At 35.5% G+C, this 144,179-nt stretch overlaps 1 protein-coding gene across 3 annotated transcripts; it reads right to left on the bottom strand.

The window, feature by feature from the left end:
- Positions 1–29,649: 29,649 nt before the first annotated feature.
- On the bottom strand, positions 29,650–129,875 carry PCDH17 (protocadherin 17). Of its 3 annotated transcripts, XM_045478358.1 has the most exons (6): positions 129,307–129,874; positions 124,728–129,184; positions 93,020–93,078; positions 92,714–92,886; positions 50,261–50,344; positions 29,650–34,366 (listed from the first exon to the last, which is right to left on the bottom strand). In XM_045478358.1, the coding sequence occupies exons 2-6, from the start codon at positions 127,329–127,331 to the stop codon at positions 33,684–33,686; spliced, it is 3,603 nt and encodes a 1,200-aa protein (XP_045334314.1). In that variant the 5' UTR covers positions 127,332–129,184; positions 129,307–129,874; the 3' UTR covers positions 29,650–33,683. The 3 variants fall into 3 exon arrangements, with proteins under 3 accessions (XP_045334314.1, XP_045334321.1, XP_045334327.1); XM_045478365.1 differs by having other exon boundaries at positions 92,714–92,883; positions 124,728–129,875; XM_045478371.1 differs by lacking the exon at positions 50,261–50,344 and having other exon boundaries at positions 124,728–129,874.
- Between the last annotated feature and the right edge of the window lie 14,304 nt (positions 129,876–144,179).

The raw sequence follows: 144,179 nt of genomic DNA, 5'->3' as shown, positions 1-144,179 counted from the left end.
TTGGATATACGAAACTATTTTTGAGGGGCTGTCTGTAGTTAGAGATTGTAAAACAGATGTACACAAAATTCTGGCCATTGGTGTCACAGCATATAATATATTTCAAAAAAACAGAATAATGTTATCACCCTCTTTCCCTCTTTTTCTTCCCTCTCCATGGCTCTGATCCTGAGAGGTCAGCTAGGTGATGTGTGATCAAAGGGGCAAAGTCCTGCTTCTCTCTCTTTCCTGCATTTCTCCCGTGGGATTCTTTACCATTACAGCCTTGCTCTCAATATTTCTGTATTCCGTTTTCTCCTTAGCCAAGAGTATATCACCTCTACATATCCAGCTTCAACACAATTTAAGTCAGACAAATACTATAATATTTCTCTTATGTGTGGGTGTGAGTGTGCTTAAGAAAATATGGCTGTCCCGTTAATAAGGTTATGTGGGAGATAATTTAAGAACCTTTGAAGGTAACAATTGGGAATAACCTATATACTTTCTTCTACTTGATGATTTCTGCTTAATATATGAACAATATAAGGGTGAGTTTTTCAGTAGGTAAATTAATAATACATGGGTGATACCTAAATTGCAGGATTTGCTAATTATTGCTATAAGATCTCAAATTTCCAACACAAATTCCAGTGGCTTTGATTACATTACAAACCCAGGATTTCCTGATTGAAAAGTGACCCTATGTCATTGACCTATTACTTGTAGCTAAAAGAAAGAGGTCATGGACTATAACTTTTCCTTCCACACATCCTGGAAATGTTTGCTTGTTCTTCCTGCCAATCCTCAGACAAAATTTCACCAAAATATTCCTACACAATTTATACCATGATTTTTAACATCGTACAAGAGTTGACTGCAGTGTTATTCAATATATTGGTGACACTCTATGTAATGATGGAAATAAAGATGTAAAGGTCAAAGTATATTTTGATCTGTGTTTCTGGCACAATTAATAGTGCCAACTTTTTTTAGTTTAAAAATTTTAAATCTAGAATTTTTCTTCATATTCTATTACTCTGTTGCAGTCCTGGTCAGCCAGTTCTCTGCACTGACCCTGGATAGATATCCTTTGAAAACTGGGAGGTTCAAAGAGAGGGTCAAAGACTAGAATTTCAAAAGGACGTCAGAGAAATGGCATGCTTCTAGGTAGTGTTGAATCTCACGCTTGCATTTCTCCCGACCCTTTATGCCAGTTTTTTATTCCTTGACTATTGATCCAGTCTCCTTTCTTTCTTCTCTATTTCTCTTACCTACTATCCAGCCATATTGATTACAAGTGTAAGTTTCAATCCATTTCTTTTCCACATTTCTGGGGTTGACATTTCTCACTGTGTTCCATGTTAAGCTTCCTACTGCCTGTATTTTCTGCCACAGGACACTTCTCTCATCTACACAAAAGCCAGTCATCTGTTCTTATTTAAGGGGGCCCAGAAGGGAATACTTGGGAATGACCGCAGAAGGGAGCAGAAAACGTCCTGTGACTATCCTGCATATTGTTGCGACACACAGTCATAATATACATCTTGCTCATGTTTTGACTTTGTTCTTATTTCAACATCCTTACAAAAATGTTAAGATCAATTAAAAGCAAGAGGGAAGAAGTGAGACCATTAGGATAAATCCTATGTGACAGTAATCTTCAACTTTGAATTATTTTATAGGTAAAAATTCAACAACAATCATTGAAAGAACACCTAGAATGTCAGTTGAGTGTTGCGCTGTACGTTGTTGTTTGGGGACTTTATATCATTTAATATATATGAGCCTAAACAGCCTTTGGCTAGAAAAGAAATTAGGAGTGAAAAATGGTATTTGTAAACTGAAAAAAAAAAGAATATCCCTTCTTTATTTTCAGGGAAACACTGGAAAAAAAATGTGTACTACGGATTACTCTCTGCTTAATATTTTTTCCTAGCATGATCTTTTAGCCTCAGTTATATAATGTGGTAATTTTTGCTAAAGTGGTTCAACTGTTGAAATGTGCAGTCTGGGGCTTATTTGTTTTTCTTTAAACAGCCCTATGTAGGCAATAGAATTACCTTTACCATCTCCTTACTAGTTTGAAATCTTAAAAAAAAAAAAAAAAGGAAAGGAAAAGAAATTTTAAGCCATAATGGTAAAATGTGGTAAGGAAACCAAAGCAAAAAGCCAAATGAGGTGTAACATGTGCCGAAAATATAATATTCGTTGAGCCAATGCAACTCAAGCAGACCATAATAACCTGTTGGGGTTAGAAAAGTTCATGCCAAAAACGGATGATTTCCCTAGAGCCAATCAAAATGATGGAAACATTGGTGCAAAATCACAGCTGAGCAGGTTTAGTCCTCTCTTCACTAGCTACAGATGGCATGTAATTTAGGAATGCCCATTTGGTGAAATTTACCAGTTCCTCTAGAGATCACACATATGGGTTTGCATTTAAAAAGCAATTGCACCACGAATAGCTTTTTAAACAACAGATGTAAGTATTGACAGTAAAAGGATGTCCAAAAAGCAAAGTATGTCCACATAAGAAAAAAAGAGAGCTTATGTTATACTTTACAGCACTTTAAACTTTAGTTTGGAAAAACTGAAAGTGGCCTTTTAACATAAAAAAAAAGCACAGAAAATAATTATGAAATCAATGCATACAATGTTTGCCAAGCCATGAATTAGATATGAGATTCTGTCTTGACACTGTTACTTTATGGTGCTTTACTTTTTTTCCTCCTTCATATATTACAATCCACTCTTAAATCCCCAAAGATTGCACAAGTACCTTAGAGGAATTTGAAATCTGAGTCAATCTGAGCTCTCTGCTCTCCCCACCCTCTTTTATTGTTGCTGTTGTATGTTTGTTTGTTCGTTTGCTTGTTTTACAGGAAGTTTACAAAGAATCTGTGAAAACTCATTGTCATTTAAATGAATTCATTTATAATATAAATATAAATGAATTTAAAATAAATGAATGAACGAACGTGTGTAAGCATACAAAAAGGAGGATATTTGCATTTGCAGATGTGTGCACCAGTTAGTAAAGGATGTTAGTTATAAGTTGTAAGGTTTCCAATTGCCTGTCCTTTATTGCTTCCTTTAAAGAAAGAAATTAATTGTGTGAAATTGCCTTGCTGGTAAAGTGATACCAGATTGCAATAGCAGCATTGACCTAATCTAGCAGTAAAACAGGCAATCACATCCTCAGTGAACACTCATAGAAATATTTGATTTCCGGAGTGTGCAGGACCAAAGTTTCCCTGGAGAAACACTCACATAATTTCCATTCTTGTATTCAAAGGTGGTTCTGTGGTGGATTTCTCCTGTATACTGCAAGCTTTCTTTGTTTTTATTGAAGAATAAGCCTTTGTACCTCACAGTACAATCCCATATGGAAGGGAGCTATAATTAAAAGGTTAGGTTTGGACATCAGGCTTTTGACACTGATTGTTTCTTGATTGAATAAAATATGATGTTACTCCTTCTCTCATTCTCTCATGCAATGATGCACTGGAATACTAATAGCTATGCAGATGATGACATTAACAGGAAGATATCATTTTTCGGGCTGCTTCATGACTCGCTTTAGGTGAAAAATTGCAGAAGATTGGATTGGTTTGTTTGGAGGTGCAAAGATGGGCGATTGGTACTATCCCAGCAAGCAAAGGAAAATGAAATTGATTGTACAAAGGGATGAAGGATTCAGAGTAGTACTCAATTATTTATGACACCCTCAAATGGGTGTAGTGAGGATGCTGAATGGGTCCTAAAGTACATATGCAAATAAGAGAACTGTCGTCATCATGCCTTCATATTCAACTTCATCTTCAGTAGTGAACACTTACAAAGAAACTACAACATTACCTAAACTGTATTAAATATGCATATTAAATTAATTCAAGTGTTTTCTTATTCGACAAAACAGACTATGTTAGAAGTATAAATGCTTGTATATATTATACACATGACCATCAACTAATTATTGTATTCCCACAGTGTGCTAACTGCTACTGTGTAATTAGATAACAATTCTGATTTTAGAAATTTACAATCTGGAAAAAACAAAGAAACTAAAGGAGACTTTCACTTTAAATTTTTTTTCATGTTTATTTATTTTTGGGAGAGAGAGAGAGCATGAGCGAGGGAGGGGCAGAGAGAGAGGGAGACACAGGATCAGAAGCAGGCTCCAAGCTCTGAGCTGTCTCAGATGCAGGGCTCGAGCTAAGGAGCTGTGAGATCATGACCTGGGCCAAAGTCTGGCGCTAAACAGACTGAGCCACCCAGTCGCCCCAGGAGACTTTCACTTTAAATGCAAAATTATCCATTGCTTTCATTAGATGTGAAATAATTCATGCACAATGTCCTGCACAGATGAATGTACATTAAAATCAGTTTTGAAGGAAGAAAGACAAACTGATAATTCCAGGTATATAAAAAGCTCCAAAGGTAAAACACAGCAACTAATGGCCTGAATAATTGGAGAGAGGAAGTATCGAGGGCATAGGTATAATAGAGTTGTTATATTGTGCTGGAAAGGGCATTGTGGAATATTTGAAGATCGGATTTTTCCCGTGCTTCTGATTACTCTGGGTTCTATCCATTGCTTAGAGGCAGGCTGTCAAGGTAGACCATATACATTTTCTGACTTTAGACTTAAAAAATTGCACTTCAGATGTAGAAAAAGAGTAGCAAAGAGGCAGAACAAATATTTGCTACCGATCCTCTACCCCTTCCCACACACACGTAAGACACATCTAGGCCATTTGAAAATCATTTCAAATAAAAGAGAATTTGAAGGGAAAGTAAAATCACATAGGCAGGTGCTGGGGAGTGTCCCTGAGAAGAGATCATGTCACCACCCACACATGGAGAAGGGACAACCATGACACAGGAGGATACAGTGGGCGCAGCACAGCCTCATGGGATCTCCCTGCTCCTTGATGGGGAACAAGAAGAGCCCTCTCTTTTGTGGCTGAATGTTTCCTAAACTAGCAGACTGTCCTTTTGACTGAGATAAGGAAACCATCAAGTGCCCAGACATCTACTCCTCAGGTCAGATACATATCCCAGAATGGAGACCACTTCCTAGAGACAGGCTCAGAAGGTGTGGGGCTGTTGTTGATCACATTTATCCTGAAACAACTCGAGAAACTCTCAGGCAGTTGAAATTATCCTGAATGAGTGACATTAATTTTTTTCATTGCCAGATGTAATGGCTAACTATAAAAATTTACTTGAGTTGGAGGGAAAAAAGATTTTTGCACATCTAAGTGCACGAATGGAGAATTTATACATACTGTATAAATTAATCAGTAAATGAGGATTTTAAGAAAGAGCTGCGATTCCTGTTTAAGATGTTTTGTGGAGATAACATGTACATAAGACAATTAGCGAGAACAATCGACGGTGGTAGAGAAGTAGGTACTGAAGTGATACAATCCACTAGTACTGTGGCCACCTGGAGGAGAGAATATTAGTGAATATTGGAGAGGTCACCAATGACTTCCTGGAAATTCTGAAAATATGGATCTAATCTGAGAGACTATTTGAGGACAGAAGAGGCAGAAAAAAAAATAACAGAGAAATTAAATTATAATCACCACGAGGAAAAGAGCCCTGCCTTCTCGTTGTAAACGAGAGTACTGTCAATACTCATCTGAGATGTAGTAGACACTCAATATGGAATTGTTGATTGATGATAAGTATGATCATTTTAAATTTCTAAATACATGAGATTGACCCAGGGTTTCTCAGTGTGTGTGCTGTGGACATTTTGGACCAGATAATTATTTGTTGTGTGCAGATGTCCTGGGTATTGTAGCATATTTAGCATTATCTCTGGCTTCTAGCCACTAGATGTAAATAACAACCCCTTTCCTCACAATACCACAATCCAAAAATATTATTACCAAGTGTCCCTTGAGAGGCAAAATTGCCCCCCATTGAGAACTGCTACATTCGCCTGACCATGCCCAGACAAGGAAATGAGGAAATGAGGTATGATAAGTAGGGTAACTGAATGTATTTTCATAGATACAGGTTTACATGTTTTATTTGACTGGGTCACTGCTTTGTGTTCTTCACGTTGCACCATACATTGAGTTCATTGTCTCGTTGAACATCGTATTAAGTACCGTATAGTAATTATTTAAGCTCTGAAATAGATATCACTAACTTTATTTTGTGGACAATGAATTGCCAAAAGTCACACAGTTAAGGCTCGAACCCAAATCTTTCTGACTCAAAAGCCATATTCACATTAGGCTATACTATTTTTCCACGGTACTATATGCCTTTGGTATAGTCAGATTCTTAGATAATATATTTATACACATAAGTATGGACATCTATAGAGAGATAGGTGATACAGACATTCATATATACATACATAAATATATTTGCTCCCCATGTCTTATGACATAGAAAACACTGATTACTTTGAAAAGGAGATTATCTGGAATGAGATGTGTATTTCAATTATTACCTGAGCCGTATTAATCTTGCTTTATTCAATTTGAGTACAGTGTTGACTAACATTTCAATTAGTTCCAGTTTGCTTGATTTCACACCCCATAAAAGTTAATGCTGGCTGTGTCTACACAGGCAAAGTGGAGATGAAGTGATTATTGCAAAGCGGTAAGTGGTAAACACACATTCTGTTATTGAAAAAAGGTAGCCTGATAATCCTGAGCTCTTCAGATTTGCTTTCTACATTCCAGACATAATATTAAAAGACAGAGAAATGTTAATGGACCATATACAAACTTTATTACGTATTATACTTATTTCAGCAAAAGAAAAGAGGATAAACTGAAGAGTATTTCCGATCGTACCTACTTCCCGAGTATTTCCGACCCTACTTTACTACTAATTTTAAAGGACCACCACAGCTCCGAATCTCAATTTCAAATGCAAAATACAGTGATTGCTAGGAATAAACATTTTTGGAAGTCTCCCCTGAACTGTGAACTCCTGTTTTCCAAAATCTCCATGAAGCAAGATGGCTACCAACTCCTCTGGTTACTTTAGAGACTGCCACCAAGGTCCTCAGGACTCCAAGGTCTGACAGATTTAATCTTCTGATGAGGAGCGACAACAATCTCCTCTTTTGTGTATATGACACACTGGTCCATCACAGTAGAAAGTAGCAAAATGGCAGTGGCCATCGCAACTCTCCAACTTGAGTTCAGAGGGCTCAGTTATGCTGCCTGTGGGTTCTTCTCAATTCTCCACTTTTGTTCCTTCAAGCAGAGAATCTGATCGGAATCTGTTCCAAAACCAAACGTGGCCATCTTATTTACCATTTCTCCTTTTTCTGGCCTGTTAGTCTAACCTGGTTATCATAAAGCTAATCCTTTATTGCCTCTCCTTCCATAAAGGTGCTAAAACAGTGGTTCAGAATGTGACATCCTCAGTTTCACTGGTTGGATTCAAACTGTGCTTTCACGCTTACTATTTATATATCCTTGAGCAAGTTATAGAAGCTCTAAACTATTTTAAAGCTTATTTTATTCGTATCATTTTATTCATTGATACAGTTAAGGTAATAATCATACATAACTACATAGGAATATTATAAGGAATAAATAGCTGAAAAATTATAAAGCACTTAAAACAGTGCCCAATACACAGTAAACCTTTACTTAGCATTTACTGTTTTATATCATAATATTAGAGAAATAGAATGTTTAGAAAAGAGATGCAGGACAGCTGGAGGGTTAGGAGGACAAACATTCTTATTACAAGAATATTTGGCTTTAAGCACATGCATCACATGTCTATTCTTCCTATTCCAACAAATATGTTTGTGCAAAACCATTTTATAAACTTTAAATGCTATACAAGTTTATTCAAAAATACCAATTATTTTCAATTCCCTGGAAAGCGTTAACACCTAATGTTCATTTTTAAGTCACCACTTTAGTGGCATAAATAGACCCCCTTCATAGTGTTCCAAATTCCTTTAAAAGATCTATATTTTTTAGGGAAAGTGAATAATATAGGTATTTTGTTAATCATAAACTGTTTTTATTTACCGGGTTGTTGTCTTACTCAATGCACTGTTTCGCTAAGATCCAGTTTTGAAGGAGAAATTACAGCCCTTTTTGCCTTTGTCTGAAAGTTCCCAAGGTTACTGGTTTCTATATAGAAAAAGGAGAAATGTTGTTTATTCATGAAATAAATACAAGAGGAACCTTCATAATGCATGGAAATTCAGGTACTGTGTTGGTAACTCCAAGTCATGGCTCACTGATATTGTTTGATGACCCTTGTTTCTCATCTCCAGCCTCAATGTCTCCTCTTTTTCCTCCCACTTCAAATCGTAAAATTTTCGAAATAGAAAAAATTTCAAATAATAGTATATGAAACACCATGTCCTTATATTTACCGATTAACATTTTACATTGTTTCACTAATATCTATCTACTATCTATCATCCCTATCTTGAATCTTTCAAAAATAAATTGTCGACATCTTAACATTTAACTCTAAATATACATGAAATCCAAAACATAATCACATTGAATTTGATTATTATGTCTTTTTGGCCTCTCTTTGACAGAAATCCTCACTAAATTTTTTTTTGCAGGGTATTGAATTTTAAAAAGAACAAGTCAGTTACCTTTAAATATCCCACATGCTGAATTTATCTATTTTTTTTATGGCTTCATTGAATCTGTTTTTATATCCCTGGCATTTTCTGTAAAGTGAGTGTTAGTCTTCAGATCTTATTTTAAATCCAAATAAAGAATTCGGGTAAGAATTATCATACCTAATTCTGGACTCTTTATATTATATTTATCAGGAGGCACATGACATCAGATTGTTTCACTAAGTGATGTTAAGTTTGATCACTTCTTTAAGGTTGTGACCAGAAGATCACTATTGAGAAGATATTTTTCTCCTTTGCAAGTAGCAACTAATCTGAAATATGGTGTTTTTCATTGTAGAAATATATTTTATTTTTATTGTTTAAATTAAAGTTTGTATTTATTTTGAGAGACAAGAGAGTGCAAGCACAGGGAGGGGCAGAGAGAGAGGGAGAATCCCAAGCAGTCTCTGTGTGGTCAGCACAGAACTCAATGCAAGGCTCAAACCCACAAAACAGTGAGATCGTGACCTGAGCCAAAATCAAGAGTCAGATGCTTAACCAACTGAGCTACCCAGGTGCCCCGTAGAAGTATCTTTTAATGATTCTTGCTTGAATAAATCATTTCATTGCAAATTGTAGAATTTCTTTAATTTTATCATTTCTTCTTTATCTGTTGGCGTTCTTCTGTAGATACATGTTTCCCTGATACCTTGGGGGTAAACTAGTTACTTATTAAAATTAAAAAAAAAATTAAAAAGATGGGAATGGGTAAATGCTTAATTCTTTTCACATAATTACTGATTTTCAAAGCTAGTGTGATAGTTACACCTCTAATAGTAGCTATTTTTTTCTTTCTCTTTCTTTTTTTTTTTTTTTTTTCGTATCACTATGGTCTCATGGACTTCATTTATGCAATATGTTACACTAATTACTGGAATCCATGATTCTTTTCAAAAGTTAAATTGTCCTGAACTTGATCAAGAGGGACGACTTCACATGGATCTAAATCCTTCATCAAGAAGCCCTGATTCCTTCAGGTAGGAATGGTTTTTTGAAACTAAGATCTAGGATCTAGCGATCTCAGTGCATCAAGTATAGCATAGCATCCAAACTCTTTCAGTTCTTAGAGTTCAGAAAAAATTTTTTTTTCCCATTTGGACTATAGAATTAATGGCTTACATGTTAAAAAAAATAGTAAAAGCATTGGTATTGCATTAAATTTAGTATTAACTTGGTAGAATGGAAATTTTTATAAAACTGAGTTGCCCCATCAAAGAACATGGTATATTCTTTCCAGTTGGTTCAAGTCTTCTTTTATGTCTTTCAAAAGTATTTCTAGTACTCCAAGTATTTTTATCTTTTAGAAATATTATAAGTATTCCAAGTATTTTTCCTCCTAGAGTTTTCCTACATTTCTTAGTTTATTTTGAAGTATTCTATCCTTTTTTTTTTACATTTATAAATGAGTTCTCCTGTTATGTCTCCCAATTTTCATTTATTTTATGCATATTTACTAAATTATTTTATTTTGTATATTAATTTTGTTTTTGTTTTAATTTTTTAAAAGTTTATTCATTTTTGAAAGACAGAGAGAGACAGAGCACAAATGGGGGGGGGGTTGGGGGGGGACACAGAATCTGAAGCAGGCTCCAGGCTCTGAGCTGTCAGCACAGAGCCCGACGTGGGGCTCAAACTCACAAACCAGGAGATCATGACCTGAGCCGAAGTTGGACGCTCAACCGATAGAGCCACCCAGGCGCCCCCTGTTTTTGTTTTTTTAATGTTTTCTTTTATCTTTTAGTATCTCTAGGTTAGGTATTATGCCCTCTGCAAACACAAACAATTTACCTTTTCCCTTGTAATGCTTATATGTCTAGACGATTATTTTTATGATTGCATTTAATCATACATCAAATATAATTTTAAGTAGGAATGGACATACCGGGATTCTGTTTTGTTGACTTTAGTAGGAAAACTCCCACGGCTCAATTTTAGATTATTAAGTATTCTCCATCCATCATATGAACATTTTAAAAGTAGGAATGGATACTAAATTTTGTTGAATATATTTGCAGTTTTTAAGGAGTTGATACTGCTTCTTCTCCTGTATCCATTATGAAAGTAGATGATATTGTGAGGTGCCTGGATGGCTCAGTCAGTTAAGTGTCGGACTCTCGACTTTGGCTCAGGTCATGATCTCATGGTCTTGAGATCGAGCCCCGCGTCTGGCTCTATGCTGAGTGTAGAGCCTGCTTGGGGTTCTCTCTCCTCTGCAACTCTCTTGCTTGCATGCGTGTGCACATGGTCTCTCTCCCAAAATAAATAAGTAAACGTTTTAAACAAAAAAAGATTATATTGCAGGATCTCCTAATGTTGAATCATCCTCACAATCCTTGAATAAAAACCACTTTAGTGTTTTTTAGTCATTATATCTTATCTTATTGCTTCTCAAGATTTTCTTTGGAATTTCTTTATATGGATATTTATGAGTAAAACTGTAGCCATTTGGGGGTGGGGGATTTAGTGATAGGTTTTAATTAGATACTTTTTCAATGTTTCAGAAAATGTTAAATAGCATTCAGAAGTGTAAAGTTTTGTATAATTTAAATAGCAATGGAAAATTCGATGTTATTTTTCCATCTAAATCTGCTGCTATTTTGGGGAGGGTGGCACACTGATAACATTCTCTACTTCATTATTGAAAATTGGTCTGTTTAAACTGTCTCTACTGGGCTAAATTTAATAATTCAACATGGAATTCAAAAGTAACATGTTGAAAACTCTTACTACCCATGACCTAATCCTGTCTCTCTTTATTTTCCCCACTGCAGAAAATACAGCAGTCTACTGTTATTCACTAAAAACCTGAAAATTATCTTTGAATCTTTTTGTCTTCTTTGCTTCATGATTTTCTCTTCCTTTCACCCACCTGCCAATCAGTTATATGTTCATAATAGATTTCAAATCTGTCTATGTCTCTCAGTCTATCCAACATTCCTCTAATCTGGGTTATGATCACTTCTCTCATGGATCTCCAGTAGCCTATAGAGCAATGTCTCTATTTATATTCTCAATGCCAAATAAATCATTCACCTCATAAAAGAATGATCTTTTTATAATTTAAATTAAATTAAATTAAATTAAAATCATTTTTAAGAATTTGGTCTGGTTACTGTTTCGAAGATTATGTCTTTTATTAGTTGCCTCCTTGCTCACTAACTTCCATGCATTGGTTTAATTTGTTTTTTCTAACTTAGCCAATCTTGTTCTCACCTCAAAAGAAACATTCTTGTCCTGGATTATGTCTTAGTTTTTCTTTCTCTTTCCTTTGATTATAGCTCAAATACTGCCTTCTCTGAGAGGCCTGACTTCATCAGTTGTCTAATATAGTAACCCCATCCCCCAAATTATTCTTCATTACATCACCCATTTTATTATCTTCATGGCATATATCACCATCTGAAAGTATCTTCACTGTTTACTTGATTATTTAACCTGGGGCATGTTACAATCTAAACTGCATAAAGAAGGGTTTTGTCTGTGTTGTTCACAGTTTTATCCCAGAGACTTAAAACAGTGTCTGACAATTAGTAGGTTTAATGTAAACAGTGATGGAATAAATGCATGACCTTCTGAATGAAGAAATCTCCACAATTGTACAAAGAGTTGAAAAAGTGAAATGAGGAAGGGCCAAAACAGGGGCCTACAAGAAACAAAAGTAGAGCGAAATTGTTCCTCAGAATTTTCTGCCTAATTAGTATTTTAATTATAGGCAAGTAAACCCTGAGACTCTTTATGAATTATGCCACATTTTCTCTGTGAGTTTGTTTAGTTTTTAAAAATTAAGAAAAATAATATTATTACATAGTGAATCTCAAATATGTTGGTTCTGCTTGTTTGTTTTTAGTCCAAATGATGGGCCTGGTGAAATAAATACAGAGAGTTATTCATGTTGTTCAATATATACATAAATAATTCAAACTCAATATTTTTAAACTAACTCTGTAAAAGAGAAACAAAATTTTAAACGTGTAAGACGAAGAGAGAGCAAGGCAACACCTAAAATTCTGTCTCATAATTGAGATCTAAAGGCACCAAGCCAAAAATGGCAAAGGTTATCATTTTGATAGCACACAAATATTTGGTAGAAACCCTCACGCAATGTAACACAATGCACTAGTTTGGTATAAATATTTTTTTTCCCTAAAATATTCCCTTAGGGACGACCAGATCTGTTGTTCAAACACTGCCACCCACATCCATATGTATCATCTTTCCTGCCAATGTTTTTCAGTTAGTTTGCTTTGTTTTGTTGTTTTGCTTTTGGCCACCATGTAGACCCTAAACAACCAATGTATGTACCTACATATATATCATGAGATATATATGGCACATGTGATAGAACTTCAGAAAACGTATTTGCAATCAAAGTATATTATCAAATGCTTGCCATACTCAGAACATTTGAATTCATTGCTGGTTACAAAGTTTCTTAGCGATGTGAAATAAGACCTTCTAGAATCTAGAAAATTAATACAAATAACACATTTGGAAACATACCAAATTATCACTTCCTTTTGAAGGAAATCACTGATTTTCCTTGGGAAAAATATCTGTCTTCTTGGAATAACTCTTTTACTCTGGTTTTAGCACATTGTTTTGGCAGTTTATTAAAACTCCAAGTGGGAGTCGTACAGATTAGTCTAAATATCTTTTTTGCTTTAACACTAGATTTCTGTTAAAAAAGAACTGATCATTACATTTATTCTTCATCATTTGATTGTGAGGCTGCTGTAAGCCAAAAATAGTCATCACTTGTATAACATATAGTAATTGAGAGCAACAGTAAATTACATTTTAAGGGCTCATCAAGGTGAGAATGAGACACTTCAATGCCACTACTTGCTTCCTTGTTAGGAACTTTGCCAAAATGGAGAAATTTAAAGATTTGTTAAGCAATGCCTTATCTCATTGACCTTTTTCATTTGGGAGACTATCGTTTCACCTAAACTCATTGCCATGTGGTGGAAATTCCCTGGATGGCAATGATTAGCTTTTTACAAATGAGTTGTGTATAAGGGCATAAACTCTACTTATATTTATAAAATCAATTACTAATGTTGGACCATGTGTTTCATTATGTTTCTATGGCACATACTTTTGTGCCATTTCAAAATCAAATGCATATATTCTGGAGGAAAAAAAAATATGAGGCCCAAGATAAGGAGAACAAAAAGAATTTGGACCAAAAAGTCTTAGGATAATAAATAAGCACAGTAAAAAAATCTTTCTATAGTAGAAGTTTCTCTTAATCAGGGCCCATATGTTCTCTGCGATATGCAGATATATCCTTGAGTGTCAGAATATTCTCTACCAGAGCTTTCAAAGTGTACGTTTTCATATCTTAAATCATAAAAATTTTAGTCATTTAGTTAAGACCTATACCACACTATATTGCAGTAAGCTAAAGAGAAATGAATAGAGACAATTAATATGTAAATAAAGCATTCATTACAAAAGACATCAGGGTATGTGTACTAATGAATGTTTTACAATAGTTCTAGAAGAGGAAATGGTAGGAGATTTGTGTCATTTAAAGATGCACAGTAGTTTAGCAATGCCTAACTTGAAACCACCTGCAGTCAGTCCCTAAACAGAGCATTGTGTCATATTCTTATTCACGTTTCAAATGGCAGTTTAGTTTCAACAAAACACAATCATTCACCGTCTTAAATGAATTGTGGTTGACTTGAGTTTTATTTGATTTGCACTCCTGTTTGGATATAATTTCTAGATTTCCTCTTTTTTATTCAGTCAAGAACTTTCAACGTATGAAATTCATACCTAGTTTTGCGTTGATTCTTGGACACAATTAACTAACGCAATGATGCAAATAATTTGTTGACAACTGACGACTTGTCGGTATGTTCTACTTTAAGGAAGTAGAGATATTGCAAGGAAATATTGAGAAAACTTCCTCTACAATGTACTTGCCAAAAACTCATTCAATAGGCTGGTACGTTTTGACAGCATTCAATCATTATAGTGTAAAGTTTCCTACTAATATAATTTTGTAACCAAGTCACAATCTTTCAGTCATCCTGGTTTCGTATATACTCCTTCCCTTTTCGAGAATTCCCTTCTTAACACCAATTTCTCTATCCCTCCATTTATTTACTGACTTCTACTTAAATTTTAAAACAGCTAGGTAGTTACTTTCCGTGGCAACTCTTTCGATGAAGACGTTTGGGAGAATCGACTTGTACATGCCTTGGACACAAAATTAATTCAGATTACATTTCCCAGTCTGGTCCTCAACTGTCCCAAACCTAACTACTAGTAAACAAATTGGTCCTAAGCATTGATAATATTGTGGTACACCACTTGCATTAGTTGGCATTCACTAGCGAACAAATGGGACAGAGACAGATGATGGAGAGATGATAGATACATAGCTATCACATGGAATTTACACATAAAATTGAATATCGCACCCCTTCATACATCATTCAAAATAAAAATATTATGAACACAAAACGTATTTGTGAGGAGATCCAATAATTATTTTATTCTCCTCATAATCAATTTGACCCTTTAAAAAATACCAAACATAAAAATCACTTTGAAACTTTACTTTTAAACCCCTTTTTACTGTGTTCTTAACATAATCTAGTTACTGGGAGATCCAGCATCGAATGGACCATTCACACCTTCAACTGATCTCCCAAATGTGGATTCAGTATATTCTCAGGAATTTAATATTAAATTATGAACTGCATGCCAAATTTAGTTATTATTTCCTGAGATCTCTGAAAGATGAAAGAGTGATGAAAACTGAACAGGGATAGTTTCCCGAGAAAAAGCTTAAGCCAAGAAACTGAAATGGGATAAAGAAGACAACAAAAGTCTAACTTTTAATGAGATATAGTATATGAGCTTTCTAGTAAATGACCCTGACGTTACCAAAGTATTCAGTAGAGTTTATTGGTGATATTTAAATGTGCAATAACACACAGTCTGTTTTTGTCAGGTAAGGTGTGGGAGCTCTGATAATTACTTGTGACACAACCCCTTCTTCCCCTCTCCCAGGGTTCAGCAAGGTTTTTCTGTTGGCAGAGATAAGAGCGTTGTAAGAATTAAAGGGGAATCTTTCCAGGGGATTAGTTTTCTCAGGTGGTCATTTTTAAATTTTTAAACTTGAGATTCGCCTTACAGGCATGTATACATTGAGGCATTTATTTTTTTAAGAATAATTTGATCTTAAATTAAAAGAACTATTTTTATTGAGTAGAGGTATTATTAAAATATGTGTATCTCTTAAACCTAAATATTTTACATTTTCAGAAGATTTTTTTACACTTGATATCCCTTACAAAGTACTGTTGAAAGTGCATGGTGATAGGTTCCGTTTGGATTAAGGAATCTTCGACCAACTTTTCATTTTTATTTCAAGTGAGTCAGATATAAATTGTTTCAATGTGGTCTATTACCAAGATTTCTTCTTGTGGAATCCTAAGAGTTCAGGTATATCAAAAATAAGAAATTTCTCATGGAAGTTTTGCTGTTTCTGGATAAGACTGTAAGAATATTTGACTTTTCTTTGAAAAACAATGGGATAAGGCATTAGGTTTCAGGATTTGGGGAAAATCAGAAATTAAATTGCTTTTTCCAGATTAGATACTGATATATATATTTTTTAAATAATGCTGACTTTGCCAGTGGAAATTTAACTTGATCCTATGCCGTTGCTTTATTAGGCATTTATTTTTTTTTAAAAAATTAATGTTTATTTATTTTTGAGAGAGAGAGACAGAGTGCAAGCTGGGGAGAGGCAGAGAGAGAGGGAGACGCAGAATCCGAAGCAGGCTCCAGGCTCTGAGCTGTCAGCACAGAGCTCAATGCAGAGCTTGAACCCAGGAACTGCCAGATCAGGACACAAGCCCAAGTGGGAGGCTCCACTGGCTGAGCCACCCAGGCGCCCCTTATTAGGCATTTCAAACTCTCTTAATGAGCTTTGAGAGAAGAGGAAGCTAAACACTTGCAATTTGTTTCTTTGAGTTTTCTCTCCCTTAGCATTATTTCTACCTATTTAAAAATTACCGCATTGACCTCTGAGAAAAGTTACGAAGCTCTTTCTTTAGAGTTATTAAAAAAAACTAAAGAATGATTCCTTTTTCTTCTGTTAAATCGCCTCTTCCTTAAGTGTTTTTACCCTCCCCCTTTTCAATTCAAAGCAAGCCTTTTCAAGTTCCTCTCACATTTGCCACCTCATTCAGTTGTGATCCCCTTGGAATTCTCAGGTGCTAGGTTTCCTGGGTCGCAGTATGCTACGCAAAGCTGAAATCCCGTAGAATCAAATATTCACATCGTACTTTCACTGGAACACACCCATAAAATGATTTGGGGCATAATCTGAGAAAAGGTCAATTCATTATTTTGAATCAGAAATAGCTGCAGTGGTGATACATATTTTTTCTGAAATTTCAATCAAATATTTTCTGCCTGTCGATTTAACGACGACGACAACCACCACCACCACTGCAGGGTTTTTAACAACCATCTGAGTTACATAACAAGCCTCAATCACACCAGGTGGTATTGACTGATGTATTTAATAATGTAATAAAGATGCCAACCATGACAGAATTGGTTAGTTTGATATTAGGGCAAAATGCCATTTCTTCCACAAAGTTGTCTAATAAAAAATATTGCTTACAATGTGATGAGACCTGTCAAGGAAATTTATGGTATGCAAAATTCATAAGCTCTCAAGTATTTCTTTGGAGTTTGGCAGTACGGGCAGTCTGTAGTGTGCTCTCTGTTTGTGTAAGAAACAAACAAATTGAACGCAGGGTGAGCTGGCTAGTAAGCTGTCCACATTACAGTTGATTAATTGGAAATATTTCATGTTCTGTATCCATCTTTTATCTAGAATGTTCTTCGTTGGAGAGTTCTATATTTCACATTCAATTTTTATGTTCACTTGCAAGTTTCTCCCATCCCACAATTCAAAGAGAGTCTGTTGAAGGGGAAATTAGAGGCTGTGATTCAGAATTCAGTGAGTCTAGTCTCTGCAGAAACTTGGCAGAGGATAGAATCAGTTCTTGGGATGCCAAATTTAGTGGCCCTGGGCCAGGTGCTAATTTTGAATGCATGGCACACATCACTTTGTGTCTCGATTAAGCCATGTCTGTGAATCCCATGCAAGCCCAGCAACAGATTTTACGCAACGCATGTATTAACGTTCAGCACATCTTAGATTTAATTCTGGCTTTAAACATGTGGCAGAAATGACTTCTTTTACATTATAAATTCCACCTCTTTGAAAACAATTAATAAAGAATGTTAATTGACTTTTTTGTCCACGATTATTTTAAATTGAATACTATCAGTTTTGGTCATTTCTTATAAGGGCGTGTTCAGGAAGAAAAAGCGAATCATACATAAATACAAAAATATGGTAGCAATAGCATAGGATTATCTTCTCTCTCCACTTACTTGCTTCTTCAGTATATATTAGATCATGAATTTGGATTTGTTCATTAAGCTAATTCAGAAGTCTTAGAGAAGACTAATAAAAATTATGGCGCAAAGAAAACTAAATGTCAATGTATAAAACTAGATTCAAAGCTTTTATTTTATTATCAATATTTTTATTTTATTTGAATCACACTGCTATTTTATCACCTGGCTACCTGACCAGAATGTTTCCCTTTGTTTTCTACACAGGGAAGCTAAAACTTTCAGTGTAGGTGAACCTGCAGAAACACCATCCTTTGCATAAAAGTTCGTCTGGTATTGTTCTCCTCTGAAATCATTGTAAGTGTATGTAAATACATATGAATGCTGTATGTATAACATATATACATATGTATATATGAACATATATGTTATATGTACAACATTCATATATATGTTTTTATTTATTTTTTTTTATTTAAATTTTTTTTTTCAGCGTTTATTTATTTTTGGGACAGAGAGAGACAGAGCATGAACGGGGGAGGGGCAGAGAGAGAGGGAGACACAGAACTGGAAGCAGGCTCCAGGCTCTGAGCCATCAGCCCAGAGCCTGACGCGGGGCTCGAACCCACGGACCGCGAGATCGTGACCTGGCTGAAGTCGGACACTTAACCAACTGCGCTACCCAGGCGCCCCCATATATATGTTTTTAAAATCAAACATTTTGTTTTTTAATTTTTTAATCTTTATTTATTAAAAAAATTTTTTTAACGTTTATTTATTTTTGAGACAGAGAGAGACAGAGCATGAACAGGGTAGGGGCAGAGAGAGAGGGAGACACAGAATCTGAAACAGGCTCCAGGCTCTGAGCTGTCAGCACAGAGCCCGACGCGGGGCTCGAACTCACGGACCGTGAAATCATGACCTGGGCTGAAGTCGGACGCACAACAGACCAAGCCACCCAGGCGCCCCTAATCTTTATTTATTTTAAAGAGACAGGTGGGAAGGGGCTGAGAGAGAGAAGGTTAGAGACACCGAAGTGGGCTCCTGTCCACATCCATGCTGTTAGCACAGAGCCTGGTGAGGCGCTGGAACTCACAAACCCGGAGATCATGACCTGAGCCAAGTCAGATGCTTAACCGACTGAGCCACCCAGGCATCCCAAACATTTTTTTTTTTTTACAGTTACTAACGTAGGTGTTTTTTTCATGGGTGTTGGAGCACTGAGTGATAGAGGATAGATGTGCTGTCTTAATGTGCTGACCTTGAACTGTGCCAACTTGCTCTGTTTTCAGCCCAGATTAAAAAGACCAGGATGAATCAGATACAGCTGGCTCTGTGACGTAGAATAAAACGTAAAGTTCTTGTAAATCTATTGTGTGAGAGATGTACACAAGATGTACACAAGTTGTACACATCTATACTAATATATATATATATTTTTTTATGTCACTCAATATATGAGAAATCCCTACCTTTTGTTCTGGAGTTGGGGAGGGGGGAGGAATCCATTAGTTAAATGATGGATTGTGTTCTTTTTTTTTTTTTCTCTACTGCATTTGATTTTGTTTCTGTGCTTCTTTTTAGTGTGTTTTATGCAACTCTGCGTCTTTAGTCACCATTGGATACTTAGAAGAGAAAGGAGAGGAAAAGGCAAGGACTAAATTAGAAACTCCTTTTGAATTGTTGGCTTTTATTCTAGCCATCTTCTTCTGAGTCAGAGAGAATGTTACTTTTTTTTTGGAATTAAGAGGAAAAAAAAGATCTCAATGTAAATTATATCGTTATTTTACAACACGCTTGCATTAGCCTAAGGGAAACACAAATTGAAACAGAAGAAACTTTTGAAGCACAGTATGAAAAAAACAAATCTTATTTTCATCCCACACTGGTTTGACTGGGAGTGGATCTGGTCTAAATTGTGGGTACCATGGTCATATATAATGGAGATGAGATTGGGGCATCCTGACATCTCTTAATTTATTTATTCTACCAGTGTAATGCTAGCCACCTCCTGTTTTTATTATACCAATTTAATGCCAGCCATTTCCTGTTTTCATTAGACCATTGTAATGCTAGCCTCCCACTGTTCTCATTAGTGCAGGACTGTGTAATGGCAGCCACCTCATGTTTTCATTATAAGAGAGCTGTATGGTGCCAGCTGCCACTTGTTTAACTTTACTGAGAAGCATTTGACCATGGACTACATACTTCTGAAAGCTCATAGCAAACAAGGTAAAGGAGTCCAGGGTTCTGGTGGAGTAGTGGTGAGTGGTTAAGTGGCTTGTTTGCTATTCATGTGCGAGAAGCATGGTCGCCTGTAATGGCGGGGAAACTACAATAAACAGGAAACCCTCGAACTGCTTTGTTATTGTTGTTGTTGTGTTTTGTTTTAGAATAATTCATCTGACAAAGACCTTCAGGAAGATTTTCAGACTCTATTGTGGTTATGCGTGGGTGGATTTATAGTACCAGGAAGAGTCCATTGCAACAATGGGTGGCATTCATTGAGAGTTTACTATGGGTCCAAAGTGCTTCTAAGCTTTTTATGTAACATCTCATTTATTTCTTTACAATTGTCTCATTGATTCCCATTTTACAGGTGGAGAAACTGAAATATATAGTGGTTACATAATTCAGGCACTAGCAAATACCCTCTGGAAAGGGCCAGAGAGTAAAGATTTTCTGTTTTGTGGGACATGCAGTGTATTCCTAACCACACAACTCTGCTGTTGTACTGCAAAACAGCCACAGACGATACGGAAATGAGTTAGTGTGCCTGGCTTCCAATAAATCTTTATTTACAAAACTAAGCTGGAGGGATGGATTTGGCTCAAAGGCTATTGTTTGCCCACTCCTGATATAAGGTCACATAGCTAGAGTCGTGGAAGAGAGTTATGGCTCTAATTGAGGCAGTTCACCTGCTCAGCCTTTGACTTTAACTACCATCCTCTATCCCTTTCTGTACATTTGTAACTGGAAATAGTTCCATTTTCACTCATCTGGGAACCTTTATTATGCAATGATTAAAGTTTTCAAAGAGAAAAACGACTTTGCTTAATTACGTACTTTAAAATCTTTTTTTTTCTGTTTTATTCTTCATATGTTTATTGTTTTCTCCCTAACGCTTTTATTTATGAAGCACTTAAGGATTCTTCTGAATAATAACATCAATATGAAATTTATTACGGAAAATAAAAGGAGTCTTTTCCCACAGATTAAAAAAATAAGCTATTGAATATATTTTGGCCTACATTTTTCTCTTTATGTAAAAATGTTATGGAATAATTTCTTTTTTAAACCCAGCACTTTGTCACCCTCAGATTGCTGTATTATTAACGTTACCAAATAGGGTAATTGACAGATGTGTATAGTTTGCTGAAATGATTAAAAGCTGTTGAGAATTGTAACCTGTCAGTGTTCCCTGGGAAACAAAGTCCTATCCATCTGTTAGGGGACTCTCTAAATGACTGTAATGAGTCACCTTTAAAATGGCAGCTGTCACCCTAGGATATGAACCTTGAAGCATGAAAAAAAGAATATATTTATATACATAAAGATGCGTGTGCTTCAATGAGGAAAGGAAAATATATTCCCAAATTTCAGGCTCTGGATCACAGAAGGGGGTCAGAAGGCAGTGCTTTGTTACATTAGGCTGTGGTGTAAGTTTGCATCCCCTGTGTGTCTGAGGCCAATATAAGTCAAACAACCAGGAGCATTGTCGAAGTTTGGAAAGACATTCCACGTCTGCATGTAACTCCTCACTTGTCTTTAACATTTCTCAAAATGAATATAGCCTCAGAATGAACTCTGTATGGTTCAGTGTCACCTGTGGAAATTACCTTTATTGAACTGCAGCGGCAAAGACACACAGAGAGAAGATTGAAACAGAAAGCCAGTACACTAGCTGTGAGGTTAGAAAATATCAGGATTTCTCATGTCCTCTTCCGGCTGCTGGGTTCAGTGTTGCCAAGTAAGGATGGATGAGTGAGACGGTTCTTATATTCATTCTCTTCTTTAACTGTTTCTATTTTATCTCTTGGTTTTGGTGTTTTATCTAAAATAGGGCAGGTGGAGTTATAACATTTGCTGTGAAATAAAATGCAAATTCCACTATGCAAATAGACCATTAGGAAGTAAATTAGCTTGAACAGTAGTGGTATTTCAGCAATTATATTGCTTTTTAATATGGAGAGATTCCAGCATAAATAAAACACAGCAAGTTTGTATATGAGCTGAGTCGGTGACTGAGTCTCCACTGGAAGGAAGTCTCCTGGGTGGTGGGGGGCGGGGGTGTGGTTGTGGTTTTCTGTTCTGTCTTTCGAGTGGTTTCCAGCACGTTCCTGGTCCATTGGTAGTGCCAGCATTCACTACAGTGTATAATAACTGTATTTTTTTAATTTTTAATGTTTATTTATTTATATTGAGGGAGAGAGAGAGTGAGGGAGAGGCAGAGAGAGAGAGAGAGAGAATCCTAAGTAGGCTTTGGGCTGTCAGAGCAGAGCTGGATGCAGGGCTCGATCTCACAAACCTTGAGATCATGACCTGAGCTGAAATCAAGAGTTGGACGCTTAACCGACTGAGACACCCAGACGCCCCAATAACCTTATTTTTCAACACACGTAAGGCACATCTAGGCAAGTTATACCAAATAATATCTCAAATGTGGATTGGCTATGGTAATTACTATTTACATTAATTGGCCTGTCAATGTGCAGACTTTCAACTTTGCCACTGGAGTTCCTGTCACCCTTTCAACACATTATCATTATTATTTTTAAACCAGAGTCATTTCAAGTTCAAATTCATAAAATGTGCATTGGAACCGCCCACCTTGCATTACAGATGGGTAAAACAGAATGTGTCAAGAGAAATAAAACTTTTAAGGAACCATTTGCTCTAACCTTCCCCTCACCTCATTTAGAAAGTCAGTCTGACATTTTTTGGCATTCCACATATTACTTTGAAAGAATTAAAATCAGTATTTATGGTAGGAAGATGCCTAAGAGATCAATAGAGACATTCATTCTACAGCATCCAAGCATATTTATGATCACCCACCTTCTAGAACCCTGCCATCCCTTGATCTGCCACCCCCTACCATCATCACCTTTTCTACTACCAGGCTCCCCCAAACTCCCAGTGCCATGATAGAAGATTCTACATACACATTAAGGACAGGTGACTTGAGGCTAGAGGATAAGTTGATCATGCCAATGGACCTGTAAGGCAACAGTAGACTAGACCCTCAAGATGGTCCCAGAGGCAGACTCTTTCTCTCCCTTCCCAGCTAGGGGATTTTGTTTTGCCTGTCCTTCTTAGGAAATCAGCTTCAGGCTGCTTCAGGAGGAGTAAAGTAAACAGCTATCCCAAGAAACACCTTTCCTTTCATTCCATGGAAATTCTCCCAATATATGTGTTATTGGTATTGGTTAGAATCTGAGATAATTCTTTCATCTGCAAAAAGACACCACCGCTGCCACCCTCCAGAGCAGACTAGACCCACAAAAAGTTGAACGCAAGTCCTTATGCTAAGTAATTCAGAAGACTTTCCAGGATTTTCCTTAGTTGTGGAAGTCTGTAATGTGCAAAACAGGATATTGGTGGCTGGTAAGCAACCATAGCAACCCTACTCCCTTACCTCCTGACAACCCAAACCATATCTAGATATTGCCAAATGTCCATGGGAGACAAAACTGGCCCCAGTTGGGAAGCACTAATCTAAGTCATGATTTCCTATTTCAGTGTCTAAATAATCAATAATTATAAACTCCTCTACTGATATGCATAGAACATTATGGAAGCAATAAGATAGGATACTTAGATCAGCCCTGGGGGTTCCTGGGACAACAGACGTAGACAAAAATTCTTAGGAATAGAATTATTCTGCCTCACAGCATTCATACTACAGATAACCAGGAGCAGGAGATGCCTGGAGAATTTGGACATGTGAAAAAAAAACACTTTTCCGGGGGATGATATCACCCATGCTCTTAATCTTCGTCTTTCTCTTCTGACTCTTTTTGCCTTCCAAACCTTCAAACATGATTACAGATTTCAAAGGAAGAATTATTTCTGGGAAGTTGGAAATATACACATAAATACTCTGCTGAGGGCTTGAAGCTGAGAATTGCAAGATTCAGCAAAGTTGGCATTGCCGCTAAATAGTTGGATGTGCCCCAAGAACAAGGTGCTATTAGGCAGCATCTTATAAAGAATGGATCACCAGGCAGCAGCAAGCTGTCCCAGTGTTATTTTCCTAAATTCGCTTTCTACTTGGCAGGCCTTTCACAGAACTCTCCCAGCTGGTGAACCTAATTCAGGTGGCTTCGAGCCTCTTCTTCCTTGGACTAGGCATTCACGTGGCATCTCCTAAACTCAGCATTCACTACAATTCTCAGTGCGACCTAACCTACCTTCCCAACACTTCTAACTTTCTAATCAGAAAATCCAGACTTTATTTATGTGTGTTTTTGCACACATTGCAACAAATGGATTTTCCTGTACACCTCCACTGCCAAAAGCCGTTCCCACCTTAAATGCTCAATTCAGAGTTTGCATTTTTTAAAAATTTTTTAATGTTTATTTATTTTTGAGAGAGAGAGAGAGAGAGAGAGAGAGAGACAGAGCGGAGCAGCAGAGAGAGACAGAGTTACAGAATCTGAAGCAAGCCCCAGGCTTTGAGCTGTCAGCAGAGAGCCCATCACGAGGCTTGAACTCACGAGATCATAACCTGAGCTGAAGTCGGATGGGCAACCAACTGAGCCACCCAGGTGCCCCTTAAATGCTCAATTCAAATGCTGTTCTCTCCAAGAAGCTTCTCTGATTCCTTCCCCTGACCTCACTCGTTTACCAACTAAAATCTGTATTTGTGTAAATATCTTCGTTTCCTAGTATATCTTAAATTCCATAGAGACAGAGACTATCCTTTGTTAATATCTGTATGCTCGATTGTATTCGAAAACACAATACATGCTCCCCAAATCAGTGTTGAATTGAATTGGGATGTCACATTCTAAGGCGGAAAATCACCAGAGAAGCCACATTTGACCAATTCATTTATTTCCTTTCCTCCTCTTGGACATTGAACAGAAAGTAAATTCTAGTACTTATCCAAACTGAAAGAAATGATGAAATATGTATAATAGTTAAATATCAGAGGTAAGTGGGGAATAAATGCAGATTGAGAAATCATAGGCATATAATCTCAGAGGTAACGGTCTTTTCTTATCTTCAGTCAAAGCCAAACATTTCACATGAGATGTTAAAATGAGGATTTCATAACGTATAAGAATTAATAATAATAGCATAAGATTATTCACTTTCTCTTTTTCAACCTTTCAATGAAATAGCTTGGCAGTCTTGCATAAAGATTTTTAAGTAAGATTCTGCATCCTGTTCATAGTTCTGTTATATTTTAGTATGCATTTTGCATTTTGTCAGTTTTAACACTCCATGTAGGTTACATCTAAAAAATATTATCAGTTTTCTTATAGGTTAATAAAAGCAGCTTGGACACATTCTACTTGAAGTAGTTATTGGGGGAGACATCACTACCTCCATAATTGGTCCATAGCCATGGAGATGTATATATATACATTTAATGGAAAATAGATGAAAAAGACTAAATAATAGATTGAGAGAAAATTATGAAATTATGATGAAAATAAGCGAACAATCACATGTAAGACAGCAGATTAATATTGAATGTTTGATACTACAAATATAGGCAAAAATCTAATTTTAAAAAGGAGAGGATGAAAGCTTAACAATCTTATCTCAAAGCAAATTATAACCTTAAAGATGTAGTCTCTCAACTGCAATGCAAGAAAGAATAGTATGAAAATGTGTTTTAATAATGCTAAGGAGGTAATACCGAGATATTCAGCAGATCAATAAAACCAATGAATGTTACATCCCATGTATTTGAATTTAGATTTTCAAAACGTAAAATAGCTGATTAGTGGTAAAGGGATGTTAAAATTTATTTCTCTAGGCATGTGGGTGGCTCAGTCGGTTGAGCATCTGACTTCAGCTCAGGTCATGATCTCATGGCTCCTGAGTTTGAGCCCCACATCGGGCTCTCTGCTCTCAACAGTCTGTTTTGGATCTTCTGTCCCTCTCTTTCTCTCCCCTTCCCCTGCTTTCTCTCTCTCTTTCTCTCTCTCTCAAATAATAAACATTAAAAAATAAAATAAATAAAATAAGAATTTATTTATGGACCTCTTGAGAATAAAGTTGGTTTTCTTTAAATTGTAAAGAGAGATATGAAACATTTTGATAAGATAATCCAGGCAGAATCAGAACAACTTCACTTTCGATTAACCAGCCTGAAAATGACTCCTTTAGGAATTGCAATCTCACTTTTTCATCTGGTCATTGAAGAAACCAATCATACAATATTCTATCGAATGTGGATGTGGCAAGTCATAAATAAAAAAAAAATGTGTTCATCGCTTTGCCATATTGTTACCGCTTAAATTCCTTCTCACCTTTGTTTTGTGATACTGGTTTTTGAAGTTAGTTGACTCTGATACCTTTATATATGCATATTAATCCATATTCGTGGGTGTTGTATTAAAAATGTCACATCAAGATTACTAGTTTATGGAATTATTTATAAGAAACCAATAAGTAATCTTATTGGCTTAGCATATACAAAACTTCATGATACAAAGGAATGCAGTAAAGCCTCTATGATTGTTTCTAGGTGAGACTACCAAGTTCGAGAAAAATTAATATTGCATATTTCTCCAGAATATTTTGGAGAACATACCACCAATGTTATGAAACCTTTTTACAGACACTAACAAAAACTTGAGAGCAATATTAAGAGAGGCATGATTTCTATGATATCTTTTTGGTTTTTTTGGAGACTATAATCCCTATTCCCTACTTTTCAAATTATTTAATACTATTATGAACTATTAACATAGACACTATCTAAATTATATGACTGCCAATTTAAAGGAGAAGGCATATTGCCGGCATAATTTAATTTTTTCAGACAATAACCTTAAGACACTAAAGAGGAAAGATGTTAGGGCAGGATTGCAGCATGCACAAAATCTGGAACAGCAGAACTGTACTTTTGGTTTCAGAGTGGGTTTAAGCCTCTGAGCGAATTGCCATTGGATAAGTCCTTTTACCATTCTGAGTTACAGAATCCTTAATTCCTTGATGTCCTACAGATTTGTGAAAGTGCTCTGTGAATTGGAAACAGAATTTATCAGTATTAATTTAGGCTTGTGTAATTATTCTTTTATTTGCCTTGCCCGATCCTGTAAACCCTTAGGAAAGCAAGTGTGATTTTCACATAAGTAGTGCTGAATACCAATATTTTAAACAAAATATAATGATAATCTGTATAAGGTAAACAATGAGAGTTCCAAACTTGGTTTTGTTTGTTTTTAGCAATCTTTGAAAATATTATGAAATAATTTGACTGAGTAACATAACTTCAGGAAGTGGATTTTAAAATATAAGTCATAATCACAATTTAGTTGATAAAAATGCTATAGGTAGTGTAATATGTATAAGAAAAAAAGGGAGCGGATGTTTGAGGGAGGAAAGTTTGAGGGAAACATTCCTCTCAAAGTGAAATCTTTTACTTGTAAGACAAAAAGGGGAATACATATCTTGACCGAATGAGTGAGAAGTCAACTTCTATGATATAAAATTTGTAAAACATCACTGAAATCTTCCCTCTTTTAATTAGTCCTTGTAAGATACTCATTACCACTTAAAGTAGTTTTAATAAATGAAGTTTTTTTTCAAATTTTATTTATTTATTTTGAGAGAGAGAGAGGGAGCAGAAGGGGCAGAGAGAGAGTGAGAGAGAATCCCAAGCAGCCTCTGCACTCAGCACAGAGCCCAATGTGGGGCTTGAACCCACAAACTGCGAGATCATGACCAGAGCCAAAACCAAGAGTAGGATGCTTAACTGTCTGAGCCACCCAGGCGCCCCTAAAGTTACTTTTTGATAACTCTCTGAAGTATTTGATTATTCTCTCTGAAACAGTAAAAGAAGCTGCACCCTCTTTTGAGAATACTGAGAATATAATCCCTAATGTCCAATGGGATATTCAGTACCATTCGTGTCTAAAATTAACAGAAAAGGATTGGTGAACCATGTGCAAGCATCTCCCAAAGCATGTAATACAGAGTTTGAGGATGGTCCATTAACTCGCTGATCAATTTCTGTGTGCTATATTGATGCTATAGTGACCTTTAAGAATTCATTCTCTTTATATCCTACAAAGCATCGTTCTCAACAATTGTCAAATAATTGTATTTTGTGGGCACATTTACTTTAAAAAGCATAACAGTTTGAGGACTTGATACTTTAGCGGCATGGAAGAAGCCTATAATATGTGCCCCATTCCTGACTCTCTTCTAATTGCAGCATATAGCCAGACAGGATTCTTCATCTGAATGACTCTGGTCCCTCAACCCTGGTTAGATTGGTGAGTCAATTGACAGGTTGCTCTCCGCTCACACTTGAAAGCAATGAACGGCATGGTAGGCGTAGGGATTCTGTTATTCGTTAAAAGAGAAATGATTGTCATTATGAAAAGGTAATGTCAAGGCAACATAAGGTCAATTCCTATGATAGTCTATGCCACCTAGGCACAAAGTACAAGTACCCTGAAGGCAACATATTGTAATTGGCTTTGTTCTTTGTAACTTAGGGTCCTTGTATAACACTTCAGTGGTGCTCAGTGAAAGAAACAGAGAATTCAACAAATAAATGAGCAAAAGAAAGAATAGGTAAGCCATTTAGTCTATCCCAATAAGCCTAAAACCATAAAGATCTTCTGACATGTGGACAAGCAGTGCACCCTTCTTGATATGTATTATGCTGTCAGAAGAAAATTAAAAGAAAAATCCAATTGGGCAGATTATGGTGTTTTTCTTTTTAATTTAGGAGATGTCATTCACGGAGAATGAGACGGTAGAAATAAGGGATATGTGGAGAAACTAGGGAAAAATGCAAACAACTACATCCAAGTTATAAAGAGCAAGGTGCATTAGAACTTACCCATCTGTTTTAACTCACAAGACTATGACCCAGGGGCCACTCCTTTGTTTACTGTCTGCTTCTGGGGCATAGTAGCCCAGGGCAGACACGCTTAGGAACTCAGTCAATGTTTGTTGAATGAGTAGAAAGAGAGGCTTCTTATTTTACAATGCCATGGTAAGTATATATTGACTTTAAAATGCTATTTATAAATATGTGTTTTCACCCATCATGTGAGATTATGAGATGGTTTTTAAAAGGGACTTTTTCTGAAATCCTTTTGGTTCTTGCCCCAAATTTCAAACCAACTGTAAAAATTAGAAGCCACAAGCATCTAGGCTATGACTCTGTGGTAACCATTTGACTAGCCAAAGTCTCAAAGTTATCTGAAAGACGGTTAAGCCATTCCTGTCGAGAACCCAGTGAGATTACTGTCAAAGAGATTTTTCAAAAATCTTATTTTACCGGCAAACAAATAACTGGCAAAAACAGTTGTGATACCACAGTTGCTTTCCAAAATAATCACGATCAGTGTCCCTGTGGTACACAGTGTATAGCACATCACCTCTGTGTTAATGAATTCAAGGGAAGGCAACACCGCTATTAGTAATAGCTTTTTATTCGGAGTCCTCATTTTCCAGATAGGTCACATTAAACACAGCCATTAAACAATAGCGTTGAGATAAATCCATACAATGTATGCTGCTTTTGTTGTTGTTGTCCTTGTTCACCAATCGCTTGGTGCAGCTAAGAACCTTATGGAGTGATGGGGCTGATGAATGGGAATAGCCAACCTGCAAAACACTGGGGCCAGGAAAGTCAGACTTTAATCAGGTCTCATTCAATTATGTTTCAAATCAACACATCTTGATAGCCAAAACTCTCATTTGAATTAATGCTGTGATAAATGCTGTCTGTTGTCAAAAGAATATAATTAGACAATAATGAGTGGGCATATATTATGCCAGACCTCAGTCTACTTGTTGACCTCAGCAACTTCTACTCCATTAGGCAACAAACAGCTTTTAACCTAGTTCTAATAAAGCATACTGCCCTATTACTACATGACTTTTTCTCTGGTGTCATTTTTTTAAATTGAGCACTGCCTAAATCCTTTAAAGGGAAGTCATGTTTTACAAAATCTCAGGAAAATGAAACAGAGTCAATTTCCCAACTAGGAATTCAATTAATTCATGGAGTAGTGAGCCAATCTTTGTATATTGACTGCAATAAGGATACGTATGTAAGGTTAAGAAGTAATATGAAAGCATTCTTTAAAATTGCATGATATGTCTCTTTAATGTTTACTTTGGTATAGGTATAACTAACACTGATTCTCACTACTTTGAACTTTGATGAAAAGATCTTCTATCATTAACATTTAATGAAAAGGTTGTTTCGTTACTGATTTTTTTTAGTTCATCGGTAAACAATTTTTAGAACCTTTTGACTTTCTTACAAAAATTTCTATAAATTCTTAGTCTGTGCTTCACTTCAGTTATTTAAGGACCTAAAAGACAAAGTATTATCAAATTATTCTTTTTGAATGTGTGGGATTTTTTTGAGGGGTTGGTATTTGGAGGATGTGAATTAAGACAATTTTTCCACATTCTGAATTATGCTGAAACCCCTTGAAACATCACTGTTGGATCATGCATCACCCCTTAAAGCAAGTTGCTCTGTAGTGGGGTGATTTTGGCATCTCATTGACTTCCTTGGAAGCCGAGCACCAGAGGTCTGTGATAAAGGCAGCCGCCAGCCAAATGAATAAAGGTGAGATTCCCTCAACTCAACTATAAGAGCTTAGAGTCCTGACTGCTGAAATTACCACCAACTTGTAAATAAATAATCACTACTAAATACAGATAATGTGTTAAACAGCTAACACTAGTAAATCACTGGTGACAGAGAGCCTAAAGGTAAATCCCTCACACATTGGCACAACCAATTCTTAAAATCTTATAGTGTTTTAATGTCTTCAGACATATAATAAATTGAACAACTGGTTATTCAGCGTTAAGAATGTTTTAAAAATAAACCCTACTCTCTTTGTTGATCTCATTTACATACTGCCTTAGATTGAACTACGCGGCTATCTGTCTAGTAAGAGAGAAGCGACACTTGGTAAGACTAAATGGAAATTAGTTTTCCATCAAATTTCAGCTATCAAGCTAAATCAACCTGTAGTCTCCTGGCAAAAAATAACATCATATAACAGAGACAACACATTTCAGATACATAAATTGTCCAAAATATAGAGAGTTGATTAGGTTTCACATGTACAAGATCCCTTCTTTGCTAATTTAAACATTTATGAATAATAAAAACCAAGAGTAGAGCTTTGGAAAGGCTGTTACTAGGAACCAAATCCAGTTCTCGAGAGAATAAGGCTGATGGGAGTTGTCCGCTCTTCCCTTTCACAGCGGCTTTGCAAACGAGGTACAGTCTAAAATCTTGACGGCATTTGACGGAAATATTTTCAGTTGAATTTTTTGAGGTTTAAAATTACAAAACTTAATTCAGTTCATTGTTTGTTTTTGCTTTTGTTTTTGTTTTTAATATAATGGTTTTATGACATTTATGCTGTTTCTACACTGGCTTGGTGGCCAGAAAAGAAGGCACAGAATTCTCCACCAGTTTGCAAATAATGCATTTTTCTGCTCCAGTGCACAAACAGCCTTTATTTAACTCAGCACCACATTTTGTAAGGTATGGGCTGGAAACTGTTTGTCATGAAGCTGTAAAATGCCAAAAATTTTCGACGCTGAAGGAAAATGTCAATCAAGGCATTTTCCCATCTGCTGCTACTTCTGCAAGTGCTAATTTTGTTTTTCCCAATTCCTGAAATTTGAGGTTTCCTAGCCTCATATGGAAGTAAGTTTGAAACTTGCTAAATGTCACAAGAAAAGGTGTAACCAAAGGAAGGAATAGAAGGTGTATTGTTCTCGAAGGACGCCAATAAAAGGAGGCAGAAAAGTACTGAGAAAAAGGAAAAAAACATTTTGCTAAGACCCAGACCTCTTGAAAAACACTACACAATGCAAGTAACCTTTGCTGGTACCACACATGCATTAAAGCATTTTTCATGGTTTTGAAATATAATGGGAACACACATCTTGAACCACGTAAGATACTTTTGAGAACCAATCAACGTCATGTTATCTACATAGGCAGAAGCTGTATGTTATTGGAAAAACGTGAACAAGTTTCAGGTATTGGTACACATGTAATTCTTGTGACTTAGCGTGACTTTAATAAAAGCTTCTACAAGGACTTGCACGTAACCATGACTGACGGATGTATTTTTTGACCTTTCAGTTAGCTCCATCAGCTCACTCAAACACATTTTGAACAGATTATGTACTGTAGTACTTGGTAGACTATACATTAAACAAGAGACTTTGCTCTGAGGCACTGCTTCCCACATTCCATGGGGAAAAGGAAGCAGGAAAAAACAAAACTCATAGAGTTCGACAGCTACCGAGGCAACACTTGCCATTTACAATATAAGCCCAAATATTTTTGCAACACAACTATATATTAATTTAATAAAATACACAATATAGCTCTTATACACTCAACAATTTGGCTCATATGCACTGAATCTGCAATAAATCAATAAAAATATGTCATTTGATGTAAACACATTGAATCTTCTTACATTTGCACATTTAAATGGTCATGTGATTTGTGATGTCTAAGACATTTTCACTTTCCTGAGCTATTTTAGTGTCCAGAAACGAATGAAATATATCGATCGTGTTCATTTCCTCCGAATATTATCATTCCATAGTAACTATTCTTCAGGTCAAATTTAAAACATATCCATCATTATTTATATGTTTGTTGGACACTAAAATGCTGAAGAGGCATTTTAAACTTTTAAAAAAATTTCTTCTCCTTTAATGACGTGAATTAGTCTATGTGTGTGCAGGACAAAATGGACTATATCTTTTTACATTTAACTTTTATACGACATGAAGTGTCTTACAAATGACCAAGTTTTTTTTTTTTTTTAATTTTTTTTGACTGATGACATGGAATGTCCTTTGTGTTTATATGTGTGGCAGGTAACTTTGTACAGAAATGTTTACCACAAATATGTGTTAATGTTTGGGGTAGCTTGGACTACTGCAAGGTCTTTTCGGGACTTTAAGTAGAAGCCTGTGATGACGGCTAGAAATCCACCACAGATCACAAATTATGACCCTGCTTTGTATGGGGTTTATAGGTAAACAGTTAAGTCAGCATAAATCACGGAGGACAGTCTCAGAGTGATCAGAAATACTTCAACTCTCACGCTGCATACCTTCCTAACAGATTGTCAAAAGGTAACTCGCCTCCTCATCCTCCTTTGTCTTCTTTCCTTTTTCTTCTCTCATTTTCTTTTCTCTTTCGGCATCATTAATTCTGTCCTAATATAAGTTTGGTCAAAACAAAACCATTGTTATCTCTGAAAAAGAAACAGCAGTGAAAAGAACATACTTGTGGGCACTTCAGATGTTCACTAAAAGCCTTAAAGCAGCATTGGTCTTTCTTCGTCCCTGTGAAATGGGTTGTCACCAGGAGGGATCATTTTTAAATTAACAGAAGACACAAGAAAATGCCAATGCTTTTTTTTTTTTTTTTTTTCCCTCACTTTCTCACAGCCACAGGGTCATTTCCCCGGCAGTCCTGCAAAAGCTTATCAATCTCTCTCACGACTTCCTCTGCATCCACCGATTCTCTGCCCAGATCCCTGTTGGGGTGGTCAAGCTGTTCAAGAACAGCACCCATCTCGCTGGAATCCCGGCTGGCTCTAGAATGCACATCTGCAAAGACCCTTGCCATCTGATCGGGAGCCATGAATGGAGGGTCTCTCGGTTGCTTACTGGGTGACAGATACTGACTGTCAGTGGGCAAGTACTGGCTGCTTGCTTCGGCCAGGCCTCCTGGTTTCGCTTCGCAGCCATCCAGAGAGCCTTTTGTTGAGGTGCAAGGCTCGATGCATGCCTTCGTTGGGCTGCTTGATGCTGAGGGGACCTCTTGGAGGAGAGGGCTCAGGGCACGTTTGGCTTTTAAATAAGGTTTAACATTGGCAATGAGAATAGTGTGCTCTCGCTTGTCTTTTCCAAATGTACAAAAAGTCTTTTTCCCGGTGGGATTCACAGTTTCGTAAGTCTCAGTCTCAACATTAGCTTCAACTGTGGGTACAAAGAGATTTGTGCGGTAATCTGCATTTTCAGCCTGATTGGCTGCAGGGAACTGTGGCATCCAACACCTGTCAGAATGACCAAGCACTCGGCATTCATCTGTGCAATTAACGCACTCTTCTGGTTCTGCAAAACAAAAGAGAAAACAGCAAATCCAATCATTAGGGTTGCTTTTAAATTTCTACTGAGGCTGCGATCAGCTCTCAGTGGGCTTGTTTGACCCCTGGTCTCTTAATTAAAAAGGAAAAGAAAACAATAATTAAAACATTTCAGGATGGTTGCATAAACCTGCTGGTTGAGACAATGGTTTTATTTAAGTCTATTCTCTAGATATTAATGAATTCCCATAGCCTGGGAAGAAGTAAAAAGTGGCCATTGGAGAATCATTCTCAGTGGAATAGAACATCACTGTAAACTAACCTCCTGGAGATATCAGTTAGTCTTTGTTCTGTATAACCCATCCTGGAAACAGTGAACTTCAAAAAGGATTACCAGGATTAATTTTTCAAATCAAATAATGGGGCAAAAACTAGATCACATACTTCCATAACAAGCCCTAAGCTGCTTTTTTTTTTTCATGTTTTATCCCTATTTTGCTTGTAATTGTTATTTTGGTGACAGTCATGAAATAAAAGGTTTCCTTTAAAAGCCTACCTTTCCTACTGAGAGGAGCAAATGGAATTTTCTATCAGAATATGTTATGAATAAACTTGTCAAAAAGTGCACATTCTTATTTTATTAGATATGGGTATGGATCATGCAATCAGTTTTCTTCACTTCAGTTTTTTTTTTTTTTTTTTTTTTTTTTTTTTTTTTTTTTTTGGTGTAAATAGGTGAAAATGGGTTTAGTCAACAGAGTTCAGATGAATGACAACTCATGATTTCCTGTTTTCCACAATAATGTCTTCTGTGAAAATGTTTGCTTCTCTCTTTTGCCAATAGGCATACAGAGAATCTAAATAAAGCAGTCTTTAATGATCTCTCTTTCAAAGATGCTGAACAGAAAATATGAAAGAAAATTCCTTCATAATGACGATAGCTGCATAATTCCACTGCCCCAATATTTTGAACTATAACTGAAATACCTCTTCCCAGTTGTCACTTTCATCTACAAATGATGGTTTCCCATTATATTTAATGGTTCTTTTTAAAGCAAGGACCATTTTTTTTTCCAGGAGAGGATATTTACACTTCACCTCTGTGTGATGGGACTAGAATTCCCCACACATTTAGCAACCCTTGGGGCAGCCATTTAATTGATGTGAGAGGATCTCTACAAATACATAGTGTCCTGTGCAAGGTAAAAAAGGCTACATGGAAGATACTTAAAATAGAAAGCACCAGGGGCGCCTGGGTGGCGCAGTCGGTTAAGCGTCCGACTTCAGCCAGGTCACGATCTCGCGGTCCGTGAGTTCGAGCCCCGCGTCGGGCTCTGGGCTGATGGCTCAGAGCCTGGAGCCTGTTTCCGATTCTGTGTCTCCCTCTCTCTCTGCCCCTCCCCCGTTCATGCTCTCTCTCTGTCCCAAAAATAAATAAACGTTGGAAAAAAAAAAATAGAAAGCACCATATTTAATAGCCCTGATACATTTATACAGTTACTGTTCAAAGTCATATGTAAAATCTGAGTTCATATTTAAAACATAGAAATAATTCCTTATCCAAAAAAGAAAACATAAACTACAACTTGATTTATCTCAAAAGGTTTTAGGATAAAAGAGTTTCTTATGAGATTGATTTTTTTTCTCGAAAGAAGTTAGAATAGTGTCTTGACAGAATGAAAATATTGTGGTTTTCCATAACACATGTCATTCATATTGGTGAAATGTTAAAAATGTATTCAGGTAGCTTGCCTGTATTTTAATTTTGTCATGTTTTCAAAAATATATTACCATATGAATGAATGAAATATATTAATTTTATTATGTAATGCAGGCAAGAATAGTGAGCTCAAGTACTCATACCTATAGACTCAAATACTATCTGTTTCTTGGAAGGTTGTTAGACAGACACAAACAGCAGCAGAAAAATCTAGCATTATACATTTTCTAGGAAGCCTTCCTGTATGGATTTAAAGTCAAACAGAAATTTGAAAACAAATGGATATTAGAAAATTTTCATATCAGGTATCTGTTTTCTCTACCTATTCTGCCTAGGAATCATCAAAATCACCTTTACATCTGTGTCTGTTTGTGTTAGAAAGAAAATACGTATGATTTCATTCAACCAATTTTGTCCTCCACAAATATAGTAGAATACTGTCTATTTCATTAGATAATATTTTTGTAGCTTTTAGAGCCATGACTTCTAAAAAATTCATTTACAACCAATGCACTCTCTTCGAAATATGCTAACATAGTTTTATATTCCAATATTGACTGGACTTCAATATCAGCAATTTGGATGGCCTAGCACTGAATAAATTCAATATGAATTTAAAAAGGGAGTAAAAGAGAATAACGCAGATGTATGAAAGTATAAATCGACCTTGAATTTGAAACCATCAACATGAAATGATTGTTTGCACTTCACAGCTGAAAAATCTGCAGCTTTTTACTTCACTCCTTCATGTCCCAACCTAAGGAGCAAATTCTAAGTATTGATCATGATACATTATAAGCTGTTCACCTTCTGATTAGACTGTAATTTTGATCACAGCGGTTCCCAGACAGTGAAGAAAATCTAATGGACACTTTTGTACAAGCAGCAGAAACCATGAGCAAAAAAGTGAACTATAATTGCCAAGGGTCAAATAAGAAAGAATTTATGAGAAAGTGAAATTATTTCTGAAGGAACATAAATAAATAGATGAATAGGTAGGTACAAAAAAAGAGACATAGGTAGTATATAACGAATGACCACATAGACATAGAAAGTAGACAAAATGAAAAACAAAGAAGAAAAAAGGAGAGAAGAAGGAAAGAAAGCTAAGTGGAGGGAGAGGGATGGGAGGGAAGAGGAGCTGTACGCATGTATACCTTCTCCTACGTATTTTTAAGATCCCCTCAGTACAATAAGTATTCTTATTATAAAATAATAGTGTGGGGCATTTTCTCAAGACCCAGAGCTACAAAGGTAAATAATGAAACTTCTGCCTGTACCGTAGGGAAAATGGAACCCGGAATAGATATGTCAAATTATATACAACAGAACTGAAAAAGAAGCAAATTATATAGACAGCCACTATTTGCATAGATTAGATATTTGTATCAGAAACCAAACTCAGAGACCCTGGGTAGAAGTAAAAGTAATGGATCCTAGTCCAAGATTCACTTTTTTTTCTTTTGGACTAATGTGAGATTACAAAGAAATTATTTACCCTCATTTAATGATTTCCTCAATATAACATGATTACCCTTTCACAAATGCACCCTTGGCCAAGAAAGATATCAGAATCCAAATGGTGTGCAGATGAGAAACTGAGAGATAAGCATGGCTATATTACAAAGAGAAAACTATTCTGAAGTCCAACAGCTGGAACTCTGGGCAATTCTGCCTGCAGGGAAGGTTTACAGTGTCACATTTTTAAAATGTATGATTCCTTGAAGGATCATGTGACAACCTGATAAATTTAAGTACTTGTTTAGTATTAAGAATTATTTTCTATGCTCTTATAGACACATCTGAGTATTACACAAGCTCTCAAAAAGAGGAATCTAAACATAGTCATCTTAATTATTTTAATTTTCCATCTTAATTTATATATTTTTGCAAAAGATATAAAGTCACACAAATGATTATAGTACTTGCAATGCAGCTGCACAACAAGCCACACACACACACACACACACACACACACACGTAGAGATCTTTATCTGTGTGTGTGTGTGTTAAATTTGACCTTTCTCCAGGATATAGTCCAAACAAAATTTTAAAACTGAAATGTATAGCCAATGTATTCCTGAAAATTTACTAGCAGTTATTGCCATAAGAGAAATACAGATGAAAAAATGAAATGCACAGAAATGTTCTATATTCATAATTTAGGAGATAACATACATACATATAAAACGCACATATATATGTACACATTTTTATATAAAGCATTACATGTATAATGTACATAGGTAGGTATAAATCAATCTCCAATAACATTTTAATCTTTCCCTTTGCCCTACAACTCTTGGTGCAAAATCCGTGATTGGATCAACAACTTGACTACCTCTGATTTTAGAACTTTATATAATTCAAATTGATTTAGACATAAAGATGTCTGAAATCTGCATATTCATATTGGCTGACATGTCTGAAAGCTTTCTTTTTAACCTAGACTAAGCAGTTTAATAACTTAATCTTAGCGATAGTAGGCAAGCAACCATTTGGTGCGAAAATACACCTTCAAAGGAGCTGTCATTGTGGAAGTTACATCTTGCAAGGAAAAAAAAATATTTAGGTAAAACATCAAACTACCTGCCCTTAAATTATTGGGTTTTAGCCATCTTCCATAAAGCTTTCCATAACTTCATGTTTACAATGTGATTTAAACATTGTGATGTCACTTTATCAATAGGGGTGCAGAGCCATCTCAAGGATAGGTAAAAGGTACCAAACATTACTATGTATAAGATTATAATTTGAAGCCAAAGCACTATTTAAACCAGTAGGAACTAATAAAGATTAAGGGCACATTCGCTAAACATGATTATTTTGGGAAGAGTCAGGGGAAACAATCCTTGCGTATCATGACTCGGTGGTGTTCATTACTAAGGGAACGTGTCAAGAAGCCAGCCCCCATAAAATTTCCTACTCCGGAGTACATCTACCCCTTTATTCTAGTCTCTCTCACTCTCAGGCCGGAATTTATCACAAACCAGAATCAAGCTTACCTTCCCTGTCTTCAAAGCACTATAGCACACTACCCAAAGAGAGATGCTTGGCAACTGATTTGTAACTACTTAGGGAAATATTAGAAAACATAAAAGGATTTCCTCCCCTCAGTTTCCATGTGACTGCTGCCTCCAGAGCCCAGATACTTGTATGAAAACATGCATATAGTTTCTAGCATAAGAATTTCAGATATGCTTCAGATTTAATTTTTTTTTAGATTTAATTTTTTATAATGAAGAAATAAAGGTGTCACAGAAATCCGAAAAACAAACTCAGCAAGTCAGGGAGTCAATGAGGAAGTTCTAAAATGCTGTGGCCATGGGGGAAGGGCATGTGAGAGAGAGTTTTCTCTGCTTTTTGACTGTCAATAAAATGGCTTTATTTCTGCTTTGTAAACAGCTTTAAATAGGAATAGCTTTCTTCCCTTAGAGTGGTGGTTTCTAGCAGCATCTTAAAATTAGAGTTGTTTCCAAGTAGACAACTCTATAAATGGAAGTCCATTTTTTATTTTTTCTCGTTTTTCTTTTTTATTTCTAATTTACCTTCTTTCACCAACGTAAGCTTTCATAACACCTAATTAGCTGTCTGGAAAAGCAGAGAGCAGGGACCCATCTCTATTTATGGCTGGCACTGGTGTTTGGGAGATTAACTCTACGGAATCTAAACTAGGAAGCCATCACAGATTATCTACCAGGAAACAATGACAAACCAAGACCTTTGACTGGCAGTTTCTATGTATCAGTTTCCTACTGAAAGGTTTTGCTGGTATGAGAACAGCTTGTTTTCGCTGTCTTTTTCTGTTCTTCAGCACACACACTCAATTTCGCACATGCACACACACTTCCTTACGAGTGCAACAAATTCCGATTTAATCCAAATATATTCTAACGTATCAGATAAAAAGTATCAATGCTAAAATAGAAACCTCATCAGAATACAGTCCAACAAATCTGTGATTAAATTTTCCTTTCAGTGAGTTGACATAATTCACAAGATCCTGTGAACTGACACTTTGCTAACATAAACAATTCTTTCTTTTTTTGGCGGTTGATGATTATTCACTTACTTTCCTTTACCATCCTATAAACCCCTTACACTTGTTATCATGATGGGGTGAATCATTCTGTATAAATGGCACCTTATCTATATTCATTCAAATTATTTCCATTTATGATTTCTATGTCTCATTTACTAGTCGATTAATTAAAAATAAACCTTCTGATTTCAGTCTATTTGACTACGAGAGGGGTAAAATTTCACTCTCGATATTATTTCTAGAGACAGTGTTGGAAACTTGTCTCAAAACTTTTTTTTTCTGTGTCAGATAAGAAAGAAAAAGAATATATTACAATTTTATCACATGCTTTTTTTTTTCTGCCAGTGTTCACATGACTGCCAGGCTTAATTTTAGCACAATTTTTTAATAAGGTTGGTACATCCCTTGTGCAGGGAAGACAAGGAAGGAGTTAGGGAAAATGTGGCATCAGAGAACCAACCACTAAGATCACTGAGTGATCTTTCATCTACCGCATTGTATTTGCTGTGTTTCTTGTGCATGGGGATCTAATGTTTTACTGATCAAGGAACTAACACATAAATACACCTGTGGGATGTGCTGTTGCTTCTTTTTTTGTTTTGTTTTGTTTTGTTTTTATTTTTTTAACATCTATGTATTATTTTGAGACAGAGAGGCAGCTTCTTTTGTTTTGTTAATGTCAACAGGACCATGAATCGTGTTACGTACACTGATATGCTCATTTCATGAGGATGTCTGTTTACACGTTGGCAGTGACACCATGAATAAACTGCAGGTTACAAGTCCAGAAACTTGCATTTTGTCCTAACAACTGGCCATCAGGAAGCAGAATTTGGACACACAGTTCACGTAATAAAAACACTGAGAGAGAAATGCATATATTTTTAGGTTGATCCACTGCCAATCAGGCTTCCAGGTTTTACTTCAGTTGTGAAATGCCATTCTAGCTGCTTTTGATAGGTGGAAAGCACATTTTGAAGTGGAAGTTATTATAATACTATCAAATAGTCAAACCATGGCAGCTTTGAAGCAGCAATCCTCCAGCGTGCACCTGCATTGCACAATGCTTCCGAATGTATTGCCACGGCTGCATTCAGACACCAGAAACCACTGGCCTATATCATAGTCAACCGAATCCAATTGCAGCTGGGTATGTGGGGCACTGGGAGCATTTGCACATACTATTCAGTGCACCTGCATGCCTTCAGGGATGCTTTTAAGTGTTTGTGACCCTTTGGACAAAACAACATGTCTACCAGAGTGAATTTTCTGGCATATAGATTGACCACATATAGGTAATGCTCTAAGATGTAGAAAACTTAAATTAAACAGAAACTTAAAGAATGAAAGCCAAAGGATACAAGGAAATGTGATATGGAAGTATCAAGAATATCTTATAAGTGAGAATCTAAACCATGCATTGGGAACCTATAGCACAAATATAATTGTGTCCCATAGTGCACTGCCCTGAGATTAACGTTCATATTTTAGCTATCCCCCCCTTCCCCAATCTGTAGGTGCAGCCATCATCACCTGGGGCAGCAGCAGATGCTTAAAGTGAAGACACAGATAAATGGGGCCATCTCTTTCTTTCTTTGCTCCTTTTCTTAATGTTTATTTATTTTTGAGAGAGAGAGAGAGCACAAGTGGGGGAGGGACAGAGAGAGAGGGAGACAGAGGATCCCAAGCAGCCTCTGCACTGACAGCAAAGAGCCCAACGTGGGGCATGAACTCACGAACTGTGAGGTCATGACCTGAGCCGAAGTCCCAAAAGTTTGCATGTTTAACCCACGGAGCCACTCAGACGCCCCAGGCCATCTCTTTCTTAACTGGTATGTTGATAAGAACTGGCTCTGAAACTTGATACTATACTAATGAAACAAAGTTTGCATTTTTTTTTTTTTTTTTTTGTGAGTGAGGGACTCTGACAGAGCTTCTCAAAGAAAAACAATACAACTCAAATGCACCACGAGAGTAATAACAGCTCAAATTCAGTGACAGCATTAGATATGTACAGTTCGGTGGTTAGTTTGAAGAAGCTATACTCAAGAATTCACAAGGTAAGAACGAATCAAACACAAACTTTGTGCTTAGGCATTGGAGGTTTTCAAGCAAAGTCATCTTGAATAGAATGTTGTAGAACAGTAATGTATCAAGTAAAAGTTTGTCATAAACAAACCTATGTGTATCCACTGCTAAAATTCTCCAGTCTGTAAGAATTTATCTCTTCACTAAGGCATTTCCACCCTGACTAGAAACTAGAAACTAGGTTTAAAATCAGCTAGGGCAAATACCTCCTGATCAATTACATTTTGAACTATGTTACATGAGTGTCAAGCAACAGAAATACAGAGAAAAGTGTTGACTACAATATTGTGAAAGGCTTTGTACTAGTCATAGTGCTTGATCTAAAATTCAAAGGATGATGAGTTTCAACAAAAAGTAGAGAGCAGGAAGAGGATGATCCAGGTGAAAGGGTTAGAAAGTGAAACAGTAACCACACAGGACTGTGCATTTCACAAGATAGTAAAAGACCACTTTAGAAGTCAAAGGACATATGTGGCAATACCAAAAAATAAATTATTAATGTACAGAACATTGACTAGGATTTAAAAGAGAATAGAAAGTCTCTGAATAATAATAATAATAAATAATGAGGCAGACAATGAGCCCTCAAATTATAGGTATTTGAATGTCCTATGTCTCAGAAGATTTTTAAAATATGTGCTTGATCAAAAAGGTATTAGACAGCACTTATTAACATACAAAACTGAGATGAGCCACAGGGCAAGCAGCATTCAAATCAGCATTATTTCTGGAAACAGATATATAGAGTTTTGGTCCCCACCAGGATATCTCCAGCAGAGCACAATAGGACATGACATGATTCACTGGCATAGTCATTCAGACCCCATTGTGACCCCATTCTGCTAACATCTCATCCTACTCCTTATAAACTAGAGAAAGTCTTAATGCATGTTGACTCAACTGGTATTTTATATTAATAGGATAAATCCTGTATTTTATAATTCTGCATTAGAAAAATATTTCTTCTTCTTAAATCTAGATTATCTGTCTTCACTCTTTCTCTAATTTACTATTATTATTACCCAACCATAAGATTGCATATGAGCACATCTGAAAGATTAAAGGATTCTTTGAGAACGCCAGAAGAGGAAAGGTTTGGAAGAAAGAAGATCTGTTTGGTGTCTAGGAGAGAGGTAATAAATAATTTTACAAGGTAAGGAGAATGGCCACAAATAAGGTAGATGAGGAATCTCAGAAACTTTTCAAAGTTGGTTCCGGATATGAAGAATAAATTTCTACAGGAAATTCCTGAAAATGTCCAAAATAAGCATTCCTGTTTAGGATGAAGATAATGCCACATTTTTCCACTGAATTATATATACCAGCATTGCTTCGTAACTCATTATTTTTTAATCCATTTGCCTCAATGAGATCCTTACACATCTTGAGGATCAAGGTACCGATACTGTGTTCCATTCTTTCATTCTTTCATGCTCTATTCCTTGAGTACACAGAACACATTCAATATTTACACCTGAAAGCTGCCATTGATGTAAAAGAAGAGTAAATTAAAAAGGCATCTAATACTATTGGTAATCTACAATAAAAGAGACTATTCCTTATAATTTACTTATTTTAAAATCATTCAAACTAGAATTTAAATAAAAAATTGAAACAAACAAACAAACAAAAAACCTCCTCATTCATTTATGAGGTTGTGAGGTTAGCTTTCAGAATGATCCCAGGACCTAAACAATGTTATGCAAAATGGCTCTCTTTCACTGTGAATTATACAGGATTTAAATTTCCATGAGATCTGGGGCACCTGGCTGGCTCAGTCATGGAGAACGTGACTCTTGATCTCAGGGTCATGACTTCAAGCCTCACTTTGGCCCTAGAGCTTACTTAAAAAAAAAATGAAGTAACATCATATCTGTCTGTTAGATACCATGCTTATATAAAAATCTAAAGTTCTCTATTTATTATTGATAACCTATAGAGTTCCATATTATTATTTATTTATTATAATTTAAAATAAGATAAATAAATCTGCCTGGGATATATATGTAAACACAGAGGTCAGAATATTTCCCCTTAGGGTTTTTTTTAGATCAGTGACACCTTTATTGAAATTAAAGTCTAGATTTAAATAATCACCTCTTTATACTTTTAAATTAAAGAAAACAGCAAGTATCCTGAAAACCCACACCTCAGCATCTATAGGTTTTTTTCCTTCACTCCTGGGTTTCTCCTTTTGTCCTTTTTTGATTCTACTTCATTGTTGTGTCAAACGTGCCAGTTTCTCTGTTTTAGTTTAAGTTAGCTGCATCTATATCTTGTACTTTATCTGATAGCTATCATCACATGTGAATTCATTAATAAGTCCCTGTAATTTTAGAGTTTTGAAAGGGTTAATGCAACTTCCAAAAAGAACCTGATTTATATACGGTGATAAACCTAGCTCTGGCATGAAATAGTTAGTGAAAGACGTTTGGTTTACAAGGACAAATTTAAAATTATAACAACTTAAACACTACTCCGAATTTCAGGCCCAGGACTATTTAAATATGCTACTATTCTTCATCTTTAAAGAGGATGTTTTCTTATGCTTTTATTGCCTCTGTTAGCTAACCCCATCTCAGATAATGACACCATTTTTGATGACATGGATGAATACATCCAAAATTCAAGGCATCCTCCCAGCAAAGTGCTAATCCTGTAAGGAAGGTCAATGAAAACATGCCTGTTAAGCTGAACTCCTTGCAAGAAGCAAGGAAGATAGTCTCATGAGCATTTTTCTCTCAGGCTTGCTATCTGATTTCTATTGGGATATATATCTGTGTACCAGTTCAAATCCCGTTGTTCATCTCATTTCTAGCACTTGTTTTCAATTGCTAGAGACAAGTACACAGAGCTGGGTGTCATTTTTAACATTCTCAGAAAACAGTTAATTCAGATGCAACTAATCCTCTCTAGCTTATTATTTAGTGATCAACACCTGCCAACAGGATTTGGGAGTCCCAAAAGATAAATTTTTTAAGAAAGATTTTTGTGTTTTCATATTTTCAATAACATTCTAGTCTCTGAAAGCTTTTCATAAAATTCATAGGGCTCTACTCTAGAGATAGATCCAAAGTTTCGATTCACTTACCTTAAATTAGTTGGACACGGTTCCAAAAGAGCAGATCAGTTCAGGACTTTTTAAAAACATAATGTTTTTAAAGAAAGACGCAATACAAAATGTATTTATGGACATATATGAATGGGAAATATATGTGAAACTATACTTCTCTATAAATGATTCCTACAAATATTGCTTATATTACAACTTAAAAGTGAACCAAAGGTAAATGTTCTTGATGTGCATGCATACACACACACAAATGATAATAAATATGTATTTTTCACCAAAAATGCCTTCTGTGAAATGAAGTTTGTCTGAAAGTACTATTCAGATTGATAGTGGCCCAAAGGTAACTTTAGATTAATACACCGAGGGGCGCCTGGGTGACTCAGTTGGATTAGCATCCGACTCTTGGTTTCAGCCTAGGTCATGATCTTGCAGTTAGTGAACTCAAGTCCCTCATGCTCCGTGCTGACAGTGCAGAGCCTGCTTGGGATTCTCTCTTTCTCTCTCTCTCTCTCTCTCTCTGTCTGCCCCGCCCCTGCTCATGCTCTTTCTCAAAAATAAATAAAATTAAAAAATTAAAAAAAAAGAGTAATATAACAATAGTTTGAACTGAAACAATTTGGCCTTGATTTTATTAAAACAACTCCTACTACCAAGCTGCTCATGTTACCACAATTATTGCTACTATATTATAGATAGTTTTAAAATACATAAAGAGTAGGAAAAGAAAGAGAACTAACAATTTAAATAAAGCCTGTTCTTGGAATTACTTCTCTGAAACCATTCTGTTCTTATTACCTTTAGTGTGCTGTAAGTTTATTGGAAGCTGATGTTTTTTTATCCTGTATGATTGGGTCATCCCAAGAATGAAAATTTAAGCAAAATCAATACACTCAATACTATGTTCTAGAGTAAATATACAAAAGTGTTTCTTGTAATGGATTTTACTGGCAATGACAAGCCATTTTTCTGTAACAGCTTTAATATTTTGTAATCATTAAAGCACACTGAAGCAATGGAGAAATTGGGAAAAGAGGTCTGGAAATTCATATATTGTAAGATAGGAGATGTGTCCCTCTATATCACCCTGCTATGTAATCAAACCGAGAGTCAAAAGCTATTGGAGAAGGCTATCCTTGAATCACAGCAAAGATAAAAATGTATTTTTAAAGGATATGAAGGCTTATCCATCCATAATGCAGTATTAACATCAAAAGGTGTCTACAGTGATGTTTTAAATACTTTCTTATCTTGGAAAGTACTTTCTATGATTTAATTGATAATCAGTCATACCTGGAGCAAAGAACAGATGATAAAAGTGAAGTGTAGTCCCCATGAGTAATATTAACGGGGAAATAAATATAAATATATGAAAACTTATTTTATTTTCAGACTTGCAATCTAAATCTAATCTAATTGGAAATTCATATTGATATTACAAGGAGAATTCATTGAATTCATTGAGACAGTCTTTTTTAAATTCAGGCATGCTATATTTGATTCCCCCCCCCCCAAGAATACGTATGCTCAATTTCAGAAGAAGTGATCCTTTGTGTTGCCAAAGCTATTTTTGAGGAGCTGCCTAACAATTTCCATGGTCATTCCTGAAAAAGGTTATACAAAAGGTTATACAGTCGTCCTCCCTTTCCCATACAGATACGATCCGAGACCCCCAGTGGGTGCCACGAATAGCACCAAGTCCTACATACACTATGTTATTTCCTATACATTCATACCTACAATAAAGTTTGTTTTTAAAAAGGTTTATTTTATAAATTAGGTACACTAAGAGATTAACAATATCTAATAGTAATATAATGCAATTATAACAATATACTGTAATAAAAATTGTATTGAATGTACCCTTCTTGCAATAATGTGAAGTGATAGAATACCTATATGATTAGATGAAGTGAGGTGAATGATGTAGACACTATGACGTGACATAGGCTACTATTGACCATCTGATGAGATGTCAGAGGAGGGTCATCTGTTTCTGGACCATGAGGTTCACTTCAGGTAACTGAAACCATGGAAAATAAAACTGTGGATAAGGGGGACTGCTATAATCTGAACTACTCAGCCTCGTGTTCAAAACCCTCTGTAATCTGCCCCAAATAAATTATTAGGCAGTTCTGTCATTAAAAAAAAAAACAAAAAACAAAAACAATAAACTTAGATTCTAACAAGTAGAATTTGTATACTTTCTGTTCCAGCAAATATTTCCCTAATCTTTGGGAAAATGGTAGCAATCATCTAACTGAACCCTAAAATTCCTTTAGAAGGCTGTAATTATTACCTAAGTCAATTGGAGGATGTGGAACATGCTAGTGGACATATACTTGGGATCACAATGTGTCTGCTCAAGAGAGAGAACAACTTGAATTTGAGAAAGTGTCACTTTAACCTTAAATTTTTAGGTGACTTGATGGTTATGTTCCTTGATCTAAAATTATCTAATATTAAAACCCAAGGTGCAATGCAAAATGGAATGAAATATAACTATTTGATCTGGCAAATTTCTAATAAAATATGTATTTGTGTTTCTTCATTGAATTGATAAAAAACATGCATTATCACAACAGGAAATTACCTAGTTAATTATTATTGTAAATAAGGTCACTGTGGTAAGTATTATTGCAAAATAGAAAAATTATTAAGTTAGAAGTACTTGGCAAATGAAACTTCTGATCTATTGGGAATGATGCTTTTTCGATTAAAAACATATATATCTGCACATAATTCTCCATAAAATTCCAATATAAATGATTCATTGTAAGATTAACCATTTATTTTAAAAGGTCATAGTCTAACATATATAACTCATTGATCTACTTATTATCCATAAACATAAAGGTTGTATCTATACGAACCATATCGTTGAGAGATAACAGTAATTTCAACAAAAAGCTAAAGTTACTATGATTATTTTACAACACACACATGCATGAAATTATTATATTACATATAATCATTCTAGTATTTTAAAAATCAAAGAAATATATATGTACAAAAATAGGAAAATATTATATTCAATGAGCTCCAGTAACAGAGTTTTAAAATGAAGACTTTTATTGTAGCATATATGTTGATGGAAAACATTCATAAGCTTCACTATCTTAATATTTTAAGTGAAGGCAATATACGTTTTAAAATGACAGCTTCCAATACATCAGATAACTATCAACAAAGGAATACAACTAAAAAGGCATGCATTCATTTCCTTATATAAGCACCCTTTGTACACATGATGAAAAAATACATTCCCATACCAAATGGAAATGAATGGAAGGAGCCTTGCCTAAGGACAAAAATCCTCTGGAACTATTTAATGGAAATAAAATAAAGACCTAACCCGCCTTACAACAGCTTTTGGGTTTCCTGATGCTCAGTGATAGCTCCCAGAGGGCCCAGTGTTTCAAGTTAATAGACAGTCATGGTGAAGCACAGGTGTGCACATGCACACACATGTACATTCACCAGAAGCATGCATGTGCACATGAGCAGAGTGTCAGTGTCAGATTAAGAGAGAGATTTTTAGGGACACATAAAATAATGTGCAGACATTTACATTCTAAAGGCCAAAATGCTTTTTTTGCTATAAATTTTACCCTTAAATTTAATTCTTACATTGAAGTTGAAAATAAGAATTGATAAATAAAACTCTTTTTCCCAATCGATTATAATTTAGTAAGTGTGAAATCACAACTATTTAAGGATGACAAGGATGATTTTATATAGATGTGTCAGTATATGTGTATGTACATGCACTCATGCTGTCAAATTTTCCACCTTACTCCCCCAAATTGGAAATAAGTAAAAATTTCCTCACTGCAACACTGTTTGAGGCCTTTTCTTGTATTTTCTCTCCAATTTCCATTCATTTCCATCTAGAAATAATGCAACCTCTTCTCTTTTCTTGGCTTGAGTAAAGCAACACAAATAAATATAACAGTAATAGATTACTGTAACATACATGTGTATTTTTCAACCACAGCCACAACTTGATATATTAATTTTCTCCACTGGCTTGTTTCCCTCATGTAGAGATTAAACTACTGAGAAACCAATGAAATCTCTCAAAAGCATTCAAATGACTCAGACTTGGACAATATACAACCCAGAGTTAGAAGAATATCATGAAATGAGCTAAAATTTCACCTGAGATATGTACTTCTTTCTGTCTTTCACTTAATCCATCCAGTTATTTCAAATTTCAATGTGTTTTCCTAGATTATGTGAGTCACATGTAGAGCATACTTCCAAATTAAAATATACTGACAAAATTTATCGAGTTCAGGGGGTTTTAATTTTGAGCTTCATTAGCTGTTGCAATTGACATGAACTTGGTTCCGCCCTGCCTTTAGGAATCTGTACCAGGGTGATGTGTACCGATTTTACAAAGTAATGTGTAAAGAGCTTTTAATATATTTCCATAAAATAACACATCTAATTTGGAATGTAATTGCCTGTCCAAAGTGAAAGAAGAATTTGTGGACCCAATTTCTCAGGTGAAACAGTTTCTTCTTTAGAATTCAACAGTGATGTACCTTGCTCTATACCAACAACTAACATTCAAGGAAAATAACCAATCCCCTTCTCCTATGTCAGCCCTCTATTCCACCAATTTCTTCCTTAGCATTTCCCTAGCACTAACTCTGAAGTGAAATTTGTACAAGTGGTGATTTTTTACATTAAGCAATTAAGAATTGGACCACTTACACTCATTTAAGAACTATAAATGTGGAAAAAACAACCCTGATATAAATGAATATGTAGATTCTCTTTTCAACCCTTAACCTTACACAGCTTTTCCTGAAATATTGAAAGTAGCGATGCAAATAAAATAGAATAAATTACTTATTTACTATTCTATTTTCCTTTAAAGGAATAAAGTCTACACATTCTGAATTTATGTGTGGATAGTCTTATGAGTGTCATCATGTAACAAGTAAAATTCGGATCACAGAGAAGAAAGCCAGCAGATGAAGAAATTGCTCACCTGGAGGAAGTAGGTCAACAGACTGAAGTCTAGTTGTGATGGTGTGTAGGGTGAGGATAGCAAAGGAAAGCAAAGTCGGGAATGCTTGAAAAATAAAATATTTTTAGTTAACAAATAGAAAAACCAAATGGGAAAAAAGGGCCAATTGAATCATGAATCCTTCTCTATTGATTGAAATTTTTATATTAAAATCCTTTAGATTGCTCAATCCCTAACAGATACGGTCATCTGTATTTCCCCAGGTGCATAAAACTTAGTGTGACTGGAAGAAAATTACTTTGGGGGCGTATTTCCGTTTAGAGGAGATAGAAACAATGCAAAGTAACTATAAGAATGCCTAGGTCAATGGGAAAAATACTCCTGCGATGATGGACTCATTTATCCTAAATAAAATAAAAAACCTTTCTGTAGTAGTGGGTAGAATATGTAAAAAATCAGGCCACCAAAATCAAAGTTGCAGACTGTCTATTCTTTAATATCCCTAGAGAACAAGGCTCTAATAAAAGTTTTCACTGCTAGTGAAATTTTGATGTGTATTGTCTGGAGCTTGAAACAACAAACTGTTTGAAACTTAGCTGTTTACTCAATCCCCTAGAAACCGTCAATTGTTAAAAGCGTATTGATTTTAGTAATAAGAAATATGTATATTTCTGAAACAATTTCAACTCTTTTTTTTTATCCAACACATAACAATAAATGTTATTGTTATAAAGAAATGCTGCATTTTGTTTTTATTTTTGTGTTGCTTTTTAAGCACCTCTAACTTGGGCATATATGGATGTGTATAATTGGTCAGTTTCTTAGACAAAAAAAGAATGCTTTGTTTGCATCTAAATGCATAATGAATATATGAAATCAATTGCTATCTAAAAGTCATGCCAAAAAAAAAAAAAAAAAGGCCTGTTGGTGAGCAAAGTAGCTTTATTTTTCAAATAGTCTCATTTTCTTATTTTCAACCTTTATTCAACATCTGTTGTTTGCCCCTCCCCTGGAATGTAATTATGCAGGATTCCAATGTAAAACAGGTTGAGTAGTTAATAACAGGCAGCTCAAACATTTTTCCACACTGTTTCCCTGCAGATGTTTTCTCTCATTTTTTTTTTCCTTTTCTCCCCTGGCTTTGTGTTTAATTTGTGTATGTTTCTCTTCTACTCTTCAAGTATATTCCCACAACAGATGGAAACACCTGAAAATAAGTCTGCCTCATGCACATGTTTAAATGATGCCTATTGTGATATTAGCACAGAAAAGAGAATAGAGAATATTGGTTTACAGAAAAAAATAATCTGTAAGTCACCTTGTTACTATGTTCAATTTAAAATTCTGAAGAGATGATCTAGTTTTTGCCAAAGACATTTGCCAAAGTTTATAGTCTACAACCTTCATTTGTTCTTATTTTGTTACCAAGTTCATTTGTCTTTTTTGCATTTGGCACAATTCTCTTAAATTTTCAGTCCTACCAGAAATTGCACTTTTTTCTATCCACTGACTATTTTACTATGTAAAAGGCATTCTACATTCCCTTGATAATAATTCAAACTCAGCAATCACTATCTAACATATTTTAGATATATTCAAAGTATATCATATATTTTTAAATAATATTACCAGAGTCATATAAGGTATAGAATTCTTTTGTTCAGAAAAATATATTTAATTGAAATTGGAGGAAAAAAAAAAGACAGGTATAGGCTGTGCATTGGGTTGGGTATTGACCCCCATATGTCCACCGGGAACATCAGAATATGACCTTATTTGGAAAGAGGGTCCTTGAAAATCTAATTACTTTAGATGAAGTCATACTGGATTAGAGCGGGCCCTGATCCAATGTATGATGTTCTTGTAAGAAAACTGAGACACAGAGACAGTCGTGTAGAGAAAATGCCATGCAAAGGTGGAAGTAGAGATTGGAGTGTTTTGTCTAGGATCGCTGGCAATGACCAGAAGTAAAGTAGCTAGAGGCAAGGAAAGATCCTCCTCAAGAGCCATTAGAGAGCACATTCTTGCTTATACCTTGATTTTGGACTTCTGGCCTTCAGAACTGGGAGAGAATAAATTCCTGTCATTTTAGGCCACCTAGTATTGCTCTTGTTATGGCAGCCCTCTGATACTGATTTTGGTATCCAGAAGTGATATGCTGTTGGAACAAATATGTAAATATGTGGAAGTGACTGTGGAACTGGGTAATGGGAGTAAGCTGGAAGAGTTTTAATATGCATGGTTTTTAAAAGCCTGGATTGCCTTGAAGAGACTATTGGAAGAAATACAGACATTAAAAAACTTAATTTAATGATTCTCCTCCGAGCTCAGTAAGAAGTAAGGCTAACTATAGAGGAAGTTTCTATCATGTTTGAGGATATACGTGTGGCTTTATCCTCAATAGCAGAATGTAGACAGAAATATGAATGTTAAAGGTGCTTCTCATAAGGTTTCAGGTGGAAATGTTATTGGACACTGGAAAGCAATGCTTGTTATGAAGTGGCAGGAAACTTGGCCAAATTGTTGGGTGAAAAGTAGAACTTGTCCTTGATGAATTTGGATATTTAGCTGAAATGCTTTCCAGCAAAGTGTAGTAGGTGTGAGCTGGTTTCTCCTTTCTGGCTATAGTAAAATGTGAGAGCAAAGAGATCAACTAAGGAATGAACTTTTAAGCAAAAAGAAACCAACAATTGATTTGGAAAATTCACTATCAAATCGCATGTTCTGGAAACAAGGACAAAGGTGTGGCTGGACAGTCTTTTGCTGTAGTGATTAGGGTGTTATCTATGACTCCAATCAACCATCATAAGAGAAGTCAGGAGTAGAGATAAGGTTACTGAGGAAAGATCTGTGGAGAACACTCTTGTCTAATGGTGTGGATCCCCTCAACATCCAGAAGACAAAGTTTTTGAGAATATTACATCACGCTGCTAACGTGGACTGAAAGAGACAGAGATGAGACGAAATGAAGGAAAAATTACTCTAAAGTACAGCCACAGATACAGGGACCAGGAAGGGTGGGTTACTGCCCCAGAGAGTCAAGAAAGCTTAAAGGAGTGAGCACACACTTTCAGGCCTTAAAACCTAATGGAATTTGCCCCTATGCGTTGCCAACTTCCTTGACTACTAACCCCTTTGTTCCTTCCATTTTCACCCTCTAAGAATAAGAATGTCTACCCTGTGCTTGTTCCATCATTGTATTTTGGAAACAGGTAATTTCTTTTCTAGTGTGATAGGTCTGTGAAAGAAGAGGAAGGTTGCCCGGGAGGGACCATACCCAGATTCTCCCCTACACCTGATTTAGCTGCTGAGGTGTGAGACTTTCTTAGTTGATATTTAGATTTGATTTGGGACTTAGAGACCTGCTAGAAAGGTTTGAGATGCGTGGATGATAGCGGGAGGAGGTGGATGGATTTTGTAAATGGGATGCATGTGAATTTGGGGGTTCAAAGGATAGACTGGGTTGAATACTGCTCCTCCACAATTCATGTCCTCATGGAAAATCAGAATGTGACCTTATTTGGAAACAGGGTCTTTGCAGACATAGTTGCTTAAGATGAAGTCAGGTAAGTTAATATTAGGGTGGGTCTAAATCCCATGACTGCTCTCTTCATAAGAAGAGAAACAAGACACAGCGATGGTCATACAAGGGAGAATACCATATGGCCATGGAAGCAGAAATGGGAGTGACATGTCTAGAACTGCTGGCAACCACCAAAAGCTAGGAACAGGCAAAGAAGTATCCTCACCTAGAGCTATGACAGCATGGCCCAGCTAATACTTTAATTTTGGACTTCTAGCCTCTAGAACGGTGACAGAATAAATTCCTGTGTTTTTTGAAGCCACCCAATTAGTAGTGTTTTGTTACAGCAGACCTAGGAAACAAATACAGATTGTCAAAACAAACAAACAAACAAACAAAACAAAACAAAACAACAACAAAATTCCTCCAAAACCCAAAAAACTTCAAAATATAAAATACCCAGATGGCAAAAAAATTGCTATGGCAAATGACATGGGGCAAATAAAAAGCAGATTCTAGAAGAGTAAAACAAGATAGATATGAATGAATTAAAATGTTGTCTTCTGTATTATGGTTCATAAATAAACTAAATTTGGTGTAAGAGATGGGTTCATATGCCAGTAAGATTGAGTATAAGACCTAACTGAAATCATCCAAGAAAAAATATATGTATGCATGTGTGTGTGTAAGAGAATTCAATCATAGCAAATACTTTGAAATAGAGTATTTTCTTTAAATGCCTGCAAATTAATAGCTCCTTGTGCTTATTTTCTAATTTTCTAAGTTTGCTTAACTACTCTCCTCAGTCTCTATTACTTTGATTTTTATGTCTACTAGCCACATCTTCAGTACCATATGTAATGCAAACTTTGCTTAAAATTTCCATCTATACTAGTGAGCTCTTGAACAAAATGTGACTTATAACTTAAACAAAATGCACATATGTACATATACATGCATAAGTGTTGTATTAACAAAAAAAAAGATAGTCTCTTATAAGGAGAAAACATCTCCATATATATAAATATGGCTTCAAATACATGCATGTTTTCAGTTAGAAACTTACTCAGCATTACCTGAAGGCATGTATTAATAAATGTTTCCATTTTTATGGGAAATGAATGCATAAACATTAAAATAGTCAATTTTTATACTTGTTTTATTTTACTTGAGTTTTAATTTAAGTGGAAAAGTATGTCAGAAATATATTTCCCTTAAGAAACATGATACTAAGGGTGCCTGGGTGGCTCAGTCAGTTGAACGTCTGACTCCTGATTTTGGCTCAGGTCATGATCCCAGGGTTGTGGGATCCAGCCCTAAATCAGGTTCTGTGCTGAGTGTAGACATTGCTTAGGATTCTCTCTCTCTCTCTCTCTCTCTCTCTCTCTCTCTCTCTCTCTTCAAACACTGAATCTGCAGGTTGCTGGATTTTGGACTTTTTCTCAGCCTCCAGAACTGTAAAAAATAAATTTCTGTTTATAAACATCCAGTCTATCAAAGCTTGTTAAAATAGCCCAAAAGGACTAAGGTAAGTATTTACAGAGAAAAGATCATTTAATATTAATATACTGGGAGATAAAGTACAAAAGAAACACAATGTGTGTGTGTGTGTGTGTGTGTACTAAATTAACTTAAAAAGAAATACTTTTGCTAATGATGCATATAACTATTGTAATATACAGTATATTTTGGTGAAATTTAGTATCACATCATGTGTTTTAATGTTAATTTATTTTTGAGATAGACTGAGAGAGCATGAACAGGGAGGTGCAGAAAGAGAAGGAGACAGAGAATCCCAAGCAGGTTCTGCACTGTCAGTGCAGAGCCCAATGCCGGATTTGATCCCACAAACTGTGAAATCATGACCTGAGCTGAAACCAACAGTCAAGATGCTTAACTGACTGAGCCAACCAGGCGCCCTCATGAATCCCATTCTAAAGAGCTCTATCTAGCCTTATGCCCTAGTCTTCTCCCAAAATCATCATACTGAAGAATAGGTTTCAGTCTATGAATTTTGAGAGGAAACAAACATTCAGTCCATAGCAGCACTCAACTGCATGAAGGAAACAAATGCTGTAGGAGGAGAGAAGACTACACGTCAAATAACTCTACAAAAGAAATGCAACCAGATCTCACAACTGGTCTGTTTTGGAACGACCTAAAAATGAAAAAAAAAAAAAAGTGATATATATCAGTATATGTTAGTTATTGAGTATTCATGTGCTCTTTGCAAGTGCAAAGCCTAAAAATCGATCCGAGTTACGCATCTCTCGAAGTGATTGCATCTAATGGTGTGTAAAAACTGACATTAGTATCTTACACATAAATGCAAGAAATGTATCTCTTGCTGTTTTGTTATACTGTTCACAGTAGAATATTTCTTCCACGTTATTTCAGTTTCTTTAAATGAAAAATCAATGCATGCTTTATTGCAGCATAGAAAATTGCTCCCTGTCACTCTGTTCCAAATAATGTCTTCTAAGTACCGTGCCTCCCTCTTAAGTTTCAGTGGGTTCTTGGTAGGGATTTGAGCCACCGAGCTATGCTTTACAATAGCAAAGAGCTATTAAATTAATTTTTCCTTGCTATTTGGCTCTCAATCATTATTCTGACCCAGAAAAAGAATGCAAAATTAAATTTTAAAAACTGATTTATATTATCAGAACTGTAATCAAAAGGAAACAATACTTGATATACTTTGGGTTTTCTACAAAAGTTCAGCTATTATTAGGCTGCTTTAGTGAGCAGATTTTATAATCTGTAATGCTTCCCAAAAAGCCACGAAGGCATTATAGGCCATGTAATCATCATTATCTTTGACGATAGCTAAAGAGAAGAGGGAAATCATTTAATCCATGTTACTTTGATGTCAAAACAAAATGGCACACTGACAGGTACAGGCCGGGTTATGATTCAATTTCAGAGATTACAAACCTATGTAGCTGAATTCTCATTCATTTTAGTTTTGATATCAGAGGACAGGTATCTAAGAATATTAAAACATACAACTATGTCAGAAGAAAATCTTATCTGAAAATTTCTCTGTGAATTTCCTTCATTCAACAATAAAAATGGCAGTAAAAAGAAAAAGATAAGTCAACATTCTTATTGCGACAGAAAGCAAATATCACTAGAGGGCTATGCAGGCAAAAATACTGAGCTTATATATATTCCACAAATACAAATGAGTTATATTCTGAAAGTTTATTCCTTGTTCTTACTTTGGAATTCAACATGTATTTTATGGCATTAAAAGGCCATAGTAAAATAGATTCTTAGTTTAGTTTACAAAAACCTGCTTAACTCGCAGGGTGGCCAACTATAGTACTAAGAATACTAATTCTGGCTTTATTTTGAAGTCCTAGCAACAAGGAACAATAAAACATAAGAGGAAGTGGAGGAGGAAGGAGCTGGTTCCCTTCAGCCCAGACACCGGAGGGAGTCCATAAGGATATATGAGTAAGAGTTTGTTTTCTTCCAATCTCCTTTGTTCTCGCTTCTGTGTCTTTCCTCCATTTAACACTCTTTCTTCCACCCTTCAATTTGTTAGACGTCCCTTTTTTTCCCAATTGAGAAATATCACGTTGTGTGACTGACTCCCTCAATAAGTTTGCTATGCTCCCAAATTACCTAAAGGCTTTTCTTCCCTCAAGAAAACGCTCTTTCACGCCAAGCAGTTCATATCTGGTGTACGTTGTGCATACAAACATGAAAGCGAGCTGATTAAGTTTATCCAAATTCATGGGACTGAATAAACCCCTAATTCTCTCAAAATTTAGAGGAAAACACTGCACGTCTTTTGAACTTTTTAATGGATTTCTTGGCCAAAGAGTCCATGTCCTTGCAAAACTGGTAACATTTACAAAACTAGGTAACGGTCTCATCTGTGAAAACTGATCAAAGTCAACCGGTGACATATAAACACAATTGGGGCGGCACACACAAATGCGCACGGGCACCTGCGTACACACAGATGCACGCACTATCGTGCAGAGAGACAGAAAGGCCAGTGTCACATGGAGCCTGCCAGCATCCCTAGCCGGCCCTGCTTCTAATAGCTATTTCCTTTGCCCGCTTTCTGAAGGCACAGCCAGCAGCAGGGGTTCAGAATGTGGCAAAGACAATGAGGAAGGGAGAGTGTTCTGCTGTGTATGTGGGTCATTTATAAATCAGACACCGCTTGTCTTGCGACACGCAGCTGCATATCACACTGCAGAGTTCTTTCAGTACTCCAAGGGCGCGGTGCAGGCAATGAGAGGGCAGCCGTGTCCTAGAGTCTTTGACTCTAGCTGTCCGCTCTGGGTGGGCAGTTGAAAATTTCAGTCTTTAAAACTGTATTCCTACAAATGTAAATGATATTTGGCCTACAAATAATAACAATGAAGAAGGCCAGAGATGGAATTTGACAAACCCCATAGCTGGGTCTGACGTCTCACGCTGTCTGTTCTGGGTCAAACCGCTGAACTTCCACATTCCGTCACTTCCTCATCTGCAAAATGGGGCTATCCTCATGGGGCTGTTGTGAAGGTTAAATGAGCACATGCATGCAAAGCACTTAGAACAGTTCACAGAAGCCACTCAGGGAATGCTGCCATTAAGTTGCAATGCCAGGGCACTGGCGGCAAGTCCAAGAAAGTACAATACAACTTGTTCACAGACTGAGTGTGAATGTGGAGCCTGTTGGAAGAGAAAGCCACTCATCTTGGGACTCAGTGGCTTAGCATTCCCCAACAAAACATGCCATTATTGCTGTTGCTTTTATTTTCAATATGCTCAGTAGAATACTTCTCACCCCAAATTCAAGCATAAAATGAGTAACATACGTATCTTTTAGGGGCGGTATAAATAACACACAGTTGCAGTGAAAAAGTCATAAATATATGTTTCTTTTCCTCCAGGGCATTTTTGGAATGAATGAAATCAGAACTCCAGAAACACTGAGGTTCTATCTCTATGCTTGGGTATTCAAGATTCACAAAAATAGACGAGGCACATTTTCCTGAAGGATAAAATGACTAGATGGAAAACAATTTAAATTATTACTTCCGTGTTAAAACAAATATTATAAAACAGAAAGCAAAATTATGGGTATTTTACAATTAGAACATGAGAATCCAGTAACTCTAGCAGTTGTGAGAAGACTCCTATGTATGCATTTACTGTCCTCTGCCTTTAGGGATACTTTGGTGGAAAAATCTAGAAATGACAGAAAGGTAAAGGATTTTTGACTTGGGCCGCACACAAACTAGAAGCAGATTGAAGGTTAGAACTCATGTCCCACATCTACCATACAGGTCTTTTTCCATACTCTACTTCTAGAATTTCTTCAACAAAATCAGGGAGTCAAAAGAGATAAATACAGTGACAGGTAATTTGGTAAACTGGGAAAAGTGTTGTGCTTTTGTTTTCCTTTGATTTTTTAAATTAAAAATTATTTTTTCCACCATATCTTAATGGTGGGAGAAAATAATGAGGAAGATTTATTTTTTATTCTTTTTTTTTAATATTTTATTTTTAAGTGTTCTCTACATCCATCATGAGGCTTGAACTCACAACCCCAAGATCATGAGTCACATGCTCTAATGCTCTACCAGCTGAGCCAGCCAGGCACCCCATTTGGCCTTCTATTCGTTATTTACATGTGGTTTACTAACATTCAAAGACATGATGACTCAAAAAAATACATCTTCTTTTATTCTTAATTAAACATTGTGGAAAGAACCTCATTTTCAGAATTACTTGGTCTGAACTTTTCTAAGTCAGTTTCAGGTTTCCATGTATATGAGTGTCTGCTCACATATGGAATAATAGGTACATTGATACAGTTATTTTATATTTTTTCCAGAGGTAGTTAGAAAATATCAACATAACTGGAAACAAAAGAAAGCAGTATTTACTCCCACAGTCCCACAATCAGGCCATCTCTTAAATCAAGCATACACTCCAAACTTCTTTCCTTGTAACTATTGTTTATATGGGTACACAGTCTTTGTGTAGTTTAAATCTCAAAGGAAATGTAATTATGTGTGGCAATTTAAGTTTTAAGGATGAGAGGTTTAGAGATCATGCAATAAAATGAAAAATATTTTCCAGGTAAGAAAACTGAAGTTCAGAAGAGCTAGTAGCAAAATAAATAAATAAATAACTCTACTGATCCTGAGTACAGTTCTTTTCCCACATTCTATGTATCTATATATTTTTCTTTTTATGTTGCTTTTCTGTAGTAGTCACCCATAAATAAAAGGTGACCACATAACATATTGCCCAAGCAAGGGTATTTTTGAAAGTGATAGGGACCACTATTAATGATTATGTCTGGACAACAGGTGTAAACAGAGATTTTTCCTGAGGAAACCATGACAAATGATAGTCTACCCAGAAAGGTCAAGGTTAGCATCCTAGGATTTGTTTCTGAAAAGGTCATTTAAGAAATAAAAGACATACAAATTTTATTTAAGATCAACAATCTTAACATTATTTTTCTAGAAACTAATATGAATTTTAATCCTTTAAAACTGGAAAACAATGATATATTTATTGACTGGATTAAAAGATGTTTCGTCTATATACGTAGAAGAATGCAGTAGGAAATCTTTACTGCTTTTGTGACAAAAATCGGCACCACCACAAACAAAACTAAGGGAATGTTAGGGAAATCCATACAGAATATTAAGCTAATCAAAAACCTTTAAACCAAATTAAGAGCTATAAAAAGTAGTAATAAAAATATGCTTTGTAAAAAAGCCTAATAAATATAGCAGCTAGTAAAAAAGCAACATACAAAAATAAAAGAAGAATAAAAAGGCATTAGATCCTTTTTATATAATTGCATTCTACAAGTATATACATTGTCTTGTATATACTTTCATTCTACCCAGCATGAAAATGCAAGTATGCCAAGAGACTGTATGAATTAATCATACAAAACAGAAGGGAGAAATATAATGTGCAAATTTGATGAAGCAAGTCTGGTGGTGCTCACTTGAGTAATCAAAGAATGACAGATCAATAATTAAAATTAGAAAGATAACTGAAAGAATAGTTTCTTTAAAATTCAGGAAATGGATAGAAAGGACACTTGACCTCTTTTTTTAATTTGGGGAAGAAATAAATCAGAGATATGAATTATTTCACACACACACAGACACACACACACAAACTTTAAAAACACAAATCAATGTAACATAACTAAATATAGACTCTCTAATATCTCTTTTGACACAACATCAATGCCTACAAGGGAATGCACACGTTCCAATAATACACGCCGAAACCATTCAGATATACCATGGCTAGTAATTATCTAGGACACTAAAAGATCCTGGCAAAAGTTAATCTAATAAATCTGTCATTATCTTTAATACTTCAAATCTGTGCCTTGAGCTAAACAGTTGTCAAAACGGAGCTCTGTTTACATAGAACTGAATCCGAGTGGGGAAATAAAGATGTCAAGGATTTTCTATTTTTTTCCCTTTCAGTTGTTGACATGAAATGATTAGCTGGTACATTTTATTCTGACTTTCCTCAAGGTGTCAAAGGTCAGTTTTCCCCCTTATAAATATAGGCTACATAACGTGAAGGTGACTGCTCATTTGAGTCCTTCACCTCAGAAAACTGGCTTTGGCAGTGTTTAAGTGTTTAAGGCCATTCTACAAGGCAACATTTCTGATTATTATATCTCTGTGACCTGAATGAATCAGCTTCAGAGTGAGAGACAATATGTTGGAATATTTTTCTAAAGGGTCACACTATTTAATGATATCTGTAAAACAGGTGAATTCATTTCACCACATAGTACTCAAAATTAGGAATTGCAGTAAATTGTTCAAAACACAACATGGTGCTCTTTGGTGTTTTCAGCTTGCTGTTTCTCTGGAAGATTAAGAGAAAGCAGTATGATATTTATAAAACACCAAAGATCAATGTTAGGACTCCGATTTTCCTTCAAAACTGTGACTGTGCATGTAACTGTTCTGTAACGTCAATTTATCTATCAGGTCACTAAGAAAAGTTTGTCCCTAAGAGTATTTCCCAGGAATGGTAATTAAAATAAGCACATGAATGATCATATGCTATTTAAAAAATAAGCACAACAAACAAATAACTCCAAAACCCCTCTCCTCCTTCTATATGTATCCTTTTATACATTCTTTCCATATATACACACACACACACACACACACACACACACACGTATATACATACATATATATATATATATATATATACACACACACACAAAAGTGCAATATATATATACTATATATATATATATACACACACACACACACACACAAAAGTGCAATCAATTCAGAACATTTTATAGGTCAATGATGTCACAAAATACATCAGATCAAGATAAAAATCCACCTGCTGAAATCTCTGTGTACACTGTTAACATCAAAATATACATTTTACTGGGGTTCCTGAGAAGCTCAGTCAGTTAAGTGACTGACTCCTGATTTTGGCTCAGGTCATGATCTAGCAGTTTGTGAGTTCAAGTCCCACGTCAGACTCTGTGCTGACAGTGTGGTGCCTGCTTGGGATTCTCTCTCCTCCCTCTGTCTCTACCTCCCTCCCTGCCCTTCCTCAGTGCCCTCTCTCTCTCTCTTTCAAAAACAAAATAAGCTTTAAATATATATATATATATATATATATATATATATATATATATATATATTTTACTGCTTTATCAAGATTATGGATATTCACTGTCCTAGAATTTAGATGCTCCACTGTTATGACTTGATTATCCATGGAAGAAACTGAAGCATATCTGAAATGCTAATGTGTTTTAATATATTTGAAAGATTGATGGTGAGGTAAGTAGAATTTTGATTTATTTGTTTTCATGTAACAAAGATAAATTCATTTAATGTGCAATATGCCAGACTTACAGTCTTGGTTCCATTTTGCTTCCAACTTTCTTGGTAGCCTTAAAAAAAGCCACTTTTGTTTTGAGCTGTAGGATAAGGATGCTAAACACATAGACTGTGTTTTACTTCATTATTAGTATTCTATGATCTTAAAAAAACATTCTAGAATATTCTAGATAGAATATAGAGAATATATAAAGACAGTCGTTTTTATTCAAGAGGTGTGATTTGGTAACAAGTGCTTCACAATTCACTTTTGGTAGAAATGTGTTTATAATAAACTTAAATAGCAGATAATATGGTAACAGAGCTATTCGTGTTAGATATAGGAGACACTTGGCTTCTTAACAACATTTTCCACATTTCGCTTTTTTTGGCAAAATCTTTGCATTTTTTTCTATATGAGTTGTATATAGTATATGTTATATTAACATAAATCAGATGATAGCTTACAAAACTAATTATCTCATGAGGAATAAAGAAAGTCATCTTAGATTTCTAGCATGAAATACTCATGCAAAAATTTGCTAAATTGCTTTTCTCCAACATGGCTACTCTGCATAAAAAGAATTGTATTTTATGAATAAATAGGAAATACTCTGCATAGCCATGAAAGTCTAGAAAGAGTGGGAAAACAACCTGAATTCACAGGTTTTCAGCTTAATGAAAACAAGCTCAATGGAGAGAGGGGTATTTGAAAATATGAGCAGGTGCCTAAATGAACAGAAGATTGCCTTCATAAAAAATGGATCTTCCATTGTAAAAAAAAAAAAAAAACAAAAAAAAGCAGATGATTGCTCTAAAAAAGTAAAGTTTTAATAATGAATAAATAAATAAAGGATAAAAGACCAAAAAAAAATCCCACAAATGATTCCACTTGATGTAAGTATTTCCTAACGATTTAAGTCTACTTAAAAAAAAAAAATGAGAATTATTTAAAACAAATCAAGTGGGCAATTATCAGTTTGTTGAGAGTATGTCAATCAATTATGGACGTGGGAGGAATTTAAGCAGATGAGAGCACTGCCACCCTTCATATTTGACTCCTTTCTTCTACTAACACACATAAAAACTTCAGCAGTTTCACTGCCATTTAGAAGGAAAATGGTTTTTTCCTAGTCGTGAATTTCAATTTATAATTCTTTTCTAAGATCTATTGTTAATGCTTAAAATGTGTAAAATCTTATACCTTGCTTAAAAAAAGAGAACCACTAACTTCTTTTACCCAAAGGAAATGATAAAAATAAATTTAAATCTCACTATTAATGCTTTGAAAAATGTAATATATTTTACTGGATACAGTTTAAGACAGTGCAAAGAACTGATTCTAAGATATTTAAAACAGTCCAATTATTTTCCTTATTTTTTTGTTTACAAAAAATTATTTCTTTTGTTAAAATAATCTATTTGAAGCAACATTGACATTTTCTAATGATATTCTATTTTAACATGTTCTTCTATTCATATAATATGATATTCTTTCTTAAAGTGTCAGGGCTAAATAAATTAGTTTACGTGAAATTTTAAATCCACTCATAAAAATTAACAGAATAAGAAGGATTTAGCTGTCTAAAACTGAGGATTTAAATAATTTTATACCAAGTGCAGTTTCCTTTTTGTATTCTAGAATGAAATAATATTTTCATAAAATATTGTCTGTTGAAAGTTAAAAATACCGGTTTAGAAAACCCAGGTAATAGTTACAAATAAATATAATTTTATCAACCATCTCTTCTTATTGCTAATAGAACTGTTACAATATCATATATGTATAGAGTTTACAAACTCTATTCACATATATCAATAAATTTGAATTTCATCTCTAAAGAAGATAGGTCATTGTTATTTTTTCAAAAGGGTCCCGAATTTCACAGTTAAAAGAACAAGTGGCAAAACTAAATCAGAATCTAGGTTTTCTTCCCTCCTATTTACTGCTACATGAAACAACATATCCTGAGGAGACTTAAAGTATAAGAATAATTGCAGAGCTATAATCTCTTTTTTAGTAATGTGGAAATAACATCTAAATTACAGAATTACAGGTTGTTGTTTTTTTTTTTAAATTTTTTTTAACATTTATTTATTTTTGAGACAGAGAGAGACAGAGCACGAACGGGGAAGGGTGAGAGAGAGGGAGACACAGAATCTGAAAAAGGCTCCAGGCTCTGAGCTGTCAGCACAGAGCCCGACGCGGGGCTCAAACTCACGGACCGAGAGATCGTGACCTGAGCCGAAGTCGGAGGTTCAACCAACTGAGCCACCCAGGCGCTCCTGTTTGTTTGTTTTTATCTGTGAGGACATCGATGATATATGTAAAGAGTTCAATACACAGCAGAGATGTGATAACTGGCAAAGAGGTATTCTACTGTATCGGTCCATAATTCTTAAATTTTGCCCAATTTTCCTATCCAAAATTAACTTTACTTCAGAAAAACATAGTTTGAGGGAAGGGAATGATAATCAGCAGGCCATAACTTAAAAATGGGTTGTGTTTTAGTACAATGTTTGGAGTAAATACAACTCCCCCTTAAAGACATAATTTATCTTTAAAAACCAGTCATTTCCCTTCCTTCTTGCTCTCCCTCTTTCCTCCCTCCTTCCTTCTTCCCTTTTCCTTCCTTCCTTGCTTCCTTGCTTCCTTCCTTCCTTCCTCTTCACCCTTTCTTTCTTTTCTTTCTCTTCCTCCTTTTCTTTCTTTCTTTCTTTCTTTCTTTCTTTCTTTCTTTCTTCTTTCTCATTTGTAATCTTACCTTTATCTTGTATGTTCGTTATATGACAAACTTGTTTCTAGCATCATCCCCAAAACAAGTTGTTAAGTTAGCACTGATAGTAAGACGCAAAAACTTACAAACTAAACATGATCATGCCCCTCCTTTTTGAGAATTACTTGATTTTTTAAGATGAAATTATCAACATACTCGGAGCCATCGTTTTATACCAGATACCCCACAACACAGAAAAGGCAACTCAACGTTCTCTTTTCCATACATGCAATTTTAACTTATTTAGAACAGAAAAACATAGTTAATTTCATTTCTTGCAGGTATTAAGAGACTGCCTTAAAAATTATATTCAATTGGATAATTGAGGCTTTCACTTCCTGGAACAAAAGTGTGTCCTACTTAGCAGGTATGCTGAGCAGCAATCAACTGGTTAATAACATACAAAACGCTAAAGTCTATATAGCACAAAGGCCAATATCTTTCTACTCTTCATCAGGGAATTATAGAAACATCCTGACCCAGCTCTCTGGACACACAGGAGTTGCCATCCTGATTCAGATCCTTGATTAATATACTCTAGAATGATACATCTGGCAATGGCCTACATAGGATCTCTCTGAGGACTAGGGAAAAAATAGACTCTATTAAAATGGAACAATTATACTACCCTATACTGTGACTGTGTTTCAGTTCACAGCAAAACAAAATGAAAACAAAAAGGTTAAACATTTTTAAATAATCAAATGATCTCAGGAGACTTTAGGATAACGTAAAAAGAAGATAAAATTTACCTCTGTATGGTTTATTTTAGAGACTAAAACTACTGCTTAGCATGTTTATTCAACAATAAATTCACACAGACTTCATTTTGAAGGTTAAAAATTTGCTTCTAACTTCTGAATTAGCTAATGCTTCATGACACTTTTCTTAATACAGCATATTCAGTTCCACAGGACGTCCCTGCATGTAAGATGAAGACTGACACCAGGATAGTCCTTCATTCTCCTAGAAACCTTGTCATATTCATCACTTTTTGGACTCTAACAATTGCTTTCTATGATGGTAAGTATGTAAGGCTTGCTGACATAATTTTACAGATAAAAAAAATAGTAGCTATTATACTGTAGGAGTTACATTGTGCTCCACAAATATTGTGGAGAGAACCCTTCTCCAACAGGCATTTTTCTTTTTTCTTTTTTTAATATTTTTAACGGTTATTTATTTTTGAGAGACAGAGACAGAGTGCGAGTGGGGAAGGGGCAGAGAGAGAGGGAGACACAGAATCCAAAGCAGTCTCCAGGCTCTGAGCTGTCAGCACAGAGCCTGACACGGGGCTCAAACCCACAACCCAGGAGATCATGACCTGAGCTTAAATCGGACTCTTAACCGACTGAGCCACCCAGGAGCCCCTCCAGCAGGCATTGTTAACAATGAACACCTTTGGCTGAGAAAATATAACATAAAGAGTCATACACTTTGACTGGTTTACCTAATTCTAGCTTTTACAAAGTTAATAACTGAGTCAAGATTCAACTTTTGAAACATCAAGGCAGGATTGATTTCACTTTCACCTAACTTGACCCAGAAAATAAATACATAAAACTTGACAATGAAATATCCAAGATGTGTTGTTATCAATTATCTGGACCTGATATGCCATTCTTTATGTAGATCGACTAAAAATATACTTCACTTTATGAAGCTACAGTTTATAAATTGGAAGATTCTTACAAACTACTTTGACTTTAATTGGTCTCTGAAGACAGAGCTTAAATTGATATAAAAGAATATAGAATATGAAACTGTAAAAACAATTTTAATAGGTTTTTAGAATTCCTTCTTAAATCAGGGATTTATAAAACCATGTTCTTCTTTATTTTGCAATATGTATACCATCCAGAGACAATAGAAGATCATAAAATGTGAGAAAAGTAGCATAAAAAGCCTTATAAAATTAAGAAAACAATTATTTGACATATGTGAATTGCTGTGTAATAATTTAATCCTTCTTATAAAAGATATTTCTGAGTAGTTCAAAATTAAAAATTAAACAATAATCAATGTTAAATTACTTTATCACCATCATACTATTTGAAATAATAAGATCCAAATGATTTTGCACAATTTAATTCACCACTGCCAAATAAAATATATAGGGTCCACCTCTCTGATCAAACCGCAATTCCTCTAATAAGGTCAAACTTAAAATACGAAAGAACAATGCAAATTTTTTAGTAGGCCTGAATTTGAAACTTAGAGTATTATTTGAGAAAATATATTCTGTGTCCTAAATGCTTGATAGGCTTAATGAAAGTGAACATATCAGGTTCCAGAAAAAAAATTTTTTTCCTTAAGTGCTATTTTAATTCACAATGAGTTTATCCCATTGAAGCAGAAAAAAGTGTCGATCTGTGTTCGAGTGTTCACTTGCTCCTTACTTAACAGCAGGAGCTTCCCTGGAATTTGAAAATTGTGGAAATACCTTAAAGAGGAAGTACGGACAACAGTCACATCCCTTGAAATGAAGAGTTAGGAGCGATGCCCTCCAATCCAAGCTATGTCATGGGTTTCTTTTTGGCTACGGGAAAGCTGAGAAATTCCATTGCCTCTATTTCTTTAACTGAAAAAATCTTTAAACCTCTTAAGAGTTTATTTATTAGAGAAATGGACGTGGAATGCTTTGATTATAAAACAAGTTCAAGTAAATATAAAATCAGATATTGTATCATATAAATCATCTTACTGCTGAGTATGAACATTCCTACATACATGTTTGTTTTTCTTAATTGGAATGGTAATTTGGAAAATGAGATTTACTTTTATAAAATGAGCTGGAAAAATTAGCAAGCACTTTTTTCCTCTCCTTTGAAAGGGGCAGCATGAACAGGAGATAAAGAGAAACAAAGAAACGAGAAAAGTACTAATCTAGAATAAGTGAATGTGAAAATACAAGTTAATTTGTGTTCTTCCCTTCTGCTCCAGATTATATTAGTTCATCGAGCATTGCCACTTTTAGAGCTGCATTCCTATAAGTGGATATGAAATGCATGCAGCATTTTAGAATTCCCAGATGTAACTCTTTTATATTAAATAAAATATTTAAATTCCTATAGAAGAAACCAGCTGAACTAGTTTATAGCACATCTTAACTCATTTTAATAAAAGGCTTTCAAAGTTTTATTTCATTGTAAATAAGATTGCCAAATATCAGCCGGGTTAACTTCAAAACATATTAACAATATTACAAAAGTAAAAGTAAACTAATCCAGATAAAATTAAAATTGATAAATGAAGAAAGTAGCTAGTTAAAGTAACAGTCAATCCTTGTATAGAAATGAAAGCTGGCAGTATGCTTCCTGGGCATGGCTGAGAAATGGAGAATTTCTCATTTATTTATCCATAAAATTGCAGACAATTTAATAATAAGCATAGAACTGTTATTCAAAGCATGAAAATGCTAAATATCAATGTCTGGATACCAGAAAATAGAGGATGAAAAGAAATAGTAACAGAAATTTTTATCAGTCTGCACCATGAAATATTATCAAGTTGAAATTATCTTCCCGAATTTTATAAGCCTTTTAACTTCCTGTTCTCACTGGCATTTATTAAACCATAAGTCACCTTAAATTGGTTTACTTGTATTAAAATTTAATAAGCTCCAGTATACATTCAAAATAGAAAGTCATAGTCTGATATGCCTTTAATTTCAAAATAAATACCTGTGTTGGTTGGCATAATATTAATATGTTCATTGATTTAGGGGAAGGTAAAATATGTAAGGACAATACACTTTCCCTTTGGTAGCGACTAAAATTATTCTAGATAAGCTGTTTTACCTATGAATTAAATTTTAAATTATTTTCTTTCTCATGGATTCTCTTTCAAACTAAACATTTCCACTTGTAAATACATAAGGGAAATGAGTAAAGTGATTTGTAAAGTTATTAAACTTTTAATTGATACGTGTACACACTACATCTATGAGAAACAAAAATAGCTTGCATTCTTTTTAAAAATTAAAATGCAAATGTTAAAACCTTTAACATTAAAAAATAATCACACAGGAGCCAAGTAGACCAATATTAATTTTTATGTTTCACTTTTGAATCTCTCCATTGTTCTTATATTTCAGTTTTCCTGCACAATCACTGTTTATCTTATTATATTAAAAACTTCTATATAGTAAGAGAACCACAGGCTGATTTGCCTCAAAGAAAATATTAAAAGTGTCCCTTTCACTCTAAAATATGAGCCATTTGGGATAATAAATCATATGGTCATCCTACTAAATTCTGTAAGTGGTGTTAAGGTGGTTATGAGTCAATGAGTGAATGAAGTTAAAAATAAGCAAAATGCTTGTTTTGGTTCTCTATTTTTTTTTACTTAATAGAATTTTGGCTAACATAATTAAATGTTTATCTATAATTTCTTCATAATCAATTTTGGGAAACACTTTTGACTAATGAATTGGTAAACAGTTACCAAAGAATTAGTAACTTATTATTGAACAAGTGTAATTATTATTTGAACAAATGCAAATAAAAAAAAAAAAAACTATATTGCAGACATTTTTCAGAAGATATAATTTTTAACTCAAATGCATGTAACTTAAAAGGCTGCAAAGTGATTCTGCCAAAATGTTGATGCTGCATTTAAAAATCACAAGGGATACCATTTTCAAAGGTTATATAGTTATACTGTCAAATGAAGGGCATACAATATAGCTAGTTAGAGTAATGCAATTAGTGAACATGCTGTGGTTAGATTATTTTGAAAATTGTACCTGGCACAAAGTAAAGACTACACAATTTACACATCACACATCATCAAACATAAATGATACTATAAAGGATTTGTAATATGGCTCATGCATTGAATTGTTTCTTTTTTACCCATGAGAATTTTCAGTTTTATTCAGAAGTCATATTCTCTGATCCTAGCTACATACAAAATATTTTATTTCACCTACTAAAAATTCATGATTTTGCTCATTTCTGTCTTTTCCATTCAGTTTATGTTGCATAATTTGATAAAACAAGGTATATTTCTGAGTGAGTTATTATGGTAATAATTTTAGGTTTTCTAAACCACTGGTATCTAAAACCTGAACTCTCTTACTTTGTTACATGATATCTTTACATTCTAATTGAATAAAAAATCTTTGAGCACAATCTTGTAAAGACTTTATTGCATTAAACTGATATTATAGTATTTCTTAAAACTATTTGTGAAAACATTTTTGCACAAATAATGGCAATAATATAATAAAAACCAAGAATGAATATGGTTAGGGTGCTGGTCTGAAGATTAGAATTATTTTTCATATATGATTTCTAAAACCTAATTAAGTATGAAACATGCAAAACTAATTATATTTCCTTTTTAAGAATATTCCCTTGGGGCGCCTGGGTGGCTCAGTTGGTTGGACGTCCGACTTCGGCTCAGGTCATGATCTCGTGGTCCGTGAGTTCGAGCCCCGCATCTGGCTCTGTGCTGACAGCTCAGAGCCTGAAGCCTATTTCGGATTCTGTGTCTCCCTCTCTCTGACCCTCCCCCGTTCATGCTCTGTCTCTCTCTGTCTCAAAAATAAATAAACATTAAAAAAATTAAAAAAAAAGAATATTCCCTTTATGGATAGTTTATGGCTTGTTTTCTATGTGAAAAATTTAAGGAATACATAGCCTGTCAATTTTTTAAACTTCCTATGGGATCTGTATGTCTTCTTTGAAAAAAAAAAATGTCTATTTGCAACAACGTGGATGGAGCTAGAGAGTATTATGCTAAGCGAAGTAAGTCAGAGAAAGACAAATACCATATGATTTCACTCATATGTGGAATTTAGAAAATAAAACAAATGAGCAAATTGGAAAAAAGAGAGAAACCAAGAAATAGACTCTTTTTAAGTAAGCTCTACACCCAATGTGGGGCTTGAACTCATGACCCTGAGATCAAGAGTCGCAAGTTCTACCAACTGAGCTAACAAGGCACCCCCCAAGAAACAGGCTCTTAACCACAGACAACAAACTGATGGTTACCAGAGGGGAGGAGGGTATGGGGATGGGCTAAATAGGTGATGGGGATTAAGGAGTGCACTTGTGATGAGCACCGGGTATTGTATGAAGAGTTGAATCACTATATTGTACACTTGAAACTAACATTACACTGTATGTTAACTAACTGGAATTTAAATAAAAGCTTCAAAAAATAAAATTCTTATGGAAGTTTAGTTTTTATGAGGAACTTTAAAAAAATCCATGCTCTTTGAAACATTAGTAATTCTGCTTCTAGGATAAATTCTTAGAGAAATAATAAGATATATTATTGTAAATTTAAAAGTACATTATTTGTAAGAGTAATTAAAATTGCCCATTATTTAGAAAAGTAATTTTGAAGTGTATGTATATGTGTATTATAATTAATTTTCCCCAAACAGAGGCGTGCTTCAATAAAGAATTGCTCAACCACAGTTTTGAATACTGAGTTGAATGCAACTAATAGTTTTGAAGATTTAGGGATCAGGGATTTGCTCAAGATATAATGCTAAGTGTCAAGGGAAATGCACAAATTATATATTTGGGATGAATCCAATTGAGATACATATGCGTGCATACACACATGTAGGTACACACACACATACACACACAATACATTCAAAGACACTAAAGAAACACAAATATGTTTACAAAGGTTGTGTTCAGGGAAGTTTGACTATAATTTAGAATTCCCACAAAGTTGGATATTTTAATGTAAGAGATCCTAATTTAAATGATCCTTTGAATAAACAGACCATAAGCATCATCAGTAAGATAATTAACTAGAAATTGTGTCCTTTCCATTTTCTATGACTATATGGTGCTATACTATTTATCTACCCCTTCTCTCTTCCTTAACGCCTCCTTCTACCTCAAACTCACTTCCAATCTTGACTTTGTGCTTTTTATTCAATATGCCAGATAAGCAGGGACTGTACTGGTGGTTCACTGCTTACAACTCTCTTCCCCATAGAGCAATCAGTCTGTACTTCCTCAGTACCTTCATGGCTCTCCTCCCTCATGACTTTTATATGTTGACTAGAATGCGTGTTCTTGATGAATGCTCCTGTCTTCCCTTTCTACAATATATCTGGCTTAGTGTAGATATTTCATGAAAAATTATTAAGTGAATGAACGTTATTGCCCAGAAATATTATTCATTATTAATAGATCATCATCATCATCATCCTTATTATTAGCCACAACAGGACTGCTGATAATTTGGGACTTCACAAATGAATTCTCTTTCAATGAAATCTTAGTATTGATATTGCTATTACATATATTGATATTGATTGATATTATTACATTGATATTGATATTACATATTGATATTGATATTGATATTGATATTACATATATAGAATGAATCATATTTCTATACTGAGAAAATAATTGATGGAATTTGAATAGAGGCTACAAAATCAATCTTACAATGTCGAAACTTTTCAATCTATCTATCTATCTATCTATCTATTTATCATCTATATATCTTATCTCTACAGCATTATAAAGTGCTAAGGCATGTTAGAGATAATCTAGTTTGGTCCTTTCATATACAGGTAAGGCATTAAAAACACCCACCAAGTTAAAGTCATAGTAAAGACAAAGGTATGCAACCAGTATTATTATAACTGAGTCAATACCACAAATGAATGTACTAATTCCAGATCTAACATTCATTACAATGATATAAAAAATTTCAAGTCTTCTGTGTATTTGATGCTACATTAAAGCAACTGTATACAATATATAGCATTTCTACAAATATTCATGCAACCATGGCTGAAACTTAAATGTCAGTAGGCGTTTGTGAAAAATCAAAAACAAAAACAAATCTTGTATTAAAGGGAGAGATCAGCTTCAGATATAATAATCATTAACCTTGCTTTTTTCTGGCCAAAAAATAAAACACAATAAAAACTGTATTAGTATGTGCTGATTAGTATAAAATAGAAATTGTGTTATACTTGCTATGCAGAAGCCCAATTTTTCCTAAAGAATGTTTAAATGCAGTATCTAACGATCCAAAGAGAAAAGCCTATGACCTCTAAAGACTTCAGAGAAAATGGATTGGAGATACAGGGATTATTGTATTCAGCTTTTTTCAGCAGAGAAAAAATTTCCAAAGATGTTTGTACCTCATTGCAGTAAGGGTAATCTCAATGAACGGTCACCCTCTCCACGCCTTATCCTGACCAAAATACTCTCACAGGATTCTAACCATGCTGAAAATATTGTACCTCCTGGGAAAAAATAAATCTATCATGTTCCAGGACTTCACTCCCCTAAGGAAGCTTCCTCCTCCTGTCAGCCTTAGACAACAATGACAGTGGAATATGAGAGAACAGTTCATCACAGGAGAGTTTGTGGTATCTGTCCTGGAGTCTGACAAAAATTCCAATATCATTTTCTGGTATCCATGGTCAACTTGGTGGTCAAATATATATACATCTTTATTTTAATCACAAAAATATAGACCACACTTTACTGAATCCAATGAAATCACTGTACGGATCAACAATAAATGTGAGTTCCCTCTCCCTGACCCAGAGAACTATTTCAAACTATTCTTTTGATGATGCAATGTTAGATTTTTTTTTAATGAAAAAATGGTTTCTTTAATAAGAATGACCCTAAAGAGCCGGTCACAAGTATAAAATGAAAATTTGAGTCCAATTGAGATTGTGTTTAATCTAATAGTTATTTCTAATTTGAACACTTCAAATTGCCTATAAAAACATTCTTAGGAACCTCCATTGACTTCCAGGGTAACTGTTCCACACAATGGGAACAAATTCAGTTCTATTTCTCTCATTACTAGTGTTTTGTGGGTCACTTTCAAATTTGATAATTTCAACCATTTACCCTTCTTTAAAAGTTTCAGAAGTAATTTATTTTGCACTTGTGAGATATGGAACATAAAATTACTTTTAATAATCAAGAGTAGAAATGTAAATGAGAATAAAATAAAAGTTAACTACCTAAAATTTCATTTTATCAAGTGAATTTGGAATTGTAGCCATGTGCCATTTTTAGACTTCTATTAAAACCATTAATTAATATTCTGAATACATATTAGAGATTACTGATTAAGTGATAGCCTGGCAGCTAGAAATTTTCCCATTTTACTCCTGATTCTTAGTTTGTGCATTGACAGTATGACTCACTGGGCACTTAATTTCAAATAAGAATACAATCATCATAACAAAAATTGTGAAACAGACCACAGTGACATTCTAGGCTCAAAAATTCCAAACATTCCTTGTTCACTATTCAAAGAGGCTTCAAATTATTTAAACACAGGACATTCCTGGAAGAAATGATTAAACTTTCATTAAGCTTTCAAACTCAAATGTACCTTCTTTAACCCTGCCTAATACCATCAGCAACCAGTTTCTAAGTCTAAAATTATGTTACTTTCCTATCCTATATCCAGTTTATTATGCTATAAATCTCTTTTCTGAATCACCCACATTGCATTTCTCTGATAGACTTCATATCCAATAAATTGCCAAATACTGTTACTTTATTTGTACTGTGTCAAACCTGTATGTTTCCATTCACACCGACCACCATCATTTCTGGTCTTTACCACTTTGTATGAAAGTTAGTGAACCAGATTGGTCTCCTTGAAGCCACCTTTCCCTCTCTACAATCTGTGCTGTCACACAGAAAATTTCCCTAAGTAGCTGTATTACTTTGGTTATGCTCCTACCTACACATTTTTAATGGTTTCTACTGATCGTTAAAAATGCCCAATTCTTATGTTAACATCAAATGTTCTGCACAATTTTGTCTCATTTTTTTCTACCACATTTAATAATGTTTTAGATAAACTTTTACATTTTAGAATAATTTTGTTTTTTTAATATTTAGAGAGAGCATGCACGGTATGCATGTGCAAGTGGGGGAGGGGTGGAGAGAGAGAGAGAGAGAGACAGACAGACAGAATCCCAAGCAGGCTCCGTGCTGTCAGAGTAGAGCCCGAGGCAGAGCTTGAACTCACAAACCATGAGTTCATGACCTGAGCTGAAATCGAGAGTTGGACACGTAACTATCTGAGCCATTCAGGTGCCTGAGAATAATTTTAAATTTACAGAAAAATTGATACTACAGAGAGCTCCATGAATCTCACACCCAACTGGCCCTATCATTAACATCTAATATCCATATAGTACATTTGTCACAATTAATGAACCATTACTTATACATTATTGTTAACTAAAGTTCATACTGTATTCAAATGTCCTTAGTTTTCACTGTATGTCCTTATTCTGTTCAAGAATTCCATGCAGGATATAGTTCGTCAATAATTTTATCTATAGGAGAGGGATGAAAATTCCATGCTACAACTTTCACAGCTGCAGATAAGATAAATTTTACTCTACCCAATTTTTAAAGTCAACTCTCATGTATATGCTGATTTCACATGGTAGATCTAAGGTGTGTTTTTCAGACTGATACGCTTCAGTAACAAAAAATCAAAATGGATGTTGCTCCAAGAGTTTTGAATGATACAAATACTTACTGGGGTAAACTACTAGAGATCAGGACTTACATTTACTTTGTGCATAATTTTACTCCTTAGTGCCTTATACAGTGTCTGGCACAAGTGAATGCTGAGTCATCTATTGCAACTATATTTGAGAAGATAAAAGAGAATGTGTGTCACTGCGAAACATCAGTAATACTTTATACATCAGTATAATTATTATTAAGCAGATTTTTTACCTTTTGCAATATTTTTAACAGATATTGCACATTAAGAGCACAAACATAATTATAAGGGGATACTTATAGTATCAAGGGAACAAACTACTTTTAGTCTCCCTCAAATAAATTAGAAGCAAATTATAGATAACATACTAATTTCTATCTATCATATCTATTCATCATTGAAGGTTTCAATAAGGATTTTTATGGCGATATACTATTGGCTCAATTTGAATTTTAGTTGTCTTTGAATCAAACGAAAATAGAAATCTGACTTCTTTTTAAAGTAATTTATGATGCAGATAGGTTCCCCCAGAGAGAATTAATGACTATGTTGTATTATTAAAGTGAATTTGAACAGTTTAACATCATTGAACTGGTATCAGAGAAAGACTATTTACATCTGAAGACAATGATAGAATATCACTCAAACATTGATGGTGTTAATAAATGTATCAGAACGTTTAAATGAGCTGATGGCATGTAAGTAATACATATACTGAAATGAATGTACGTATTTATATTTATAACACCATGGTTCCAAAAGACAGGTTAGACAAAATGTGTAACCTCTACTGATAAAACATTATTACTTCTAACCTAAAACAACTAATTTTCCTCATAGCTTTTACAGGGCTATTTCTTTCACTTCTGAACAACTGTTCAACTGTTTTGTTTTCAACATTCAAAAAATTTAAAAAAAGTTTTTTTAATGTTTTATTTATTTTTGAGAGAGAGACAGAACATGAGCAGGGGAGGGGCAGAAAGAGAGGGAGACACAGAATCTGAAGCAGGCTCCAGGCTCTGAGCTGTCAGCACAGAGCCCAACACAGGGCTCGAACTCACAAACCGCTAGATCATGACCTGAGCCAAAGTCAGACGCCTAACCAACGGAGCCACCCAGGCACCCCAACATTCAAAAAAATTTTAAATGACGTTCAATAAAATACTGTCATGTGAACATGGAAATAATTAAACTGTTAATAGGTATTGAATACTCTTGTGCTAATAAATCTGTGTGAAAATGCATTATCATGTATTATTTAAACATTTTGTAATTTCAGGGACAAGTGTCTAGTAACCTGGTAGAATTTCCAGGCAACGTTACAATACACATCAGAAGTTAGTGATATTCTGATGGATGTACTCTAAGTGTAATTAAATATATATTTTTAATGCTTTCGCCATTCAAATTTTGGAGAGAAATGTATGTATATATGTAAACTCATATATGTTTTCATACATATATGGATGGGCATAAAAATAAGTTTAGTAATCACATAGAAAGTCAAAGTTGGGGTACCTTGGTGGCTCAGTTGGTTGAGTAAACAACTCTTGATTTTGGCTCAGGTCATGATCCAGGTTTCTGTGATCAAGCCCCACATCAGCCTCTGTGCTGAGCATGGAGCCTGCTTAAGATTCCCTGTCTCTGTCTCTGTCTCTGTCTCTGTCTCTGTCTCTTTCTCTCTGTCTCTCCCTCTGCCCATTCCCCACGCATGCATGCGTACTCACACGTGCACCCCCTCTCTTTCAAATAAAACAATTTTTTAAAGAAAATCAAAATTAAATTTAATTAAAACAAATCTAGAAGGAAATGTATTTTATAAATTCTGGAGTTTGATGTAGCCTAGGCTTTTAACATTTTCAGTGTTTTATAGAAGGAAAGAAGGAGTAGAAACAGTATTGGTATCCTAAGTAAAATGCAAGGAAGAAATCTGGAAAACCCTGGCCTCTAGAGGGTTGTTTCTATAATTTTTAATATTTGAAATATATATTCTTTTTAAAGTATAAACTCAAGAGGATTTCACATCATGCTCTGAAGAGATACACTTACCCTTCTCTTTCAAAACTCTTCTATATTTGAGTACCTTACTACTCTTCTTTTTCCTAGTGTTGTCTGTTATTCCTTCTGACAAATCTTTCATTTTCACCACTCTGCTTTCACTCTAAATAGACTTATCTAATTATTCATGGCTTTTTAAATCAGTTACATGGATATGGCCAACTTTATCAGTATTTCATACAAAGAAATGAACACCACTTTTCTGTGTATTCAAATATAATGATTTCATTGCAAATATAGCTTCTCAGCCTAGTAGTAAGAAGGATCACTTCTGAGCTTTGTGGAATCTTTACCTGCCTCATCTAAGGTTCAAGATAAGCTTTCATTTTCCTAAGTTGTCTCCTGTGTTTCATAGTGACAATTTGCTTTACTTTTTTCCTGAATATGTCGGTTTATCCACTCACTCAAATTTTTATATATACTTTATAGTCCAATATTAGTAATGGACACTCAAAAGATAACCCAAATGTATCCATCTTTCCCTCAATATTATAGAATGATCTGAAAATCTGCAGTCAGATATTTCAAGTAGAATATCATATATTTCAAATAAATTGTACTTACTTTTTGCATTATCCTGTGTTTCTTTTACTCATTCCTATTGCACCATTTGCTTTCTCTGCACATCGTTTTAGCCAGCCAATACTCTTCAATAACCCAACAATATTGTTACAACCTGATGGGAGTTTCTAATTTTGAAAACTTGATGGCCCTTTCTTACTCTCTACCAAGATATTAAGGCTTTTAGTCTCCAAATATTGGCACCCCCAAGACTCGCTCTTATTTTCTAAATTATTTTTTTTTCAACGTTTATTTATTTTTGGGACAGAGAGAGACAGAGCATGAACGGGGGAGGGGCAGAGAGAGAGGGAGACACAGAATCGGAAACAGGCTCCAGGCTCTGAGCCATCAGCCCAGAGCCCGACGCGGGGCTCGAACTCACGGACTGCGAGATCGTGACCTGGCTGAAGTCGGACGCTTAACCGACTGCGCCACCCAGGCGCCCCAACTCTTATTTTCAATATCACCTAGACTAGTGAGAACTTCATTACTTCTCACATGGGCAATTGCCACCGTGAGATGATGAACAGACCCATGATAACCAAAATTTTGGTTCAGCCATATGAAAGCTTGAGGACCTTAGGTTGGTTAGCTCCTCTATTCAAAATGGAAATGGCAATTATATCTTATTAAATTATCTTACAACTACCTTATAAAATTATTCAAAATTGTGTATGGTAGATGAGATAATTTAAGTAAATGTACATAATTCTGTTCTTTGAAGTTATTAAATGTTTGATCTGTTTCTAACTGTAACAAAACTGGCTCTTTTAAAGATTAATTCAATATCATATCATTTACCAGATCAAGATCTTTTAATATTTATCCTGTGACCTCAAGCTCTTTAAGATCTTCTTAGTGATCTGTATTTTTAATCTTTGATAACTTTTTGTTTTCTTTTTCTTTTTTCTTTCTTTCTTTTTTTTCTTCCTTTCTTTCTTTTTTTTTTTTTTGTAAATAAATACTGGGAATATATTGAGAATACAGGGAGTGTAAGAGAAGTATCTCCTTCACAACATGTCGCTTGCAGACTACTGGGGGAGACAAATTAGTGCAAAAAAGTTCTATTCACCAGGAGCCTTTTTCTTGAAATAGGGAAGAAGACACTGAAAGAATACCTCCCTGGCTGGGGTACAGTAAACTAGCAGGAGACTGGCACAAGGGCAAGGCTTATAGACCAAGGTTAAAAGTGCAGATCACCCCCCCTCCTCCCAGAACTCTGTGAAAATCACTGAATGTTTATACTTGGAGGAGTGAAATGATCAAATTTATCTCTCAAGGGGATCACTGTCCTGCTAATGGATGGTAGTTAACTAACAGGGCATTGAGGGAAGCAGGTGGGCACCTGCCCAGGAGGTGTTCTGAGAAAGGGAGGCAGCCTGGACAGGGGAAATAAACTGTAACTAAGTGAACTGAAGACATTTCAAGACGAATTGGGTCGTGTAACAACAGGACTTAATAACACATACTGTGATGCTGAAGAGATGGAAAAGGAGTTCCTTTGCTGGTTTCTGATTAGAGTGACTAGGTAGGTAGATGGTGATGCCACTTACTGGGATGAGAATAGAGCTGGCTGGGAAGAGCTTGTGAAAGTAGAGAGAAAATATTGGCAGGGCTGGGATGGAGGGGGAACCAAGGTAAATGAAATTTTCAAGCTATTTTGCTGTGTTTTAATTGTTCAAAACCTTTGATCAAATACCTAGAGAACTGTGAAATGTCTTAAGAATACATATGGACTACATTGTCTTACAAATTGTAGATCATCAGTAAAGTGGGATTAAATTTGTTTATATCACTTCAATATCTCTGAGCAGTCTATCATAGTTCTAAAAGTGACACTGATACTAGTGCTTAATTCATACAACATAACTGGATTGGGATTTATTCTTTGCACATGATTATTGAAGACTGTAAATAAGCAGAAGGGACAAGAGTGCAAAGAGCACAGACATGACATCAGACAGACAACTGCTACACAGTTAAGGGTCTCATCTTTGGGCAAGATCCTTCAGTTTTCTGATGCACGGGGTTTTCATTTATTACAGGAGATAACAGTATCTCACTGGCTTGCCATTAGGACAAATTTATTTAAAAGTGCTTGGTGCAGGGTCCTCTGGGTGGCTCAGTTTGTTAAGCTTGGTTTCATCTCAGGTCATAATCTCACAGATCATGAGTTCAAGCCCCGCATCAGGCTCTGTGCTGAAGGTGCAGAGCCTGCTTGGGCTTCTCTCTCTTTTCCTCTCTTTCAAAATAAATACATAAATTAAAAACACAAAAGTGTTTGGGGCAGTGCTTGTCACGTAATAGATGTTCAGTAAATGTGTGTTTTTTTTTTAAATTCCTTATTACTAGTAGCTGATCTTTTGTTATCTGAATAAATTCACACAGTTTGTCAAGTATCTATGATCTTTTAATGGCTTCACTATGATTTATATTTAAGAAAGGCTTGCTAGCTCTGCTGTAAAATAAAAGGGAAAGGTAAAAAATCAACTTTGCTTATTAACAAATATAAATAACAGTACTTTGAATTGAGTAATGTGTCTTTTGAATTAATCGTATTTAATGCTCAGAATGATTTCAATAAAATTTCTTGGGTATATGCAATTAAAGTGCATGACATGTTATATAAAAATGAAAGAAATATTAAACATACTTCTCCCTTTTTGAATTTTGGTGATGGATTGGTTTGGCCATTGTTTTTTTTTTCATTCCCAACTCTCCCCTGGTCTATTATTAATTGATCACTCTAAAAGAAAAATGTGACCAGGTAACGCCACTCAAGAGTTTTCAATTGCCTGTAGAATATGGTTCAAAGTCGTTGGTATGGAATTCAAGGTTTTTCATAATCTGACCCTAACCCATTCATTTGGTTCAATTTGTCTCCATTATAATTCTATATCCCATATTCAAATACAAATATTTCTACTTTTTTTTGCCATTCTTGTATTATACTGTTCAGTTGCCACATCTCTAAATCTTTGATCATGTATTATCCCAGTTTCAAATACTTAATTCACCCTGTATCTTAAAGTCTTAGGCCACTTTCAAGTCCAACATTTAAATGCTCCAAGATTACTCTTTAGCTTCCTAAAGTAAATATTTATCACATTAAAACTATTACAGGGATGATAGACTATTTTTTTCTACATTTGAAGCAAGACCCCAACTACATATTTCTATAATGATTTAATAGAAGACAGGATTAAATAATTTCTTATGGTGGTACATTATAATTTTTTCATTATGTTACCACTTGAATCATCATTATGTTACCACTTGACAATCAGTATAACTGGTTGTCAAGAATTTAAGGAAGCAAAGCCCCAACATGCAAATTAAGTACAAGTCTATATAATTCCTTGCCCATAATTTTGAAACCCAAAAATATTTCAATCTGGAAATTGTTTTATTACTCATCTAGTGGTAAAAAATGACTTGAACTAACATAAGCTATTTATAGTATTCATTTAGTCCATTTACTGCAAATATTCAGGTTTTTTTCTACAAAATTTAATGTGTTTGATTGTGTGTATTGCCAGATTCCAGTGAGGATTTTATATAATATATGATATACGTATTATATCACCTTTGTAAAATCTGAAAAATCCTTAATTCTGGAAAACATCTTGTTCTAAGAATTATAAGCATACATATCAAAACATCAACTTTCAAAAATTTATTCAAGCTATGAAATTGGAAAGTACCAGGGGAGCAAATTTGAATGTTAATATATTTGGTTAAATATAAATATGTATATTTAGTTTGCTATATAACATGTTCCTATTTCTTTTTTTTTTAACAAATATAAATATAAAATAACAGCCATCCATATTTGTTTTTGACAGATGTGCACTTTGGAGTAGAATATTTTGGTAATTTCATGATGTCCCTGGTTTTTCACAAATCTGAGGTCATTTATATACTCTAAAGGCTTATGTGAAATAATGAGATTGATGTCTTTTGCCTTGCACTTTATAGAGAAGATTGGACCCCCCCTATAATGAACTCCCTATAAGTATTTTCATTTCACCTTTACATTGATCTTTTTAATTTATTTCTCCTTTCTTTCCTTTACAGAAAATGAGTTGATCTTTACTTTAAGGCTAGCATCTCCATTACACTCCCATGCATATCCTCTATCCAGTCCTGTCCTTCAATATTTCCTTCTAATTGGATCCTCTGCCTCAGTATATTAATAATTAGTTATCTTAAATGATTAAAGCATTTTCCATTCATAATACCATCTTCCTTAGTTACTATTTTCCCTGTCTTTCCCTTATTCCATTATTCGCCAGTCTTGAAATAAGAGAAATTGCTATCTCCAATTCCTGACCTTACTTCATAGTCTATCTTTCTGAAATCCCTTTTCTTTTTTCATTACTCCATTATAACTCCTCTCATGAAAATCAAGAGTGGTCTGTCAGTTATCAGATTGTATAGCTGTTCCTTGAGCCTAATTTTCTTGGATTTCTCTAAAGAATCAAAATGTTTGTTCTTATCCATCTCTGGCTACCATGACTCTATGGCTTTCCTACTTCCTTCCTTCCTTACTGATCACCTTTTTTCTGTTTTCTTCAGCATTTTTTCCTTCTGTCCCTCCTCTGGACACATTGAACTATTCATTATCCCCCAAATATTAAATCCACTTTCCATATCCCATGATTGTATTTATGTATTTGTTGTGCTTCTTCTATCTCTCAAAGTAAAAACCTTGTTCATCCCTTAAGTCTTAGCTAAAATTTCATCTCTAGTATGAAGTCTTCATTGAATAATTATCAATATTCTATCCTCGTTTTGAAACTCTCAGACCCTTTCATTTACACCTAATCAATAGCACATTATTTTCTACATTTTATTATATTTAGTACATGTTTCACTTCCTTTACTAGACTACCAGTTCTGTGAAAATGGATTTTGTGAGTCTTGAGAGAGTTCACTTGACTATTTCGTCATCATTTGAATGTAAGCTCAGTGTGAAGGAATGTTTGTTTTGCTTACTATTCAATCCTCAACACCTGGGGGAGCGCTTGGCACATACCAGAAACCCAAGGAATATTTGTTGACTAAATATACAACATAGCAATTAAGATAGTGCCATATATACAATGATACTATAGAAAGCGTTACTGAATTACATGAAAAATTCAGAACGTTTGATTCCAAGTGAATGTTCCTTCTTTCAAAGCAAGTGAGCTCCAGAAGTTATACATTTATCCCAGTAGTGCCAGGTCACCTGTTTGGGACTTTACTCTGAGCTTGTTTGTTGACTCATAAAACAACTTTCTCAGTATCATCCTGTTTTTAACAAGAACAGTATTATCTAACTTTACTTAATGTATTGATTTAATTTGGCTCTCAATGATATTTGGTTGGAAATGAAGTCTAAAAACTCTAGGTTTTAGTCATAAAACTCATCCATGATGTCTCCAGATTTTGGATTGTCACAAACATACTGCACATGTTTCTTGGCAGGTGGAACCATTATTGAACTTTCTCCCTTCCCAACTTCTAAATGCTGCAGGATTCTGTCCTGGATCCTTTTTTCCCAATAATCCTGGATTCTAGTCTCCTGGATTCTTTTCTCCCAATGACATATTTCATCAATGTACATACTTCATGCATGATCCTATGTCCATAGGATAGTCCAAGTTTATACCTCCAAACTTCTATTCTGATTGCCAAATTATATTTTCCAGTTGCCTGTTCTGATATTCACCTTAAACTCTTTTTTACTTCCCAAATATTTTCCCCATGGTGACCTCACCCTGTCTTTTCCACTTTGGTAAACTGAACTTAGTTACCCAAGTCATGATTCTCAGACTCATTATGATACCACGTTCTACACTGCCTCTCCATTTTCTAAAAATTCTCTGGTTAGCTGAAGTTTTTTTGTTTCATTTCTGTTTAGTCCTAGCATCTTTATTTTTTATTTTTTTTTTCTATCATCTTTAAATGGTGAAGTTTTTTTAGTAAGTTGATTTCAGCATACAAATCAGTATTGTCAATTTAGAGAAAATGCTGAAACTTTCAAATATTTGTGTGTTATTTAATATATATGGTATAAATTACACAAAAAGAGACTTAAATAATTCAAGGTATAGTCCATTTATTTGGGTATTAAATGATTTTTTTCCTTTAGAAACCATTATCTCAAAATCAATTTCAAGTGAATAATAAGCAAATTTTTATAACCATAAAAGTACTGTCATATTCTAAAAAGTTTTTAATCTTTCACTTAATTCCATTCCTGCTACCTCTTTACTACTCTGGGTCTCATTTGCCTTGTCTTACATTACTTCCTCAGCTTCCTAAGTGTATCCCTGTCTCCCCAGGCATTGACAGAAAATAATCTCTTTAAAATGAGACTTTGGGAGGGCTTGGGTGGCTCAGTTGGTTGGGCCTCTGACTTTTGATTTTGGCTCAGGTCATAATCTCAGGGTCGTGGATTGAGCCCCACGTCCAGCTCTGTGCCAAGGATGGAGCCTGCTTCTTTCTCTCTCTTCCTCTGCCCCTGTTCCCTGCTCGTGCTCTCTCTCTTTCTAAAGAAATAAAAAATAATATAAAAATAAAATGAGACTTGCACTGTTGCCACCTGAACCTCCAATGGCTCCTTGTCAGTTGTCTCATCACTGGGCTTCTCACAACCTCTCGGTCTCATTTGCCCCATTTTTCATCTCACACCTTCCTACTCACATGCATCCAACAGCAACTTGCCATACATTACTTCATCTGTGTTTCTTAGAGTGCCCTCTTATCCTCCCTCCCCAAACAGGTAAACATTTTCTGAATCAACCAGTCAACTCAAATGTCTCCTTCCCCAGGAGTTTTCTTTGATTCCCTTAAATCTCAGCTGGGTTTTCTTTCTCATGACTCCATGCATACTCAGGGCATGGCTCTCACTACACCAACCTCAGAACTTATACGTCCAAGTCTGTTACTAGAGTGTGAGCTCCTGCAGAACCCAGCCTGTGCATTACTTTGTCTTTGCATCCCTGGCACAGTTGTTCATAAAAGAAAAAAAATAAATAAGTGATTAAATAAATCTCTCCTCGGAACCATCATCCCTCGGTGCACTGAGACAATATCAGGGACTCACAATTACAAGTGTAGATATTGTGCCTAGATGAGAAATATATACACCTTTATTCTTGGTGACAAATAACACAATAGTGTCACTGTCTACATCTGGTATGATGCATCTTTTTGACTTTTTGGGGCTTCTATTCAATACATTTATTCAATGTATATATAATATATATTTATATACTTATATGTTAAATATTTATTCAATACACATGAAAGAATCAAGAATTAAGCTCTCAGGCATAACTGCCTACATCTTCAGATTTATAAAAAAATGAAGTGTTTTGACAAATCTGAAGTACCTGCTTGGAGACGCTGAAGTCTCTCTACCATGAATTACAGGAATGGCATGAAGGATACAAAGAACTCAAGACCAGCAAACGATAAACCTAGAACTAGCACTATCTCTGCCTCTAACTTTAAGACTCATTGAATCTGTTTTCTTACTTATAAAACAGGGGAATTATGCTTCAAGGATTCAAGGAATCTTCCTACCCTAACGTTTCCTCATATGGTTTTCAAAAGAACGGAGAACCTGCAATACTGGAACATGGGTTTAAAGTGAAATAATGGAAAATTTCTTGAAGAAGCTTAAGACCTATCAACATTAGTTTTTCACAATTCTTAATTAACAGATGAATTAATAACCATGCTTGATTGTCATAGTTTATCGTTTATGTCATACTCTTATTTTCATAGAAATGTACATAATATTAATATACAATTTTATTTGTAAAAATGAAAAAAAGTCCTTATTAAAAAACCACACAAAAACCAAAATCCTCTAGTTGTATCCCAGTGTTTGAAAGAAACAATAATTCTAAGGCTGGGAAGGGTTCCCCTGCCCCAAGGCAAAATGAGATTCTAAAAGTTTGGGAACTACTGTCCCAACATTCCCCATTTGGAGTGTTTTAGCAAAAGTCATTACTAAAAGCAAGATAACATAAAATCACATTGAATCTATAGTAAATCATGCAACACTTGTTAGGGAGGCTTTACGATGAGAACAAATGTGAGGGTGATAAAATCTCTCTATTTTCATGATACCAGCTGCTGGATTCTAGAAACAGATGTTTGCACATGAGAAAGAGATGTCATTGAAACTTTTAAAGTTAGGTGAACTATGGGACATTTGCAAAGTTTGGTAATCAAAAATGAACTTAAGCTGCTCATAGTTTGGGGAATATTTTATCCAGTAAAATCTAAAGCCAGATGAATTCTGAAAGTCCTAGGACAGCACAAGAGGGGGAAAAAGTTGACATTAAGGTGCTCTTAAATGCAGCCGAATACAAACTTGGATGGCTTGATATAATAAGAATTCTTGGCAAATAATACAATTTCTTAAATGCCACACATTTGAATCATAAAAGCAGCAGTGCCTTTAAAAATTCGTAAGTGATTTCTTCCTGGTATTAAATAGTCAACTGTTCCTTTTGCTTTCCACACTCCCCATCCCTCTATATGGCAGTGATTTTCCATTTCCTTCATAAGACAAATTGATATTAATAAGTTTACAGCAGCATTTCTTTTTAAAAGTATTTTCAGAGATTGCGAGGATGGACGTCGTCATCACCTCTGTGTCCTTACTTGTGTAGAAGCAATATGCTGATGCGTGTTATGGGAAGGTCTGGGAAGAGACATCGACTGATTGGAAGGGTCACAGCTGCAGTAACCATAGGTGCAGAATAGAAAGCAGAACGGAAGCTTGAGAATATTAAAGTACTATCCAAGTACGGTCCTATCACTAGTCAGTTCTAGGGGCAATTGCAAAGTAGGTCAAGTTTGCATTCAGTGTCCTAATCCTTTCTCAATAACTCCTTTCCAAACCCTGTATGTATGGCTCCACCCCTACTCTGGTGGACAAGAGCTTCACCTTGTGTTCTCCCATTTCCCTATTATTTCTTCCTTAAGTTGTTCCTCCGTGGTAAAGTATAGGTTGTAGAAACCTCAAACTGTTTCCTTTCCAGACATAATTAGAAATATGGTGAAATTGCAGTCATTATGCAATAAATTAGGGAGGGCGATGTTGAAAGAGTAGGGTTCAGAGCCTCCCCAAACTCTGAAATCACATAAAAAATACTGCAGTCTTTAAACTAGCCTAATCCTGTTTTAAATATGGGGCCCACAAGCAAAATTCAAACAGTGACTTGAAAAAAACAAAACAAACAAACAAAAAAATCCATTAGCTTTAGTTTTTGTAGTTTTCCAGGATGTCCTCTGGGAAGAGGGAAGGCAACCCTTAAGAATGTAATTTAGTTTTAAAACTGAATTCACTGGAGCAAACCTAGCTTATTTTGTATTTCTATTATTCTCAACTTTCTATTGATTTTATTTTTATTAGATTTTAATCAGGGATTCTATTCTGAAATGTTTTGAACCCAGAATGTAATTTAAGAAGACAGATTTTCTAGCAGAAGAGAGAGGACAGAGGAGGCACAGAATTGAATAGGAAAAAAAAAAAAAAAAAAGAAAGAAAGAAAGAAAGAAAGAAAGAAAGAAATTATAAGGCAATTAAATAAAAGGAGAAATGAGAAAGAACTTGAATGAAGCAACTTCTAAGGAACAGAAAAGTCCTGGAATCCAGTTACAGAGGAAGGGATGGACAGTTGGCCACCTAACAGGGCATCAGCTTCCCTCACGGTGATGCTTCTATTGCTGTCCCTAGCCAAGGTTGTCAACACTTACAGGGTGCAATGCTATTCCATTAGCTTCTGGCTTAAATTCACGAACTTGGTTTCAGTCAACTATAAAGATAGCAGAAGACTGATTACCCTTGAAAACTTAAGAACAGTCACTGAGTTATCAATAAAGAGCTCAAAGAAATCACCAGACAGCATTTATGAAAACTGCACATTTATTATTTGGGAATCAAGAGAGACTACTGAATTTTAGGGAAAGTTCACTAAATGTTGTTAAAGAAGAAAAAGTTATTGCTCACAATCAAAATACTTTACCAGACTTCTGTAACGGACAGAAACTCCAAAGTACAGATGTTTTCTGAAAGAAGTCAAAGTGGATTGCTTTATCTACCTACCTATCTACCTAGGTAGATACCTACCTACCTACCTATAATATTGGACAAAGGGAGTATGGAGAAAATCTAAGTGACAAATAGACTGGCAGGGCACAAAGATGCAATCAAATAGAAAGAAACTAAGTACATTCTTTGAGAATTTTTTTTAGTCCCACTAGAGAAACTAAAACCACTTCTTTCTATTAGAGGATTTAACATAAAATCCTTAAGGCTATTCCCCAGCTGTCGTGCTATCCATCACACCTTCAATTAACTACTGAACTCTTTCAAATATTTTGCTAAAATAATGAGCAACACATACTACTGCTATGTATTTGGGACGACTAAACCGATGGTAGCAATAAACATAATTATCAGGAATAGAACAAATGGAAAAAGTCTGCACAAAAGAGAAGAAAAAGTAATATTTGAACTAATAATAGAAGATCTCAAAGGCCTAAATCATTTGCAAAGGAAAACCATTATTAGTAGAAAGTTCCATTGAAAATGTGAAGATTATTTTTGGAATTAATTCTAATTTCTAAGCTAAAGAAATATTTTGAGTTAGAAATAGAACATCATTTTTCTTAATAGAGAAAATTTAAACAAGGAAAGAAATCAAATAAGCTAATACAAAAACTATAAAATATAATATGCTATTGATTGTTTTAACTGAAATGTGTTAAGGCACTACTACAAATTTTTAGAAAGAAAAAAAGACTCATAAATGGGTTTTTTTCTGTTTAGTGTTTGGTTTCTTTCTCCTAAGAGAAAATTTACTTTTGATTCTTAGGAGATTTTTGAAGGTATTAAAGATTAGGGTTTAATATTTGAAATCTGACATGAGATAATTGCTTAAATACGGCTGTCATCATCTTTCATCTGTAAAGAAAATTATTCTTTATGGGTGTGCATTGAATTAATTTGGCATTGCTTCTCTTGACGCTTTTCAAATAAATTAACAGAGTACATTGACCAAGACAATGGCTGATGGCTTCTTCAAACATTTTAAAATTATTTCTGAGTAAACTGTTCGTTATGTGAATAGTATAAAGCATTGGGTAAGAGGGCGGGCTCTGAAGGCATGTCATTTTATTTCTAATGTTGACTTCACTGCTTATAACTGCAGAACACTGAGAACATTTCTTAGTATCTGTTAAATGTGAGAGTAGCAGTACTTCCTTATCTATAAATGCAATGAAAACTAAATAGGATAATAAGTTTTAAGTACTGCATAATTCATTCAATGCATATGAGCTATTCTTATATTCTCCCGTAAGGTTTGCATACATGAACTCAGGTTTTAACTTATTCTTCAATTTTATTTGATATCTAGTCATAGCAGTGAATCAGAATGTCTGAGCAAATTCTCACATTTGGAGACAAAGTTGTGTAGAAAAGACACAAGTTTTAGCTATATCTAGATGTAGCATAAAATTCCAACCTGTTGAGCAGATTAATATACTTTCTATACGTTCAGTTTTCTTGTAAGTGAGACAAAAATGATTAAGCATTTTAGAGTTTTCAGGTTAAATAAGCTAACAATGAAATGGAGCTAACGCAGTTTATAGTAAATGGTAAGAACTCAGTAAATGCTAGTCTCCTTCTCTGGATCTATATAGGTAGATAGATAAGTATAAACATGGATAGATGGAAGAAAGAAAGAAAGAAAGAAAGAAAGAAAGAAAGAAAGAAGAAAAAGAAGAATGGAAGGAAGGAAGGAAGGAAGGAAAGAAGAAAGGAGGGAGGAAGGAAGGCAAAAAGGAAGGAAAGAAGAAAACAAAAAAGATGATAGATGATGGAAAGAAATAGGGAGACTGAAGATGAAAAATGGAGACAGATGAGAGAGACAGAGAGGGAGAGCTTTCCCATCTCTACTAGTTACATACAGTTTCTTGAAGGCAGGCTCCAAGTCAAATTTATTTTTTGATGTTCCTGAAGAAACTAACTTTCCTCAAGTATTGAAAGGATTTAATAGATATTTATTAAATACACCAACTAATACATTAATCAGTCAACCAGTCAATGAAATATTTTACCTAATCCTCCAAAATCATGTTTTAGAGGTCCGTATTTCTTCTATAATTCGTAGATTCATAATAACTTTCCCATATTTATTAAGAAAGATGTGTGGAAACTAGTTGTTTTCCAGGACACATTTGTATTAGCATTCTCACTCTTACACTAGCAATTATTTTATGTAGAATGTTATTTACAATATATACCAAATATATGCTTTTCTAAGAATGGCCTACTTTTTTAAGGTATTATCTTCTAATATTAAAATTGAAAAAACAGATTTTCAGTATAAATTACATCTTTAGGCATAAATAAAACCACTTCCATTTTCTATAGGGGCCTTTGCTCTTTCCCATCAAATATATTGCTCAGTTGGATGAAAATAATTTAAAGAGTTAATGTGAACAGCATATAAACTTTTCTTTGATTAACAAAGTTTCTCATGAAATATGATAATAAATGCAAACTCTTTACTTACTCTATGCAGCTTTGCAAAAAGTAGCCAATGTATTATCCATCAATCATTTTATTACACACAAAGATGAGTCTATGTTAGGTTCTGTATTCACATATCAAGATGCAACAATCCACTACTTAAAATTTGTCTAAAAAATTCACGTTATACTATGACATAGTTAAAACCCATCAAGATCACTTAAGTCACTTTAAGTAAACATTCAAATTTGTAGGAACTATGAATATTCTATAAATATTCAATTCAATATTCAATTGTAATTCAATTGAATTACAATTCAATTACTATAAAACACAATATTGCATTGTTGGACAAAAAGTTGCTATGGTGTATATGGCAGTTATGACTTATCAAAAAAGGCTTTTTTGGAGGCCAATCTTAAAATAAATTCAGGATGTTGTATTTAGTGCAGAAATATAAATTATATTTTATTGAACATATGTATTTATTTCTGTATTGCATATATATTATTATGAACCTATGTATTTATTTCTGTATTGAATTCACATATGTGTGAATGTGTTTGTATTAAAATGAATTTTAATTTTAGATTAGAGAAATTAATAATATCTATTGACACATATGTAATATGTCAGGCTTCACTACAGGCAAAAGGTTACTTTCTATGAATTGACAATCAATAACTGAATTAGAAGAATAAATGACTATGTTCACAAAGTTTAAATGTAGTTTCTCCCTAAAAAACTGAAATAATAAATATTAGATATATTTAAATACTATTATACTTTGAAAACTAGTATTAACTAATATAATACGTACTTGCAATTCTGAAACCCGATTTATACAACAGTTTTTTTCATTTTTTATAATTAGACATAAAAACCTATTCACAGTGCCTAAGTCTTATATGTCAGAATAGCTTAATTCTCTGGGTGAATCATTAGCAAATATTTCATTGTGCTTGAAACAATAAAAGCATCAAAACTAATAAAAAGGCATATCAAATGGATAAGTTGAAGATAGACTTTTAGAAAACATTTGTATTATTAGGAAGTATTTCTTTTTTATCTCTATCAGGGTAAACAAGTACATATTTATTTGACACCCACGTACATTTAGATGTAAATCAAAAAAGGAGCCAAAATTCTGGCTTGCTGTCATTTAACTCTTGAAAAACTACTTTGAGGCTAAAATGCACATTAAAAATAAACAAACTCTGCTATAAGCTCTAAAATTCCAACCAGGTTTTCATTTTACCTAAACGTGGTGAATTTACTAAATTTGATCTTGTAAGTTAGTATATTAGAATGTGCATATCTAGCCAACATATGCCCTGCTTTCCTTGCTAATGAAACACAAAATGGGACAGGTTGGGGAATGTCTGTAAAGCTAAGAACAATCTGGTGACTTTGGTCAAGTTGTCATTTTAAGATGGTTACAGACTAATATCCATGGCCTTCCTTTTTCTGTTATTCCTGAGGTGTTGAATAGTTGCTTTCTGTCTGGGACAAGCTCGGGATCTGCTGTTTCTTTTGATATATTATCAATGGTCCGTTCCACCGTGATAAACTGCGACTCTAGTACTAATAGGTTTATAATGATTGCTTAAGCTTTACACGTCGTAAGCATTGGAAGGCTTCACTCACCTTGTTCAAGTGGTTGGCTTTTAGTTGAAGTAGTTTTCATCTTGAGTGCCTCCCTAACAGACATGTCACAGCAGGAGCCTTTGTTAGTGTCTTGGTCACTGTCAGCCTGATCACTGTCCCCGTGCCCACTGTCTCTCAGGCTGGCTCTTTCTGGGTCCTTAAACGTGGAGCTACTGAAATACATATAAAGAAAAAGAAGAGAAAGTGTTGTCTCTACGAGTTTGAATCTGAAGTGTAGTCTCTTGCAAAGCAATTTTGACACGAATGCAAATGGGGAAGCCGAGAAAGTTATTTAATAGGCCTTACCTTTGAACAAACTGCTGCCTGCTGCCCATGTAATTGGGCTCTGCGGGAAAATTGTCTGTCTGCGAAAGAGAAGGAAAAAAATACGTATAGTTGTACACTGGACAAATCTCCTGCAGAGCAACAAGATTTCCTAGTGGAAAAATGATTAATAATTCAAAAATTCCCTTAATCTTCAGATTTGTAAATTTTAATTAAATTGGAAATTGCTGACATGTAATTATGTACTCAGAACAATTAAATGATTCCGGTCCACAAATTACCTGTTAAAGTAAACAATGAGCCTGTCATAACTGGCATTCTCTGTTCCTACCAGGATGGATAACACTGTCTGCGTTGTTTCATTACCTAGATATTAAGATTGAACATTTGTGGGAGGAGTGAAAAAATGACCTAATTTCTCCATATTAAAAGTGTGAATTATTTAATAATACTCATTTTTAAACATAATTGCATCATCTGCTGGGATTCTACGCCCTCCATGTAGCATCACTTAAAGGCATCCACTCCTCAATTAAGAGATGCAGGGCCTTTCCTTCAAATTTTGCCAATAACAATTACAAGCACGGAACATATGGTTGAACTCCTCTCTATAATTCATTCTCATCTACATTCTTATTATGGCATTGAACTCAAACTATACAGTGGAAAGGGGTATTACCGCTGGTTATCGAAAACAAAGTGAAGTAAAAATAAGAAATAAAATGTCACTTAAAATATTGAGAGTAAAGACGTTGAGAAACCAGGCTTGTTTTTGTGGTTGTTTTTACTGCTTCCAAACTGATGTGGAGGTCTGCCAAAAAGAACTGAATTCTCCTTGTATCATGGAACAGAGTCTTTTGGGAGAAAGAGACTAGATCTTTCATAGATCTCCCTATACTGTACATTCATACACATCACTTCTTCTTGCAGCTGACTCAGTGACAAAGGTTCTCCTGTTTTCAGCATCACTTCATATCACACCATTGTGCCCTGAAGCAGCTATGGATTCATACAAGATTATCCAGCATGTAAGTATCAGTGACACAGGAGCATGCGATTCATGAAGAAGAGGGCCCAAGGTAAGGCTTAACGTAGTGCAATATGTGTTTCCGTATAAATAAAGCTAAATTAAACTAACAGTACTCTTTTTTCTTCCCATGAAATAATTTTAATTATGTGGCTTTTGGGAACTATTTATTATTGGGGGGAAAAGGACATGTTAAGAGTAATAGCTTAAAATACTAAGTTTCACTGTCTGTTAAAAGCTTGGGGACAGGAAATAGCCTCATAAATTTCTGAATCTATAATCTTTTGTCGGTGCTCAAATGACCTTTATCAAAATGCAAAGATGAAGGTAAACAAGGTCAATGCATTTCTCACTTCTAATCTGCTTTAACTAGCATTTGGTAGCAGACATTTTTCATTAACATGTTTTATTAGCGTTTAGGTTCTGTGAAGCACCTTAATTTTTGTTTCCATAAGGGCAAACTATCAGTTTTTAAGGGTGACAATCTTCTAGTAAAAATAATAGTGGAAAACAACACTGGGGCAAAAATGTTTGCAACAGAATTTTGCTAATTTTTAAAACTATAATTATTTAGAAACTCCACATTTTAGCTTAATAAAATCAAGTTCCTCTTTTGAATTGATCAAAAACATGTATGCAACCTATTATTGTTGTCGGTTACAGACTAGGCCATGAGTATCTTAGAACACTTCAGAAAAACAGAATCCTGAGTATTACAGAGAGAGTAAAATATAAATCAAAGTAGAAACTCTAGTTAGAAAACATAAGTGCTATTATAAGTAACTTTGTGATCATAATGGCTTTAGTTAGGTGGAGCATCACAGGATAGGATAGGATCCCTATTCAGTTAAACACAGGGAAACAGATAAGGAAACTTTTCTTCCACTGTTCTACTAGGGAGAGTATCTAAAAATGTTTGTCTAGGGGCGCCTGGGTGGCGCAGTCGGTTAAGCGTCCGACTTCAGCCAGGTCACGATCTCGCGGTCCGTGAGTTCGAGCCCCGCGTCGGCTCTGGGCTGATGGCTCAGAGCCTGGAGCCTGTTTCCGATTCTGTGTCTCCCTCTCTCTCTGCCCCTCCCCCGTTCATGCTCTGTCTCTCTCTGTCCCAAAAATAAATAAACGTTGAAAAAAAAAATTAAAAAAAAAATGTTTGCCTATTGTTAAAGTTCTAAACAGCTCTAATAAAATAAAAGACTTGAACTAAGAAATAGAATACGTTTTCCCACCGAATGAAGAGCTATTTTTAAATTATGTGTGTGTGCACGTGCACATGTGCATATGTATGTTTGTACGATGTCTGTTTGCATGGATGCATCAGAGTGTTTGATGACCACTGAGCGATGGTGTTGCTACCAAATGTTATTTTGATGAAAATCGAAAAACGAGAGGAAGTCATAAGAGAAGGGATTTTAGAAGGGGAAGAAAGAGGAGAAAAATATAATTACAGAGAAAGGCAAGAGAAAAGTAGAGAAGAGAAAGAGAGAAACAAAAAGATACATATACACAGGAGGAGGAATGACGTGGAGAGAGGTAAAAAAGAAAGAAAAAAGAAAGAAATAAAGAAAGAAAGAAAGAAAGAAAGAAAGAAAGAAAGAAAGATTGGTTTATCGTTATAGAATTTCACAAAATACAATTGTTAAAAATCTGCAGCTTAATCAGTAGCAGAGTATCAGAAGTTTACTAATAGTGCCTGCATTTATCCATTAAATACGTAGAATCCTGAAAGATTGTGTGTGTGTTTATGATTACCATAATGAAATAGCCATTTGGCCTTTAACAAACATATAACTAACTCACTATAAAAACCACACTGGTTTTAATATAGAAAATAACATTTTCATTATCCAGGCTCCAAGGGTGTCAGAAAACTCATTTAAAATAATCTGAATATAAAATAACTGTATTTGCATAGGAAAATGAAAATAGACCCAAAACAAAAGCCATATGTACCACAGCATCATTTAATTTAGAAATGGAAGGGTTTTAAGATATTTCCCGATAATGTACTCTAAAAAATTCGTTTTACCTTGCATATCTATAAATCTTAACTTTTAAGTCTAAGAAGAAGGTAAAACTTGAGGTCAGACACTTGTAGTTTTTTAGGACTCATCAGAGTTATTAAACATGAATATTTATATCTTTGAAAATTTTATCCTCTTCCATACAAACTAATCATATACACTAATGTTTTCCCTTCAAATTCAACTGGAACACAGTGACTTTTAACTATTACTTTTAAACATATAATTTGTTTATTATTTTGTAAAAGTACTCGGAATTGGTGGGTAGTTACAGAAAACTTCCAAGATAGACACTTTAAAAACTTTAGAATGTGATCATCTTTTTAGTCTAGTTCAGTCTGGAATAAAAGACAGAAGTTTGGCCATTTTTTACTGATTATTTGCTCGTAAGAAAACAGATCTGAACTATCTTATAAAACTGAGTCCATTCTCCTAGTTTCATTTTTTTGTTCATTTCTTGTTTTTTTTGTTTGATGAACATGAAAACTTAGTATTCATTACTTTCCTTTGTACTGAAAACACAAATAAGCAAGTAATCAATTAAACTAACATACAAAGTGGATAAGTCTGCATGATATGAAGGGTTTCTTTGATTACTTGCCTTTATGCATTTCTCCAGGAGTACTCAGCAAATTGTAGTCAATTTATAAATGACATTCAAAATCAGAATTTTTATCAGGAGTACTCAATAATAAGCTATTTCTCAGGTATATCCGAAGATATATTTACATACTCTACAATTTGCTTCTTCTGTTATAACTCTAGAAAACAAATCATGATTTAAAAAAGCATCTATGAGAAAGACCAAAAGAAGGCACCTACTGAAACTAAACCACGTTGGCTCAAATTGGGTAACTTCTTTATTTGTTGAAGTAGATTAATTTGATATGACCACTTACATATGCCTAAAGAAGTTGAATAGAAAGTGGATAGTAAAAGGAGTCAAATAGATTATTTTTTACTAGTAAATAGTAAAAATAGCAATTCTTAAAATGTATCAAGCATTTGACATAAGTCAACATCTATGAATGATAAAAATTCTCAGCAAAGGCAGAGAGGGAAACTTCTTCAACTGTATAAAGAGCATCTACCAAAAAACAAACAAACAAACAAACAAACAAAAAACATGTATAACTAATATTATATTTACCAGTGAAAGACTAAAGTTTTCACCCTTGCTTTCACCACTTTTATTCACCATTGTGCTAAAAGACCCATTAAGTTCAACAAGGCAAGAAAAATAAATAAAAGATAAATTAAAAAGGAAGGGGAAATTTCTCAGTTACTATACTCGCAGATAATATTACTGTTTAGGCAGGAAATGAAAAGGAATTAAAAAAAAACAAATTGGAAACAAAACTTCTTAGAACCAATAAATAAGGTTGCCGTATTCAAGGTCATCACACAAAAATCAATTATATTTCAATATTCTAGCAACGAACTATTGAAAACCGAACTTTCAAAAGCAATCCATTTATCATAGTTGCCTACCAATCAAATACTTAGAAAAAAATATTTTCAATAACAAGTACAGAATCTGTGCCCTGAAAATTACAAAAGTTGATGAAATAAATCAAAGAAGATCTAAATAAATGAAGAAATATATTGCATTTATGGAGTGGAAGACTCAGCAAGGTAAAGCTGTCAATGTTCCTCAAATAATCTATACATGTAATATAACAACATTCAGATTTACAGCATGATTCACTGTAAATACAGACAAGGATTCTAAAATTCATAATGGAAAGCAAAGTGACTATAATAGCCAAAAAAATTTTGAAAAAGAAGAATAAAGTTGAGGGAATCACACTATCTATTTTAAGAGTTATTATGAAGCTGCACTAATCAAGACAGTGTAGTACTGTAGACAGAAAAGACACATAGATCAATAGAACAGAGAAGACTGTCCATAAGTAGCCCACAGAAATACGGCCAATTGATTTTTGACACAGTTTCAAAAGGCAATTCGATAGATAATTCAATAGAAATGAACCTTAAACTACACTTCTCTCCTTCTCTTTCTGTGTGTGTGTGTGTTATACATATGTATGGATGTACACACATATATAATGTATGTATGTATCAAATGTATGTATCAAAATGGACCACACCTCTAAATATAAATGTAAACCTGTACATTTAAGAAAACCTAGCAGAAAACCTTTGTGACTTGGCAATATGCAGAGTTCTTAGACATGATACCAAAAGCATAATCCATAGCCAAAAAAAAAAAAAAAAAACAAAAACCAAACACATCCAGACTGATGCAGCCATTTGGGATTTACTTTAAAGCAATGTAAACAATGTTCACACAAAGATTTGAAAGATTTGTACATAAATATTTACAGGAGCCCTCTTTGTCAAAACTGGAATCAGCCCATATATCTTTCAATAGGTGAATAGATAAACAGACTGTGGTACATGCATACACTGGACAACTATTTAGCAATAAAAAAAAAAAAAAAAAAAACTAGTGACGCAACAACTTAGATGCACCTCGAAAGCATTTTGGTGATTGAAGGAAGCCACTCACAGAAAATTTCACACTGTATAATTCCATTTATAAAACTTTTCAAAAAACCAACAACTATGATGACATAGAACAGATCAGTGGATGGCAAGTTTTAAAACTGCCTAAGGGAGATACAGCATGAAGATTTTCAACTCCTGAACTGTTTACTATCTTGATTGTGGTGGTGGTTTCATGAAGCTTTTATATGTACATGATTAAAAATACATGGAACTCTACATTCAAAACAAGTTCATTACTATATGCTCAAAAAGGTAATTCGAAAATTAAACCTAAGGCGCTATCTGCCTGTCATATATGCTGAAGATCCTTCTGCCTCACAGAGAATTATAAATCTATAAGCTCTTTTATTAAGTTTCTTCAATAAGGAGTGTTTCTGAACTTTTAAAAAATTATACAAAGCCAACTTATAAAACCTATGTAGAAATTCCGTATTCATTGGGACAGACTACGAATGGATTCAGGATATAGAGATCTATTCAGCCACACTAGCAAACCCAAGCAACAGCTCTATAAGACAGTCACCTTAATATGAATTATTTAGCTAAATTTTCATTTCTTTCAAAGATGTTTTCCTTGTGTGCAGTTCCTGTTTACCCAACCATAACATAAATACTTCAAACGAAGTTTGCAGACACAATTTATTGCAAAGGGATGGCTTTTCTTTCTGTAAAAATAGGTCCCACACCCAACCTGGAGCTTGAACTCATGACCTTGAGGTCAAGAGTTGCATGCTTTACCGAATAAGCCAGCTAGACTCCCCAACAAAGGAATGGCTTTTTATTTCAATGCAGGAAACAAACATGGCTATATTGCGAAGAACGGGGATCCATCCTCAGAAACGGTGAGTTGTTTTTGTTTTTGTTTTTGTTTTTTTTTAAGAAAATACCTTGTGTATCGATTCTACATTTGGGAGTGAACAGAATATATTTGTAAAGAGTGTAAACACATTGAATATGAAATGATTATCATCTAAGATATACCAAACTGTATTAAAATACCTTCAAAATAATTTTACAACTTTGGTGGTAAAATTAGCATATACTATTTAAAAGATGTTGTTTTATACTTTATATGAGATAATACACGAAAATTTCTTAGTTATCTACTACAATTCCATTATAACTTTTACATTTTTTAAGTCCTGCATGCAGCACTGTAATAATCGTGAAATAATGATAATGGAGGAAAGTCTGAGCAATTTTAAAACAATATTTGGATTTCTAGGAAATGAGACAATTATGGATAAGAAAATTAAAGACATCATCATTTTGAATCCCATTTCTAATTAATTTCTAAGAAAGAAAACATCAGAAAACTATTTTCAAAGGTATCCCTGCAAAAGGAAGAAAAAAAAATAATTCAATCATTAAGAAAGTGGATTGTATGGTTTAGTCTTTCTCATCACAGATGCTATTTCAGTAAATTCTGGAATTCAATCTGTGATTAATCCAATCACTATGTGATAAATATGTCCACAATACCTTGGTGCTAATTTGCCAGTGTTCTCTTATATTTCCCATTACAGACTCATGGGGCAGTCAGGAAATTTCCTATGGAGAGAACAATTTTTGACAAAACAAACAGCTCTCACATTTCCAGAATCATTGGTGTGGAAATGTAGGAGGCAGTGCTTTATAAACTGCTGGCATCCTTGCTATCCTTTTACCTTTCTATGTCTGTTTCTTTACCAGAAAGGAGACCTTTGAGACAGAGGCTCAGTGGGTAAATTCATTCCACAAACATACGTTTAGCTCAGACCTGAGGCAATATAAAAATTCCAGCATTCAACAATATAAAATTCACAATAGCTGAGACCCAACCAAGAATTATAAGGTCTGCAACAAGTTAAGAAAATATAACCCATGGCCGGGAGAAAAATCAATCGATGAAAACAGATCCTGGCATGAAAGAGATGATGGAATTAACCAACAAGAATCTTAAATATTAGAATATTAAAAATATGGTCAAGAACGTAAAAGCCTGGCTTTGAGAGCAAGTGCCTTCTTAAAATTTGAGCCCTAAGTACCTCCCTTGTATCATTTTCATCTTGGGCCCAAAGGAGAGAAGTAGATGATATAGAAAAGACCCAAATGGAACTTCTAAAAATGAAAACTACAACATTTGAAATTAAAAATACACTGAAAAGGACCGACAGCAGATTAGACACTGAGAAGGAAAAGACGCAGCATTTTGTACCAGGTTCTAAAAGCGTATTTGCTTCAGTGTCTTGATAAATTTGTAATATATTTATGTCGAATACAAGAAGACTCTCCCAAAGGTTGCGATACAAATATGAAGAAAGGTTTCATTCTAGAGGTATTGATTTAGCATAGGAATTATTAAAGAGAAATGAAAGTATGTCTTTGACATACTTCGACTCTTTAAAGTCATTATTATGAGAAAACTGGCTTCTCACACACGAATTTGGGGTTGGATGTGTAGTTATGGTGTTAAATCATATCGTTACAGCTTCAGCTATACTAAGATGATCAGTGTTTTCCTCATCCAGGGGCACAGGGGAGTGGAATTTTGAAAATTCTTTTGAATTACGGACATAAGGTTGACTGCACATATTGATGCCATTGGGGTGAAAACAAAGCCAAACAAGTTGAACTTTTCCCTTAATTCAAAGGCACTGCTTTTCACATTGATAGTAAGCATTCTCTTTGCAGCAGACTGAACACAAGGGAGTGTTAAGAGGTGAATAATTCACTTTAAGCCTTTTCATACCGACATCGCTTCTGATAGCTTTGCCTTCTACAGAATATATGGTGTGGTTCTTTCTACATTGCTGAAGTAGGCAACAGCACTTTAAGCCACCACTTATAAAGTTATCTGACAGCACCTATGGCTTTGGAATTTTCAAAGTGCATGAGGTATGGCAATAACTGTATTTATCAATGATTTTCAAAATAATACATTTTATACAAGTATAGTGTGGTCGACATTTGTGTTTTGCTACTAAAGGCATAATAAAAACATGAGAAATTCTTACCACATTTAGCAAAAGCTAGCATTACTTTAAATTCGAAATGAGAGAGCAAGAACAGCCACATCCTGTAAGCAAGCATTTTAAGTCTACAGCTCAATTAGGATGACTTAGATGATTTTGTTCTGAAAGTAACGAGTCTGTATATTAAAACCTTTTGCAAATGTTAACTCTTTCATAAACAACACTGATAATTTTAATAATAACTTGTATGCTGGAGTTTAATCATTTAATTTATGAATCGTAAAGAAAATCAGCTTTGAGAAGAAAGAAGAATGTTGAAATAATCAAAAGGTAAGAGGAGTGCTGTTTGTTATCTAGAAAAGCACACAAAGTAGAGAATGCTGTGCATTCTCTTTTTTATTTTTGCTGAAGTTTGGAGTCCATAGGCCACCAAGGTGCCCCTGAATGCTAGATGTGCTTTCTCTCTGGCAATGGCATAGAATTATGCCATAAGTTGATGTCTTAGGGAAAAAAATTCAAACTTTGAGTGGCTGACTTTAATACCTGCAATTAGTCCATTCTCTTCAGTAAGGTCAGTCTCTATCTCAACCCTAGCTTATACCCAGTCTTTTTGTTTTCTTCCAGTGGTGGTAGTGGTGGGGAGAGTTGGGAGTTCTATTCTTTTCTGTTTGGTTGTCTGTTTGCTTGTTTGGTTGGTTGGTTGGTCGGTTGGTTGGTTTTGGCCATCTCTCAGCCAGATATATTGTCTTAGAAGATTCTTCTCGGCTTTCCTCCTATAGTGCTCTTTTTCTCTATCAAGAATATGGAAGATTTATCCCACCAGAGGGAATACCTACAACTGGATTCTCTGCAATCAGGACTCCAAACTAAGAACCCAAAGGTAAATGTAGCCAGTGAAAATTCGTTAGAAGTCTGAACTTCTAGAACTCCGACATATGAAGAGAAAGAGAGAAAAGGGAGGGAGACAAATCGGTGACTCACCATTTTATTTATTGTCACTGTGAATGCAAGATACATTTCTTAAACTCTTATTTCATTAATGTTAAAAACTTGCTAATAAGTGAAAGAAAAATTTGATAAATTAATTTATTTAGATTCAAGCCAGTTTTCAGTCTAATTTATTTAGCTAATATGGACATGTTTTGAAACTATACTGCACTGAATCTAAATTTATGGAAACAGAGTCATTGTGTACTTTCTATGTTAGGAGGCTTGGAGTGTGCTGTTCCATTTTAGTATCCACACAACAGTATTATTGATATTTATTATTCATTCTCCTCAATTGCCCTAGGACACATAGTAATGTTACGGTCCACATTTTTTTTAACAGAGAAATGACATTTAAGAGAAATGACAGCTAACTTTCATAAAGTTACCCTTCATATACCCAATTCACTGCAGAACAACGTACTTGCCGGGAACCACCAGGACCAGTCAGTATCTGTGCTACCTCTCTGGCAAATAGAGAAAAATCAGGATCCATCCCAACATTTTCAGAACTAAGTTAATGAGAAATGAATGTAACTTGACTTGAAATGCTTTTAAAAATTACGTTACACACCAAGCAAAAATAGTACTGCCATCCCCCGTACTAATAAGACAACTCACTGAAAGAGTATGCACTTTTACCTTTCCATGCTTGCACATTAAATTATTTGAATATGCTGAGCATTGCATATAACTCCAATAACTAGATTTTCTTCCTTTGGCCAATAACATAAAAAGGTAATAATGGCCGTGTATTATCAAACAGTCTAATGCAAGCAGTAGGCTTAACTGTATGATTACTTACCATCATGACAGTCATATAAATTGTCAAAATAGGCACTTCTGAGCACTTACCTTTTAAAGTGCAAAAGAAATTCAAAGTATTACATTTAGCCAATCATTACAGAAAATTCCCCAAAAATAACTAATTTAAAAGATATAAATAACTAATTTAAGTAACTAATTTAAAAACCAAACTGTCTGTCTGTCACATATCATCAGTTTGTTTTTTTTCCAAAATACACTAAAATTTAAAACATTACAGATACAATGATTTTGGTACACACAGTTCACCAGTCTTCCTCCTCCAAATAACATTGTTGATCAGAAGATAAAGTCTATTATTATTCAAATAATCGGTTAAATTTTGCAAATGAAAGAAAAAAAATCAGCAAAATCAGGTTCCTGTCTGATTTTGCATCTGCCTTTCAACTCATCACCTGTATAGGTGCATTCCAGTTCCTAATAGTAAAAAAAAAAAAAAAAAAAAAAAAAAAAAAGAAGGAATTCAAGGTGAAATTGAAGGATGAAATACCTTTCTTACTTTTTCCTTCCTCTAAAATTTAAATTTTTTTTTAATGTTTATTTTTGAGAGAGACAGAGACAGGATGCGAGTGGGTTAGGGGCAGAGAGAGAGAGGGAGACACAGAATCCGAAGCAGGCTCCAGGCTCTGTGCTGTCAGCACAGAGCCCAACGTGGGGCTCAAACTCATGAACTGTGAGATCATGCCCTGAGCCAAAGTCTGATGTAATCAACTGAGCCACCCAGGTACCCTGAGAATTTTTAACTTTATAAGCAACAATTCATGCAAGCAGCCAACCAATCAATTTATTTTACAATAATTAGTAAATAATTATTTATTTTAAATAATTACTTTGGGGGAATTTTGTGGTCCTGGTCTTTTGCATGGGTTTCAAAGATAAGTTACTAACCCCTTCCAAAACAACAAAAAATACATACAAATTTAAATTTTCAGAGGCACCTGGGTGTCTCAGTTAAGTGTCTGACTCTTGATTTCGACTCAGGTCATGATCTCACGATTTGGGAGACTGAGACCTGTGTCAACAGGAGCCTGCTTGGGATTCTCTCAGTCTCTCTCTCTCTCTCTCTCCTTCTCTCTCTCAAAATCAATAAATAAACTTTAAATTTTCCAGAAAAAAATATCCATTGTATTTGAAAAACAAAATGAGTAGTGTAAAAGTACAATTACAAAAACTTAGGAGATAATATACAGGGAATTTGGAAGATCTGCCCTGAGATATGACTTTAACAAAGTAAAGGCATTCCTAAGTTTGAAGAAGAAATTAATTATTAACCAAATTTATGAGTATTAGATTACTAGAATATTTATCATTTTTCCCTCTGAAATACAGGAATAAGTATCACATTCAAAATGTATGATTCAATGGAAAGAGTCTATTTTAGGTTGGTATTCATACCTGAAATTAAAATAAAGCTAAGTGTCTTTACTAATGCTAACAGATTTTTAATTAAACATTAGCACAAAATGAAATGAAATATCTCTAGTCTTTATCAGACTGACACTTAATACCTAATTCAAGTATCCCCAGCTTTCTTTGCTTGGACACTTCAGTGCTAAGAATTTTTCTCCTCTGGAAAAAGCAGCAGGCTTACACAGACAATCATTTCATGAGATAATAGGCCTGCATTCTTCCATATCTAGTTTGAAACAACAGACAAATATCTTGATCTTGTTAGAGGTTATTTGTAATTTACATGGTACAGGTTTTTTTGTTTTTTTTTTTTTTTATAAATACACAAACGGAAAGAAATTAAGAAATGTTAACAGTTAATCACCTTACAAAAATGGTGTAAGGCCCACTATCTGTTTTTGAAAATCAAGTTTTATTGGAACTCAGCCATGCCCTTTCATTTACATGTTGTCGATGGCTGTTTTCATGCTTCAGTGGCAGAGATGAATAGTTTTGATGGAAACTATATGGCCCACAAACCCTAAATATTTACTATCTGATCCTTAATAGGAAAAGTTGCAGGCTCTTGGCTTAGAAAAACTAAGTCTCAGCTCTTAACGTTATAATTAAAATTTTTAGTCTACTCACTCCTGTAGATAAAATACTAATGAGGCATTTTCACATATACACTACGTTTAATTAGGTCATAGTTTAAAAAAACAAGAAAACACACAAGTTATTTTCATCTTCTGTGGGACACAGACTTCTCTCCCAGAGTATGCATTTGGAAGCTGCCTGATTGAAAAATTGTTCATATTTTTTAAGTGGATTTCAGTGTTAGGTGATTTGTAGCATGTTTATATTCAATTCCAAACTACTTAAAACTGTGCAAACAGTACCATCATGGGAACACCTGAAAACAAAATGTACTTAGGCACATTAAGTTTCCTGAAGTGTATTACAAGTTCCTCTAGAGTGTACTTAGAATAAGAGTAAGTAACCTGTTCTTTCCCAGAGAAAAGAACTCTTCCGTTCTTGGTCCTTTGTCTCCTGTGCTTCCTTACATATTTTACAGGGTGATTTTGTCAGTGTTTCTCAACCTCTCCAAATCTAAACTTCCTTTCAACTTCACCAAGTGGAACCATTATAATTATTTCTATTTTATGGGTGGAGAAACTGAGGCCTATGGAATTCATGAAAGGCTAGTTGGAGGTCTCTTTATGAGTAAGTAATAGGAATAAGTTTCTTTTGACTCAAAATCTCACACTCTTTCAAATAAAATCCTGCAAGTCCTGTATGACCCATCTCCCTTTTGTGAGTATTGTGCTTTGCTTTCTAGACTATTTATCACTGTCTGATATATTTTACAGATTTATTACTTTCATTCTAATAATGCTTGTTAATCAATGCTCCCTACAGAGTTCTGATACCAGGTCACACACCACCCCCCTGAATGGCTTTGTTCCTGCAATTGTTCAGCTCTGAATCAAAATAAACACAGAGGAAAGCAATGAGGTCTACTGGATAGCTTTGGTTCAAATACAAGAATCAAAGCCAGTTCTATGATCAAATCTGAGAATCTGAGAATCTGCTTCTGGAGTCTCCAAAATCTGGAAATATTTTCACTCTATAGGACCAACTTACAGAACTTCCTGAAACTACTTGCTGGCTATCAATTTGAAAGATCTTGTGGCAATGTGTCGTATGTACATAGGTCCCAGCAGAGATGTGAAGCTTAATATATGAAGGCCTTAAAGAATTCTTTTCCAAATTGACCTGCCTTCTAGGAACTAAGTTTCACTACTCAAAGTAGCAATTATTCATGCTGTAGGATGTTTTCATACTCCATCAATACCTCCATAGGAATGTAGGCCAAACATGATATCCCAACTGGTATAGAAACAAAAGCCCTAAACTCTGAGTCACATGACATTAATTTTCTATTTCTAGCTAGCTGTATATATGTGAGTAATATTTCTGTGCTTCAATTTTCTCACATGAAAAGAAGTGTAAATGAAATCAGATGTTATCATATGTCTCTAACTCTCTGGTATTCATTGCTCTACAACAGTTCTTTTGTGGAAACTTCTCTTCAGTTTCTACCTGGGGTGAGCTTTACTTACCACAAGTTCTTTCTGCATAAAAATCACTGTTCTGAAGGAAGACTTAACATCTTTCCACTTCAGAGTTCACTTTGGTGGTTTAAGAAGTTTAAAATATCTGCAAATTATTTTTTTTGCAAGACAGTCTATCAAAAATTGATCACTTTTTTAAATGTCTATTTAGCATTTAAAACAAGGGTGCCTCGGTGGCTCAGTTAGGTGTCTGACTCTTGATTTCAGCTCAGATCATGATCTCACAGTTCGTGAGTTCGAGCCCCAAATCAGACACCACGCTATTAGTGCGGAGCCTGGTTGGGATTCGCTCTGTCTCCCTCTCTTTCTGCCTCTCCCCTGCTCTCTTTCTGTCTCAAAATAAATAAATAACTTTTAAGAAAAAAAGCATTTAGAACAAAGTAACCAATCCTGGTTTAAAGAGGTATAAACTGAAATTTGAAATAAAATAAATTAGCATTTGGGGCGCCTGGGTGGCTCAGTCTGTTAAGAGTCCGACTTCGGCTCAGGTCATGTTCTCACGGTCCATGAATTTGAGCCCCGCGTGAGGCTCTGTGCTGACCTTTGGGAGCCTGAAACCTGCTTCGGATTCTGTGTCTGACCCTCCCCCGTTCATGTTCTGTCTCTCTCTGTCTCAAAACAAATAAAAAACGTTAAAAAAAACCAGCTGATTAAAAAAAAATAAAAATAAATAAATTAGCATTCTAGTAAAATTACATTTTTATAATAGTAAGTATTCTGGTTTAAAATTGTACTCTTGCATAATTGCTAACATGAAATATTATTTTTGTGGAGAATATGTCTGCATATCAGTTACCTGCTTCCATGTGTTACATCATTTGCTGTTAACAATAATAATCGTATGTGTTAATATTCATTCAAAATTTAGTATTGATCATATCCTTTATATGCATAATCATATTTCATCTTTAATTCTTATGACAATTTTAAGAGGAACAAATATTATTACACCTAATAAGAAACCAGAAAAAAAAAAATAAAGGTTAAGCATCTTACTCTGGACAGAAAAGCTAATTTTTTTTTTTTTTTTTTTTTTTTTTTTTTTTTTTTTAGACCAAGAACCTTGGGAATTGAATCTCAGTGTAAAGAATCAAACCATCAATCAGGGAGGAACTGACTAAATGAATTATCCATTAATTGTCCCAGAATTCCATTATTGTTCAGATAATATGAAACCACATTGTTGACATGGAATAGTGTCTATGTATGAGACATTTATATTTTTAGGCAAAAATCTAGTCGTGTGTCCTGCATGTGTTTGCACATTACAGCATGGGAAGATAGACAGGTTTATAATCCCTTATTCAAAATCCTTGCACTCAGACATGTTTTGTAATCCTTAAGTCTTCCATATCTCAGAATGACATTTTGTTGTACATGTCATGTATGGCCCATCCCAGCAGAGACTGATACAATACCTCAAATTTAAACATATTAGTATTTCTTCAGTAAAAAAAAAAAAAAAAAAAGTTGATATTAACACTAAGTGGGGCAAGTAATGATTAAAAATAATCTTAAATCAGTTCAGATCTAAGTTCTTTGAATTTTTATTCAGAGAAGGGATTGTGGGTCTGAACAACAAAAGATTAGCAATAACTACCTCTGAGTACTAAATTATAAGCAATTATAACTTTTTAAATGCAACTTTCTCTATTTTCAGTCCACAAACATGTAATGAGTTCTTACTATACACCAGGTGCTGTTTTAGGTATGGTTTTTTAGTGGAAGTTTTGCAGTAAAAATTCCTCTTAAAATTAGGAAAAAAATATATCATTTAACTTTGGGAAAAACAAGAAAGAGAGAAACTCAAAGACACACATACTGGACCGAAAACCTGAAGTTATTTTAAATGCAAAAACGTGGATCTTCTTGCATAGAAGAGTTTTGGAATAGTTGCTGTTATTCCTGAGAGTAAAATCTCTTCTAGGGAAACTATTGACTTGGTAAAAATCAAATAGGAAAGGAGTAAGTGGCCCTGCAGTCAAATGTAGCCAATTCATCCCTGGAGGCTGACTACAAACTCCCAGTTCAATGTTAGAGTAGTTGAAATCCAAAAGGCAATACACTAGCGGTGCCGGACTCTCAACTACACAGGTCCAGAGGCACAGTCTCAATGGAGTAGCTTCACCTTTAAGATATCTGTCACGGAGCCAAAAATTCAAGGGCCCCCAACTCTCATATATTTACATTTCGATTGTCCTTGAAAAACTATTCTTTAAGGGTCACTTAATCCTAGGTTTAAAGAAATATTATGTCTTCTTCTTTTACGTGCACTAGACATATTATGTATAAATATGAAACACAAAGTAGATAATTTGTCCCCCAAAGAAGTGAAAAAGTGGAAGAATTCTTCTCTTTGCTGAGGGCCTACATTCTCCTTCCTTCTTCTGAAAATGGAATCAGGCTGTCATACATAGTTTGAAAAATAGGTTTTTCCTGTCTCTGAAGGAGCATGAGTTTATTCAAGCAGAGTGAGGTAGTTTATAAAAGCTATACACTTAATATAAAAAAGACAAAGTATAAAACTCTTCCTGTAGTCTAATTTGATTTAAGGTTCCTGATACCTCTTTTCTTGAGAGGACAGAACATAACAATATGAAATGGTCCACCTACTAGCACTGTGCATAAATAGCTCAAGCTGAATGTGTAACAATAAGGTCTCCGTCTATTATTGCAGAACCAATAAATAAGCATAATGAAAATCATGACATACTATTACATTACTCCGTGTTGCCTCTATTCATTAAAAAAAAGATGAGCGCATTTAAAATAATTTCACACGTCAAATGACAGTAAGCCTTCCAATCGAGATGATGTTGAAGGGGATATTTGTAAAGGGCAGATGCACGGTCTTATGTGGCTTATATCAACATTACAATAGAAGCATGAAGAATCTGATAAATAACTACTTCATCCCAAATGATAGCAGCATAGTAGCCCAGTTACATCATTCGCCTGCGCTACGTGTGTTCTGTTATTATGAAGTCAATAAAAAACACATTAAAAAGCTTTAGAAAAGACTTCCTGTCAATTAGCCCTTGGATGGATTCTACTTTTTCTGTTTCTCTGTTGATTTAATATACTAGATCATATTAGCAGTATTGGCTTGTAAACAAGGAAGATCTGAATCCTATTAATGGAGATACGCTGCCAGAATAATCAGCTTCATACTTAACAAGTTTCCAAGTATTTGGAAAAGCTGTGAAATGGGATTATAAGGTTAATCTGTGTACATCTGGCTCACCACCATATAAATATTTCAGAAACTTGATCTCATAGGCTGGAGAAACACCTGTCTAATCATGACTCTTTTCCAAGTTACATGAACTTCAGCGAGCAGAGCAGTACACAAATGCTGACAAGAAATGATGGTCAATTTACATAATGTATCTCTCATGTTATGCATATAATTTTATCATGTAACTCTTCTGAATGAGGACGTAGGCAATATTCGGGGAAGATTCTGTGCTGTCATACTTATGTTGCCAAGAGGGAGTGAGGGGGAGGAAAATTTTTTTAAATTCAGGATAACCACCTGAAATACTATATATTGCTTTTTTTTAATACCATGGTATGTAATTTTAGCATAATTGGATGTTGTAAGTATAAATGTAGTATAATATGGACCCAGAGAATAATTAATGAGAAGCAGGAGTCCGTGCATAAAATAACAGTAAAAAGTTCAGCAGTCCCTCTAGTTAATTGAAACCTTAATGAATTTGAACATCAGTTATTTTAACTAGATCCAAGATTAAATAACTATGCTGACTCTTTGTCATATATACATCAGCACATTAAGCCTGATTTTATTTTTTCTAAATTTTGTTCAAAAACATAATTGGGTTAAAAATGTACCGAATATGGCTCTTATCAAATTAACTTCAAATGTCCAACTTGAAAACATAGATTTTGAAACTGTGGTCCAAAATGGCAGCTAAAGGTCAATGAATCGAATTTCCAATTATATTTCCTGGGAGCAGATGGGTGCAATGAAACCTAATGATTGAATTTTAAATGCTTTCTTGCACCTTTTATCTGTTTCCCAACATGTTGATTCTACCTTAATGCTCTAACAAGATAATAGGTTTATTACAATTAACCAACTGAAATGATATCTCCATCTTCCAATTATTCATATCATATTACCTGGGGATATTGAATCAGAGCTCCTTTCCTCTCCCACCCCTAGTGCCTTTCCATCACAATCCTACACTTACACCAAACAAAATCCAAACTCTAATATCATTAAATAACAGATGTGTCCTGGAGATTTGATTTCTCCAGTTAAATGATAAGTACTTAAAATGAAGCCCAAGTCCACTGAGGCTCAACGGGAAATTTGTAATGAAAATAATTATAAGGTATTTGTTGGATAAGATTAACTATAAATTTCGTTTCCTTATGCTATAAACAGATACATTAGTCTATTTCTCTGACCTGCATAAGCATAAATAAATATAGAGGGAAGTTTTATCAAGAGGACAAAAAATGAAATGGTCTAGGGGTACCTGCCTCGCTCAGTCGGTAAAGCATTCAATTCTTGATATTGGGGTCATGAGTTCAAGTCCTAAGTCAGGCAGAGAGTTTACTTAAAAAAAAAAAAAATTAAATGTTCTGTTTTCAGAAATTGTAGATGGAGGATTTTATCTCTACTATATCTCAATAGAGCACATTTTTGCATGAAGAACAAAAAGAAGGAATTACGGAAAGGTTTATTTAATTACTTTTATAAAAAAGAAAACCAATATTTCATCTTTTAAAAATATTTTTTCAGGTTTATTTATTTATTTTGTGTGTGAGAGAGAGAGATAGAGAGTGAACGGGGAGGAGAGAGAGAAAGGGAGAGAGAGAATTCCAAGCAGGCTCCGTGCTTCCAGCAAAGACCAACATGGGGCTCGAATCCACAAACCATGAGATCACGACCTGAGCTGAAATCAAGAGTCCAGTGCTCCACCCACTGAGCCAGCCAGGTGCCCCCAATATTTTATGTTTTTAAATCTAGAACAAAGGAGGGGGGCCTGGGCGTCTCAGTTAGTTGGGTGTCCGACTTCGGCCCAGGTCAAAATCTCGCAGTTCACAATTTCGAGCCCAGCATTGGGCTCTGTGCTGACCACTCAGATCCTGGAGCCTGCTTCAGATTCTGTGCCTCCCTCTCTCTCTTGCCTCCCCAACTCATGCTCTATCTCTCAAAAGTAAATAAAAACATTTATAAAAAAGAAATCTAGAAGAAAGGGAATCCAAGAAGCTTTTTATTTTAACTAACCAACAAAAGTTTCTCATTTATTAAATGCATTTTAATAATGTTAAACATAATATTGTTGAATCCAACCTATTTTAATCCAACCCATTCCTATATTGCTCCACTATAGGAATCAACTCTAGGCACCTCAGGTCTGAATATATATATCTGAGTTCTTTAAAAATATTTACATTCGATGTAAATATACAAGGTTCCTAAGGTATCCCTGTAAAAATATATTTTCAGAATGGATATCACAGAAAAGAGACCAGATGGCAAGAATAAGAAGAAAAGAATCAGAACAAGTCATGTGAGTAAGGCATATGTAACAATTCCTTTTCTTTTGTTTCAAATTATATGTTTTGATGATACTTTCCAAATATTCAAACAACTTTTTGAAATTTTTAAACAAATGATATATGTTTTCAGATCATATGGTTTCATGTGAAGACTAACATAAATGCATGAAACCTGGTGAACCTGTAGGACATTCCCATTTTACCAGTATTGTTTAGAAGTCACATTTCTAGTAGATTTCTAAACTGTATTCCTTAAAAGAAAGCATGTGTGATAGTTCAAGAAAAAATACAAAGAAATGAGTAAAATTCAGAGAGATTATGGAACATGACAGGCCCAGTTTCCCATTAACTGATCTGCTCCTGGTTCTCAGACTTCTCTTAGTAACAGGACAGCAAGACCCAGACTGGCATCCGGTCAGGAGAAAGCAGCACCCACTGTCGCTACGCCTTCTTTCCCCAACATGGCAAATATTCCAGAGTAAATTTACAGATGGGCTCAAACTATAATGTTTGGGTAATTGTAGATATAAATGTCCCCTTTGAAAACTTATTATTCGTTGGTGTATCTTATATGATATTTAACACTATAATCTCTCAGAAAGTTTTCTCCTCTTTTCGAATGGTAATTGACAATGAATCCTAAACTTTTTAAATGTCATTTCTCTGCTCCTTCCTATTATTTTTTTCTTTAATTTGGTATCCCAACTATCTGGCTAGTGGAGATAATTAAATTTTTAATACGGTTTGAAAGCTCATTCTGCTTGAAGGCTTTATTCTATCAAATCTTCTTATTGTTTGATAAAGATTTTGCAGTTAAAGTTTAAAATTCAGATAAAATAGTAAATAAGTCCTAAAACAGCTTAAAAGTAGTAAATTATTTTAATTAAGAGCTTTTTAATTATTTTTTATTTATTAATTGAATTGATGATTATGTATTGAACAGCTCTGCAGGTTACATATTTTAAATAACAATAATGAAATGGGTAGCATACTGTTTACATGAATGCTTAGCTTATGCTTCCTCAATATATGCATAAAAATTTCATACCACCTACATGAAATAGATTCTGAGATTTTAAGAAAAATTTTGTAGTTGGGTTATTATTATTATTATACACATTGATAATTGCCCGTGGTGATTTTCTTTTTGCAATATCAGATGGCAAATGGTTGGTACCAAAGTGATTAAATCATAAAATTATATATTAACAAATACAAATAAATGTAATCCCCACATTACTATTTATGGCTTATAATTTCATTTCATTAAAAATGTCATATAGAAAAAAGGATCACATTAGTTACTTAATAATTTGCTAGAGCTGTGTGATTCTTAAAGCCTTAACAAAGAGACATAATATTTGAATTGTGTGGTTTTAATACTGTATAAAGCACTTCAAGGAATAGGACAAAAGATAAAAGATATGCTCTTACCAACAGCATTTGTTCTTGATATACATCTATATACTATATATCTATATACTGTATATCTATATACTGTATATATGTATATCTATATACTGTAAATATCTATATACTGTATATCATGAACAAATATATTAATGCACTTATATATACACATATATATGTGTGTGTTATATATATATATTTCTAGAGAGAGAGAGAGAGATACAAACAAATTCAGAACTTATGTCACTATCAATAGAATTGTATAGGAATTTTCATTGTAGTTATTACAAAGGTAAAAATTATACATAAAATTATCAAAACATGCCACCTTCAAATAAATTGTTTACCAGCATGTTTATACGAATAATATCTTCAACTTTGGCCTCCCTCATTTCTAGGTTTGAATCTAAACTCCAGCTCATGACTGATTAATGATTATAGGATTACCAAGAATCCGTATTTTTTAAGTGCTTTCTATGTATTAGAAACCATCTTAGGTTCTCCCAACTACAGAAACAAGCAAACGTATATGGTCTCTGTCTTCCAATATTCTGCTATTTAAGTTGCTTTGTGATAAATTAGCTTTGCTAAGAGAGAGTTATAACACTGAACCAGATTGTAAAACTGTTTAGACTTACTAATATTCATAATTTTGTGTGTAGATCAATTAGATCTTTATAGAAACAAAGTTTACATAAAAAAACAAAGAAGGAATGAATGAAAATAGGTAGGGTGTTAAATCTGTTAGTCTTCCAGTTTCTCTTATGCATTAAGTAGCTTTAGGATCAAGCATAGAAGAAAAATATTTTCATTGACTTCTGCTGATTACATAGTATTTTATAGTTCAAAGAAGGTGCTTTTCTTTTTACCTCCCGACCTGTCCTGCTTTCTCCAACACTGCCACATGGTCTTACTACCATTTACTTCAAACTTAACCAGCCAACAGAGGAGTGTGATGGGAAATATTTTCTACCCCTTCGCTAAAACGTTACATGTCAACTTTTCACCTAAGGCAAAATTTAATGGCTGACTTGTGGATCTTTATTTCTAGAGATTTACTATGGAAACACTGACATAACCTTTAACCAGAGCAAACAGAGCCGCTCTAATAAGCAGGTAACACCAAACCTAAAAATGCAGGAGGAACAGAAAGATCCTGGCAGGAATTAATCTGCCATTTTCACACATCTGCCCGAGGGAGGTATTGTAATTGCAAAAATTTACTCTAAGACTGCTGAGACTCATAGTAATTATGTTTCTTTCTTTTTTTTAATAGAAATAGCCACAGGTGGTAACAAATTGGGTTTTGAGATGGGGAACTAGGCATGCATTCTAACCCAAATTACTATGTAATTGTCTTGATTATAAAAAAAAAATCGTAAAAAGTCTATTGCTCAAAATCAGAAAAAAAAAATTCTTAAATGCATTCACTGTCTTTTAGTTCTTTTAGTTTCTCTCCACTTAGGCATACAGCCTCATTCGTTGTTACTGGCACATCTGATCAGGGCCACACTGTAGAATAGGCTTTTGCCAATAACCCTTACAAATTCCTCCGACTGGGATTTAATAGGATAGTTCACTTATTTCCTGTCTTATTATCATCTAGAGATAAATACTAGCTTTCCTAGAAGGTCAGGATCTGGAAACGTAGCTAATAATTACAATTATCAATGCATCTGCCAATACTAAAAGTGCAAAGTTATAGACTTTTTATTTCAATCTATGTGTTGTATTAAAATGCTATTTTTCATACACACAGGCACACACGCGCGCACACACACACACACACTCGATAATCTTCTTACTCTACAACAATTCATGCGTTAGTACCGACATATTATCATTGTTTTTTTTTTTTTAATTGCAAACCAGGCATACTGTGCCAAGTAAGAGTCAATTGTCAAGTGTATCGCCAAACTTTCTTAATCAGAAAATTCTTATTAAATCAACTAAGATTAAAATAAGAGATTAGGCACTGGCTTAAAACAAAACACAAATTCATTAATGTGACAGCAGGTCACACAAAGCTTAAAATCATAATAAAAATAAAGCAATCAAGTATCTTGCCTTGAAATTATATAAATTATAGATTTTATAGAAATTATATAAATTCTATGTAACCTTTAATTCTATTTTAATGATAATGAAAATAAAGATAAATGATTGATTTCTTGTTTATTTTTCATGACTTATAGATCCTCTTATTCACCTTCCTAATGCAATAAGTTGATTTGGGATAAACTACTTTAAAATAGATGCAAAACTGCAAAAGTGAAATAGAAAGCAAGACTTTGTGCCCCAAGAAGACACCACAATAGAATTCACCAGTATTTAGACAATATCCTGGATTTTGCTGAGGAACCATGGAAATCAAATTATTTTTAAGATTGTTTGGAAAGTTTCTACGACAAATATTTCTATAAAGATGTATCATTAAGTAATAATCAGGCTTGAGCTGGAAAATATCCCCTTTTGGAGCTAACTCCCTTTTTCCTCCAAATACTAAAAGAAAAAATGTTTTTTTCTTAGTAAATTTTGCTGAGATTTTAAGTATGTTATGTCTCAAACATTCTATTTCCTTATCGTGATCTCATCTACTGAAACGGAGATATTGGCAAAAAGCACATGCTGGCCACTTTACACTCTGGTAACATAATGCTTCGCATGGTAATTATAGGTGAATTTCTTGTATAAGTATCAGTTTTGCATATGGAATTGCTCTGGTGAAATAGCAAAAAAATCTATTGAATGTTCAATCACAAAACAATCTCAGTATACTCTGATAAAATATGCTGTGTGAAAAATAAAATAAACAGCTTTAAGCAAGGCATTTATACTGGGGTCGGTGAATTGAAAAGTAACATATCTTGAGGGCAAAAACTATCATTTCAAAACTGATGCAAGTGTTCATACTGCAAATAAATACTTAAGAATTTATCTAAGACATTGATAGTGTAAAATTGGGCTATAGAAATAAGAAAGACATTTAAACCACTGTGACCATTTCTGCCTACAATAAAATACCTGTTGCATTTCTGCTTTATAAAAGTAAGCCATTGGCATTTAGGAAATATGTGTACATTTCAACTTGGGTTTTATTGAATGTGAGGGCATGGAAAGTCTAGGTATAATTGTAATCTAATCATTGCTCAGCAATGATTATTAAAGATTCAGGAAAAAATACTGGAAAGAGGTATACCAATTGATGACTTATGTGTAAATCACATTTTTTAAAAGTCATCGTCAAGAAGAAAGACTATATCTTTCTGAAGAAAATTAATCTAACGAACCATACTTGTTAGAAAGAACTTATTTAAAGATACTTGGGTGGCTCAGTTGGTTAAACATCTGACTCTTGACTTTGGCTAAGGTCATGATCTTATGGTTGGGTTCATGATACTGAACCCTGCATTGGGCTCCATGCTGACAGCACAGGGCCTGCTTGAGATTCTCTCTCTCTCCCTCTCTTCCTACCCCTCCCCCACTCGTTCTCTCTCTCAAAATAAATAAAAAAAAAAACTTTTTAAAAAGTCACATTGTAAGTTTAATCTGTTATTTAATATATATATATGAACTTTTCTGACTATAAACTCATTATCTACAGTATGTATTAATATAATTTACAAACATGTAACCAATGTCTCTTAAAAACAGTATATATTTACAAAACACGAAAGCATAGCTTTGAAAACTTTAAATAGAGTTTTAATGCTCTCACTATCAAATTCTACAAAGGCTGCTTTTAGCTGATAAAGAGAGTAAATAAGAAATTGTCCTTTATATAGTCCCTTTAATGTGTTCCACTAATTAAAAATCAATCAGAAACATTACATGTTTAAAAAATATTAAATATTGTTCATACAGGCTTACATGATTACTTTTATCTGCATCTTGCTCATTTTGCATCTAACATAACTATGGTTCTTGACTATATTATTGAACAGAAACATAAAGAAAAGAACACAAGTGTTTAAATATTTCAAAATGGCTTAAAAATGCATTTTAATACCATTAAATTATTTTAATATATTCTATTCCTCTAATCAAACCAAAGTCTATTTATGTAGATTAGTTACATCTAAAGTCTCATTTATCCAACCTGTATTTATCCTTGATCACAAAGCTTGTTAACTTAAATGGTCTTTTATTGTTATGATTCATTTTCCCATAATTATGCTGTTTAACTGCCTTATTTTTTGAATAAATATATGCAAACGCGCCAATCATATTCAGCACAGTTATGCTAGATGTTCAATGAACTGTAAGAGCCATTTCACTACAATAAAACTGCCTGGAATAGATCCAGGGGAAGGCCGACAAATACTAGTAATCAGAATGTCAGTAGGACCAGAACAGATAGAAGTGTGTCACATGTATATCAATAGATTCTCTCAAACACTATCTGAAACCAATTTTACAGTCTATCACTGGAAGAACTTTGTGCATACAAGTGAAAGAGGCCACCCACACAGTCACAGTTTTGCATCTGTATTTTTGTCCTTTTTTTTCCATTACCTTAAAAATATTGAACTTGTACTTCTGCAGTAGCAAGGAAGCACAAGCAAACTTCTGCTTAGTCACAGCAGGGAAAGTTATGTCATTAAGGACTTCTTTATTATAGATAATTTATTTCAGGAGACCAAAGGATAGCAATATATCACTGTCAAAGCTAGTGGTGAAAGCTATGACTAACTGTAAAATACCGTGTGCCACTGAAGGAAATTCTTGTCAACGTCTCCTTTACTAAAATAGGTTGACAATAGATTAGTGTAGGTCTGATGAACTTTGAAAGTGTTTTGTAGGTGGGTGGCAGAAGTCACAGTGTCTTCAAATTGATGGGTAAAATGAACTTCACGCCATTCTCTAACAAGTATGCAGTCATTGGTTAAAGGAATTCGGTACAAAAAAAAAATAAATAACTAAAACCTTCCCTAATGACTTTGCTAAAATATGACTTTAAGATAATGCCCTGTGGGATTTATTAAACAGAAGTATCACTGAGGGGAATACATTCTGGAGCAATGACTAATATCATAATTAGCAGGTGCATTTGTAAGAATTTACCCATTATTGAGTGTATTGCAAGACACCTCAGCATAAGGGAGTTAAGTTTTACTTCCTAACTGGCATGAACCCATTTAAGTGGCTTCATCTTCCTCCTGTGGTTGTTTCATTATCAGAGCTCAAGGTGTATATTTTCACAATGCCTCCAGCCATCCCACTATCCTCCTGGAAGACTCAGAACCTAGATGAATTTTTTTTCTCTTAATCTACATAAACTCCAACCTATTGTCCATGGAACACCAGTAGTTCCTCAACTTCTCCTCTGTTCTAGAATGCCTGGCTCTAATGAACTTCAAAATGTTTGAAGTTTGAAAACGGTACAATCAAGTTTACATATATTTTCAAAGACAAAATAAAGGTTTGTGCTCATCCTTAAAAAGAGGAGAGCTGCCTTTGAATTAAAAAATATATAACATGGGCTAATATTTGTGCTTGACTATTTATATATATTATTTGGGAAATATAAAGACATATATACATGGATACACATAAATTTTGCCAAGAAGTTTTATTGTTCACATTTTCATAAATATAGCCAGAGCCAACCTTCACTGTAATAAGTACATGTAAACCTTTATTAATCTTAACATAAAATAGTTTCTTAATTTATACCTTTTATTTTTATAAGTATATTTCTATTGCATTGTATTACATAAGCAGCACTAACTAAGTGCTGCTTAATAAGTAAAAAACTTGAAACCTGACAGTGGTAGTGAAACATAAGAAAATATAAATATTATATTTGTAAATAGTATTAAATAATTATCTGGAGATTTTCAAAGTTTTTTTTTTTTATTTTAAAATATGTATATCTCTTAAGTCCCTTAGGAGAGATATTTGAGATTATTTAAAGGGTAACCAATTTATTTTAACCACATATATACATCTATATGCACTGTAAAAAGCGAATAATGTATAACTTCAACTTTATTAAGAAAACTTTCTAGAAATTACCTTCATATTTATTTATTTTAATTTTTTTATGTGGCTTGAACAGTGTAGTCATAGGTGACAATGTTTTAAAAACTGGAAATTTTTTGTGTGTGACTAAAAAATATGATCAAGCAATTGAGATTGGAATTTTAGGACATACTCTTTTATGCTCTGATAACTTTCATGATCACACACAGCCTTAAATAATATTTAGATGCCAAGAATAAAATTCCAAAATCTTCCATGTAGGCTTGAATATGATAATATTTATTGAAATTATAAAACTCAGTCACAGAACTTAAGTAAAATTATAAACTCACTCATACACTCAATTATCTTACTCCTACATTTTAAAAAGATTGATGAATAATCATCTCAGTGTAAAAATGATGAAGTATTTTACCTGGCTGGAATTTTGGAAATTTTATTGAAAACTAAAAACTAATGGATGAAGAAGTTATTACCCATGAGTAGTTATATCAACCAATAGTAAAACTAAGATTATCAGGTTCCTAGCTCACATAGTTAAAAAACTTTTGTGTTTTCATTTATTATAAAATAAAGAAATGTACTCAAATTTACAATGGAGCTGAGATTTTCATGGGTGCACACAAAACTTACATGAAAACTAACAATATATTAAAAATGATGAAAATAATTTGAATTTTAAACTCTTCTGCAAAGAAACTCAAATCACCTTGATGGCTGATTTTCTTAATCAAGTATTTTTGTACTTTATACTATTTTAATAGATGGTAGCATAGAAAAAATGTTTTATGATTGTGTACTCATGTTAATTTAAAGTAGAAATTTAAAGCTATCATCTATAAATTACAAAAAGAAAGACAAGTGGACAAGATACTCTTGGAGACATGCAGTAGGACAGAGACATCCCCTTCCTATCCAGCCCACCATTACCCTTATAAATAGAGATGTATATAATGTTTATGGAAATGAATGCATGTAACTAATCAAACTGTGTCCTCTTAGAACAACACTGTGGACAAATATCCTCAGAATTTTAAATGAGAAAGAAATTGCTCACACTTTTCATGTTTGTTATTGAAATCACTGATATACTAGAATATGAAATTTTAGGATCATGGTCTTGGGAGCTCATTGGAGTTCCTATAGTCAAGAATCTCTTGTATTAGAGAAGTGGGACTAAAGGCAGACAACGGATAATGTTGCTAGTAAAGATATACTTTTTCTTTCACCTTTTCATTCTAAAATACTGAGTTTATTGTCTATGCTTTGCTACTTTAGTCCTGGATGCTGCAATCTCATTTTTGTATATTTGGATTGACTATATTCACCATGTGTTTAATTCCTTTTTATTGAAAAGGCCATGCATATATATCAAAAGGATTTTCTCTTTCTAGCACAAAGAGCCTAAGGTCAATCCTAATGTGAATCTTTTGAAATTGAACTGTAAAACACCACGTGAGAATGTAGGATGTATTATTTTTTAAAATGCATTTTAGTAGATCTTATTCTGCTGGCTCAATATATTTTCTTTGAGATCATATTGAAATGCTTTCAGTAGTGCCATAGAAAAATCTGAAAACACAGATGTTCAAACAAAACTGGAAATTCTCCCAATAGTGAAGAAATCCCCAGTCTCTTCTCAGCCAGGCCTTCTTTGAAAACACCTGTTGAGAAGTTACCCTGAGACTGAACAAATAATTCTTGATAAGCCTCGATATGCAGTTACTCGTGACAATTAGCAATGATCTCTACTTGATTTTAGATTCTCATATTAACATATGAAATAATTCACATGGAAATTACTCCTATGAAAAGCACATTTATAAATTTGTATAACAATCTATTTGCCTTACCTCCCACAAAATCTGTGCTATTTTTCGAAATCTGTGTTATAGCTTTAAAATGAGTAAAATATTTCATTACAAGAATGTTGTATTATGATTCACATTATTGAGGCTATTTTAATCTCTAGTCTGTTATTTAAAACTTCATAGACTGACTTTACTTCACCTGAAAAACTTGGAGAAAACCTGAAATAAAACCCCTTTTCACAAACCACTGTTTCTACATATGGTTACATGTGTAACCAGCTTACCGGATTGTTTTGCATTCATTTTTAATAAAAATACTCTCATGCTCAAGAACCTACAGATCTCATCCTTAAAATTTTAGACGCTGAGACTCACACAGTATCATTCGATACTTAAATGAATCTTAATTTAAGCTGTAATATGAGTACTTTACATCTTGGAATTTTTAAATTTCGTAACGCCCATCTTTACCAGTGTATTGCAAAACAATTACAAAATACTTTCATTCCATCAGTGAAAATACCTGGTGTGCCTTCTAAACAGCACAAAATTGCTGGGAAGTAAAGGTAAAGGAAGTAAAGGAAGTAAAGGACCTAGCAGCTGTTTGTCCAAGTGCCCTCTGTGGATTAAAATACTACCTTCAGAAATACGCGTGAGATTAGCAGTGTGCTTCCTTAGCAGGCTGTGTTAAATGCACACACTAATAAATACACTCTGAAACAAGATTATGGATACCTGAACACTTCAATTTAAGCATGTCACTTCAGCACAAAGTGTTTGCAGTGCACTAGTTTAAAAAGAAAGAAAAAAAGGAGGGTCACTATAGTTAATTTACTCTGTTCTCTATAATAGGCATTGAGGAAAGCCTGATATATTTAGGAGGAAGTTAACATATTAGGAACTTACAAAGCGTTCTTTATAAGACTGTAAAAACTCAGCAGAAAAAAAGAGAAAGAGAGACTGCCTGTTTTAACAGTTTATAGCAAGGATATTTCTAGGGCGGAAACAATATGGGAAATCGAGTCACCTTGGAAAAAAAATGACAAGAACTTAAAACTGAAACTTTTTCTGTGTTTTCATGGCATGGATTAAAATTCTAGAAAAAGGGAATGGCAAGAAGTGTGCCCTTTATTTTACTTTTAAATTATCTGTCTCTTTCCCTGCATGTACGAGATTTTCTTTGGCTTAAGTTTTACTGCTAGGAGGAATCATCACCATCATCCATTCCTCAAGCAATGATCATCTTAAAGAACAGCATGGTGTAAATACAGTATAGGCACCCCTGTTCTTCAAAACCTCTGGATACTTCCATCCAAATTCGTTTCTCACTAATCTGACCAAGGAATCAGGCTTGCTGATAATTCTACTGTACCAACTTCATTGTTACTGGAACCTAAATAAGAATTCAACTACCAGCACTTGGAATGGAAGATGAAGCATTAACCCTCTGTGATAACTATTTTATAATTGTCAATGACAAGAATATAAGAAAGGTATATAACGTGTGTATACATAAAATGATTGCAGAGGATGTATGAATATATATTTTAACATACCTCCCTAAGGAGATTATCATAAATAAGTTTTACACAGTCACGGGAGACTTTCATAGAAACCACAATATTTTTCAAGGGGGATATTTTTCGTTCAGTCTCATATAGACATCAAAAAATCATAATAAATGGTAATATAGTAGACACTGTAAAAAGTGGGATTTAATACTACAATCAATACTTTAGTATTCAGTAGCATCGATTACAAGAGTCTGCTTTACAAGGACATTAACTATCATAAGAAAATATGTTTTGCCAACTTTTAGCATTTGTCACACTTATGTTAGAAAAGATAAGGTTGTGATATTTTACTATTCATTTTAGTAATAAAAACATTACTGAGTCAAGTGTCATTAAAGGGTATTTGCTTTTCAAAGCATAAAATTATGAACAAATTAACTTCATTTGCCCCAAACTAATCTTCCTCCCAAAGTGTCACTTTTAGTTAAACTCAATTTTGAATTTCAAGTAGTGCCCATCCAGAGTAATTTGTGGCAACATGCGTTTATAATAAGCAAGAATTAAGTTTTTCCTGTGACACAACTTAATAGTTGATAAAGGAAGTTAGGCAAAGTACAGTTACCTGCTATTGTTAGAATCTATGATGGGTCCGTCATTTAGGGTTTTGAAAAATACATCAGTAACTTTGGATTATACAATCTAAAATATAGTAAAGATCACTTAAAAATACTGAAAATACACAGTATGCAGACTACATGCATTTTTGGTGCATCAAGAGCCTTTAATGCCAACTTTGCCTCCTGTTTTCAACCATGTAAAATGAGTCTGTGACTCTTGGATGTACTCTGTTGCTTTCTCAATGAAATAGATCGGGAAAACTCCAGGACAAAATAATTACAAACTTTTCATGGACAGTTACTGGTCATGATCCAGAGCCTACCTCAACTCAAATTTCTGAAAGAGTTTCAGAGCAAAATTGGCATATTAAAAGTTTAAAGCACACTAAGGCATTATGCTGCAGTTTCTGCTGAAGAAAAAAGTATGACTCATGTTCTTTAAAACACTTTTTAATATGTAAAACTGACTTTTGGGGGGGGGGAGGAGTGAAAACTTAGCTCAGATTCAGGCTCTGGAATTCTGAGCGGTTGCTATTTTGTACTTGAAGAAGTTAACTTCTGAATATTGGAGCGTACATTTCTCTCATTGTTGGTGTCCGATTTTTAAATAGAATTCAAAAGCAAATTTAGCTAAAACATGTTTTTTTACTCTAGGAATCCTTTGTTACTGAGAGAAATGTAGAGCAGCGAATAAAAAATAAACTCTAAATCCTGAACACTGCTAACATTTTTAAACCTATAAAAATAATCTTTAAAATACAACCGAAGTAAGACATTCACATCTTTGAGATTTTAGACTATGAACATGGGAGGGGCTATGTATAGGGTATGTCGTGCACGGAGTGGCAAAAGCGGGAAGCATCTTCATTTAAAAATTTCCCCCTCACTGCTGCTGGCAGTGCGGCGTGTCCTGTTCCAAAGGTTTCAGGACAGCTCCAAAATCAGCAGTAAAGTCAAGTCCGAGTTATGCTAACAGCCTCTTACCTGAATTATGGACATCCGAGTGGCAGGGGTCTCGCTTGCATTAGTTCCTTGTCCCGTGAAGCTGGTGTGGCAGCCCGCGTGCCCCTGAGGAACAGTCAGGTTGTTGGAGGCCGGTTTGAGATACATCACCTCCGACCGGGGCGAGCTGAGGGGCAGGCGGGTCTGGTAGTCGAAGTACATAGGGGAGGTGGCCAGGGAGGGGCTGCTCACCACGTTCATGACGTTCATGGCGTTCCTCTCTTCCACCTCGCTCTGCACCAGCATGATATCATTTTTGTTGATCTTCTTCTTCTTGCCCTTGCCCCCGCCCAGCTGCGGGTGGCTGTACTCGGCGATACGGCAGTTGTAAGTGCGAATCTCCTTGTTCTCGCGCTTGCACTTGACGGCAATGGTGATCATGGCCGCTAGGAGAATGATGGAGATAGTGCTTAGAGTCACGATGAGCGGCAGCGACATGTCCCAGTGGTGCTGCTCGCCGTTGACCCGAGGAACCCCTTCGGGCAAGGAGCCGCTCACCGAGCGGATGATAAGCTTGGCCACCGCGGACAGGGTGGGCTTCCCGTGGTCCGTCACCTTCACTACCAGCTCCACCACTGGCGTCACGTCCTCCCAGAAGGGGTGCAGCGTGCGGATCTCGCCGCTGGAGGGATCGATTTCGAACAGGTGGTCGTCGTTACCATCTACGATCTCGTAGGTGAGGCGCCCACTCTCGCCGAAGTCGCTGTCAAGGGCGCGCACGGTGCTCACCAGGTAGCCCAGGCCGGCGTTGCGCGGCACCTGCAGCTCAGCGGTGTCGTTCTGCAGCGTGGGCAGCACGATCACCGGCGCGTTGTCGTTCACGTCTAGCACGGTCACCCTCACCGTTGCGTTGCTCTCCAAGTGCGCGGGCGCCCCCGAGTCCTTCGCGAGCACCTTGAACTCAAAAGCCTTGGTCTGCTCGTAGTTAAAAGAGCGCAGGGCGTAGATGGCCCCGTTGGTGGGGTTCACAGACACATAGGTGTAGATGGACACATCGCCGATGTGCGAGGGCAGGATGGAGTAGGACACTGTGCCGTTTTGGCCCAGGTCGGGGTCCTGCGCGAGCACTGAGCCCAGGTACTCTCCTGGGATGTTGTTTTCGTGCACCTGCAGCACATACAGCCCCTTGGTGAAACGAGGAGGGTTGTCGTTCTCGTCCAGAATCTTGACAGCAAACGACTTGGTGGAGTTGAGTGGAGGCGAGCCCCCGTCCCGCGCCACGATTGTCACGTTGTACTCGTCCTGTGTCTCGCGGTCCAGCGGGCGGTCGGTCACCACCGTGTAGAAGTTGTCGTAGTTCTCCTCAAGCTTGAAGGGCACCGAACCTCCGGGCCCGCCCAGGCCGCCGCCGCCGCCGCCCGTCCCGCCTCCGCCCAGTACCCTGCACTGCAGCTGCCCGTTCTTGCCCGAGTCCCGGTCAGTGACCCGCACTAGGGCGATGACGGTGCCGGGCGGGGCGGCCTCGCTCAGCGCCCCCTGGCGCACGGAGACGAAACCGATGGACGGCGCGTTGTCGTTGCGGTCGATGAGCTTGACAGTGACCTTGCAGTGGGCTGGGATGGGGTTGGGCCCCAAGTCTCGGGCCTGCACGTCGATCTCCAGCATCCCATTCTCCTCATAGTCCAGGTTGCCCTTGACACGGATCAGGCCGGTCTTAGGATCGATGGAGAAAAGCTCTCTCACGCGGTCAGGCACATAGCTGCTGAAGGAGTAGAGCACTTCGCCATTGGGACCCTCGTCGGCGTCGGTAGCGTTCAGATCAATGACCACGGTGCCCAGCGGGGCATTCTCTGGCAGCTCCACCAGGTAGGAAGGCGCCTCGAAGACCGGGCTGTTGTCGTTAGAGTCGATCACCTTCACGTTGATTTGCACGGTAGCGGATCTCGGCGGCTCGCCGCCGTCCAGGGCGGTCAGCACAAGCGTGTGGTGGTTCTGCTGCTCGCGGTCCAGCGCCTTCTGGATAACCAGCTCAGGGAACTTGGTACCGTCGCCGCGGGACTTGACGTCCAGCGCGAAGAGCCCGTGGTCGTCGCGCGTGAGCAGATAGGTGCGGAGCCCGTTCTCGCCGGCGTCGGGGTCATGTGCACTGGTGAGAGGGAAGCGGGTGCCGGGGGCAGCGTTCTCCGAGATGTCCATCTCGATCTGGTCCGAGGGGAAGGAGGGGGCATTGTCGTTGATGTCCTGGATCTCCACCTTGATCATGCAGATCTCCTTGTCGTTGGCGAACACCTCGAGGGAGAGCTGGCACTTGGCATTGTGGCGGCACAGGGACTCACGGTCGATGCGCTGCTTGGTGTAGAGGAGCCCGCTGTCAGCGTCCACGTCCAGCAGGTGCGGCGCTGAGTTCTCCAGCACCCGGTAGCTACCCGACTTGCTTCGCCCGCCGCCGCCGCCGCCGCCCCCGCCGCCGCCGCCGCCACCGCCGCCGCGCTCTGCGGGCGGAAGCCCTGGCTGCAGTCGAGCATCCTTGCCGATGTTGCCGATCACCGTGCCGGCCCCTTGCTCCTCCGGCACCGAGTAGTTGAGGTTTTTGAGCGTCAGGGCAGGGGCCCACAGGAGGAAACAGCAACAGATGGAAAGGTACATCCCAGACCGGTGGGGTGGGGGCAGGAGCAGCCGAACTGGAGGGGCGAGCGAGTGGGTGCGCGCCAGCCTGGGGCTCCGGCGCGGCGTGCGCGCGCGACACGAGCCACAAGTCTGTGGGTCCTTCCTTCCCTCTGCTCCGGGGCTGCGGCACCGGGCGGTCTCCTTATTCCGTTCAAGTTCCCCGAACCTGTTGATCTACAGCATCCGCACCGGGCGAGAAGCGGCGGCGCAGCCAAGCTGCAGGGGCGCGGAGCAAGGCGGCGGCTCCCTGCGGCTGGGGGGCGAGCCCGGGGCTTTGTCTGTTCCGCCGGGACTTGGGGCCACTGGAAGTTCAGCGATGAGGCCGGCGATAAGACGGAAATCGCGTTTAGAAGGGGTGGTCGAGAATCCCTAGCTTTTGCTGGCTCCCGCTAGGGCGCTGCAAATCCACTCCCGCGGCAGCCGCCGGAATACTCTTCACCTCGGGTGGGGGAGGAAGCGGGGAGGTGTGTCTTCAGGCAGATGGGAAAGTGAAATCCTTACTTGTTTCTCGTCTCCTGTGATGAAACTGGTGGGGACGCGGAGCCACGGACACAGAGTCAGATAGATTTTGAAGCTTCGCCGGAGCCCTGTGAAATGTCTGCTGGCTTCGCGGGCTGTTGGGTTTTCAGGCAGTGTTTTGCTGCATTTAGAGATCTAATCTGGCATTGCTGGCGGAGGCAGAGGCGGCGGCGGACTGCATCTCCCAGCCAAGCGTATTTTCTCTCTCTCTCTCTCTCTCTCTCTGTCTCCTTTCCGAGCAGCCAAAGGGAGGGGAGGAAATGCAGCGCAAAGAACTAGTGTCCCGATTTGTAGTTTCCTCCCTCCACCACGCTCCTCCCTCTCTTCCTCGGAAAAGGCTCTCCCCGGAAAGCCACAGCCTGATCGGCGTTTGCGGTGTGAGTCTGTTGGGAGGGGGGGTGGGGGGCGGATATATAGCTGTATCTCCGCCTCTGTTCGTGGAACACACACTGTGTGGTTTCTCTACGCCGAGCCAGGAGCCGCCGCTACCATCCCATTCTCTCCCCGAGAGCGAGGACTTGTCTCGCTGCAGTTTAATTCCAGTTTGCTTTTCTTCCCAGGCGAGAGGAAATCAACAGGCAACTCATGGTTGGATGTGCCGATCTGGAGGGGGAGGGGGAGGCGGAATAAAAAGGAAGGGGGAGCCACCCTCCCAGGGCTCGCACACACTCTCTCCCTGTCTCTCTCGCTAGAAGGGAAACAGTCTCTGCATTCACAGGGCTGGGCTGTCAAGTGCCTCTCTTTTCTTTCTATTCAGCATCTCCTTCCAATGGCCCTGCCTCCCAGTCCTCTTCATCTAGAAAGGAAAACCTTGGCGAGGAATAAAAGTGGTGGATATTCGAAGCGAATAAAGTGCGGGTTTTGTTTTTTTGTTTTTTTTTTTCTTCCCGTCAATTTTTTTTTTTTTTTTTTTTTTTTTTTTTTTTAATAGTAGGAGTGGGCTGGATGAAAGAGCCACATCAAGGTTTGGCGTGATGCGTTCTGCAGTCTCGCTCTCACAGTCTCTCTGGGCGGCTCGAGGAGGGCAGGGAGGGGGCGAGGCGCTGCGGCCGCGGCGGTCCAGCCAGGGGCGCCCACCGCCTCCCCCGAGAGCTCCCTCTCTCCGAGGGGATGTTAGGCACGGGTCTGTCTACACATCATCTCGGGTTCTCGAGGCGCCTCGACGCACGGGAATGACACATCCAGAAATGCAGGTGTTGCGATCTGCCCGATGAGTCACAAGCAGTGGAACGAATCGTATTCACTCTCGCCTCATGGTCCTCCCTTCACAGACATTAGTTGCGGCTTCTTCCTCCCGCTTTCTCTGACTCACTCTGTGGAAAGAAAAGCCAGATCCACGTTTTGGAGGAAAAGAAAAAAAAAAAAAAAAAGCGAGAGAGAAGGGAGGGAGGGAAGGAGGAAGGTGTAGCTGAATCCAGCAGCACTTTTACTCTACCTCTTTCTGCCGGGGTCCGAGGCTCTGGAAAACAAGACGTCTGTTTTGCTAGGTGTATTTACTTATTTATTTTAAAAAAAAAAAAAAAAACCTTTCCTTTTGGCTAGGCGTGAGGAACCCCCAAATCTTTCAGAGTCTTGGGGGGAAAAAAAAGAAACAAAAATCAGGATTCCAGGGACTCTTCACAGCTTAGCCCCGCATCATAGTTCACGGTTTTCCTCTCAATGTTCTCTATTCACAAAGTCCAGCACCGGTGTGCATAGTTAATTGTGCAGTCCGTTGTGGAGGGCTTTCTTTTTTTTTTTTTTTTTTTTTTTTTTTCCTCCTTTTCTGTCACGGGTGGTCTCGTTTAATCTGGTGCCTGTCAGGATCAGCTCATAGCCTGCGAAAGACGTGCGGGTTTCAAAGCAAATAAATCCATTTCCGCAAGCAAGGCATCGGAGGAAATGAAAGGTGAAAATTCAACAGTTGGAGTAGCGTCTCCCCAGCCGCCCTCCGCCGCTGCCGCATCCGCCGGGCTCGCAGTCCCAGCTCTCTCCCCAGCGCCTCTTGCTGACTGACTCTATTCACCTCACGCCGCCGCTTAAACATTGATACTGATTCCCTGCCAGCCAATCAGCGTGAGGAACAAGGCCCTGCCTCCTCGGCCCACGCCCAATAGAAGGCGGAGAAGGGACAGGCGGGGGCGGAGCCAGGAGCCCCAGCTCTTCAGAGTCATTGATTAGATCAGTTAGATGGGAGACCAGCTGGGCTACCCGAGCCCAGCGCTCCGTCTGGGCAGCGGCGCCCAGGGCCTCGCCGCCGGGTCTCCCGAGTCCTTAACTACTGGGAGAAGCTCTTCCACCGTCTTCCTTTAGGAAAAGGCGAATTAAAAGAAAAAAAGTTTGACAGCGATTTATTTATTTTTTTTGTTTTTTTTTTTGTTTTTTGTTTTTTGTTCCATGTACACAGGAACCGGAATCGCAGCGTGCTTGCAGAATAAGGTAGCTGCGGTCTTCCTGATGGGTTTCTGTACACACACACTCACACACACACACACACACACACACCGGTACCAAACACACACCTATGCCAAGAGGTGCAGATCTGACTGCGTGTGGATCCTTCTGATTGCAAGTGCAGAGGGGTGTGTGTGTGTGTGTGTGTGTGTGTGTGTGGTGTAAGTGTGTGTGTGTGTGTGTGTATGCGTGTTTCTGGGGTGTGTGAGGTGTACTTAAGCGAGTGTGTGTGAATGCGAGGGCGCTCGCGCTCCCGCTTCTGCAGGAGCTGGTGCAAACACACGGGGAGCAACAGCAATCAATATGTAACTTTCTTTATCCTCAGAGAAAAAATCAGCTGTCCCCAGGCACCCATGCAAGGAAAGTCACTTGATTATGAAAGTGTTTCAGAAGAAAAGCAAAAGCCCAGTGAAAGAGAGGCCGTGTCTCCCCAGAGGAAAAAACTCCTCTCCTTTAAGGAGAAAGGCTCACTGTCAATTCAAGCTTTGTAGTTTGTTAAAGCTTAAGTCTGACTAAATAACACTTAGGACTCTACCTTTTTCTGTCTCCTGCAGCTCAGTCCAGATTTAAAGTAAAGGGGACATTTCCCTCTCACCCCCCCCCCACAATACTTTCCCTGTTTTGTTACTCTACTCCATCTTGTTATTGAAGTTCTATATGGCAATCTGAATTTCATCTCAATACAAAATAAATGTTGATAACCACATTTGCTAAAGCTCCAATGCATGAAAGCTGAACCATAAGACAGATCAGTGGGAGATCCGTTAAGATTCATGTTTAGTAAGTAACACCACCACCACCACTATCACCATCGCGCGCGCGCGCGCACACACACACACACACACACACACACACCCATACACAGAGGCTCCTGATTCATTTACTTCATCAACTTCAGTTTCCAATCCCAGAGGTTCTTTCTTCCCAAACTATTAGCATAAATATCCACAAGTGAAGACTGGTTTGCTCGCGATCCTGTGGTTCTGGGAAAGAGTTAAGAAGGAAAAAGAAAATTGAAGTATTGAAATAGAAAAGGTGAGTGTTTTGATTGCTAGAGTATCGATCGCAATTCATAAATACTAAAGTTAAGTTGCCATTTATAAATTGTGAATGACTAACGTACAAGTCTGTTACATGAATCATTCAGGATTCAAAGAAAATCAAATCCAGACAATTACAGAAAGTTCTGATGATTGTTGTTGGGATAATTGCTTCAAGATTCAAGTAAAGGAGCTATTTATTTCCTGGAGGATTCAATGAAATAACCTATAGTCTGAGTTTATAATCTAATCTGAATCCAAAATTCATCACTCCCTTAAAGAGATGATCTTTAACAATTTAATAATTTGAAGAGGAGCTATTTACAGCCAGACCTTCAAATCCTAAAGTGTCTTTGTATTTTCTAAATAGGTAGCTTGTGCATGTGCTTTTGCTAGGGAAGCTAAAGCTTTGTAGAAATCTGGGTTGTTTTGCTGAGTGGGTATCTAACCATGCTGCTTTGTGGAACTTCACCTTTACATCTCTTTGGGCTTTGTACCTCTGTCCCAAAACATGTATCTTGGCAGCTAAGGCTTTGATGCTTTAAAAGCAGCAGTTAACTTAAATAAAGAGTAGTAATTACACACTCACTTATTAATCATTACTTTTTTTTTAATATGATAAATCTTGGCTATTTTGCATCATATACTAATTCAAGGAAATTCATAAAATATCTTTACTTGAGGTTCACGATAAGGCAAAAACAAGAGAATGAAAACATTTCAGGGAAAGAGTAATATGGCTTATTGATTAGCCTTAATTGATTAGAAATGCTGTTACACAAATGAGGGAAGAAAACACAGTGTCTAAGGAGAAACCAGTGATAAGAAATACATCCCCACAGACAGTTTGCCTACCACCCTCCCAGAGTAACTATGTCACACTTCCCCCTAGTGTATAGAAAGAGAACTACCATGCCACAGGGCATCTGTGAAAGGGAGTAAAATGAAAATTTATCAGATATCTTACTTACATTTTATTTAAGTTGTAGTATTGAGTTCAGTTATTAAATACTGACATGTACCCAAACTAATTAATGTTTATCCTTATGTCTCATCCCTACTTTATTTTTAAAGGAAATTGAATCAACTGATATTTTCAATTCTTTTGCTTCCTCTTAACCAGACACAGTTTTTAAAAATATAATCACTACTATTTGCTTTTGCCATCTTATAAGTTTTATTTTTAATCCCCAATATTTTTGCTTGGTATATAGTTATTAAGTATTTACTTTTAACTATGCTTATATTAAGCTCATTTTAAAAATCAATATACATATGGTTAAATAGTTCAAAGATTCTGTTGGACTTTATACCATAGTAGGCTATGAACATATGTACTAGGGTTGAAGAATCTAGAAGAATGTAGTATTATGCATAACGAACAGTACCTACAATCTCAGATTTCTCAAGAAGAGATTGGTTGATAATCATAATTTATAATTACAGATGGTAGTCTCAACCTTAAACCAAAACTGTATTATTCTTTCTTTACTAAACATATATTGAACATCCAAAGATTTCATGGATTTAATCAACATATGATGTGTGTGCACATATTGAGAAAAAGTACTTGGAAAAAGACTTACACTATAAATATAAAATCATTTAATTAACAAGATACGCTAGTCTTAGTGAATTTTAAAATAAATGGATTGTTATGTTAGAAAAGCTTCAAACAGAGGCATTATGGTCTATTTTATAGATGAATAAAGGCTGATTAATGCTTCTATATTAAATCAATAATTTAATATTATTAATAAATAATCTTAAGGATACTTTTAAAGTAAATCTCATGTTATTTAAGTTATTTAATTTTGTCTCTGACTCTTTGTATTTCATTACTTACTAGTTGTAGCTATAGCTCTGAGAATTTATGCAGGCAGCCATAAAGGCAGCACTTAACATTTTCAAAAACTTGTCCTGTTTGCTGTATTCTTGAGTTCAAGAAAATACAGTTCTGAAAAGAAATTTTAATGCTGATGTTTTCAACACAACCACTGTTTATATGAATGAAAAATATCCTCTCTACTATTTCCTTCTCCATCACTTTTGTCATTATCTCATTTTTATTTGTTTATAGAAAATCTTCAAAAATAATTTTAATGATTGAACTGTTGTACATATAATAAGTTTCAAAAGTTTCAATATCACATTTAAACCCTAAAATGAATAACAGTATTTCATTAATGGCTACTTCTCCTAATTCCCATTGCCTTTTAGAGATGTTTGTGGCTTCCCTCTAACACACAGCAATTGGCCAATTGCTGACTTTTAACCAAAGCTTTCTCTTTTAAGGAATGACACATTGATGCCACTAATCCGATAATCACTAAAACATATCTTTCTCTGTTATGATAAATGTGAATAATAATGAAAATGCAAATTAACTATAATTGTTAAGCTTCAGGGGAAATGTTTTATAATTTAAAACGTTTATGAGACCTCAACCTCTCCCACACAACAAAATAAGAAAAAATATAAAATATCTTCATAAATAAACAGTATTTTAAATTGAATGCTATTTTTTTGAATTTTTATTAAAATTATGAACTCTTGCTATTAGAAAAATATTTGTTAGGAAATAATATATTTTACTCTTATTCTCTATTATATGTTATGTTATGATATAATAATATATACGTATACATGTGCCCTCCCTCCACACATACAAAGTGTGTTCCTATTATTGAACATCAAAAATAAAGTTACTAACCCTACAAAAACATAAAAGATTTATTAATTTGAAATTCACACAAGAAATGAACTCAATTTCCAACTGGTGTTCATGTATTTTACATACATTTTTAAGTATGTTAGTCCGAAGGATATATTCATAAATTAGTCATCAATGATCAATTTTTGAATCATGATACATATTTCAGGATGTTGCTTTTTAAGTACTAAGATAAATTTAAAAGTTAATTTAACAATTCTGCGTTTAAATTTGACAGTTTAAGGTTATTTGGTATGGTGTAAACAAATTGTGTGTGTACTTGTGTGTAGAGTACTTGAAAGAGACCACACAGAAACAAGAATTGTCATGTGAAAAAATATGTTACATCTAATGTATTAAGTAACATATAATTAAGAGAGGGAAGTTGGATTACATTGTGCAAAATGAGATTCCGAGAAAGCTTATCTTCAGCTTCATAAATTCCAAATGTCATATTTATGTCCTCTCACGACTTAACCAGAAATACAATGAATGGTTCAATTAATTGTGAAACCTCAACTCTCCTGCCCCATGAGACGTTACATGCTAGCTCCCCCTTGTGGTCACTTCGACAATAAAGACATTCAGGCATTTTTTTCAAAATTTCCTTCGTAGGAGAGTGAGGCTTATTCAATCTTTGTATACAACTTTTTAAAACAAATGAAAAGTTTATGAATGAAATAGTTAATTTATATATGTGAATGCTGGATGGTTAAAAAAAATGGCTAAGGTGAGAAACAAAGATAGTAAGTATTTCATGCATGGTACAGCCATCCCATTGTTTCTTACAGTTAGGCAAGTCAGGACAATTCTAAAGCTGCAAGGCCAGCCCTTGGTGGGAACCTGGGCAGTTTGATTCAGTAGGTGGCACTCTTTCCTCAGAGTCAGTTCTGCTATGATGACCTGAAATGTTTCAAAAAGCTTTGTCACTGGAGGTCTTGCCTTTCAGGTGAGGCAAAACCCAAAAGCTTATAATCACTTATTGTTATAACAGGTCACACCTTTCTGTCTATTATTCTGAGATATTTAAATGTCCTGTTATATAGCTATCACATAGAGAACTATGAGAAGAATATATGGGAAGTACACTGAGCTCTTCAGAAAGCAAATAAGTGCTCTACAAATCCTCTGCATTTTAATTATCATCATAATCATTAACCCTCCCAAGTCTCAGCGACAAGGTCTTCCTTGGATAATTATGTGCTACTTATGTAAATTCCTCTTTTCAGTGAGCTAAGCATATTATTTCCTCTTATCTTTTACAAATTTGGAGCAGTTCAATTGAAAACCAAGGGCTATTAAACAGCTATCGCCCATGTCCCGAGAAGTAGCACAGTTTTGTTTTAGGTAAAGCACCTTTGTTTAGTCTCCCCTACCCCAAAACATACATAAACAGGTGCATAACATACTCACTAAAATTATTTCTGTTGTTAGTCAAGAAATGGTTTTAAAGTCATGTTAAATGTTAAATAAAAGGAATCACTGGATTGAATTATCCTTAAAATTACCATGGCTCAATTGATTTACGTAGCTACCTATGAAACCTCATTTCTAACCTCAGATTCTTAGAGAGTCCACAGGTTTCTGAGTCAGTGTCACCTGTTTCCAGAAAAGAGGAGAACAAAATATACAGAAAAAAAGGACATGGTCATTTACACGTTGCCAATACTAAAAGACATATAATGATTTATAATATTTTAAGTTGAAACATTGAAGAACGTAAGTCCAACTTTGGTAGTGAGTGAGGTATCTTTATCAACAAAACTAGTTATTGTAGTATGAAAGCAAAAAGAATTTAGATATTTACATGCTTATTTGAATGTTGGCCAGCTCATCTTAGAAAACCACAAATAAATCTGAAATATATTGGCTATAATAATTAGATGAGTTGGGATGATTTATTTTCCCCTTCTAAATGATTTGATTGGGGCACAAGAATCAGAGAAGAGCCTCAGAAAGAAAGCATTTAAAGTTTATTGTACTGCTCAGCCATTTATATAAATATAAATTAACACTATTTTGAAGGTATATCAATAATAAACAGTGGTAATTAAAATCTTTTGTGGCAGGATCCTTTCAAGAATCTGCTGAATGCTACAGAACGCCTTTCCAATAAATTTGATGGTGACCTATAAATTCAGTTTGTATAAATATGTTCGTGAACACTTGCAGGAATTGTATATACTTGATTTTGTACTCATGTACAAACACTGAAGTAACTCTGTTTTGGAAAATTATCAAAAAGTAGTTTTGCTCTGCTGATAATAATTTTTTTTCATGTTTTATTTTTTGGGAGACAGAACGAAGGAGAGAGAGCAGGAGCAGGGGAGGGGCAGAGAGTGAGGGAGACACAGAATGCAAAGCAGGCTCCAGGCTCTGAGCTGTCAGCACAGAGCCTGATATGGTCTTGAACCTGGGAACGCGAGACCAAAATTGGGCCAAAATTGGACGCTCAACTGACTGAGCTACCCAGGCAGCCCGATACTAAATTTTTAAGAGAGGTGAGATGAGTTTGTGTGATGCACTACACTGTATGAGATATATTTTAATAATTAAAAAATTCATTTTTTAAAAGAAAAAGCTTCCTGTACACTAATCAGAAGCTTCATTTGCAGTGGAAGCTTAATTGATTATAACTATTGTGATACAAGTAAATCTCATGACCATTAGGAAAGGAAAAGATTGCTCAGGGGGCAGTCCTTTCATTTTACTTTTTGGGGTTAGTAGCAACAGGTTTATTGAGATTAGAGAACTTTTTTCACTCTGACGGTGAACAATGGACATATAATTCCACCCAATTAGAGGTAAAGGGCCCTGCTGATATGAGCAGGCAAGAGCAATCAGAGAGAGACATAAAAATGGTGAGGATTTAAAAAAAAAATTTTTATGGCTTATCCATTTCAACAAGTATAAATTAACAATATTCTAAAAGTGGTAGCTAGGCTCTTAAGCCATAGATCTTTCCAAGAATCAGCTGAATGCTTTGGAACTTATTTCTAATATATTCACATATAAAAACATAGATTGAAAACATTACATAGTTTTTTTAAGGGAATATTTGTGAAGAAGCAACCCATAGAATTCCTTGTGCTCTGTGGACTCCTGATTAGAGAAATCTCAAGAACTGTGGGTAGCTTAGGGTATCTCTCCAAGTAGTTTATGTTAAGAATAAAACCATTTAAGGAAAGAAAATAAAAATATTTGGTTTTAAATATGTACATACATTAAAGGAAAGCGATATTGATAATTAATCGTAGTCTAAAATCTCATCCTAGCTTCAAAGTGAATTGGTGATATGTAGATGTCACTAATTTCTCTCTTGCCTCAAACCTTGCTAAACTGCCACTGAAAACATCATGGAGGGGCACCTGGGTGGCTCAGTGAGTTAGGCATCAATTCTTGGTTTCAGCTCAAGTCATGATCTCACCGTTTGTGGGGTCAGTGGGTTCGATAACCCGCGTCTGGCTCCATGCTGACTGTGCAGAGCCTGCTGGGATTCTCTCTCTCTCTTTCTCTCTCTCTCTCTCTGCCATTCTTCCACTTGCGCACAAGGGCTCTCTCTCTTCCTCTCAAAATGAATGAGTAAAGTTAAAAGAAAAGAAAAGAAAATATCATTAGAAAAGTAAAGGAAAATATAGAAATTCCTGCATCATTTTGGAAAGGGCAATAATGACATTTGAATAATTGACTGTGTTTTATAAATACAGTTGAGATTGGACTAGATTGAAGGAAACTTCTCGATTGTCAACTTCCTATAGCCACTTTTCTAGGAAAAAGAGGAAACTTGGAAAAACGTAAATATCATGTACCCTAGGGAGAAGAAGCCAAAGTGTCAGCTGTGGAAAATTACATGAAAAAATTTAACTATTTTCCTATAACTCAGAGGAAGGGGCCAATGAGGGGAGAAATAAAATCAGAGAAAAATAAACACAATGACAGGTGCAGGGCATCCATTAACAGAACACAATAATAAATAACAGAAAGTATAAAACAGAATGGAGAAAATGAGGAAAATCTATTACCATGAAAATATGAGAGCAAGGTGCCCTGGGGTTAAAAAAAAAAAAGACCAAGACTTGTGAATTTAAAAGGTCATTGACTACCAGACAAAATGTAAAAAAAAAACAAAAACAAAAACAAACAAACAGAAACCACGTAAATTGTCCCTTGATTTTTGAACTTCAAGGATAATGAAATATATATATATGTATATATATACATACGTATATATATATATATTAATTATTAACTCCAAGTTATCCTCTCCAGGGCTGCTTCATCTGGGCTCTGCCCTGTGGGCAGAGAGAGCAGGATGGACAGAAGCAGCCTGCTGCATTTCCTCATGCCCCAAACACACAGGACAACGCAGTGTAGGGCTCCTACCATCTCCAGGACAAGTGACATTTTCAGGGAGCAAGCTGATGAGAAGATGAACAACACAGCTTGCCTCGCAGGCAAACCATTGTAGCTAAACTGTGAAAGAAACCACAGGGCTACCATACCCCTGAAGCTCTTTAGCACTGGGGCTCGATATAAGATTTCTATAAATAATATACATTTCTCCCCTCATGACTTCATTCTATGCTCCTCCCTGGAACCGGGAACGCTAGTGTATATAAGAAATTTCCACAGTTCTGCATGTTTCTTCTCCTTATTTTGTTTCTCTGTCCATAAGATAGCTGAACAATATAGAATTTTCTTGATTTTATTGAATTATTTTTATTTTTAGTAACTTATTTTGGTGCATTTCTTTCCTCCTATAAAATAGATTCCTCTTCCAACTTTCTCATCCTAACAACACTACAAATTTAATACAGAGCTTCTAGCTCCTACAAATCAAGAAAAATGGAATCATCTCTCAGGAGACCAAATCAAGCTAAACTTACAACACTAAAGCGATAGTAACAATCTACAAAAGCAGAAATACATTTCACTCATTCTTTTTGTTTTAACGTTTGTTTATTTATTTATTTTGAGAGAGAAAGAGAGGCAGAGCATGCACAGGGGAGGGGCAGGGGAGAGAGGAGGGAGAGAATCCCAAGCAGGCTCTGCACTGTCAGCACAGAGCCAGATGCAGGGCTTGAACTCACGAACCTCGAGATCATGACCTGAGCCAAAATCAAGAGTTGGACACTCAATCGATTGAGCCACCCAGGTGCCCCAATTCATTCATTCTTGATTTGGCAAAGGAGAGATACATTGTAGATTCTGGAATTATAATGAACAAGGAAGACAAGGAAAGCTCTTTGTCCATGGTCCAGGATTGTTGGTCAAATTCGGTTGTGTGTAACTGTAGGAATGAGGTCCTCGTTTCCTCGCTGGTTGTCAGTCAGGAGATTTTCTCAGCTCCACAAGGCTGTCTGCATGCCTTGTCATTTGCCCTCTCCGTCTTCAAACTAGAAAAGCCAGATGCTTTTCCAACTTCGAATCTCTTTGACTTCCCCTTCTGCTGCATCTATTTTGACTCCAGCTGGAGAAAATTTCCTGGCTTTAAGAGCTCATGTTATTAGATTGGGTCCATTCGGATAACTCAGATGATCTCTCTAAATAAAAGTCTGCAACCTTATTTACATCTGTGAAGTCCATTTTTCCGTGTACTATACCGTATTTGCAGATTTCCGGGGATTAGGATGTGGATATCTTTGGAGGGAGCATTTTTGCTACCACAGAAGGAGTAGATAAATACATTATACAACAGCTATCTGTTAGCATTCTATTCAAATGTTAATAGAAGAAACATTAATAAAATGGAACAACATTAAAAATTTTAAATTAAACAGCATTTAATAGAAGCAGTGTATACACTATTAGAATTTTCTTACAACCTGTGTATACACATTTGTACGTAAAAAATAAGTGGGGATACAAGCACCAAGAATTTATAAGGCTATGTCCTTTGCGTTTAATTCTAGGTGGTAGGGTGATGGGTGACTTCTTATCTTCAATTTTATAAATTTTCTATTATGAATACATAATAATTTATGTTAAAAATACATAAGTAAACTAACGGTACCATTTGCCCTCACTAACACATTAATTTCAATCACTTCACTATCTCTCATATAAGCAATATTAATTTCCATGTTGGCTTTTGTTATTCTCCCCACCAGGCAAGTCCTTTTTTTCACAAAGATCACTCAGTTTTCTAAAATGCCAAAGTTCCACAAGAAACAACTGATTGCTTAGAACTACTTTCTCTTGTTTTTCACTGTTACATTCATCATAAATAATTTATTCCCCAAGTAGAATAACAACATCCTTGGTGTGTGTCCATGATTAACATTCCTTTTTATTTTAGTGCATTGCTGGGAAACCAAACAATGCTAAAGAGGGGAATTAATTTATAGGTAAATGAAATAAGAACCCATTTGACTTGGTACACCTTAACATAACATTTCAACGTTTTTTATTTATTTTTTTGGGACAGAGAGAGACAGAGCATGAACGGGGGAGGGGCAGAGAGAGAGGGAGACACAGAATCGGAAACAGGCTCCAGGCTCTGAGCCATCAGCCCAGAGCCTGACGCGGGGCTCGAACTCACGGACCGCGAGATCATGACCTGGCTGAAGTCGGACGCTTAACCGACTGCGCCACCCAGGCGCCCCTTAACATAACATTTCAAAAGAAAAAGATTTATTAGTACTTCCCACTTTTATTTATGTGACTTAACTCTTTAGATAAGGCATACTAAATTGCTATGTTTCAGTGTTGTTGTATATGTGAGGTCCGATATCTGATAGGTTTCTTTAGTGATTCAATGAGATTAATGCCATTTTAGTAAAGTGCTATTTTTCTTATAAAAGTGTGGATTAGTTTATTGAAACTTACATTTGCCCTCATTTCTGCCTCGTTGAATACATTTATCATTCATCCTGATGAGTTTAAGATACTTATGACACAATGGGGAGCCTGGCTGGCTCAGTCAGTAAAGCGTCCGACTTCGGCATAGGTCATGATCTCACGGTTTGTGAGTTCGAGCCCCGCGTGGGGCGCTGTGCTGACAGCTGGGAGCCTGGAACCTGCTTTGGATTCTGTGTCTCCCTCTCTCTCTCTGCCCCTCCCCTGCTCATGCTCTGTCTCTCTCTGTCTCTCAAAAATAAATAAATGTTAAAAAAAAATACGTATGACAGAAGAACAAAGCTAATCGGTTTATGTGGACTTAATATTTTCAACAAAAGTATTAATAAATAAATTTATTCAACGAAGCATTTATAAAATATTACAAAATGCAGAGCATAGGATCATTGGCAGTCTTAATTACACCTAAAATTTTCTGACAGTCTCGGTGTGGGGCATGGGTGGTTTGTTCAGGGTAACGTATGTCATTCATGATGCTGAAAATGTTATTGGAAGATTTGGTTTCATCTCATCCAGTAGACAAGTTGGTCAACCTCCCAGAGACTACATTTTATCATCTCAAAAATACTAATAAGATATTTGATGTTCCTCTCTCCCAAATTTATAGGGACCAGAGGACATTTGGAAAAGATTTTGCCAACTCTGAAAACCAGTTCACTGTTATTATGGTCCTAGTCCATTTTGCAGCTAAAATATGACAAAAATGGGTATAATGAAAATTTTATGAATTGTGAGTTTTGTATTTATAATTACTCATCACCTGACCATCATATATGTCATTTGTTCTCAAATGTTCCCAAAAGGTTGATATCTTATTTGATTACTCTACCAAATATTTTACATATTTGAAATTAACTTGCTTTTGATTTATATGTTTATCTGTAAATAGCTAACTAGGTCATATTTTCACTTTTGTTTACCATTTCATTTGTTTGCTTCTGAATGTGTGGCAGTATAAACATAACTGTAAAGAGCACAGATAAGCTCTCAAAATGTTACATGGCATTTTACCCAAACATCTGTCAAGTAAAAGGTTAGAATTTTCACGTCCAGAAGAAAAACATATACCAATTAGCAGCAATATTCTGCTGCCTATTGCATGATCTGGGAAGGGGGAAAATTGACATGCTTGTTGATTTTATGGAAGGCATTTCTACATGGGGCTTTTTCTGTTAAATGTCTTTAAGTTTATTCAATAGATAACTTATACACTTTATTTAGATAGATTATTTGATGCATATACATTTAGCTTCGATGCGTAATTTGGCTTTATACTAGGTATATTATAAAATATTATCCGCTAAGTTAATTAATAATACTTTTACATATTCCAAAACACTATTGGATATTGTTTTTCTGAATATATAAAGAGAATTTGCTATTGGAAGTCCTATCCTGAATAAAATACTAGAAATTATAATAATAGTTTTAGATGTTACTGAAATTCTAATAGATATCTAACGTCAGAAATCTGATATTCAACAAAGCATTTATAAAATATTATAAAATACTAAAATATTCAAATAGGAGAGGGTTTAATTATTTAGATTCATATTGAAATATAATTTGGATATTATTCTAAATTTGTGTTTTATATGAAATAGTATTTAGTACAAAGTAATATTAATATAATGTTTTCAAATTATTTTTTTCTCAGTAAGGATAAATCAAGCACATCTTTCTACACCAGAACATTATGCTTTTGAATAAATATGTAGAATTTTATTATGTAGACACATAATCATGTAGGTAACTAATTTCCTCTCAATAGGTATATAGATTACTTCTGATGTTTTTACAAAATACTGAAATTGACACAATTATTAGCATATTTTTATATATGTGTGGAAACCTCTTTCACATGAAATTAACTTACGAGAAAGTAATTAGCTATGTCAAAAGAAATATATATTTTAATAACAAATCGATGTATTCTACTAAAATGTTAAAGGAACTGTATTCTTCATAAATGTCAATGTCACAAAGGAAGGCTTTGGAAATAAAATATTTCAGATTAAAGGAGACTGACGAGGCATGACAATTTATTGTAATACCTGATCCTGGACAGAATTCTGTACCTAATTTTTAAAATGCTATAAAGGACATTATTGGATAAAATGACTAAATTGAAATACCTATAGGTGATTAGACAAAAAAAGTATCAATGTTACTTTGTTTTTTTAATTTTTTTTCTTAATGTTTTTTATTTATTTTTGAGACAGAGAAAGACAGAGCATGAGCGGGGAAGGGGCAGAGAGAGAGGGAGACACAGAATCCGAAGCAGGCTTCAGGCTCTGAGCCGTCAGCACAGAGCCCAATGCGGGGCTCGAACTCACAGACTGTGAGATCATGACCTGAGCCGAAGTCGGACGCTCAACCGACTGAGCCACCCAGGCGCCCCTCAATGTTACTTTTTAATGCCAGTAACTGTACTGGTGTTATTCAAGACAATACTCTTATCTTAAGGAAATATACACAACACTATTTAGTAGTAAATGACCATGGCATAAGAAACTTACTTTCAAATGATTCTGGAAAAAAGCGTGTGTATGCACAGATCCCTATGTGTATGCATATGTGCTTACATAGATGCATATTTATACAGATACATGCCATATAGAGAACAGAGAGAAGATGAGAGAAAGAGAAAGCAAAGTGGTAAAGTGTTTATAAAAGGTAAGCCTAGTAAAGGATTTATAAGTGTTCTTTGCACTACTGTTATAGTTGCAACTTTTTGGCAAGTCTGAAATTATTTCCAGGTAAAAACTTGCAAAAATCAATAGATATTCACAAATTGCTCTCACAAAAACAGACCTAACTATTCTTGTTCCTCTTTCTTTTACCCTTCCCTTTTAACAGCGCTTACAGCTTTTCTCCATCTATGTTCTGCTCTCCTTTTTTCCTTCCTTCTACTGGCAAAAGTCCATCTGGCAAACTCAAATGAGAGAAGCAGACCCCAGGGTAGGGGAGGTGTAAGTCAGTGTAGGGGCCCCTGTGTGGGGGTGCCACAGCCTGGCAGCGACGGGAAATTGGCTACAATCAAGAGGGTGGAGGTGATGAGAGCAGTATTTCACACTCCACCAAGGGAGGCACAAACTTGGAAGTTGGTAGAGGCAGTGTGAACTCTGTAGTTTAGCAGTGGAATTGGAAGTACTGGTTTATATACTTGGCTATCAACATACATGCATAGATAAAGAAATACATGGGAATGTGTGTGTATACATGCACATACATGTATTTTCTGGCTGTTTCCACCGAAAGAGC

The sequence above is a fragment of the Leopardus geoffroyi genome, chromosome A1 (genome assembly GCF_018350155.1).
Source record: "Leopardus geoffroyi isolate Oge1 chromosome A1, O.geoffroyi_Oge1_pat1.0, whole genome shotgun sequence".
In the NCBI taxonomy this organism is placed as follows: domain Eukaryota; kingdom Metazoa; phylum Chordata; class Mammalia; order Carnivora; family Felidae; genus Leopardus; species Leopardus geoffroyi.
The sequence above is the reverse complement of the archived record's forward strand: the minus strand, read 5'-3'. Positions and strand labels throughout refer to the sequence as shown.

Excerpts from the sequence above, each read along its gene's own strand:
- PCDH17 (XM_045478358.1), bottom strand. The coding sequence starts at position 127,331 with ATGTACCTTTCCATCTGTTGCTGTTTCCTCCTGTGGGCCCCTGCCCTG. Across the intron at positions 93,079-124,727 it reads CTCGGATGTCCATAATTCAG|ACAGACAATTTTCCCGCAGA; the intron begins GTAAGAGGCTGT and ends TCTCTTTCGCAG. Across the intron at positions 92,887-93,019 it reads AGGCAGCAGTTTGTTCAAAG|TAGCTCCACGTTTAAGGACC; the intron begins GTAAGGCCTATT and ends TATGTATTTCAG.